Here is a 144179-nt window from a genome sequence, read left to right as displayed (position 1 = left end):
TCATAAATTATCTCATGAAATGACACTTAAATGTTTTACCGGTATGCAGGATTAAGTTATAAAAATAAATATTAACAACAACTGTATCCATGCCCATCAATGCAGGCTTGTGCTCAGTGCCCACAATGCAGCCTTGTGCCCAGTGCCCACCATGCAGCCTTGTGCCCACCATGCACCCTTGTGCCCAGTGCCCACCAAATGCAGCCTTGTGCCCACTGCCCACCAAATGCAGCCTTATGCCCACCAAATTCAGCCTTGGGCCCAGTGCCCACCATGCAGCCTTTTGCCCACCAAATGCAGCCTTGTGCCCACCATGATGCAGCCTTGTGCCCAGTGCCCACCAAATGCAGCCTTGTGCCCACCATTCAGCCTACCTGTGCAGGGGAGGAAAGAAAAGGAACAGGAGAGCCGCCTAGATGATCAGCGTGCAGCGCAGGGAACACAGCGAAAAACAGCTTTTATTTCAATTGACGTGTTCCCGCCGCTCAACGTCTTATACAGCCCTGCCCCCTGGCTGGGGAACTTTGATTGACAGATCACCCATCACCAGGATTGGATGGGTGACATGTCTATCAAAGTTCCAGGACCAGGGGGCGGGGCTGTATCGGACAGCGAGTGGCGGGGAACACGGCAATTGAAATGAAAACTGCTATTGCTGTGTTCCCTGCGCTGCACTCTAAACATCTGGGTGGCTCTCTCTCTCTTCCCCTCCACGATCGCTGGGAGAAGGACTCCCATTCCACCGACGCCGCCCCTGCACCCACTGCCGCCACGAGGCCTGGCCTCGGTGGCCTTGTCTGGAATCCGGCCCTGAATCCAGGTATATGAAAAGCTGGAGAAAGCTGCAAAAGCAGTTTTTTCCACTGCACATTTATGCTCTGTTGTCCTGCTCTGAGCCAATGTGTACACCCTATGTCATCTGACACATTTTATAGTGACAGAGTCCCGTCCTGTAACACTTTTTATATAAATATATAAAATATAACACTATAAATGTGCCCAGCAGTTTAAAAAAAAAAACATTTGCTTGGTCTGAAATCATTGATTTTCTAATGAAAATACAGCAATTGCCTATGAATAGCTAATTTAAATTTATTTATTTTGATTACAATAATATTTTAGCGTTATTTATGTATTAAAATTGCATATTTAACCACTTGCTGACTGCCTTCCACATATATACTGCGGCAAGGTGGTTCGGCTGTCCAAACTGACGTACCTGTACATCGGTCCATACATGTGGTAGTGTGGGTGCGCACGCTCGCCATGTACCGCGGGGGCCAGACGTAGGTCCAGCTGACTCGATGTCCACTGGCCACCCGCAATCACAATACAGAGAGGCAAGTTGTTTTATTTTGTTCAGTAATCCTGTGATTTGCCTGCGGTCCTACGTATATTTTTATCTTTCGATTTATGTCTTTCAATATTATTTGTATTTTAATCATCTACATTTGTTCCTGGTGTTCATTCAATCAACCCAACCAATTGCTTAAGTACACATGTTCTCAGGACTGACATGTCATAACAATAATATAAATTCAGTGTTTCTGTATGAAAAGAGCAATGACCCACATTTTTTAACTCTCCCTTCTCCACAATGGACTCCTTTCAGCCAGATATTAAGGATAATCACTTAACATTTCTCAGTATATAAAGGCAGATGGTGTGGAGATAACTGTTTAGAGGGACAGATGGCTGTTCTTTCTTTCTCCTTTCTAGATTTGTTATTTACCAGTGATGTGCAGTAATGATGTGAATGTAAAATTCTTACCACTCCGTCTAATCACAGCTTACCAGGAAGCATTAAATGAAAGTTATGTAGAGAACTCAATATGTTTTTCCTCTTTGTTGGAAGGCTTACAGTGAGTGCCAGCAAAGCAATTTTGTATATAAAAGTCCACATAAAATAACCACATTTTGTATTCACAAAGACAGAAAACTTTTGCAAAAGAAAGCTTTTATGGTGCTCCCTACCCAGTACTATTCCCATATGTGTATGTTGTGCTGTTGGAGTTTCAAATAAACAATTTTATAGACAGGTTTTCTTTGCTACTATACATTTTTGTTGAGCTGCAGAAAGCCTGTAGGTCATACTGGTGACTAGTTCTTTGCTTACATTCTTGGGCACATCTTGTACAGTACAGATCATCTTTAAGGCCCTGTACACACGACCGAACATGTCTGCTGAAACTGGCAGACCAGTTTCAGCGGACAGATCCGACCGTGTGTACAGCCTAGCAGACAGGTTTCCAGCAGACAAAAGTTTTAAAGCATGCTTTAAAACTTGTCGGCTGGAAACCCGTCCGTCCGACATGTCCGCTGGTTAGTACACCTAACCAGCAGACAGAAATCTCCCGCATGCGTCGAATGGATTCGACGCATGCGTGGAAGTATTTTACTTCCTGGTTTGCGGACGTGGCGGCGTCAACGTCACCGCCACGTCACCGCGCTGTCTGTCCGCGGGGATTTCGGTTTGATGGTGTGTACAACCATCAGACCGAAATCTCAGAGCGGACATGTCCGATGAAAACGGTCCACGGACCGTTTTCATCGGACATGTCCGCTCGTCTGTAAGAGGCCTCAGAGCTGCAATTCTACCCAATTTACTCTTCTGCATCCCCTCACCAAACATTACATTTTTGTTGCAAAGGATGCCTAACATCTAACCTTTTTTTTTTATATTTTATATTTTTCTGCGGGAAGTGAAATTACCCTTTAAGGGTGAAGATTGAATGGGCATTGTGCAGTTTACTTAGTCTTGAAGGACAGGTTCTTATCAAATTCAAAACAACCCAGCAGCAAGGGATATTCCCACACTGGTACAGGTAGTTTCAGGCAACAAGACTGGAAACATCCTGGGAGATCAGAAAAAGGTAAGTAGGCATAACTCCCAACTGTCCCTGATTTCAAAGGACTGTCCCTGATTTGGAACAAAGTCCCTCTGTCCCTCTTTCCTCCTCTTCCTTTTGTCTCTCATTTTGGTCTAATCTATATACATTTAATGGCCACTTTATTAGGTACACCTGCTTGGTAACACAAATTTCTAATCAGCCACATGGCATAAACTTAATTCATTTAGGCATCTAGACATGGTAAAGGTGACTTGCTGAAGTTCAAACCAAGCATCAGAATGGGAAATAAAGGGAATTTAAGTGACTTTGAATGTGGCAGGGTTGTTGGTGCCAGACGGGCTAGTCTGAGTATTTAAAAAATGGCTATTCTACTGGGATTTTCACGCACAACCATCTCTAGGCTTTACAAAGAATGGTCCGAAAAAGAGGAAATTTCCAGTAATTGGAAGTTTTTGGATCAAAATGCCTTATTAAGGTCAGAGGAGAATGGGCAGACTGGTTCGAGATGACGGAGAGGCAACAGTAACTCAAATAATCACTCGCTACAACCAAGGTATGCAGAATATCATCTCTGAATGCTCAACACATTGAACCTTGAAGCAGATGGGATACAGCAGCAAAAGAACACACCAGGTGCCACTCCTATAAGCTAAGAACAGTAAACTGAGGCTACAATTCACACAGGCTCACCAAAATTGGACAATAGCAGATTGGAAAAATGTTGCCTGGTCTGATGAGTATCAATTTTACCTGTGACTTTCAGATGGTAGGGTTAGAATTTGGCGTAAATAACATGAAATTATGAAATCATCCTGCCTTGTATCAATGATTCACGCTGGTGGTGGTGATGGCGTAATGTTGTAGGGGATATTTTCTTGGCACACTTTGGGCCCCTTAGTACCAATGGAGAATTGTTTAAACGCCACAGCCTACCAGAGTATTGTTGCTGACCATGTCCATCCCTTTACGACTACAGTGTTCCCATCTTCTGATGGCTACTTCCAGAAGAAAAATTGCTCCATGTCACAAAGCTCAAATCATCTCAAACTGATTTATTTTTCTTTGTATAATTCTCCTTTAAGGGGACATGGCAGAGGGTATGTCCTATGCCTACATACTATTGCTAATTTGTGTCCCTCCTTCCCATCCCAAAAAGTGGGAGCGGAGGCATTTTTTCAATCGCTTTACATGCGCTATTTTTAGACCAAAGCACCTAAAAAATGAGAAAGGGGTCAAACAGTGCATTTGCCTGCACCAGATTTCATGGTACAGTAGTACCATGCAATCCAGTTGTTGTGGGCTTTTTAAACACTGCACCTAGATCACATGTGAATCGCACAGCACGGTGTCATGGTATGAACTGGCCCTGCCCCTTAGTCTAAAAAAAATCTAAAATCTATTTTAATAAACCAGTGGTTGTTGACTTTAGTTCACATTTTTTTGTGTATACAAACTACCAAATCCCAAAAAATATTTTAAATATGGGAACAGTAAAAAAGCAAGGTCATAACACATAGACCCCATAAAGGATAATGAATGGAAGCTAGTAATAGATAAAAAGGAGAAGAAAACTGTACTAAATGCTTTCATCACCTCAGTCTTTACACAGGAAATGGAGGGGTATAAAAATCATGACTGTGTAGCTCTTCACCTTAAGGACCGCAGACGAACTGGGATCCCTCACCCTGCACAGACAGGCACCAAAACCTCACAGTGACCTCAGAGTCAGAAAACAGTGCTGTACTTTTTCTTTGTTATTTATTGAGGGATGCCCACTGGACTTCAAACCAACTTCAGGGACAACTTTTCATATATACAGTCTATATATACTCCACTGCTTCCTCCAGCATTCTCTTGCTTGCAGAACTCTAGCTGTGTCACCTTGTTGCAATTTGGCAGCCAAAGCCCATTACAGGCAGGGACTCGCAGCCCCTATATTTGAAGATAGGGTGACACCACTTACACATTCCCAGCACTTCCTCTCTGTGATCACTGATCCCAGCACCACCTCTCCAGGCACTGTCAGCCAGCCTGGCTGCAGTTGTCTCTTTCACTAGCCCTCCTGGATAACTTCTCCACAGTCCTACAAGACTCAAACACTCACCAGTCCACCCGGCTCACCTTTCAGGAGATCTCCCAGATGTGCTGACCTGTTCCTGCAGTCCTCTCTTTGCTTCAGTGCCTCCAGGAAAGGATTCCCTAGTGTGTTAGAGTGGGTCCCTCCATCACCCAAGCCCTAGGTCCGAGGTCACCCCTCAGATTGGGGGGCACCCTTAAGGGCCACTGACAGCCTCCTCAGTTCTCCATATCCATATTTCACCCAACTACCCCTGCTGGCATTACTCATGCCTATTAATGAGATGCCTACCCCCTTCCTGCCCCTTTTTGCTGGGGATTGGTCAAGGACAATAGTGTTGGGCGACCACAGTAGAAAATATGCGTATAGTGTAAAGTTATTCTTAAGCTGGTCATACACACAATATCCATGATATTTACTGACTTATGTAAGGGTAAACAAAACACCTCAGTGAAAAAAAATCTGTGCTTTTTGTGCCATTATATGATGACAATCTTTATGATGTAATGAATATTTACTACCACTCAAAACTAAAATATAAAAACCAGTACTGGTGAATTTACTGTATATTACTATATGGATGGATGCTATCTTAGTCAGTTAGATAGTGATTCTAGCTTCATGGACAATTGTAGCAAGTAGGAGGAAGTCAAGAAGGTTTTTCAGTTAGCTGCTGTCAGTTACATTTAACTCACTTATTAAATAATTTATCATTTTGTTTTTAATACACATGTATATTTTTGGATTTTAAATTGCATTTTCTCTTTCTGTTATTCTATGTTTTCGTTTGTCTAAAATTATTTTATCAAATGTTATGCCATATAATTATAAAACAAATCTGTATTCCTTTGTAATTTTAGCATTTTTTTTTACCTAAAAAAATACACTTTCTATATGTAGTTAAGATTTTCTTTCATAAATGTTAGCTGATTAAGCATGTATTTTTTAATGCACCATTTTTTTGTGTTAATTGAAGATTCATTTACTATTCTGGATTTTCATGAGTTATCATTGTTGCATTGACAATCTCTTTTTTGGGTCTTTTTTTTCCCCTTCAAAGTATATTTATTTACACAGAACCTTCTACTCAAAATATAGAATTTCTCAATACAGTAGGTTAACATTTTACATGTAAACCATGGATTAATTCATTTTTTCAGAAACCTAAAACTATTTTCTTGGTGGTCTGATTGGTGCCTACCTTAGAAACATAAATGGACATTTTTAATAATCCCACAGATTGCCTAATATTGTCTTTAACCTAATGATTCTCTACATCAGTCATTACTTTTTTCCTCATCCTAAAATGGTTATAAAGACAAAACATTTTTATCTTTATGCATTCCATAGCTCTTCTTCTTCTAAAGCCTCATACACACAATCAGACTTCCATCGGACTTTTCCGTGCATTTTTGTTCGAAGGGCGTTGGCCATGAACTTGTTCTGCATACACACGGCAGGACTTTTTCAGCCAACTTTCACCAAATCACATGGTTTTTCAGCTCTGCACTGCCACGCTGTGGGCAACTTCTGCTATTGTTGTCTGATCTTTAGCATTGGTTCTGAGCATGTGTGTTTGTACTTTGGACTTTAGTGTGATGGACTTGTGTACACACGATCAGACCTCCATTGGACATTTGTTGCTCGGAAAGTTTGTCTGTTTGCACAGCGAACATTTGTCCGATGAAAAACACAAAACGTTTGTCCGATGAAGCGTACACACGGTCGGATTGTCTGATCAAACAGGTCCGACGGACATTTGTTGTCAAAAAGTCTGATTGTGTGTATGGGCCTTAAGACTATTTAAAACACACACGCACACCTACACAGGTTGAACTAGATGGACTGGTGTCTTTATTCAACTTTCCAACTATGAAATATCACTTTTCTCTAGCCCGCCATACATGGATGAAAATTTGGCAGGTTTAGCAGGGACCAGCTGAATTTTGATCCATGTATGGACACCCTGGTTGTACCCAAATAACTTTATTAATCAACTTAGGTACAGCCAGCTTGTTGAGTTTTTCCCAAACAATTAGTGCTGCCAACTATAGCCAGCAATACTAATCAGAGAAATCTGCCCACCAGCAGAACACAATAGTGCTTCGGGAGAGATTGCCTTATCAAAGCTGACTGTGTCAATAGGGGAATCAATCCATTTTGGTGGTGGAAGGAAAGAATATTGTACATTCTGTGGCCTGCCTAACTCTATGGAAAGAAGTCTTTCTAGTTTACTCCACCAAATGAAAATTTTGGGGCAGATCCATGTACAGCGGCGCATTTATGTGCCGGGCGTAGCGTATCTAAGATACACTACGCCGCCGTAACTTACTTTTTTATTTTCAAATCCACAAAGAATCCGCGCTGTAAGTTACGGCGGCGTAGTGTATCTTTGGCGGCGTAATGGCGCGGCATTCAAATCTCTGTGATGGGGGCGTGTTTTATTTAAATACGTTGTGACCCGACGTAAACAACGTTTTTTTTAACTGCGCATGTGCCGTCCGTGGGGGTATCCCAGTGTGCATGCTCGAAATTAACCCGGAACAAGCCAATGCTCACGACGGTGACGTCACTAGAATGTTACACGGGAGAGTTATGCCTTGTACACACAATCGGAATTTCTTTTTTTTTGGGGGGGGGGTTAAATTGGAAAATAGTTTAAATAAATCTAGGTTAGGGAAGGAGATTTGGTATCCGGCACAATTTAGACAGTCAAATGAGCACATGTACACGATTACATGGACATCTATGTTTATATGGATAGGGTACACAAAAAATTAAAAATGGGGATATAATTCCCCACTAATCCCACTATATGATACAAATTATTTTGCACCAGGGAAAGTAAGTGTGTCTGGGAGTTGGATTAAAAAATTTGACGTAAAATTAAGGGATATACTGAAAGACGGTAAAATTTGTACTTATCAGGAACTTAGGGTAGACAAAGAAATGTTTGAGTTGAATTGATTGAGATATCTACAGCTGAAACATTTTGTGGACTCCCTCCCTTATCCGATCAGGCTAGAGGGAAATCTGCTCCCACTAGAGCATATGTGCACAGCGCCGAACGGTAGAGGTGGGATCTCACAGATCTATAAAATACTGTTGGGATTAAAAAATAAGGGGCCACCTCCGTATATTAAAAAATGGGATGAGGAGCTGGCAACTGGGGATACAGAAAAAGATTTTGGGAAAATATTGAAGATGGTGCATATTACATCAACTAACTGTGGGTTGATAGAAATTAATTTTAAATGTCTATCACAATGGTATATCACCCCGGATATTGCACACCGATTCCAAGGGGAGACTTCCAGGTTCTGCTGGAGGGGTTGTATGGAACCTGGAACCATGTCACACCTCTGGTGGACGTGCCCCAAAATCAATATATATTGGCACAAAGTTGTATCAGTAATCAAGGAAATCACTGGAATTAAAATAGCAGTCGACCCGTGGGTGTGCTTGTTCCATGGGACAAACATGACTAGTAAACAGTATATGAGAACTTTGCTCCCCCATATCTTGAATGCAGCGAAGAGCTTGATCCCCAAACAGTGGAAAGATCCAGAGAGCCCAACAATGAGGAATTGTCTAGGCAAAATAAATGACATCTATTATATTGAACAGCTCAGGTTTATGGGGGAGGAAGGGGAAGGGGGATTTAAACTGAAATGGAAGGATTGGGTCGATTATAAGTTATCACAGAGTTACCTAGTTAGGATGGTTTAGAGCAGGAAGCGCATTTTTAGTAAAAGTTGATAAGTTAAGAGACTGAAGTTTGGAGAGAAGAGGGAGGGTTTGGGTAAGGGGGAGGGGGTGGGCGTGGGTATGGGGGGTGGGGGGGGGCTTGGGTTTGATGATTTGGGTAGGGGCACTTTTTTTATCACTATGTAAACTCTAGCATTATTTGTATTTTTCCATTATATGGCCATATAGGCTTAGTTTGTCTATGCCTATATATGGATATAACAAACAAAGCAAAAAAAAAAAGCAACTTCCTACCATGATGTGAACCAGGATGGAGACAGCGTATTATTATATCTCCGGTTAGTGTTCTCTGAATAAAAAAAATTTCATCGGATATTCCGATCGTGTGTATGCCCCATCTGACTTTTTCCATCGGAAATTCTGACGGACTTAAGCCCCGTACACACGGTCGGATTTTTGGCCAACCAACTTCAAAATCCGGCACTTTTCTAATTTCTCCGACCGTGTGAACGTCACATCGGACCAACTTTTTTGGCTTCAATCGGACAAAAAGTTGGGTCTGTGAACGGACCAACTTTCTGTTCTGAAAAGTCCGATTGTGCAAAGTGCGACCGTGTGTACAGAAAACCATCGGACTTTTCAAAAAAAGCTAAATGCGCATGCCCCGAAATAAAGAGCACCCGGAAGCCAGCTGTCTAGTAAAACTAGCGTTCGTATTCGAAAATGCTCATTCGTCACGCGGCAAGTTTCGAAATCTCAAATAGCAGCGCATATTCTTTTTTTCTTTATAATGTCCTAATATGTACATCTGCTCAACTGGTGATATGGACGGATTAAAAACAAATGTATTTACTTTGGATTAGTGTATTTTCTGGATATGAATCCAGCCTTTTTTTTCATAATTATTTGAAATTCCAAACCAAAAAATATCCCCAATTCTTTATGCTGGGCAAAGTAATAACTACTCTATTTGTGTCCCTTCAATTTTAGCAAAGGGCCTGCCTACTCACAAACTTACATTTGACTTTCCACACATAATCCACAAGTTTTTAGCATCATCATTTTATTTTGCAAAAAATGGGAAAAATAATAACAGATCCAAATACAAAACAACAGGAAGGCAGCAATTGAAAAACTGGTTGACTTGGCAAAGCCTCTGTACCCCAGGGCATACATAAATTAGGTTAGAATCTCCAAACTTGGGGACCTGAGCATTAACTAAAATATAAGGAGCCCAAGAAGATTGTGGTCTCCAAAAGATGGGGAGCAGCAGCAGCAGACATATATGTGCCCAGGCTGTGGTACTTCAACAGGCTGATATTTCTGCATACCAAACTGGCCAACACTCTCCACACTTCACACCTCATCAGCTGAAGCGTTATAATTTTGAACACTCCCACCACAATACAAAAAACAATAATATATTAAAAATAAAGATGTTATGCCATAATTCGAGCATTTTTTGTTAAGCCAAACAAAAAAATACATACTCAACTACAAATAATAGCAAAAATATGTTCAAAATCATAGATATTCCAATATAAATTAGTATCCCCTAAAATCGGGGCTCTGAGTTGGCCACTGACCCCCATGCTGCTGTGGTGGGTTGGCTTGCTGGGGTGGGTTGGCTTGCTGGGGTGGGTGGGCTTGCTGGGGTGGGTGGGCTTGCTGGGGTGGGTAGGTTGGCTGGGGTGGGTAGGTTGGCTGGTGTGGCTCGGCTTGCTGGGGTGGGTGGGCTTGCTGGGGGGGGTAGGTTGGCTGGGGTGGGTAGGTTGGCTGGTGTGGCTCGGCTTGCTGGGGTGGGTGGGCTTGCTGGGGGGGGTAGGTTGGCTGGGGTGGGTAGGTTGGCTGGTGTGGCTCGGCTTGCTGGGGTGGGTGGGCTTGCTGGGGGGGGTAGGTTGGCTGGGGTGGGTAGATTGGCTGGTGTGGCTCGGCTTGCTGGGGTGGGTGGGATTGCTGGGGTGGGTAGGTTGGCTGGGGTGGGTAGGTTGGCTGGTGTGGGTAGGCTGGCTGGTGTGGGTAGGTTGGCTGGTGTGGGTAGGCTGGGTGTGCTTGGAAGCTTGTCTGGGGTTGGTAGGCTGTCTGTTGTTGGTAGGCCTGTTGTACATTGGCTGGAGGTGTGTGATCTATATCACAGACATGGGAATTAGGGTTTAGCTCCCGTTTCCTGGCCTTGCTAAGGAGCTGGACCATGATCCCCTCACATAGCTCCCTTTGATCGGCATCAATTTCCCGTAGTTTGTTTGCTATAAAACAGCCAAACCCTTCTGCACTATCGGGTGCTGTGGTGATGACCGATGTGGCCCTACTTAGAAATTCAGCCGTGGCATCATCCAGATGTTGCCTCTTCTTGGCCCTTTTCCTAGGAGGGTTCAGTGTAGGGATTCTACATTGTGTGGACTGTCTGCTGGGCCCAGCCTCTTCTTGGCTGGCAACGTCCTGTGTCTGAAAAAGGAGCATCATTTTTTTTTCTTGCCATCATAACAACACATTAACATCATAGTCAGGGGCGTACCTAGAGCATTTGGCACCCGGGGCAGATCCAATATCTGGCACCCCCCCCCCCACACGTTAAAATGTAAAAACACCCCACTGTGCCCCCTGCATACCTCTGCATCCTTCAATATATTTTTTTACTACTGTGTACCCCTCTCCACAACTGCACGTCTGGACCCCTTTACATAACACAGCACCCTGCACCTCTGGACCCCTTTACATTACACAGCACCCTACAACTCTGGTCATGTCACCCCCCTAGCAACGCCACTGATCATAGTATATCTGAATGCACATATTTTCAGGAATACTATACCTGTGTCAAGCTGAGCTCCTCCTCCTCCTCCTCCTCCTCCTCCTCATCCTGAGTTGGTTCAGCCTCAGTATCTGTGGCCTCTGCTGATGCGGATGCAAGTGTGGACAGATGTTTTCTTGGCTCTGTTTGGTCCTTTAAAAACATCAGGCTGCTGAAGTACCATAGCTTGGGCACATAAACATCATCTGCTGCCGCTCCCGATCTTTTTGAACACTCAATCTTCTTGAGCTCCCTCTTAAAAGTGCTCCTCAGGCTCCCAATTTTTGCTTTTATTTGGGTCTCGTTGGCCCTGGGGTACACAGTCTTTGCTTCTGCCACCAGTTCATCAATTGCTGCCTGCCTTTTATTTTTATTGGAGTAGTCTTTATTGGTGACCTGCCACAGACATGTGTGTGATCTATAGAGATCAATAAAAGCAGTGATGAATGCTTTGGAATTAAGCTTTCCACCCTTTGCTTTCGGCATTTTTTGGATGAGATATCTGCAATAAAGGATACAATACGACCAATAAGTGCTTGCTGTAACTTCCTAACCTGCTTATACAATCTCTGTTTGCTCTAAGCTAAATCATGCAGTAACCACTAGTGTCCCAATGTATTCACCTACCTTCGTTCCGCGTAGACCTTCGGCTGCACGTAGAGTCGTTCCGTTAGGTTCGTGCATGCGTCCGTGACATCAAGCGCTCGTTCTTGATTTATATAGCCTACGCATGCGTGAAGCTTCGCTCTACGTGCGTCATGACGCTGGGGCGGGACCACAATCCTTTTTCTTCATGCGACATTCTGGGATGTGTGAGGGAGAATGTGATGGCGGAACCCACGAAAACGAATAGGCCCCGCAGTGGAGGCGTTTATAGAAAACACAAGGCCACCCCCATGAGCAAGGGGGAGATGGTGGAGATGGTTCGCATCTTTGAGAAGTACGATTACGATTGTAAACTCGAAAATTATGATAGGCCCAACAGCCATAAAGACTGGGTTCTGGAGAAGGTCCTCGCGGTATTGGAAGGAGATTATGGTATCCAACGAACGAAAGACCAAATCCGCAAACGATGGTCAGATTTGAAGCACAGAGAGCAAGAAAATTTAGAAGCCATTCACCGCACCATTATCAAAAGAAGTAAGTACATGTAATTTGAGAATTATTTGTCTGTACATTATAGATGGATGAAATTTAATGATTTTTTTTTCTGGTGGGGCCTACAGAAGAAGTTAATGGAAGTTTAAAAGCAGTTCATTACAATTGTAAAGTTTTTATTATGTCTTGGCTACTTTTGGCAAATCCTTAATATACTGTATTCTAATTTTTTAAACAGGACAAAGGCACAGAGAAAGACACCACAGGGGACAAAGGGAGGCTTCCCTTGGCCGGGCTCCAACAGGGGAGAGAACAGGGGAGACAACAGGCCCCAAATCTGCCCCAAAACGTAAGTTAATAAAAATGCATATGTGCTTTTGCTAGTGACAGGGGTGTTTAGAGATAGGACAAACACCATGGTGTCAGGACTCAACTTAAGGGGTACATTACACTTTATGTTAGATGCGTGGCTCATCACTGACCATTAATGACGCATTTACAGGGTAGAGATGGGTAGAGGAGAGGCCCTGGGGATCAGAGTCACACAGAGTCACGCCTGCTAGATTTCACATAATATAAACCATATTGCCATAGCAAACAAGAGTGATGGGTGCCATCTGCCTGAGTTGTTTAATGTGGCCTAGATATAGACATGTCTTCATACATTTTATAGGACATCATACTCCTGTTCCCTAGCATTGCGTTTATTGTAATAATGCATAGTGTAGTGCACTAGTGTGGCGCAAACTGGTTCACCAGGGCAAGGTTGGTGGACTTTAAAAGCAGCACATGTGATTATATTAATATAATGTAATTTTGGCAAGGATTCATAGATGATTTATTCTTTCATTTTAGAGGATTGTGAGTGTGCTCAACACCAACCTTTGCAGGATTTGGAGGATAGTGCCGGACCCAGCAAAGAGCCACCAGTCGACAGCACATCCCCAGACACCAGATATGCTGAGGGTGAAGGAGTGCAAGAAATGCAAGATGAGCCTTCGGAGGTTGTTGTTTGCCCCAGTAAGTTTTTGGAACATGTGCCTTGCAAAATCAACACCTGTTTTTTTTTCCTAGGTCCACACCACACACGCCTACACCACAATAGCAAATTATTTAGTGTATTCAACATTTGAGCATGTAGAAGGGAGAGGTGGCAGTGGTGTTTAGGTCAATGCATTTGAAGACACATGGATATGCACCTGGCCCAAGATTTACAGAGTATTATCTGTAGTGTGTACAATCACTAGTAGTGTAGGTGTATTATGAAGATGAAAAAGGTTGTTAGGACTAATTGAGTGTCTAGGTTTAGGTAAGTATTTCAAGAAAATAGAACCCATTGTAACATTTTGCTTTATTTTGGGATTGCCTCAGTCACTTCACCATCAAACACATAATAAATTTTTGTCTTTTTCCAAGGCCACCAACTACCAGGATGCACTATTGGTCGGATCAGTGCTGATATGCTGCAGGCAATGACAGAGCTGGAAAATCTCAAGGAGGCTGCCACTGGTGTTCAGAGACGAATCCGGGATTATTACGACCTGTTAGCAAAATTTTAGTTTTTTTCTATCGTTGTTTTATAATTACAAATGTTCCCTCGTGTTCAAGGTTTGATCATGGAAATATTTGTAATTAGCCTTGTTTGCAAATGCTCAGTTTGTGATAATTCCAAGAATTTGCACTAATTCTATTTGCACTACGCACATTTTGTAAAATCTGTTTTTTTTCTACCAAAAAAATAGTTTTAATGGTTGGTCATTACCACAAAATGACTATCTTTATGTGTGATTTCAGGGTCTCAGCTGAGTGTTTATCCACTCTTCTTCTCCTGGTGCCTACAAATGTCATTTTGTAATATTTTAAGTGCTTGACCTTAAAATCAGACAAAAATGCACATATAGAAATGCCCAATGTATCGAGGCCAAAAGTGGAACAACTTGTCATTCTGACCCTGGGATTGCACCAGGAGAAGGAGAGTTGCTAAAGACTGTGCTAAGGGTCAGTTCACATCAGACGCAGTTCCATTCATTTTGGTGTGCATTTTTGTATGCGACAAAGATGCAGGCACAGGGTTTGACATGCACTCCATTATGGTTCCGGTCGGCTCTAGCTCACAACATGGTAGTCCGTTTCCGGTGATAAGGCTAACTACATGTTGTGAGCTACAGCCAACCACAACCCACGGGGCGCATGGAGACCACTGTGCATGCATTTTTGCCACACCCAAAAATGGAACACAGAATGAACAAAAGTGCATCTGGACAGACATTTACATTGGTAATTTTTTATTTGTTGCGTGAAGAAAGCTGAAAAAGGAAAAATTTTCATGTAAAAAAGTTTTCAATGTCTAGGGCTGAGTTTGAAAAGATGCATGTTTAGCATTTAACCCAAAAAATACACAATTGTGTTATTCCTGAACTACCAATGTTTTTTGATTTTGTAAAATGCCAAAAAGTGACATTGGATTGTGCAGGATTGAACAAATATATTTTTTGAAAAATTTTGTGGATTATTATTTATCTGATCACTACTACCAGTATATTTGCATATGGAAAAGGTGTGTATCAGAAACAAAAGGCATAATAATAATACACATAGCTGTTTGTAACTTTAGAAAGGCTAATTAAACATTTGGTTGTTTAAAAATATTTAATGGTAATCACAGCAACATTTCATTAATCAGTAAAATAATAGTAATAAACAAACATAACAGCATCTTGGAAACGAATTTAAGGTTTTCAAAAGGAACATCATAAAGGTTCCCAAAAAACTAAAGGACATCTTGCTGCCAAGGCACTGCCCCTCTACCCACAAAATACTCCATATATTGCTCCCGCACCAGACGGGCATTCTGGGAGGAGACAGCAGGTCGAGTTTGTTGCAGGGCTGGCATCACTGCATCTTCAGCTGGACGTCCACCTGAGGGGTCATCAGTATGCCCGGAACCTATGTAGTTAGCAGCATTCCTCCGTAGAAAATTATGGAGGATGCAGCAGCACAAAACCACATGATTTATTTTGTATTCCGCCAAGTGAATGGCAGTCAGAAAAAGCCTAAAACGACATGACAAAATGCCAAAGGCGTTTTCAACCACCCTTCTGGCACGAGATAGTCTGTAGTTATATATCCGTTGCTCACGAGTGAGGTTCCTCATTGGAAAGGGCTTCAAAAGATGTTCCCCAAGAGCAAACGCCTCATCTGCCACAAATACAAAGTTGAGGCCCTCCACGTTGTCCTGCGCAGGTGGCAAATGTAAGGTGCCAGACGTAAGACGCTGATAGAATTCGGTATGAGCCATGACACCTCCATCGGAATGACGACCATTCATACCGACATCAACATATAAAAACTCATAATTTGCTGAAACAATAGCAAGAAGGACTATGCTGTTAAAGCCCTTATAATTATAAAAAAAAGAGCCTGAGGCCGGTGGAGGAACAATTCGGACATGTTTGCCATCAATGGCACCCCCACAGTTGGGAAAATTCCACTGATTGGCAAACTGGGCTGCAACATCCTGCCATTCCTCAGGGTTTGAAGGAAACTGTGGAGTGAAGCAAAGAAAAATTAGTTAATACTTGAGCACAAAATATTATCAGCATTTTCAAAACATACATTATAGGGGCAAGAGAACACTAAAATATATCCAAACATTTGTGGAATAACAATTAAGAAGCAGAGCAAATAATATGCTTCATGACTCCCTCTGGTGGCAGATTAAATACATTTTGTGTAGATAATGTTGAATGCTTAAAGCTTGGCAAGTGGTAAGAACTCTCTCCTTTTCCATGGGACCAATATGGTGAACCAAGGAAGGATCAGGTTGCAACCGACTTGGGTTTTTGTGACTGTCACACCAGAGGGTAGACAATAACATAATATATACAAATAAGACAAAGTACTAATAAAATATTTTGGATAAATCATGAAGTGTATCAAATGTGAAAACAAAGAAAAAAACTTACCCGAATATATTCCTTCTGCAGGACTTGAATAATGGCACAGCAAGTGTCCGGAATTATGTGTCCCAGAGCCTGGGGAGAGATCCCAGTAGTAAACTTTATGTCCTGTAGATTTCTCCCTGTCGCCAAATATCGCAAAGTGGCTATGAGCCGTTGCTCTGCAGGAATAGCAGGCCTCATACAGGTGTCCTTCTTGCTAATATATGGGGACAGCAAGTTTAGAAGACGCTGGAAGCAGGCATCTGACATCCGAAGATAGTTCCGAAAATCATTCGGATTATTTTCTTGCAGCTCCCTCAGCAATGCCATATGTGAAAATTGGTCCCGATGAAGCAACCAATTTTTGGTCCAAACAGTCCTCCTCTTCCTGGTCCTGGTCCGGGCTTGAGCAATAGCCAGAACTCCAAGACCATAAACAGCCCGTTCTCTCGCTGGATTCCGCAACATCTCGTTATCGAGCGAACGCACGCAAAGTAACGAGCAAAAAGGCACGAAAATGGAAATCGGGAAAGCACTCACACGAAACGTAAACTAACTATATAGTAGCTGATGGAACGCAACGCGGGACGTACGAAACTTGAACTTCCTCTTTGAATCGCGTGGCCGTACGTTAAAACGTCACTACGTTTGTGTTGGTTGAGGAAAAAGTCCGAGTGTGTGTATGCTATGGGTGTGATCGGACAAATCAATTAAGTCAAAAATCCAAGGGAAATTTTGTTGGATGTCCGACCGTGTGTACGAGCCTTTAGAAAGAAAACATGTTATTTTTTTTTACAGATGGAAAAAATTTATATCGGAGATTCCGTTCAACTGTCTGGAACACAGACGGAGAAAATAACACGCATGCTCAGAATCAAGTACGAGACGGGAGCGCTTGTTCTGGTAAAACTAGCATTCATAATGGAGATAGCACATTCGTCATGCTGCAAATTATTGCATTGTTTAACCATTTAAGGACCGCCTAACGCCGATATACGTCGGCAGAATGGCACCGCTGGGCACAATCACGTACCTGTACGTGATTGTATAAAGCCCAGCGGTGGGTCACACGCGCGCCCGTGACCCGGTCCGAAGCTCCGTGACTGCGGCCGTGGGATTTGTGGACCCGATCGCCGCTGGAGTCCCACGATCAGCTTCCGGAGCTGAAGAACAGGGAGAGCTGTATGTAAACACAGCTTCCCTGTTCTTCACTGTGGCGCTGTCATCGATTGTGTGTTCCCTAATATATATATATATATATATATATATATATATATATACAGTAAGGTGACCACAGATTTTTAAAATTAAATCCGGGGACATATTTTTTCTTTACTAGTAATGGCAACAATTAGCAACTCTCTGCCTGTCGCCGCCCGCCTCACAGCATCTCAAGTCTTACTCTTCGGGCCACGGTTACTACTGGATGGGGAGCGGAGGAAGATCACTCTGCCAGGGAAGGCAAGGAGATAGGCAGGTGGCTGTCCAGGATTTGAGCCAAGGCAGAATAACATGCGAGCGAAGCTGAGGAAATATTCCCTCCGCTCTGACCAGAACATGATCATCAGAAAGGGGCACAGATAATGGGAAAAATACCCCCCTATGCTAGTAGGCACGGTGGAGCGGGGGGGGGGGGTGTAATTCTAATTGTTTTATTTTAATTCTGCACTGACTTTCTTTGAAATTGCCCTGCCCCCTATTAAATCCAATTTGGGGACAAAACAGACTTGGTCCGGGGACAGTGTCCTCAATCAGGGGACTGTCCCCTAAAACTGGGGATGTCTGGTCACCCTAACCTACAGCCACACCCCCTACAGTTGTAAACACACATGAGGTCACACTTAACCCTTCAGCGCCCCCTTGTGGTTAACTCCCAAACTGCAATTGTCATTTCCACAGTAAACAATGCATTTTAAATGCATTCTTTGCTGTGAAAATGACAATGGTCCCAAAAATGTGTCAAAATTGTCCGAAGTGTCCGTCATAACGTCGCAGTCACGAAAAAAATCGCTGATCGCCGCCATTAGTAGTAAAAAAAAAAAATAATAAAAATGCAATAAAACTATCCCCTATTTTGTAAACACTATACATTTTGCGCAAACCAATCGATAAACGCTTTTTGCGATTTTTTTTTACCAAAAATAGATAAAAGAATACGTATCGGCCTAAACTGATGAAAAAAAATGTTCTATATGTTTTTGGGGGATATTTATTATAGCAAAAAGTAAAAAATATTGAATTTTTTTCAAAATTGTCGCTCTATTTTTGTTTATAGCGCAAAAAATAAAAACCGCAGAGGTGATCAAATACCACCAAAAGAAATCTCTATTTGTGGGGAAAAAAGGACGCCAATTTTTTCGCAAAAAGGGGCCTGGTCTTTTACTTGCATTCTTTTCTTCTTTCTAATGCTAGAGTAATGAAGTTGTTTTGCTGCTGATATTCACACAGAGTTCTGACAAACTTATTTCTTTATTGTTTCTTGTAATCTCATGAATATTTGTACTTGATTTTAAAGCTAGATCTCCATAATAATGGTTTTGTTTGTACGTTTATTTATTTTGTATTTGATTTTAATCAAGATCTCCTATTTTTTTTTGGTTTTAATATCTACTTGTGATCTCCATTCTTTTTGTTACCACAATAACATTATTATCTTGTATTTTTTTTACCTCAAGGAGGTTGATGCCCCTTGATAATTTGACATTGTATTTTCGAAATGTACCTGCCTACTCACAAACAAACTGTCCTTTTTAAGAAAAACACATAGGCAAGTATTTTAAGTAAATAAACTATCCATTTATTCTGGGTAACAAAATAAAGAGGAAAGGCAACGGTGGAGAAACTGGTAGAATTTGTGAAGCCTTTGGACCCCAAGGCAGACATCAAAGGTGTGGAAAATAAAATTGCTATCTTGAGGAGTCCATATAATAGGGAGCACAATCTGGTCCAGAAATCCCAGAAATCAGGAACAGCAGCATATGACATATATGTCCCCAGTCTGTGGTACTACAACAGATTGTGTCTTCTGTCAGGCCAGACTGAAGCCAGGCAATCACTTTCTTGACTTCCCTGCAGCGTTCCCTCCACACTTCCCTGCAGCGTTCATTCCACGCTTCCCTGCAATGTTCCCTCCATGCCTCACTGCACACTTCTTTGCAGGCTGTGGCTCTGGTGGTGGACTTGTGGCAGGAGGAGGAGGAACAGGAGAAGGATGGACGACCTCACATACATGGCTGGTCTTAGTCAGCTTGCCCCTCACCGGCTTCTGAAGGGCCTGAGAAATAATCCCCTCACAAAGGATATGTTGGGCCTCCTCCACTTTCTGTAATCTAGTGGCCACATAGCAGCCATAGACCTCTTCAGCGTCGGGGGAGGCTCTGAGGACCTCAGTTGCCTCCCTAATCAGGCCCAGTGCTGCCTCCTCCATGTGACTCACCTTCCTGGGCCTTTTTTTGGGAAGCAAGAAGGGAGGCACCGGTGATTGGGTGCTGCCACTGGGCCCGGCCTCCTCCTGCCTGCCACTTTCATGACCCTCATCCTGGCTGATGTCATCCTATGTATGAAAAAGGGCCATAGTTTTGGTTTTTGGTTCATCAATCACACACAATTTTCAGCTCATGAATGTTTCAAATTGAATGTTAATAAATAGAAATGACTATCATTCTGACTCCAGCATTTTTCATTATAGTTTGGGCCCACAAAAAAAGCCTCTGTCACTCTGCCTGAATTTAATGAGAACAAAAACATTTGAAGACAATTTAGGGGGAGGGGAGTTCTAGATGAGTTTGGGCCCACAAAAAAACCTCTGCCACTCTACTTGAATTTAATGAGAACATTTGAAGACATTTTGGGGGAGGGTAAAGCACTACAATGGAGCTGAAAAAATACATTGGGAAGTGACTAGGCTAGGTGTGTATGGGCCAAGGATAGCATGAAGAGAAATTGTATGTAGGCCAAAAAAGAAGCATTAAAAGCTTACAGCATGCATGAGGACATTCACAGCATAATAATACAATCCTGGTAATTAGGGAATGATGAAAGAAATATAATACATTAGCATACATTAAATACATAGAATGTGATGTTAAAGGAGAAAACTTATCTTAATATAGTCCTTCTGCGGGACTTGTATGATGGCAGAACAGGTCTCTGGATAATGATCCCCAGAGCCTGGGGAGAGATGCCTGTCATGAACTTAAGGTCCTGAAGACTTCTCCCATTTGCCAGGTATCTCAACGTGGCAACTAGCCTCTGCTCAGCAGTGATGGCTTGCCGCATGACAGTGCCCTGCCTTGTGATATATGGGAATAGCAAAGGCCACAGGAAAAGGAAAAACGGGGTCCGACATCCGGAGATAACTCCTGAAATCATCTGGGTTATTCTCCTGGATCTCCCGCAGCAAAGGCATATGAGAGAATTGGTCCCACTGGAGCAACCAATTCTTCATCCATGAACTACTCCTCACCCTGTTCACGGACTGAGCTTGGGCTAAAGCATGAACCCCAACACCAAGCTCACACACAGCACAAACTCTACGACAAGAACGTACCCTCAACATGGTTAGAAAACGGTCGGCTGGTCAGAACGAACTAAACAGAATGCACTGAAGAACAGAAAGTCATATGAAGAACTACCTGAAAATCAGAAACAAGTGGACAACAACGCAATGAAAAACAGATATGACCTGACTACATGCCCTGAAAGACAGATACAATCCCATAAGCACCAACTGAACAGCAGAAAATGATCTGAAAAGCACGATGACTGAAAAGTGCGAATCGTCTCTCACCAAACTTTTACTAACACACGGTAACACAAGATCAGCAAAAGCAGACAAAAATGGTGGCACCATTGGATTTGAACTTCCCTTTTTTAGTGAAGTCAGACGTGTTGTACGTCACCGCGTTTTTGGATGGTCGGAATTTGGTGTGACCGTGTGTATGCAAGACAGCTTAGGGTTGGAGTTTATTCCGACGGAAACTCTGATCGCGTGTACAGGGCGAACAGGCTGGATTCACACTTGTGCTATTACATCAGATCACATGCGATGTTTGTGCAATGCGTATTCAGACATAGAAACAGTATAGCATTCACACCAAAATGGTGCCGGACCCTTTTTTTGGTCCACACTGGAATCGGATGGCATGGGTATTCACACCAATGTGATCCAGTTCCTGCACCATTTCACAGTTCACACTGCGATCTGCGACTGAACTCGGGGTGTCATTAACTTTACATTGACACCCCTAGAGGTTTGCAGATGTCAGTATGAACCATTGTGCGATTCAGGTGCGATGCTGGAACCTGCAGCGCACCAGTGTGAACTGGGACTAAAGGGTACAAATGACACCTCCAAGGTTCTAATTTGCTTCCTGGTCATCTCTCGCCTCGACTACTGCAACTTCCTCCTCATTGGATTACCTTTACATAGACTATCCCCCCTTCAGTCCACCATGAATGCCACTGCAAGACTCATCCACCTTACCAACCATTCAGTGTCCTCCACCCCTCTCTGCCAATCCCTTCACTGGCTTCCACTCACCCAGCGAATAAAATTCAAAGTACTAACAATAATTTACAAAGCCATCCACAACTCGGTCCCCAGCTTCATCACTAACCTAGTGCCAAAATACCAACCAAGCCTCTCTCTTTGGTCCTCCCAAAACCTCCTGCTCTCTCTAGTAGGGATGAGCCGAACACCCCCCCATTCGGTTCGCACCAGAACCTTCGAACGGACCGAACGTTCGCGTAAACTTTTAGAACCCCATTGAAGTCTATGGGACTCGAACGTTCAAATTCAAAAGTGCTAATTTTAAAGGCTAATATGCAAGTTATTGTCGTAAAACGGGTTTGAGAACCCGGGTCTTGCCCCAGGGAACATGTATCAATGGAAAAAAAAGTTTTAAAAACGGTCGTTTTTTCTGGAGCAGTGATTTTAATGATGCTTAAAGTGAAAACAAAATTGAAAAATTCCTTTAAATATCGTATCTGCTGGGTGTTACTATAAGAAAAAAGTAATTTAAAACTGCTTGCGGCTTTAATGTAATGTCTGCAATATGGATGAAAATCATTGAGAAAAATAGCATGGGTTTCCCCGCCCCCCTCCCCCCAGGTCATTACCAGCCCCTTTGGCCCTATATACTGTACTTTTGAACAGCAGTATACAGGCGGGGCAAACAAGACAGGGACTGTAGGTTTGTTGTTAAGTATAATCTGTTTGTAATTTTGAACTGGTCCTTTTTTAAAGTGTAGCTCCAGCCCAAAAAATCTATTTTTTAAGCTTTTTGGAAAACATAGAGGGGGTTTATCACCCCTGTAACATTTGTTTAGCTGTATGTGCGCATCTGTTCAGAAGATTGCGCCTCACTTTCTGTCCCAATGACAAATGATTTTTTGAAAATGTGGGTTTTTGGTGCCCCTCGGCCTCCTGACTGTGTTTTAAAGGTTCAACTTCACATCTATGCGATGCATCAGAGTATGTGCCTTGCTGCAGAACAGCCTATTAATTTGAGAATTAACTGCCTGCCACCCCTCAATAGCACCAAAGTGCATGGGCCTTTTTTCAATTTTATTTTTTAATGCCAAAATGCATGGTGCTTTTGTTAGCAGGCATTTTTATTTTTGTGATTTTTTTTATTTACACACATTATATATATATATATATATATATATATATATATATATATATATATATATATATATATATATATATATATATATATATATATACATACATATATTATGTGTGTAAATAAAAAAAAATCACACAAATAAAAATGCATGCTAACAAAAGCACCATGCATTTTTTTGAGAATCGTGAGAGAATCGTGATCTTAATTCTAAGCAAAAGAATCATGATTCTCATGTTTCCCAGAATCATGCAGCTCTACTGCCTTTAGGAATTAATATGAGAAACACCAGCAAATCTATTGACGTAGCTTTAGGTGCACACTGTACAGAGGACACAGACAGTACACCACGTGAAAATACTGCAGCTAGCACAATCACCTGCCTGCCTGTCAGTAAATTAGGAAGAGCTGATCTAGATAAACTCAATACAGTGTATAAATATATATACAACACCTGGGATGCATATATATCCTCTACACACTGTAACTCTAGCTGACTAGCCTGCCAGCCTGCTTGCCTGCCTGCTCTATCTAACTCCAAAAAATGACTCTCTCTCTCTCTCTCTGTCTCTCTCTGTAAATCGATTATCATCATTTATTAATTCCTACATTCATAAAGATCAAGTAGGCTTTATCCCAGGCAGACAAGGTCCAGATCAAATTAGAAGAGCAATCAACTTAGTATCATTACTACAATCAAATTGGGTTGGAGGTAAAAGGCAGCAGGGTCTCCTCTTGTAATTGGACCTACAAAAGGCCTTCGATACAGTGTCCTGGCCATATTTATTTGCACTTATTGAACGTTGGGGTTTTGGTGAGCGTTTTATGGGTCTTTTACACTCGCTTTATTCAAGCCCTAAAGCATTAATTTGTCTACAAGGTCACTACTCCAACCCATTTAATATTACAAGAGGCACTAGACAAGGATGTCCACTTTCTCCTCTCATTTTCGCTGTGGCCATTGAAACTCTAGCTATAGCCAATCTGACAAAATACAAATATTAAAGGGGTAACATGTGGTTCTCAAATGCAAAAAAGTGGGCTCTTTGCGGATGACATACTTCTTTTTGTGACCTCCCCACTAATCTCCCTTCCCAATATCTGCCTAGTCCTAAATATTTTTTCTAAAATTTCAGGCCTTAAGGTCAATTATGTGAAATCTTGGGCCCTTAATGTTTCACTTACTTCCCAAGTAGTTTCGTTATTAAAACAATCATTCAATTTTGAGTGGAATGACACCTCAATTAAATATCTGGGTGTTACATTGACGGCCCGAGTAGAAACTTTATATTTACATAATTATCCCCCACTATTCAAGAAGTTAGAAAATGATCTTTTAACTTGGTCCAAACATGAATTGTCATGGTTAGGCAGGATCAATTCCATTAAAATTACATTACTCCCTAGAATCCTATATTATTTCAGGTCTCTCCCTATCCCTGTCCGTAAATTCCAGTTGAAAAAACTTCAGGGTAAAATAGTAAAATTCACATGGAACACCTCTGGTTATAGAATACCCTGTCATAGAAAAAAGGGGGGTCTAAGTCTTTCTGATCTCTATAAATATTTTCTATCAGCAAGACTAGCACAGATCTCGACAATCTATTCTAAATCCGAATCAACCAGATTGGCTTAATATTGAAAAACAAGCGGCTCCACAATGCTCACTTGAATACCTATTTTGGTGTCCCCCTAAAAAGAGACCTTCAGTTCTAGTCCCGTCTCTATCCCAATCACTTGCGCTCTGGGATGAACCTAGAAAATATCTGTCTCTTGTCTCGACCGTTTGACCACTTGCAAGTCTGTTTGGGAACCCAGACTTTTCCCCTGGGCTAGATCTGGAGGCTTTAAAATGGTGGACGTATAAAGGACTTTATCGTATTGGACAGTTTTTTTACACTGGTAAACCCATGTCATTAGACCATTGCAAAAAACATTAAAACTTCCGGAAACCTCTCCCCCCACAATTTACAAACTACAAGATGTGGTGTGAAAGAGCTGAGGGACAGAGAGGGGTATTTCGATTACATATTCGTGCCTCACTCACCCTACAGAGAAAGCTTCTTATATGGAGACATGGGAAAATGATCTTCAAATTAGTTGGGACTTAGACACCAGGCATAGATCATTTACAAAATCCTTTAAGGGGATTCTAAACGTATCAGTGATGGAGGCCAACATTAAAGTAATAACCAGGTGGTATTTAACTCCCTCTAAGCTGGCTTCTATTTTCCCTACAGTAGATCAGAATTGTTTTAGGGGATGTCAACTCCTAAGAACTATGACTCATATCTGGTGAGAGTGTCCTAGAATTGGATCATTTTGGAACAACATTTTTTCTATGATTTTCAAGGTAACAGGTTGCCAGGTCTCGAGTTCTCTACCAATAGCTCTCCTGAATGCGCATATATCTCAAATTCCAAAACATTCCCAAAAATTAATTCACTTTATTCTTACAGGAGCTAAGCTTACAATTGCCAAAAATTGAAAGAAACCTAAGCCCTCTTTCTCGGAAGTAAAAAAAAAAAATCTCTTGGATAATGACTGAAGAAAAGTTAGCTAGCATTTTGAATGATACTGTTTTGAAATTTGAAACGATCTGGGAACCTTGGGCCAGATATATAGGTATTTCTCTTACTCAGGATGCCTCTTCGATTCCCGCAAACACTGTAAATTAGGTACCGTATTTTTCGGACTATAAGATGCACTTTTTCCCCCCAGAAATATGGGGGAAAATGTCCCTGCGTCTTATAGTCCGAATATACTGTATGACAGGCACTGCCCCACACCGCCGCTGGCTCCGCCCCCTGCCACCACCCGCATCTCCTCCCGCTGGAACCTCTGGAAGAGAGGCAAGAGAGCGGGGGACAGACTTTCCAAACCCTCCCTTTTCGCCGGGCGATCTTCCGGCTGGTTCCTAAGAAAGAAAACAGAGCATTCGGCCGCTCAGGCTGCTCTGTCTTCTGCTAGGTGGAAGAGCAACGTAAGGTAAGGCTGCATTTGTGGCAACTCTCACTCTGCGTTTACTGTGGGCATGGCCATTCTTCATTTATCTATGGTCACTCTGCATTTACTATGGTCACTCTGCATTTATCTATGGTCACTCTGCATTTACAATGGTCACTCTGCATTTATCTATGGTCACTCTGCATTTATCTATGGTCACTCTGCATTTACTATGGTCACTCTGCATTTACTATGGTCACTCTGCATTTACTATGGGCAATGGTCACTCTGCATTTACTATGAGCAATGGTCACTCTGCATTTCTTTGACAATGGTCAGACTGCATTCCATGGGCACTGGAAAATATTTTAGTACACCATTTGGTTCAGAATATTTTTTTTTTGTGTTTTCCTCCTCTAAAACCTAGGTGCGTCTTATAGTCAGGTGCGTCTTCTGAAGCGAAAAATACGGTATATAGCTTGACTTATCCCCTTTGCTCCCTATTCTCTCTGGCTGCCTCCCCTGCACCCACCTCCACAGCAAAGCCGCAGCTGACAGCTCAGCGTGGGACCAGACTAGAGTGGCTTCAAAAAAGGTATGTATAGCGATTTCTTCTTTGCAAGATGCCTGTAGATGTAGCGATTTTAGTGTTAGGGTGGACTTCCCCTTTAAGTCTTATTTCTTCATTGAAGATGATTCAGTATCTCACAAAAGTGAGTACACCCCTCACATTTTTTTAAATATTTTATTATATCTTTTCATGTGACAACAATGAAGAAATTACACTTTGCTACAATGTAAAGTAGTGAATGTACAGCTTGTATAACAGTGTACATTTTCTGTTCCCTCAAAATAACTCAACACACAGCCATTAATGTCAAAACCAGTGGCATAAAAACAGTGAGTACACCCATAAGTGGAAATGTCCTAATAGGGCCCAAAGTGTCAATATTTTGTGTGGCCACCATTATTTTCCAGCACTGCCTTAACCCTCGTGGGCATGAAGTTCACCAGAGTTTCACAGGTTGCCACTGGAGTCCTCTTCCACTCCTCCATGATGACATCACAGAGCTGGTGGATGTTAGAGACCTTGCGCTCCTCCACCTTCTGTTTTAGAATGCCCCACAGATGCTCAATAGGGTTTAGGTCTGGAGACAGGTCAGGCCAGTCCATCACCTTTACCTTTATCTTCTTTAGCAAGGCAGTGGTCATCTTGGAGGTGTGTTTGGGGTCATTATCATTTTGGAATAGTGCCCTGCTGCCCAAGGGAGGGGATCTTGGTCTGCTTCAGTATGTAACAGTACATGTTGGCATTCATGGTTCTCTTAATGAACTGTAGCCCCAGAACTCATGCAGCCCCAGACCATGACATTCCCAGCTCCATACTTGACTGTAGGGAAGACATTTGTCTTTGTACTCCTCACCTGGTTGCTGCCACACACTCTTGACACCATCTGAACCAAATATGTTTATCTTGGTCTCCTCAGACCGCAGGACATGGTTCCAGTAATCCATGTCCTTAGTCTGATTGTCTTCAGCAGACTGTTTGCAGGCTTTCTGGTGCATCATCTTTAGAGGCTTCCTTCTGGAACGACAGCCATGCAGACCAATTTGATGCAGTGTTCAGAGTGGCACCTGTCCTGTTAACCACTTCAATACCATGCACTTACACCACCTTCCTGCCCAAGCCAATTTTCAACTTTCTGCGCTGTCGCTGTTTAACCTGTTCCCTACCGAGTCATAGTAAAATGACATCAGCGGGAACCCTCCGTCCTTCAGACTGAACGTCATATGACGTTCTAGCCCTCTCAGGCGGCTAGAGGGCGCGCGCGGGCGGCTAGGGGGCACGCGCGCACCCCCGCCGCATTGCTCAGGACCCGGTGCGTGTGCCCGGCGGCTGCGATGTCCGCCGGGCACCCGCGAATGCCCGCAATCACGGCAGAACCATGGATCTGTGTGTGTAAACACACAGATCCATGTCCTGTCAGCGGTGAGGAGACAGATGTGTTTTCCCAGTACAGAGGAACACACATCGATCTCCTCCCCTTGTGAGTCCCCCTACAGTTAGAACACACTTTAGGGAACATATTTAACCCCTTCAGCGCCCCCTAGTGTTAACCCCTTCCCTGCCAGTCACATTTACACAGTAATCAGTGCAGTTTTATAGCACTAATCGCTGTGTAAATGTGAATGGTCCCAAAAACGTGTCAAAAGTGTCCAATGTGTCCGCCGCAATGTCACGGTCACAATAAAAAAATGCCATAATTCTATTCCCTTTTTTGTAGATGTTAGAACTTTTGTGCAAACCGATCAAATCCGCTTATTGCAATTTTTTTTTGCCAAAAATATGTAGAAGAATATGTTTTGGCCTAAACTGAGGATTTTTTTTTTTTTTAAATGATGATATTTATTAAATCAAAAAGTAAAAGATATTGGGCCAGATTCAGAAAGATCAGCGGATCTTTCTGCTGGCGTAACGTATCTCATTTACGTTACGCCGCCGCAAGTTTTTCAGGCACGTGCCTGTAAAGTTGCGGCGGCGTAGCGTAAATCCACCCGGCGGAATTCAAATTCTGCGGGTAGGGGGCGTGTATCATTTAAATGAACTGCGCATGCGCCGGCCGCGACTGAATCCCAGTGCGCATGCTCCAAATGACGTCAGCAAATCGTCATGCTTTCGACGTGAACGTAAATTCCGTCCAGCCGTATTCGCGAACAACTTACGCAAACAACGTAAAAATGTCAAAACTCGGCGCGGGAAAGACAGCCATACTTAACATTGGATACGCCGCACATACCCCTCATATAGCAGGGGTAACTTTACGCTGGAAAAAGCCGAACGCAAACAACGTAAAAAAAAAGCGCTGGGTGGTCGTTCATTTCTGAATCGACGTAACTACTAATTTGCATATTCCTCACGTAAACAAATGGAAGCGCCACCTATCGGCCAGCGTGAGATTGCAGCCTAAGATCCGACGGTGTAAGTCACTTACACCTGTTGGATCTTAGGGATATCTATGCGTAACCTGATTCTATGAATCAGGCGCATAGATACGACGGCCGAACTCAGAGATACGACGGCGTATCAGGAAATACGCCATTGTATGTCGTTTCTGAATCCGGCCCATTGTGTTTTTTTTCAAAAATTGACGCTCTTCTTTCCTTTATAGCGCAAAAAATAAAAAACGAAGAGGTGATCAAATACCACAAAAAGAAAGCTCTATTTGTGGGGAAAAAGGGCGTCAATTTTGTTTGAAAGCCACATCGCACGACCGCGCAATTGTCATTCAAAGTGCAACAGTGCTGAAAACTAAAAATTGGTCTGGCCATGAAGGGGGAGAAAATGCCCTGTATGGAAGTGGTTAAATGACAATTGCACGGTCATGAATCCAAACAGAATTTTTATTATTTTCTTCCCACATATAGAGATTTCTTTTGGTGGTATTTGATCACCTCTGTTTTTTTTTTTTTGCTATACAAATAGAAAAAGACCGAAATGTTTTAAAAACATGAACGTTTTTTTTTCTGTTTTAAAGTTTTCTCCTTCACTGATGGGCACATATAATATGGCACTGACGGACACTGATAGGGCAGCACTGAAGAGGCGGCGCCAATGAGGTGGCACTGATATTCAGCACTGATGGGCACTGGTAGATGGCACTGATGGGTGGAACTGATATGCAGCACTGATGGGCATTGATAGGCAGCACTGATGGGCACTCATGTGTGGCACTGGTGGTCACTGATTGGCACTGATAGGTGACACTGATGGGCACTGAAAGGCTGCAATGATGGGTACTTATGGGTGGCACTGCTGGTCACTGATGGGCATTGATACATGGCACTGATATGTGGCACTAATATGTGGCACTGATGCTTATCCCTGGTGGCACTGGCATTGGCAGGGATTTTGGATGGGCACTGGTTGGCAGCTGCCTGGGTATTGATTGGCAGCTGCCTTGGCACAGATTTGCATTTCCCTGGTTGTCTAGGGGGCATAACTTGTGGTCCAGTGTGGATGCCCATCTCTGGTGGTTCAGGGCAGCATACTGGTGGTCCTGGGCGGGGATCTGAGGGGGCTGCACTGATAAACTATTAGCACAGTCGCCCCCTGTCAGGAGAGCAGCCGATCGGCTCGCCTCTACTCGTGTCTGTCAGATGCGAGTGAGAAAAAGTCGATCAGCAGCTCTTCCTGTTTACATTGTGATCAGCCGTAATTGGACAAGGCTGATCACATGGTAAAGAGCCTCCGTCGGAGGCTCTTTACCGAGATCGTGTAGCGATGTGTCAGACCGCAGCAATAACACCAAATTTAACACACCTGCTCCCCATTCACACCTGAGACCTTGTAACACTAGCGAGTCACATGACATCAGGGAGGAAAAATTGCTTATTCGGACCAATTTGGACATTTTCATTTAGGGATGTACGCACTTATGTTGCCAGCAGTTTAGACATTAATGGCTGTGTGTTGAGTTATTTTGAGGGGTCAGTAAATTTACACTGTTATACAAGCTGTACACTGACTACTTTACATTGAAGCAAAGTGTAATTTCTTCAGTGTTGTCACATGAAAAGCGATAATTAAATATTTACAAAAATGTGGCACTTTTTTGAGATAATGTATGTGTTCTTCATGGCATGATGTAGTGTTTTTTCCCTGGACATGAGTTCATTTCAAAAGCAGTATTTGTGTATAATAGTTTAATCAGGTCATTGCTGAATAAAAGTCATATTTTATGCTATTTGGTAATGGTTAATTCCAGAAATCCATGTGTTTTAAATTATTGAGGAAAGGGTTTGCCTTGTTTGCTTGCTCTGTAGTTTATTGTTTGTCTCATACTCCTGAAGAGGGTGCATTGGTGTGCTTTAAATTGTGTTGAGTTTTATTAAAGATAATTATGTTACATTAGATCACCAAAGCTTTTTACAAGCAATTTCTCTTTTTTTTGTGATTTTAAGCACTAACTGCTGTGATTGTTTTACCCATTGATTGTCTGTAGTAAGCCTTTCCTTGTCAGATCTGTGTTTCATTTGCCAAGTGGATGCACTTAGGGAAAATCTTTCTAGTACTGCTCCAAAAGGATATATCTTCTGAAGTACTCAATAAAATATTCTAGATTGAGGGATCATTGTTTTTAAACAGCTTGAATACCCTAGTGCACAACATTAGAAGACTTTTCTTATGACAGAGTCTTAAAAACACCAATTAAACAAATAAATTAACAAATAAATGAAAAAAGTATTGCAAGAATTGATTAAACATTTTCACTAACAAAAACCATAAACATACATACTGTAACATAATATTTGTCCTGCTATTTAACAAAAAAAATATGGGTACCAAACACAATTTCTTGTCACCAGCATGTTGACTGTATTATGATTTGTTAATTAATTATTCCTGGCTTTTACAAGACATTTTGCACATTTGTGTGCTTGCAATTTAATGGGCAATTACTGAGATGATTCTGCAGCATATCCACTTTAGTTTGATTAGAAACTACCATCTGATTTATAAATGAACAATCTTTGTTTTACTGCCTTCTGGTCATTCATAAGTGGAATTATGTGCCGAATAATTCAAACCTACTAATCCTCTTTAATGAAATGGTTTTGCCTCATGATTAACTGTATGCTTCTTAAGAAATTACACATGGGTTATTTGTTTTCCATCTAATAGGACTCTTCAGAAACAACATTGTTGTTAGATACAACCTTTCTTGGCTACACCATTGTACAGCACTTTTAAGATGCATAAAAGATGCGCCAACTAGGTGAAAACAAGGTTTGTACTAGGTTTAACCACATAATCTCTGAAAGATTTTACCCTTTCATGACCAGAGTATTTTTTTGCAATTCAGCACTGAGCTACTTTAACTGGCACGGTAATGCAAGACTGTACGCAAATATTTTTTTTTTGCATTTTATTTAACAAAAATAGGGCTTTCTTTTTATGGTATTTGATCATCACTTTGTTTTTCATATTGTTACGATATAAATTAAAAAAACAGACAAAAAATATTTAAATAAAAATCAGCTATTTTCTGTTATTAAACATATCCAGTAAAATTATGTTTTGTCAGAAATTTAGGCCAAAACTTATTCTTCCAAAGGTCTTTGAAAAAATCCCAATAAGTGTATAATTGGTTTGTGTGAAAGTTATAGCGTCTACAAACTATGATATATATATTTAAAAATGTATCAATTCTGATATACTGATGGCCTATCTCATTTCTTGAGGCCATAGAATTCTATGACAGTACAAATTTCCTCCAAATTACTTTTTTGAAAGTAGAGTCTAAGGCATTTAATAAAATGCATGGGGAGTTTTTTTGGAGATGTAGTTTTTTGTCATAATTCTTTGGGAAATAAACAAATTGAATAACATTTTTTTTTCACAATTTTGTTATTACATACTGTCACTAGTGCACCCGGTTATTAGTGCTATTATCAGGGATTATGACTGGTGCCAGTATGTAAAATAAAATAAAAATTGGTTGGGGGTGGGGGTTGAAGTTTGTGCTGACGTCACTACACCAGCTGGAGCTAGCAGTGGTGCTTGTGGTTGTGTTTACATGTGATTTATCCTATGTAACTAGGGGCCAGATTCAGGTACATTAGCGCCGGTGTAACGTAAGCCGTTTACGTTACACCGCCGCAAGTTTTCAGTTTTAGTGCCCGATCCACAAAGCACTTACCTGGAAACTTGCGGCGGTGTATCGTAAATACGTTCCGGCGCAAGGCGGTCCAAATCGAATGGGCGGCTAACATTTAAATTAGGCGCGCTCCCGCACCGGACCTACTGCGCATGCTCCGTTTCTTAACTCCCGCCGTGCTTTGCGCGAAGTGACGTCATTTTTTCAAACGGCGACGCGCGTAGCGTACTTCTGTATTCCTGGACGTGTTACGCAAACGACGTTAAATTTGAAATTTCGACGCGGGAACGACGGCCATACTTTAGACAGCAATACGATTGCTGACTAAAGTTAAGGCACCCAAAACGACGACTAACTTTGCGACGGGAAACTAGACTAGCGGCGACGTAGCGAACGCGAAAAACCGTTGTGGATCGCCGTAACTCCTAATTTGCATACCCGACGCTGGTTTACGACGCAAACTCCCCCCAGCGGCGGCCGCGGTACTGCATCCTAAGATCCGACAGTGTAAAACAATTACATCTGTCGGATCTTAGGGATATCTATGCGTAACTGATTCTATGAATCAGTCGCATAGATACTCTGAGAGATACGACGGAGTATCTGAGATACTCCGTCGTATCTCCTTTGTGAATCTGGGCCTTGATGCACAAATACTTATTACAATACATCTGGAGTTTGCACTATGGCTTAATGTGCATGACTAAGCATAGTTTGGTTACATCACAGTATAAAAGGGAGAGACATGGCATGTTTTATTTTGAAACAAACATTGGACTACCGAGAGAAAATAACAAAGTATTACTCAGTGGATGAGCAGTGCTGTATGTATTCAATTTGGTTAGGCTTCAATATATATGAGAAAGAAAAGGCAGATGTTATCTTTAAAAAATCAGAGTTCATTATTTAAAGGGAAAATAGTGGCAAATATTTCCAGTGGCTGGACAGCAATTAGGCAGCTTGTTTAGGTTGCAATATGGGAGGGAGAGACGAGGCGGGTTTAATCTCAAAATCAACAATAGAATGTATTATCTGATACTGGATAACCACCAAACTGGGGGGGGGGGGATTCTGACCTTTGTCCGAACGACAAAATAACTAAAAGTAGGCTGGCCATAGATGATATTTTTTCTTTTGTGATCAGCCAGCCAAATGGATTCCCAAACCCAACATTCCCCAAACTACACATGCAAGGTGCATGAAAAAAACCCTCCCCATTGTGCTACTGTATTCTGACAGTGGGACAGACCAACTGACCTAAGTTCAAAGGTCATTCAGTACATTATGGTCACAGGGAATTTGGTCTGGCAAAACTCACTATCAATTTTCTGGGATCATAAACCATGGATTTATCTCAAGTTCATGTCAGAGATGAACTCGAACCTCATCTTGATTTATTATCTCTTGAAAATCATAACAAATTGTGCTTAAGAACACTACCTACTCAGGTTGCAGCTACAGTGCCCATAAAATTCTCATGTATAGGACCTGTACGCTTCCTCTGATTATTTTGTGTAATAATTATATCTTTAAAAAAAAATCCTGATTGTTATATAAAATTAAGTGTGCTGGACTTTATTGTTTGTACTATTTGTAAAGTAATGTCATCCTAATACTAAATACATTTACAAATGCCACCCAATTCTTTCCATGAGAACTGCATGACATATAGACATTCACGTGCCCCAATTATAGATTATTAGAACTGCAGGTTGTCATTAAAAAGTGCCCACGAAAAGATAAAAAAAAAAAAACATTACACTACATCATATTATATTTTTTTCATCTTACATCTTAATATAATTATTATTATTATTGATGTTTTATTATTATAAATTGTATTCATACAATAAATACATTTACTGTATTATAGTCACAGTGTTAAAACAATATATAGTTTATTTTTTTGGCTTGTTAAAAATCCATTCTATTCAGGACTTCTGTGTTTTGTCGCTCTAATAGACTTGTTGAAAAGTCTGATTGTGTATTGATTCTTACGCTTGTACAATATTAATTGGCCAAAGGGGCCATTTATTTTCCCGCAGCTTACATTTACATTTTCATAAATTTGGTAAATTGCATAGGTTTTAAATTATACCCCAGAGTACAATTAAATGTTTGCTCTAAGAAATTTAGACTTCAGGCAAATTCTGCAATATGCTAGAGCATTTGCAATGAAGTCACGTGAGACCACAGCAACAAAAATGTGAAAATCATAACCTTAAGTAGCAAAATTAGAGATATTGGTAACTAGTGCTGCTCTTAAGGAAGGTGCATGCTCAGTAGATTGAACTGTAACATGTTTGGAAACAAAAAACTGCAACAACAAATAGGATGTTAAATTAGTTTCAAGAGATTGCAGTGGTGCATGAAATTATTTCTTGCTGCAGAGATTCTTCCCCTGTGGAAATGCAGAGCTTAAATGGCAGTAAGAGATCACATGGGATTGCTAAAAGGCATTTTATATTTTAGAAACTTCAAGGCACATGCAGCATATGTTTTCAGTCCGCAAACGAGTGAAAGCCTTCCTTGGCTTGTTTTATGTAAAGTTTTATTAATTGATAGTCTGTTAATGTTCATGTCATTCGCAAAGCTATACTGAGCAAATAAGCAATCTATGATTAAAATTGTAAAAGATATTTAGCAGACTATATGAAATAAATAGCTAGCTCTGCTTAGAAGTGTACAATGTGCACAATATGCTTCAAAAATGTTATTGTATGATACTAACTAGTAAAATGTTGCTGAATTTATTTATTTTTTATAAAAAAAGATATACAAATGGTTTCTGATGGTCAGGATGGGACACAGCATGTAATTCTAGCAATCTTTTAGGGGCATGGACTATAGGATTTAGAATATAGGATTTTTTTCAAAACAGAAAACATGCAAATATATATACCGTATATATATATATATATATATATATATATATATATATATATATATATATATATATATATATATATATATATATATATATATATACTCCTTATGCGCATCTTCAAAACTGAGAGGATTATGATGAATGTAATGTCAATTTGAAGGTAAATCCAAGGCAAATAGCTAACTAGACAGTTAAAATGTGCATTTTTATTGTTTTTCCTAACAAAAGATTTATCATTATCTACAACCAGATATGATTCAAACACATCTGTCACACTGCACAGCCAGGAAGTTCACTCTACTGCTTACTGGTTCAGCTTTATTGCTTCTTGGTTTAGATTGCTTCATTGATCACTTCCAGAGGTGATGATACCTATTGCTTCAATGAGCAGGCTAGAGACAGAGGGCCAAATTCTCAAAAGAGATACGCAGACTTAACTGCTGTTCAGCCTGCGTATCCCTGTGCCTAACTTTGGAAACGATTCTCAAAAGGCTTTTTCCAAAGTTAGGCAGAAAATCTGACATGTGTAAGACACTTACACGGTCAGATTTTAGGATGCAGTACCGCATCCGCCACTGGGGGCATTTCTCATTGAAATCCAGTTTTGCGTATGCAAATGAGGACTTAAGCAGATTTTCAAAGCATTTCAGCACTTTGATTTCTGCCTAAGTTCCGAATTTGCCGGCGCAAAATTAGGGCTGGTTTTACAATGTGGAAAGTTAGCCAAACCTTGTAAAGGCCCATTCCAGCGACGGCATTTGGTATGCATTCCTGAGGGAGAACTCCACGGCAATTTTTAAATTCAAAACCGGCATGGGTTCCCCCCCAGGAGCATACCAGGCCCTTAGGTCTGGTATGGGTTGTAAGGAGACCCCCCCACGCCGAAAAATTGACGTAGGGGGTCCCCCTACAATCCATACCAGACCCGTATCCAAAGCACGCTACCCGGCCGGCCAGGAATGGGAGTGGGGACGAGCGAGCGCCCCCCCCCCTCCTGAGCCGTGCCAGGCCGCATGCCCTCAACATGGGGGGGTTGGGTGCTCTGGGGCAGGGGGGCGCACTGCGGGCCCCCCCACCCCAGAGCACCCTGTCCCCATGTCGATGAGGACAGGACCTCTTCCCGACAACCCTTGCCATTGGTTGTCGGGGTATGCGGGCGGGGGCTTATCGGAATCTGGGAGTCCCCTTTAATAAGGGGGCCCCCAGATACCGGCCCCCCACCCTAAGTGAATGGATATGGAGTACATCGTACCCCTATCCATTCACCTGGAGGCAAAAAGTAAAATGTAGTAAACACACAACACAAGGCTTTTTAAAATATTTTATTATTCTGCTCCGGATGCCCCCCCTGTCTTCGTTATTAGCTCAATTACCAGGGGGGGCTTCTTCTTCCGCTCTCCGGGGGTCTTCCGCTCTCCGGGGGTCTTCTCCGCTTTCCGGGGGGGGCTTCTCCGGACTCCGGGGGGCTTCTTCCATCTTCTCCCCTCTTCCGCTGTTGACTCGGCGAACCCCGGTTCTTCTGCAGCTCTCCGGTGCCTTCTTCTTCAGCGCTGGCTGCCTGCTATGTTTGTGTGTTAGCTCGGTTTCAAACAGGCAGCCAGCGCGGTCTTCTGTGGCGTCAGGGTCTTGTCTTCCTTTCTTCCGATGTTGCCTCGTCGCCTGTTGTCGCTGTAATGATGGAAGCGCGCCTTGCATCCCATTTATATAGGCATCACCGTCCCATCATGCTCCGGCAGGTACCCACGTGGTGGGTGCCTACCCACGTGCACCCACTGGCACGGCTCAGGAGGGGGGGACGCTCGCTCGTCCCCACTCCCATTCCTGGCCAGCCGGGTAGCGTGCTTTGGATACGGGTCTGGTATGGATTGTAGGGGGACCCCCTACGTCAATTTTTCGGCGTGGGGGGGTCTCCTTACAACCCATACCAGACCTAAGGGCCTGGTATGCTCCTGGGGGGGGAACCCATGCCGTTTTTTTCTTTGAAAATTGGCATGGAGTTCTCCCTCTCAGGAATGCATACTGAGCGACGCTGACATTTTTTTTTATAATTATTTGTTTTCCCGGCGCGTCTTTTTTTTCCACCCGTCGCAACTTTAGTGTCCCGTCGAAATTCTCAAAGCCGACCGGCGTTAATTACGTTCGCGCGCTGCACGTCGGGAAAATGACGTCACACGCATGCGCAGTACGGCCGGCGCGGGAGCGCGCCTCATTTAAATTTTAAACACCCCCAGGAGAGGAGGACCGCCTTACGACGGCGGCACTTAAGTTACACAGCGTGTAATTTCTACCTAAGTGCTTTGACGATCAGGCACTTAGGTAGAAATTTTAAGTCAGTGTAACTTAACTGCTGAAATTTAAGTTACGCAGAGTTTTTGAGAATTTGGCCCAGAAATTTTACATTGAAAGCCACATTGCTGAACAGGAAAATAAATGTGTCACTTACCTGAAGCTGAATCATGTTAAAAATGGATTGTAGACAAACATTAGCAGTAGCATGTTATCACTGTGACCAATTGCCATATGGCAATTGTACAAAATGAATGGCTTCCACCATTCAAGTGTCCCTGTCGGAGGGCGGAGAGGAGGTTGGTGCCATTGTCGCAAACCACCCTTCCTGCCTGAAGCTGGCGTGGTGTCAACCACCTCTGAGCCTGCCCCTGCAGAGCTGACAGAATCTCTGCCCCAGTGTGGCTCCTGTCCCCTAAGCAGACCAACTCAAGCACCGCATGGCATCTTTTTGCCTGAGTGCTTGCGTAGCCCCTTTAACGCCTACAGAGCACCGCTGGTTCCCGAGGACAAATCGGCAGAGGAAGAGGCCATAGAGGAAGAAGAAGAGGAGGGGGTGGAATTGAGAGCCGTGGCAGAATAACCACTACTAGCATGTTGGAGGCGTGGTGGCGGAACAAGCTCCAACAATACTGCACCCTGTCCTGCATCCTTCCCAGCTGCCAGCAGAGTTACCCAGTGCGCCATGAAAGAAAGGTAACGTCCCTGTCCATGCCTGCTGCACCATGAGTCAATGGTAATAGGAAAATTCCCGCTGACCGCCCTGTCCAACGAGGCCAAGACATTGCCTTCCACATGCCGGTAGCATGCTGGAATGGCCTTCCGAGAAAAAAAATGGCGTTTGGGAACCTGCCACTGAGGTACCGCACATTCCACAAATTTGTGAAAGGGGGCAGTTTACCAGCTGAAAATGCAGCAGTTGGAGTGCTAGCAATTTAGCCAAACTAGCATTCAGACGCTGAGCATGTGGATGGCTGGGACCAAATTTCTTTAGACAGTTTAGCAACTGGGGTAGGGAAATTTGCCTGCTACAATCAAATTTAGGTGTACCGCTAGCAGATTGCCCGCAAGTTCTTGGGATACTGAATTCTACACCTTCATTCCTCTCAGTGCAGGTTTCTGAGAGGACTGAAGGTATAGTGGGGTTTGAGATCCCAGCTGATGAGGAGGAAGGAGAGGCCCGCCTTGTTCTTTGGTGTGGGTCTTTTAAGAACTGTTGCCAATGGACTGCATGGGAGGTCGACATATGTTTGGTCAAGCATGTGGTGCCCAAGCGGCTGCTGTTTTGGCCATGCTTGATATGCTTCAGACATATGTTGCAAACAGCAATGGTGTGATCTTCTGCACATGTCTCAAAAAAGGCCCACACCAAAGAACTTTTGGAAATACGTGGGGAGTCAGCAGTGCCCTGCACATGTGTAGCTCTGCGGTGTGATGAAGTCAGTTGGCTGCCCATAAGCTGGGCCCTGGAGGGCATCCTGCCTTGTTGGAAATGTGCCTCCTCCTCCTCCTCCTCTCTTCATTCAGGCACCCATGTAGAGTCAGTGACCTCATCATCCCCTCCCTCCTCGTCACTGGAAAAAAATTGGCAGTATGCTGCAGCTGGGGGAAAATGACTGCCAGTTTCTTTTCCTTCTTGGGCACATGTTACTGCCTTCATCCTCAACTTGGTTACCATAATCAGAGCCTTCAAAACGCTGTGCATCCTCCTGCAGCATGTACCCGACACTGTGGTTGAACAGTTCAGGGGACTCCTTAAGGCATGATGGTGGGGCTAGGGAAGGAGTGACTGATGACATTCAGCCGATGGAATAGGCCGCTTTGGCAGCTGCATTGCCAGGGAAACTACTCTGAGCCTGGGTGACAGAGGATGAGGAGGATGAGGATGGCTTTGTTATCCACTCTATCAACTCTTCTGCATGTTGTGGCTCAACACGGCCAGCTACCAAAAAAAAAGGACAAACTTGCCCCATGGCCACGTGCTGAGGATGCACCGTGTCCACGGTCGTCACTGTTTGCTGTAGACACCGAGCCTGCTTGCCCTCTTTTAGTGACCTGTGACTCTCTGCCTCTCCTTGGTGGCCTTCCAGACATGCTGTAAAATTGGATTAGCAAAACACCACCTGAAGTTTACTAGAAAAAAAGTACACCAGGAATGGCCTGCAGTCAGAGATAGGCTTGGTTAGACTAGAATGCAGTGGATATATATATATATATATATATATATATATATATATATATATATATATATATATATGTAGGAGACTGTATATATAGTTAATGCACTGCAGATCACTGGATCGCCTGCCTGCCTGCCTGAAAAAGTATTTGAACACGTACACCAGGAATGGCCTACAGTCAGATATAGGCTTGGCTAGACTAGAATGCAGTGGCTATATATATTTATACATATGTAGGAGACTGTATATATATGGATGCAGTGTATATATATATATATATATATATATATATATATATATATATATATATATATATACAGTCATGGCCAAAATTGTTGGCACCCCATACATTTTTCCAGAAAATCAAGTATTTCTCACAGAAAAGTATTGCAGTAACACATGTTTTGCCATACACATGTTTATTCCCTTTGTGTGTATTGGAACAAAACAAAAAAGGGAGGAAAAAAAGCAAATTGGACATAATGTCACACAAAACTCAAAAAATGGGCTAGTCAAAATTCTTAGCACCCTTTCAAAATTGTGGATAAATAATATTGTTTCAAGTATGTGATGCCTCTTTTAAACTCACCTGGGGCAAGTAACAGGTGTGGGCAATATAAAAATCACACCTGAAAGCAGATAAAAAGTCTTTGCATTGTGTGTCTGTTTGTGCCACACTAAGCATGGACAACAGAAAGAGGAGAAGAGAACTGTCTGAGGACTTGAGAACCAAAATTGTGGAAAAATATCAAAAATCTCAAGGTTACAAATCCATCAAAAGTGTCCAATGTGTCCGCCACAATATCGCAGTCATGATAAAAATAGCAGATTGCCGTCATTACTAGTTAAAAAAATAAAAATGCTATAAATCTATCCCCTATTTTGTAGCCGCTATAACTTTTGCGCAAACTAATCAATATACGCTTAATGCGATTCTTTACCAAAAATACGTAGAATACATATCGGCCAAAAAGGAAACAATTTTTTTTTTTATAGATTTTTGGGGGATATTTATTATATAATATTAATATTTATTATAGCAAAAAGTAAAAAATATTGAATTTTTTTCAAAGTTGTCGCTCTTTTGTTTATAGAGCAAAAAAATAAAAAATGCAGAGGTGATCAAATACCACCAAAAGAAAGTTCTATTTGTGGGGAAAAAAGGACGTCAATTTTGTTTGGGAGCCACGTCGTACGATTGCACAAATGTCATTCAAATTGCGACAGCACTGAAAACTAAAAATTGGTTTGGGCAGGAAGGGGGTGAAAATGCCCGGTATTGAAGTGGTTAATGGAATCCGGAGACCAATTTTGTGGGTTACCATCCTTTCTGGTTATATTAGTCAGGGGTTTGACCAGAGAAGAGAAGTTCTGAATACGTTTCCAATAATAATTGGCAAAGCCAAAAAAATGTTGTAGCGGACGTAGACCTATAGGTCGAGGCCACTATAGAACTGCAGATAGTTTCTCTGGGTCCATCAAAAAAACAGCAGGAGAAATGACATAACCCAGAAATTTAACTTGTTCACGATTAAACTCGCACTTCTTTAACTTACAATACAGGTTATCTCTCAGACTCTGTAGCACATGGGGGACATCTGTGGTGGCTCCCTAGAGAATTTGAATATATGAAGATATCGTTGAGATAAACCACCACATATTGCTGAAACATATCTCGGAGAACATCGTTGATGAATTCCTGAGAAACTGCAGGATTCATTGCAAAGACCAAATGGTATTACAAGGTATTTGTTGAGTCCTGTCCTGGTATTAAATGCAGTTTTACATTCGCGTCCTCCTTGATCCTCATGAGATTGTATGCCCCTCTCAGATTAAGCTTTGTGAAAACCGTTGCTCCCTTGGGGCGGTCAAATAATTCCACAATCAAGGGAATCAGATACGCAGTCTTAATCGTGAAGCGATTGAGGCCCCTATAATCGATACACAGTCTCAGTACACTACTTTTCTTTTTCACAAAGTAGAAGCCAGCACCAGCCAGTACCAGCCAGCATCAGCAGCAGTCAAGGATTTGCGGATTTGCGGATGAAAGTGCGTCGGCAACATACTCCTCCATGGCTTTATCCTTCAAGACAGACAAAGGGTAAACCTGGCCACAAGGGGCATATTACCAGGTTGAAGGTCAATTGTACAATCATAAGACCGGTGTGGGGACAAACTACCAGCTTGACCTTAGTCAAAGACATTGCTAAATTTGTGGTACTTCTTTGGAGAGTGAAGAGGTGCACAAGACCTAAGCCACTTTCTAAAAACATGCTTTACTGCATCATGGCGACCAGGAAAGAAGATCAACACAAAGCCAATTAAAAGAGGGGTTGTGGCTCTGTAACCAAGGATAACCAATAACCACTGGAAAATGAGGTGAGGTGATGACTTTGAATTGGATTATCTCATGGTGAAGAGCCCCTATGGCCATGGTCAACAGAGCAAGCTCACAAGTCACATGGGCAGGCTGTAGAGATTTCCCATCAATAGCCTCAATGGCAAGTGGAGTGGCACGAAGCTGCAGCGGAATCGAGTGCTTAGATACAAAGGCACTATTTATGAATAAGGTCTGCAGCCCCAGAGTCCAGTAGAGCTGTGTCTCCATGGATGATTCAGACCGAGAAAGGATAACCAGAATTAAGACGTATCCTTCAGGATAACTGGGGACTTAACAATGCTACCTAAGGTCTGTTCCCTACGGGACCTCAGGTGCAATGCTTTTCCTGGACCGGTAGGACAAGACTTCAAAAAGTGACCCGCCTGGCCACAATAAAGGAATAATCTTTCCCTTCCTCCTAAAAGCCCTCTCATCCACAGAGAGATGTGCATGGGTTCTAATTCACTGGCTCAGTACTAGGAGGCATGAAAGGTAATAGAGGCAAGGGTGGTACTACATGAAAAAAAGGATAAGGACACAAAGGGATGGGGGAAAGTGCTGCTCACCCCTAAATAGATAATAAAAAAGGACAGGTTCCCCAGTGGGGTTTTTAGGCAGCAAGAATTGTTACTTATTGTAGGAAATTACAAAGGCGTACCAATAGTTGTAAAAAAGGTAGAAAAAATATTTATTTTAACAAGTAGAAAAAGTTTGATTGTAAAACAATGAGCTCTGGTACAGTTTTAACATTGAGAACACATACATATATATATATTGGTACTACAAAGCTTGGGGCCAAATGTACAGGAGGCTTCCACAAGCTATACTTAAAGGAAGGCCTCTCTCAGAATCTGGAGGCAATGAGAAAGGCAAACTTATCCAGATCTGTAGGTATGTCTCGGGCTGCTATCTCATAGTTGATGTTATCCGAGAGACCATGAGAAAAAGAAGCCACATGGGCCTCATGGTTCCAAGCAACCTCTGCTGCCAGAGTATGGAATTCAATAGCATAATCGGCAAAAGTTCTTGTACTCTGTTTAATGGACATGAGGCTCTTGGCAGCAGAAGTGGAGCATGCAGGAACATCAAATACCCAATGGGTGTTTGCATCTCCCATAAGGGGTTTGCCCAGGCCAAGGTTCTATCAGAAAGCAAAGATTATTATTATTATTATACAGGATTGATATAGTACTAACAGTTTATGCAGCGCTTTACATCAGGGATATAATGAAGCCTACTTTGCTCCTGTCCATGGGGAATGCCTGGGGCAGAATTTCAAAATATATCCCAACCTGGTTCAGAAAACCTCTACATTGAACTGGATCGCCCCCAAATCACTAGGGAAGTGGAGCGGTACCAGACATATTTTTTTGGGGCAAACTGATCCATGTGGTGGTCCTGCTCATTCAATCTTGATTTTTTTTTTTACCAGTCGGTGGATTGCCTGCATTGTCTACATTCATGGTCTTCGCCTACTGTCAGGAACCATGAATCAGACGGAGACAGAAAATGCAGTAAAAATTAGACATGTGCACTGAAGAATAATTTGTTTGTTTTCATTTCATTTTATTCCTTGTTTTTTTTAATCGAAATTCACTATTTCGAATAAATTGTAACTTCGAAAAAAATTGAATTCATTATGTTCCATTAGTTTAGATGCCGTATTCGTAAATTCCAAAATTCATAATTTTGTGAATTCGATAAATTAATAAATTCGTAAATGGAAATTCGGAAATCCGTACGTTCATAAATTTGAAAATCTAAAAATCCGAAAATTTGAAAATCCTAAATAATAACTAACTAAAAATAATAACTAACTATTAAATTATAGTTATTGTAATTTATTTTCAAATTTGGTTGTTTATCTAAATGAATGGAACATAAATTAATAATAATAACAAGTTTGTATTATTATTATTATTATTATTATTATTATTATTTATTATTATTAATTTGTTACGTTCCATTGCGGCATTCGTTATTTTCGTTATTTCGGATAAGTCATTAATTCATATTTGTTCCATCCACTAAAAACTACATTTAAAAGTAAATTCCAATACCTATAATTTAAATTTTAGTAATAGTTATTATTATTATTATTATTGTTAGTTAGTTTGTTATTATTTCAGATTTTCAAATTTCTGGGTTTTCAAATTTTCCGATTTTAGTTCTATTGAATTTTTGGATTGTCATTCTTATTTTTGAATTTTAAAATTGTAAAATTTTCAGATTTTAAAATGTTTGTAAATGTGTTTTTGTTAATTTGAATACTTACAAATTAACGAATTTGTGGAATTTTGCTGAAAAACTAATTCGGAACTAAACTTATTGCACATGTCTAGTAAAGATCACATATTTTTAAATAATGGTAAAAATGGTACAAATAGTAAACTTAGTCAAAACATAGCCAGGGTATGGTAGCCAAAGCGAGTAGTCAGAACAAGTCAGTAAATCAGGAAGCCAGAGATCAGCGCAGTCGGAGGCAGCAGACAGGATCAGGAACCAGAAGGGACATCAGCCAGGCAAGTCTTCAACAAGAACACAGCACAGAGTCTCCAGATATGTTTAACAAAGACGAAGTCACTAAAAAAACTAACCAGGCATTTGAAATAGCCAGAAGGGGCTGGCTGTAGGCTGGGCTGACAAGCAGGAAATGGTCACCAGGTGAGCCACTGTGGAACGAGTACTGGCAATTAACCGTCAGTTGAGCAACCTGAGCACTGAAAAGGGAGGGCTGAGAGTACAGACCTGACAGACACTGGCCTAAATCAAACCATGATCTACCTACGTTTTATTTTTTATTATTGTTGTTTTTTTACACACATTTGTTTTCATTTAAATTTTTTCTCCTCTATCAGTGTGCATTTTGCCTTTTTATCCTACCTAAAACATATTGGGCCAAATCTTCAAAGGAGATACGCAGGCGGAACTGCTGTTCAGCCTGCGTATCCCTGTGCCTAACTTTGGAAACGATCCTCAAAAGGATTTTTCCAAAGTTAGGCAGAAGATCTGACATCTGTAAGACACTTACACTGTCAGATCTTAGGATGCAGTACCGCATCCGCCGCTGGGGGCATTTCTCATTGAAATGCCGCTTTGCGTATGCAAATGAGGACTTAAGCAGATCCACAAAGCTTTTAAGCATTGTGGTTTCTGCGTAAGTTCCGATTTGCTTGCGCAAAATTAGGGCTGGTTTTACAATGTGTAAAGTTAGTACACCATGTAAAACCAGACCTTTTTTTCGATCGCCGCAATTTTTTTTTAAATTTTAATTTTTTTTCCCGGCGCGTATTTTTTTTTCACCCGTCGCAACTTTATTGTCCCGTCGCAATCCACAAAGCCCGGCGTAAATTACGTTTGCGCGCTGCACGTCGGGAAAATTATGTCACACGCATGCGCAGTACGGCCGGCGCGGGAGCGCGCCTCATTTAAATTGTAATCGCCCCCCGGAGAGGAGGACCGCCTTGCGATGGAGGCACTTAAGTTACACGATGTGTAATTTCTAGGTAAGTGCTTTGAAGATCGGGCACTTAGGTAGAAATTTAACACCTGTGTAACTTAACTGCTGAAAGTTAAGTTAGGCTACGTTTTTGGGAATTTGGCCCATTGACACCAACTGACACTGATACTAATCTACCTAAAATGCACTGACCCTGACCTATGTCCCAGACCCTTAACCCTGACCATTGACTCTGACCTTATTTTCATCCTATAGCAGAAGAAAAAGATACAATTCCACATTATCTACCTCTTTATGATCAGTAGTAAAATAGCTCATAGCGTTTTTCCAAAACATTTTGTAGTCCTTAATAAAAAAAATGTCAGGAGTAAATAAAAATCCAGAGCCAGTTTTTGACAAGTCCTTTATTAAAAAAAGGAAAAAAAACCTTTTTCCCCCAAAATAAATCCAGCATCAATCACAATGAAGACCATCCTCCTACCCTCACAAAAAAAGGTCCGCACCCAACTCCAGACTCCTGACAAATTAAAGCTCTGATTCCCACCCACCACTAATTAAACTAAGTGACAGGTCACCTAGTGACGTCACCGAGTGGCCCCCTACTCCTAGTTTACCAATTGGTACTGTGCCCTCAGTAATCTCAACATACAGTATCTCACAAAAGTGAGTACATCCCTCACATTTTTGTAAATAGTTTATAATATCTGTTCATGTGACAACACTGGAGAAATTACACTTTGCTACAATGTAAAGTAGTGAGTGTACAGCTTGTATAACAGTGTAAATTTGCTGTCCCCTCAAAATAACAACGCACAGCCATTAATGTCTGAACTGCTGGTAACAAAAGTGAGTACACCCATAAGTGAAAATGTTCAAATTGGGCCCAAACTGTCAATATTTTGTGTGGCCACCATTAATTTCCATCACTGCCTTAACCCTCTTGGGTATGGAGTTCACAGGTGGCCATTGGAATCCTCTTCCACTCCTCCATGATGACATCATGGAGCTGGTGGATGTTAGAGATCTTGCGCTCCTACACCTTCTGTTTGAGGATGCACCACAAATGCTCAATTGGGTTTAGGTCTGGAGATATGCTTGGCCAGTCCATCACCTTTACCCTCAGCTTTTTTAGTCAATGGTCGTCTTGGAGGTGTGTTTGGGGTCGTTATCATGTTGGAATACTGCCCTGCAGCCCATTCTCTGAAGGGAGGGGATAATGCTCTGCTTCAGTATGTCACAGTACATGTTGGAATTCATGGTTCCCTCAATGAACTGTAGCTCCCCAGTGCCAACAGCACTCATGCAGCCCCAGACCATGACACTCCCAGCTCCATGCTTGACTGTAGGCAAGGCACACTTGTCTTTGTACTCCTCACCTGGTTGCCGCCACACATGCTTGACACCATCTGAACCAAATAAGTTTATCTTGGTCTCAATAGACCACAGGACACGGTTCCAGTAATCCATGTCCTTAGTCTGCTTGTCTTCAGCAAACTTTTTGTGGGCTTTATTGTGCATCATCTTTAGAAGAGGCTTCCCTCTGGGATGACAGCCATGCAGAACAATTTGATGCAGTGTGTGGCATATGGTTTAAGCACTGACAGGCTGACCCACACCTCTTCAACCTCTGCAGCAATGCTGGCAGCACTCATATGTCAATTTCCCAAAGACAACCTCTGGATATGATGCTGAGCATGTGCACTCAACTTCTTTGGTCGACCATGGTGAGGCCTGTTCTAAGTGGAACCTGTCCTGTTAAACCGCTTTATGGTCTTGGCCACCACGGTGCAGCTCAGTTTCAGGGTTTTGCCTATCTCCTTATAGCCTAGGCTATCTTTATGTAGAGCAACTGTTATTTTTTTTTCAGATCCTCAGAGAGTTCTTTGCCATGAGGTGCCATGTTGAACTCCCAGTGACCAGTATGTGAGAATGAGAGCGATAACACCAAATTTAACACACCTGCTCCTTATTCACACCTGAGAACTTGTAACACTAATGAGTCACATGACACCGGGGGTGGGGAAATGGCTAATTGGGCCCAATTTGGACATTTTCACTTAGGGATGTACTCACTTTTGTTGCCAGCGGTTTAGACATTTATGGCTGTGTGTTGAGTTATTTTGTGGGGACAGCAAATGTACACTGTTATACAAGCTGTACACTTACTACTTTACATTGTAGCATAGTGTAATTTCTTCAGTGTTGTCACATAAAAAAGATATAATAAATTATTTAAAAAAATGTGAGGGGTCTAATCTCTTTTGTGAGATACTGTATATGTGAGATATTAAAAAATATAAATTCACATCCCAGAAAATATAAATAAACCTAAAACAGTTCCACAATGCACAAAAGGGTAAAAAAATGATATGGTCACTGTGCAACAGAAATTAAATAAATCCAATATCAGTATACACATATGAAATTATTATTAAATCCACAACCATGCATGCAAAAAGTGAATAAACATAATATATAAGTATATAATGAAGATAAAAAAAACATTAAAGAATTCCAGTCTGTGGATAACAGTCCTACTGTGTAAAAAAAAGTCCCAAATGATACGACACAAAGTGATATCAGAATGTGGTGCCAGCAAGGATGTGAGCTCACCTTACAGGTGGACTCCTATAACGTGGTTACAGAAGCTTTATATTTCTATGAAATCAGATCAATGGCTGTATACAAATGCTCCAATGGACTTAATCAGCATGACACCAATAAAGCTTGATTTAAAAAAAATAAACAATCTCATTGTGTAGACACCCAGCACAAACACTTGTATACATATATGATGTTACACAGAAGAAGTCCCGCTTCTGTGAGGCTGCATACAGTATACAATTTCTCAAGCAAATTAAAGCCCTATATGCCCCCCTCTTATATAATAAGTTAGGGTAGACTATTAATGTTAAAAGGTATAAGAAGTGGAACCTAGATATTTCTTAAATGTTCGACTCAAAGGAATTAAGGGAGACATAGGCCCCCAGAACTGAAGAGGTTAAATGTGTTAAAACTATTTAGATCATTACTAAATGCACTTGCAAAAAGTTGCATGTTTTTACCTATTCAGCATATGATATATTCTTAGGTTGCTGAAGAGACAGCAAAATATTACTTCAGCGGAGATCTTTGGCCCAGATTCTTGTCCACTGGGCGTATCTCTGCGGCGGCGTAACGTATCCGATTTACGTTACGCCGCCACAAGTATTTCAGGCAAGTGCTTTATTCACAAAGCACTTGCCTGTAAAGTTGCGGCGGCGTAGCGTAAATCACGCGGCGGAATTCAAATTTGAGCTACTGGCCTGTCCTGCATCCAGCGTTCTTTCGGAACGCACATTCAGTGCTGCTGGAGGCTTTGTAACCGATCACAGGGTGCGCCTCTGCACTGACTCGGTCGATCAACTGATCTTCATAAAAATGAATCATGCTTGGATCACCACCAGCTACCAAGCACCTGATGCTGATGTAACTGAATATTTTTTTTTTTAAATGTCAGATCCCTTCAAGGGGGCGTGTATCATTTAGAGTTGAAAATATGTTTATTGGAAAATTTTCGACATATCAAACAGATAAAAGACAATAAACATTAGAAGGCACAGTCCGCATACAGTCACAATAATGATTGGAGGGAAGAATCAGCCAAGTGGCTATCGCCTACAGCTAGACTCTCACCAATAAGCATAACAATAGACATGGCTACAACTTTATATAAAATGAACCAGTAATAAAGGAAATTATGCGTGACCACTAGGGTCTCTGCTTTTTAGCGGAGCTGTGACTGTAAAACTACTGTATTGATATAACAAGAGAAAAATAAAAAATAAAGGGGGGGGAGGGGAGAAAAAAAAAAAAAAAAAAAAGAGAAACAAGGAGGAAAAGAGGAGCAGGAGTGTAGAGAAAGTTGAAATGAGAAAGGAGAAGGAGAGAGAAGGAGGAGAGAGGGAGGAAGTGAATGAGACGCAGGTGAGAGGGGATTTGAAGGGGGGAATGCGTGGGCTGCCGACAGGACAATCTAGAGGGAGGGTGAGGGAAGGTGTATCTACGGCGGAAGGTCCCACATCGGGGCCCCAACCCGTCCCGGGGAATAAAACATTACACTTACGATCATGTTGCGGGAGACAACATGCTCAACAGAGTATCAGACGAAGAGAAGTGGAGCCAGGTGAGCCACAGTTGTTTATATTTCTCGTAGGTATCATTGTCCAGAGCTAACATCTCCTCCATTCTCATAGTGTCATTCATAATTGAGACCCAATGTGACAAGGGAGGAGTGGTGGTCGATTTCCAGTAGGAAGGTATGAGCTGCCTCGCTGATGACATAAAGAAGCGGAGGAGACTCCGCTTCTGCGATGCAATGGAGCCAGGCAGAACGGAAAGGAGAGCAATTTTGGGGGAGGGAACCAACGATTCATTATAAGTCTTATTATAACACTCAAATACCTGAGTCCAGAAGGGGCGGATCCTCTCACATTCCCACCAGACGTGTAGATATGACCCCGTAGCTGCAGAGCATCGCCAGCAGGATGCCGGGGTGGACGGAAATATTTTGTGCAACATGGAGGGGACCCTGTACCATCTTGAGAGAATCTTGTAGTTCTTTTCTTGCGAGTAGCAGGAGATTGTGGACTTATGGGTAAAGTGAAACGAAGTCTGCCAATCTGAACGTGGGATGTCTTCACCCAGGTCTGCGGACCACATCCTAGTGTAAGACGGGAGCTCGGAGTGTGTGAGTGACTGGAGAAGACTATATATGGCTGATAGAAGGTGTCTAGGGGTCTCAGAGAGAGAACACAGACGTTCAAACTCGGTATTAGGACGGTGTATTTGAGAAGAAGAGTGTAGGTGCTTAGTGAGTGTAGAGAGATGTATAGCAGTTAGCCAATCGTGCGTCCCCTCCGGTACCACCGGTGTCCCCAGTGTCGGGTGAACAAACGAGCGTGCTTGAGGCCATGCGGTCCTTCTAAAGGGACCCAACAACGGTACCCCAATACCCTGAGGGAAGGATGGATTATCAAACAGTGAGGTCAGTGGAGAGGGATCCGAGGATAAAAGGGCGCACAACCCCCTGTTATACCAAATCCTAAGGGAAGCCAGAGTGAGTGGGGATGGAGGAGGCATGCGTGTCAAGTCAGACCTATATCCCCACAATAGGGACCGGAGATCAACGTGGGCCAGGTCTTGTTCTATGGCAACAGAGGCCTTTAAAAACGGACGAGGGAACCATTCCAGTACTCGTGCTACATGGGTGGCCTTGTAATACGTTTCAAAGTCAGGGAGACCGGCTCCACCCTGCAACTTCGAGCGGGTGAGCAAGTTGTACTTCACCCTGGGCAGCCCACGACTCCATAAGAATCTAATGGCAAGAGAGCGTAGGGAAGTGAAGAAGGATTTGGGGATTACAATTGGAATAGTTTGGAGAAGATAAAGAAGTTTGGGAAGAGTGTCCATTTTAAGTGTGTTGATCCGGCCAAAATAGGTTGGCGAGGTTAGACGGGATGATGACCCCAAGATACGAAATCCCCCTTGCTTGCCACTGAAAGGAGAAATTGTTTTTTAACATGGTCATGGTGGCAGGGGGAAGGGAAATGTTGAGGGCCTCGGTCTTGGAAACGTTGAGCTTAAAATTGCTGAATGAGCCAAAACGGCGGAATTCCGCGAAGAGGGACGGTAGGGAAAAGAAGGGGTCCTGTACGTATACCAGAAGATCGTCCGCGTAAAGAGAAAGCTTGTGATGGGCGGAAGGTGTGTGGATCCCATGTATGGAAGAGTTTTGTCTAATGGCACAGGCTAAGTGTTCTATTACAATGACAAAAAGGAGGGGGGATAAGGGGCAGCCCTGCCGGGTGCCATTGGAGATGTTGAAAGCTTCTGAAGTAGAGCCATTAACCAAGACCGAGGCCGAGGGATGCGAATAGAGGGACATCACCTTAGAGATAAAGGACGAACCTATCCCCAACTGTTCAAGCGAGAGTCGGAGGAATCCCCAATTAACCCGATCGAATGCTTTTTCAGCATCGAATGAGAGGAGGCAGGCCTTCAGGCCCTTGCGCTGGATAAGGGAGATTAAATGGATTGTCTTGGTGGTGTTGTCCCTGGCTTCTCGGCCCGGCACAAACCCCACCTGGTCATTATGGATCACGCCGGGGAGTAGAGGGGACAGACGGTTGGCCAAAACCTTAGCGAACAATTTTAGGTCAACATTAAGAAGGGATATCGGCCGGTAGCTACTGCAAAGGGAGGGGTCTTTGCCCGGCTTGGGCAAAATGGAGATATTAGCGGATAATAATGTCTTAGGTGGGGGGAAAGAATCATCCATGGCATTGAATGTTTTAGCCATCAAAGGGGCCAACAACGGGGCAAAGGTTTTATAAAAGCGGGGGGTATACCCATCTGGGCCGGGACACTTGCCTATTTTCAGGTCCTTGATGGCACCTAGAAATTCAAACGAGCCTAAGGGTTTATCCAGTGCAACTACGTCAGAGGCGGCAATGGTGGGCAACGCAGTCTCGACGATATAGTCCCACATGTCGCCCCCCGAAGGAATGGAGCGTGCGGCCTCGTCGGTGGGCGACAGATTATAAAGGTGAGAGTAATATTCCCGGAAGGCAGAGGATATACCCGTCGTATGGAATGATTTGGTGTGATCAGGGCGTGAAATAAAGGGGATGTTGCATCGCGAAGATCTAGGGTGTAGGACCCGAGCTAGCTGTTTGCCACACTTGTTGGCCAGCGAGTAATGAAAATTGCGTGCCCGATCCCGAGCTACGAGCGAGTGTGAATCAAGAAGTTGAAGCAGGTCCCTGCGGGCATTCGAAAGTCGAACAAAAACCGCAGGATCCAAATCCCGTTTGTGGAGGGGCTCGAGCTCCGCTATAGTGGCTAAAAGACGACAGATGTCACCCGATCTCATTTTCTTAAGGCGGGAGCCATGTTGAATGAGAACCCCTCTGACTACACACTTCAAAGCCTCCCATTGAATGACAGGGGAAGTGGTGTCAGAGAGATGATCAGAGACAAAGTGTTGTATGGCGGCAGAAACCTCCGCCACGCACACGGTGTCCCGCAGCAAATTATCATTCAGCCTCCAACTTGTTCCTCTGCGTAGTGATGGAGGGCGTGCAAGGGTCAAGTAAACGGGCGCATGGTCGGACCAGAGCAGTTGACCCATGGATGCCTGAATGGGAGTATCTAACAGAGATTGGGAGATCAGGAAATGGTCTAGTCTGCTGTATGAGTTATGTGCCGCAGAGTAATGGCTGTAGTCCCTTTCCGTGGGGTGCTGGATACGCCAAACATCCACCAAAAGGGAGGAGTGAAAGAGAGCTCTAATGCGTGTAAGTGTAGAGTGTGGTATAGAAGACTTACCCGAGGATGTGTCAGCAGACGGGGACATGACGACATTAAGATCTCCACCAATGATGTAACAGGGACCCCCGAATGAAGACAGTCTGGTGAGAACCGATGAGAGGAACCGAGCCTGACCAGTATTAGGTACGTAGATGTTGGCCACTGTAAAAAGAAAATTGTTTAGTTTTAGTTTGAGAAAAAGAAAACGGCCATTAACATCAACAAGGGTGTCCAGGACCTCTGGGTTGAAGGATTTATGGAACGCTATGGATACACCCTTTGATTTGGCCCTGGAGTTAGTACTATGGAACCATTGTGTGTAATATTTGTTACGCATAGCCGGTACGGCATCAGTACGGAAGTGAGTTTCCTGCAACAATAAAATATTAGAATGTTTTTTGTGGAAATGGTAGAGAATCTGGCTCCGCTTCTCGGGTGTATTAAACCCCCTGCAGTTGAAAGATGCTAACGTTATAGGGCAAACAGAGGCCATGGTATATGTAGGCGAGGGGGAATGGGAGAGGGAGGAAGGGCACATGGAATAGGATTGTTACTTGTCAGCAGCCCACTAGAGCAGAAACACAGCCGGCACAGGACCGGGAAGAGAAGATATAGAGGAAAGGGGGTGAAGGAAGGAATAGAGAAGAGTAGAAAGCGGAGAAAAGAGCAGGGGAGGGTACAAGGTAATAAGATCCAGAAATTAAATAGAGACAAGATTGAAGCATTGTCACCGTCCGCAGCACCCCTATCACAGAGCAGGAAGGATAGAGAATACACAGAGGTGATGGGTGCGGAGGGCGACCTATGCAACCAAACAAAAGGAAAAAAAAATAATAAAAATGAAAAAGAAAAGGTAATAACAAAAAAGGCCACTAGGTGGCTCCAAAAAGCTGTAAGGAAGGAGGAAAAAAACCTCACAGCAAGGCATATAGCCATAAACCAAACAGCATCCATGGTGACGCTGCAAAAAAGAAAAAACCCCTGGGGGGGGGGGGGGGGGGGAACAGTGGAAGTTCGCCGGGCAGGGTGGATCCCCGGACCCCGGCACCACGGAAAAACAGTCATGAAACAGAATCAATATGTAACCTACATGACATGAGAAAACAGTGGCATGGGGATTTGCACAGCAAAATAAACATAAAATAAAGAAAAACATTCCCAAGCACATTCTATAATTAAGTGCATATACAGTATGAGGAGCAATAATTAAATTGCGACGCTGTAGCTGCCAAAAAAAGAAATAGAAATAAAGATAAAAGAAAAATATGCAAAAACAGGCGGACTATCAGAGGTTGTACACAACGAACAGTCTGGAGTGGTCTGCTGAAGACTCCTAAGCTAATTCACGGTTTCCGACTGACCTGAGAAAAAGAAACCTGAGGGTTAGTTAAGGCAGAAGTATCAATAGGCCGGAGCCCAACAGGAGGGAACCCTAGATAACCGACAGTTACTAGGGGAGCGATGGCAGTTCAAATTCTCAGGGGATGTCAGTGATGGGAGAATGGGAAAAACAACAGTAACTCCGACAGTGTGTAAACCAAGATAGCAACACAGGCACAGGGGTAAGCCCCTATGAGGGCAAGATGGATGAAGAGGTCGGTGCCTCCAGCACTTGTTCAATCTGCAGAGTCCCGGCGGTGCAGGGATTTGGGGTTGCGCCTGCGGCCTTGGGTCTGCCATGGTGAGGCAAAGGGCAAGCCAGGTGTAGATGGTGTGAACGGCCAGTCCGGGAGGGCCACCTGTGGAAGCTCCAGCGTGCTGAGAAAGGTGGGCAGGTCCCCAAGATTACGGAAAATGGCGGTCTTGCCCTCGTAGTGCACTCGCAGGTGAAACGGGAATCTCCATTGGTATTTAATTTGCTTGGATTGCAGGAGTAGGGTGAGCGGCTTCAGAGCTTTTCTCATCAGTAAGGTCTGGCGTGACAGGTCAGGAAGGAGCATCACAGGGGTATTGTTGAATAGAATAGTGTCCTGTGAGCTGGCAGCTCTCATGATGGATTCCTTAATTTTATAGAAGTGGACCCGGCATAGTGTGTCACGGACAAAAGAGGGGTCCTGGGTCCGAGGGCCCGAGGTCCTATGTACCCGATCCAGCTCAATGGGATCATCCTTGGGGTGCTGCAGTAACTGATTGAAAATGGTGGTCACAGCGGCAGGCAGGGCCTTGGCGTCAATAGATTCGGGTATTCCGCGAATGCGAATATTATTGCGACGATTACGGTTTTCGATGTCGTCTTGCTGATACGCCAACTGCTGCAACATAACAGTATGAGAGTTCAGAATTCTGTCATGAGACTGCACTGCAGTGCTAAGGCCATCAGTGGTGGCATCCAGGTCCTCAAAACGTGCTCCTACGTCCTTTTTAAAATCAGACATCTCTTTCTTATAGGCCTTTTCAATCCTGTTAACACAGTGTTCAAAATCAGCTTTGGTAGGCAGGGACCTAATATAGCTGTGCAGGGAGCGTATCTGAGCCTCCATGTCCCATCCCTCACCTGAGCCCAGGGAGGCATTGGAACGGCTCCTAGTGAGCATAAAGTCAGATTCCCCAGGGAGAGAGAGGGGGCCATGTGCACTCACCTGGGACTGCAGGGAGGACTCAGAGCGTGCTGGGGACGGAGGAGCCGGCGCCATCTTGGCTTCAGAGTGGCGCTGTGATGCGGCCCGGGATCGGGCGAAATAGTCCTCGAGATCGCCTCCTTTCCGTTCCCCGCCTGAGCCCTTCTGTGCCCGGGGCTTATCTTTCCCCATGTGCCGAGTTTGGGATGATTCTGAGCTAAATTCTAGCAGCGGTAGTGTCCGTGGAGCCGGGTGTCCAGGGAGCCAGGAGAAAGCACGTCTTACTGCTCCATGCGCCAAGCCACGCCCCCGGCGTGTATCATTTAAATGAAGCGCGTCCCCACGCCGAACGAACTGCGCATGCACCGTCCGAGTGTGCATTGCTCCAAATGACGTCGCAAGGACGTCATTGGTTTCGACGTGAACGTAAATGACGTCCAGCCCCATTCACGAATGACTTACGCAAACGACGTAACTTTTTAAAATTTTGACGCGGGAACGACGGCCATACTTGACATTGGCTGCGCCTCATATAGCAGGTGCAACTTTACGCTGGGAAAAGCCTAACGTAAACGTCGTAACTTTACTGCGTCGGCCGCATGTACGTTCGGGAATTCGCGTATCTAGCTAATTTGCATACTCGATGGGGAATCTTACGGAAGCGCCACCTAGCGGTCAAAAAAAATTGCAGTTTAGATCCGACGGCGTAAGAGACTTACGCCTGTCGGATCTAATGGATATCTATGCGTAACTGATTCTAAGAATCAGTCGCATAGATACGACGGCTCAGATTAGGACTTACGACGGCGTACATGGCGCTGCGCCGTCGTAAGTCCTATGAGAATCTGGGCCATTATTTTTACAGAAGTAGAAATTAAGCCTTTGTATTCATGCTGTATATGATTAGTTCACACACAAATATTCAAGTAGTCAAGGTAACAAGTGGAAGAAAATTGCATTGCTGAGGGGGTGAATGTGTAAGGTACACATAAATGTTTGATTGTTGTCCATTTGCTTGCTGCCTACACATTCCCACTCATTCATTGATTCTGTTATAAGAGTATGCCACAATAAATTGCCTTCAATTGACTTTGATAAGTAATCAGCAAAAAAAGAGTAACTTCTATCAGGTTAAAGACTAAGGTTGGGTTCACACTAGAACACGTAGCGGCTCACAGCAGGAGTCAGATGCGTTTCCATTCACCATTTCAGATCCGATTTCAGCCCAAATTTTGGGCTGAATTTGGACCTGAAATGGACCAAAAGACGCACAGGACTCCTGTGCAATTTGCACCGGAGCTGCTGCAGGGGTGTGTGAACTGGCTCCATAGAGAGTCGGCCACAATCTCCTGCTATGTGAATTGAATGTGGGGAAAACTCACATCCAATTCACATAGGTGTGAACTCAGCCTAAAAGAGTGATCTAATAGATTTATGGATCTGACATGTTCAAATTAGCATCTCTGCTACTGTTAGTTCACAGTTATCAGCAGTGCTGCAGAATTCTATGATTTTTGTTTCCAAAATGAGGCAAACGGTAAAGCACTGTTAAGTGAGATGCCCACACAGTATCTGTTTTTCAAGCTCTCATTGGTCAGAAGGATGCATTTGATCCATACTCATGCATGAAGTAGAAATGATGATATTTTTTTATTATTTATGTGTAAACATGCACATCTGTACAGTATGTTCCTAGAATATTCTATACATACCGTAGAGCTGTAAATGTAATGCCACTGTCAAAAAATAGCAGATTTCAGGCCAGCTTCTGTAAAAAACAGCTGTGAATGTCATTGATAGGGATGAGCCGGACACACCCCCATTCGGTTGGCACCAGAACCTTCGAACGGACCGAACGTTTGCGCGAACATTTAGAACCCCATTGAAGTCTATGGGACTTGAACGTTCGAATTCAAAAGTGCTAATTTTAAAGTCTAATATGCAAGTTATTGTCCTAAACCGGGTCTTGCCCCAGGGAACATGTATCAATGCAAAAAAAGTTTTAAAAACTGAAGTTTTTTCAGTAGCAGTAATTTTAATGATGCTTAAAGTGAAAAAAAAATGAAAAATTCCTTTAAATGTCATACCTGCTGGGTGTCTATAGTATGCCTGTGAAGTGGCACGTGTTTAGAACTGTCCCTGCACAAAATTACATTACTATAAGAAAAAAGTCATTTAAAACTGCTTGCTGCTTGTCCTTGCAATATGGATGAAAATCATTAAGAAAAATAGCATGGGTTTCCCCCCCTCCCCCCAGGTCATTACCAGCCCCTTTGGCCCTATATACTTTGAACAGCAGTATACAGTCGGTGCAAACAAGACCGGGACTGTAGGTTTGTTGTTAGGTAGAATCTGTTTGTAATTTTGAACTGGTACTTTTTTAAAGTGTAGCTCCAGCCAAAAAAATCTATGTTCGGAAAACATAGAGAAGGGTTATCACCCCTGTAACATTTGTTTTGCTGTCTGTGCGCATCTGTTCAGAAGATTGCGCCTCACTTTCTGTCCCAAAAGTATGAATGGGACATCTTTGATAATATGGTCTCTGGTAGTTGCCAACACCCCTGGTAAACAGGAAAAAATGGAGAATCCCCCAAAGGTGGGGCTTTTGAGGCAACAGTAGTTAGAGTAGTCAAGATTGATACAAAAATATAATTGTTTAATAATGAACAAAGGATATATACATATATGACATAGTAGTTTAAAAACAACACATAAGGGGGTGTCAGTTGAAAAGAGTAGAGAGTCCACAATATGAATACAGGGCCCTACGCGTTTCGGGTTTCCTTCTTCAGGGGCCGAAGTATGTGTGGAGTCAAAAGTCTATTTAACAACTTTTCTAGAAAAAACAAACAAAATAACATATATGTTGAAACATGCAATGGAGAAGCAGCAATATACATATCAAATGGCGCAGATTAAAAAACATCATACCAGCCGGGACGTTTATACAGCTCTGCACACCCCTTGGTAGGACATCGTCGCAGGACACAGCAAAAACCTCAGATGGTGAAAGGAGGAGGGGAGACTGGTATCCTATAATGAGTCGCAGTGTAGCAAGACCCTTGGCCTGAAGTGTCACAGCGTAAAAAGTTTTATGTTATTTTGTTTTTACCTGTCCCAAAAAAATAGAAGGACAAGGTAATATAATGGATATAAAGCAAAAAAATCGCTAAATAAAGGCTGAACCGGAGAACTATATATAAAAGGAAAACATACCTGTGATACATGGGATAGTTCCCGGTCAATAAGAGGTGAACTGCTAGCAATACAGCCGTCCTGCAGTGTCTGACATTGTGGGGCGGCAGAACGGCTTTAAATATGAGAGTAAAGGGGAGGGCCGAGTGTGATGGGAGGCGTCAGTGACTGACAAGGTGAATTGATAGGTGCAGGTGTAGACCCATGGTCAAAGACACCCAGAGGTGCATGGGGACCAGGTCTGAAGAAGCCGTCTCCCAAGGGAGGAGGAGGGACGGCTTACGTGCGCCTAGCTAAAAAGCGACAATGAGAGGAATGCCATAGACACCTTGCTGTGCCTGGAAGCGAGGTCCACAGGGGTATGCAAAGTGATACGGGAACATTGTGATAAATGCAGGGAACATATTGTATATGGCACTGACGAATTTGGAAAAGTTATTGTCAAAGGGAGGAAAATATAAAATGTTCCCTGCATTTATCACAATGTTCCCGTATCACTTTGCATACCCCTGTGGACCTCGCTTCCAGGCACAGCAAGATGTCTATGGCATTCCTCTCATTGTCGCTTTTTAGCTAGGTGCACGTAAGCCGTCCCTCCTCCTCCCTTGGGAGACGGCTTCTCCGTCTCCCAAGGGTCTTGCTACACTGCGACTCATTATAGGATACCAGTCTCCCCTCCTCCTTTCACTATCTGAGGTTTTTGCTGTGTCCTGCGACGATGTCCTACCAAGGGGTGTGCAGAGCTGTATAAACGTCCCGGCTGGTATGATGTTTTTTAATCTGCGCCATTTGATATGTATATTGCTGCTTCTCCATTGCATGTTTCAACACATATGTTATTTTGTTTGTTTTTTCTAGAAAAGTTGTTAAATAGACTTTTGACTCCACACATACTTCGGCCCCTGAAGAAGGAAACCCGAAACGCGTAGGGCCCTGTATTCATATTGTGGACTCTCTACTCTTTTCAACTGACACCCCCTTATGTGTTGTTTTTAAACTACTATGTCATATATGTATATATCCTTTGTTCATTATTAAACAATTATATTTTTGTATCAATCTTGACTACTCTAACTACTATTGCCTCAAAAGCCCCACCTTTGGGGGATTCTCCATTTTTTACTTTCTGTCCCAATGACAAATAATTTTTTGAAAATGTGGGTTTTTTAGTGAAACAAGGATTGGTGATAAAGCATCAGTGTACAGGAGACACCTCTTACAGAAGAGAATTTCCCTTCCTAGGGGTTGATTTCCTCTCACTTCCTGTTTTCCCCTTCGTTTGCAAGTAGGAGTCATTTGTAAGTTGGATGTTTGAAAGTAGGGGTCTGCCGTATATACTCTGCAGAAATTTGGGCCCTAGGTGTTGCCACAACACTGTAAGCCCTCACAGTTAGTCTTGGTGGGTGCTGGAATGCCCTGCTGTGAACTATTATATCAAGAACTGTAATTACATGCCATTGTTGAACAGTGGTAGAAAAATTGGGCCTTTGTTGCTGGCGCTGGTGCCACAACACTACAAACCCTCACAGTTACTCTAGGCGGGCGCAGGAATGGGCCCTGCTGTGAAATATTAGATCAAGAATTGTAATTATATGTCCCTGTTAAACAGGGGCAGAAAAATAGGCCTTAGGCACTGGTGTTGGTGCCACAACACTGCAACCCCTCACAGATTCTCTAGTTGGAGCGCAGTAAAAAGCCCTTCTGCAAAGTATTGCATCAAAAATTGTACTTACACGCCCAAGCTATCAGCATGATCATTGAGGAGGAAAAGGATAGTCACTCAGCATAATAGGATAGTCACTCAGCATCAGCATAGGCAGGCTTGAAGGGATCTAACATTTCAAAAAAAAAATATTCAGTTACATCAGCATCAGGTGCTTGGTAGCTGGTGGTAATCCAAGCATGATTCATTTTTATGAAGATCAGTTGATCGACCGAGTCAGTGCAGAGGCGCACCCTGTGATCGGTTACAAAGCCTCCAGCAGCACTGAATGTGCGTTCCGAAAGAACGCTGGATGCAGGACAGGCCAGTAGCTCAATTGCATACTGTGCAAGCTCTGGCCAGTGATCCATCCTCAAGACCTAGTAAGCCAGAGGATTTTCGGTGGGAAAGGTGTCCAAGTCTGATCTTGCCCCAGGTATTCCCGCACCATGTAAAACAGACGCTGGCGATGGTTGCTGGAACTGGTCATACCTTGGGGCTGCGGACTAAAAAATTGTCTGAACGCATCGGTCAGACCTCCACCTTCTCCACTGCTCCTTCTGTGACTGACCGAAGCCTCAGCAACACGTTGTCCAGGACTAGGATTTTGTAACCTCCCAGTCTCTGGGAACGCGTTGCACATACCTTTCTGCAAGGCCTCCCGAAGATGTTTCATCTTCTGCTCCCTCTGTGCCGGCAAGATAAGGTCCGCAATCTTACTCTTGTAACGTGGATCAATGAGGGTTGCTAGCCAGTAATGATCGCTTCTCCTTGATAGCACGAATACAAGGATCCTTCCACAGGATTTGCAGGATCAGGGAGGCCATACAGCAGCATAGGTTTGCTGAGGCATTAGTTGCGGAGTCCTCTGGGTCACTGAGGAAGACAGGATCCGCAGACCCCCCTCGCAGCCAGGTACAAGTCCATGGGCTCCTTGGGACTGTAATTGATCCCTTGAAGACTACTGCTGATGCTGAGTGCTAGGCTCCACCTCCATGCTGACACAATCCTCCTCCTCCTCCTCTTCCTGTGTAATAGGCGGGCAAGCAGGAACACTGTCTGGATAAAGGGGGCCTTGAGAGGTAAGGAAGTCCTCCTCTTCCTCCCTCTGTTTTGCCTCAAGGGCCCTGTCCATTATTCCACACAGCGTGTGCTCCAACAGGTGGATAAGAGGGACAGTGTCACTGATGCATGCACTGTCACTGCTAACCATCCTCGTGGCCTCCTCAAATTGTGACAGGACTGTGCATGCATCCCTGATCATGGCCCACTGGCATGGGGAAAAACAAGCTCTCCTGTCCTACTGCCATATTGGCCCAGATACTTATTGATGGCCCTCTGCTGCATGTGCAGCCGCTGCAGCATGGCCAACGTAGAGTTCCACCTGGTGGGCATGTTACAGATTAGGCGGTACTTAGGCAGGTTGTATTCCTTTTGGAGGTCTGCCAGCTAAGCACTGGCATTATATGACCATCGGAAATGCACACATAGTTTCCTGGCCTGCTTCAGGACATCCTGTAAGCCCGGGTACCTGCCCAAGAATCACTGCACCCCCAAGTTAAGGACATGAGCAAAACAGGGCACATGGGTCAGTTGTCCCTGTCACAGGGCGGAGAGGAGGTTGGTGCCATTGTCGCAAACCACCATTCCTGGCTTAAGCTGGCGTGGCGTCAACCACCTCTGAGCCTTCCCCTGCAGAGTTGGTCTGAACTTTTGGAATAACGCTGAGAGACAGCAGCGCCCTGCAAATGTGGAGCTCTGCGTTGTGATGCAGTCGGTGTGCTGCCCTTAAGCTGGCCCCCGGAGGGCATCCTGCCTCGTTGAAGATGTGCCTCCTCCTCCTCTATTCTATCAGCACCCACGTGGAGTCAGTGACCTCCCTCCTCATCACTGTAGAAAACCTGGCAGTATGCTGCAGCTGGGGGAACATGACTGCTTGATTACTGTCCTTCTTGGGCACCCCCTCTCTCTGGGCTTACATGACTGCCTTCCTCAAGCTGTGTACCATCATCGGAGCCTTCCAAACGCTGCGCATCCTCCTGCAACATTTACCCAACACTGTAGTCAAACAGTTCGGGGGACTCCTCGGGAGGACATGGTGGGGATAGGGAAGGAGTAACTGATGCCATTGAGCAAAGGGAAGAGGCCACTTTGGCAGCTGCTTTGCCAGACAAAGTACCCTGAGCCTGGGTGAGAGAGGATGAGGACGATGAGGACGGCTTTGTCATCCACTCTACCAAGTCTTCGGCATGTTGCGGCTCAACACGGCCAGCTGCCGAAAAAAAGGACGAGCGTGTCACACGGCCACGTGCTGATGAGGATGCACCGTGTCCATGACCAGCACTGTTGCCTCTAGACGCAGAGCCTGCTTGCCCTCTTTTATTGGCTCGTGACTCTCTGCCTCTCCTTGTTGTCCTTCCAGACATACTAAGGACCTGCAGGGAGATGTAGCTGCACAAATACTGACAATACCTGCTGATCCCTGCCTGTGGTATTAATATGAGCAGATCTCTGCCTGTAGGAATTAATATGAGAACACCAGCTTTACGTAGCTTAAGGTGCACACTGTGCAGAGGACACAGACAGTACACACACCACGTAGCTTTAGGTGCACACTGTACAGAGGACACAGACAGTACACCACGTGAAAGTACTTGCAGAATAATCCCCTGCCTGTGGTATTAATATGAGCAGATGCCTGCCTCTAGGAATAAATATGAGAAACACCAGCTTTACGTAGCTTTAGGTACACACTGTGCAGAGGACACAGACAGTACACACACCACGTAGCTTTAGGTGCACACTGTACAGAGGAAACAGACAGTACACCACGTGAAAGTACTTGCAGAATGATCCCCTGCCTGTGGTATTAATATGAGCAGATCCCTGCCTCTAATATGAGAAACACCAGCTTTACGTAGCTTTAGGTGCACACTGTGCAGAGGACACAGACAGTACACCACGTGAAAGGTTTTGCAGAATGATCCCCTGCCTGTGGTATTAATATGAGCAGATCCCTGTCTCTAGGAATAAATATGAGAAACACCGGCTTTACGTACCTTTAGGTGCACACTATGCAGAGGACACAGACAGTACACACACCACGTAGCTTTAGGTGCACACTGTGCAGAGGACACAGACAGTATACCACATGAAAGTACTTGCAGAATGATCCCCTTCCTGTGGTATTAATATGAGTAGATCCCTGCCTCTAGGAATAAATATGAGAAACAACAGCTTTACGTAGCTTTAGGTGCACACTGTGCAGAGGACACAGACAGTACACACATCACATAGCTTTAGGTGCACACTGTGCAGAGGACACAGACAATACACCACGTGAAAGTACTTGCAGATTGATCCCCTGCCTGTGGTTTTAATATGAGCAGATCCCTGCCTCTAGAAATAAATATGAGAAACACCAGCTTTACGTAGCTTTAGGTGTACACTGTGCAGAGGACACAGACATTACATGCACCACGTAGCTTTAGGTGCACACTGTGCAGAGGACACAGACATTACACCACGTGAAAGTACTGCACCTAGCACAATCACCTGCCTGCCTGTCAGTATATTAGGAAGAGCGGATCTAGCTAAACTCAATACAGTGTATAAATATATATACAACACCTGGGATGCATATATATCCTCTACACACTGTAACTCTAACTGACTAGTTTGCCTGCCTGCCTGCTCTATCTAACTCCAAAAAAAGACACTCTCTCTGTCTCTCTGTAAACCATGCAACACACTACATAAGGCCGACTTCCAGGCGGCCTTATATAGTGTGGGACGTGTACTAAACCCCCTGAGCCATAAGTGACCAAAGCCACCCTGACTTCGGCCAATTATGGCTCTCCGTTTTTTGCAAGCTGTGATTGGCCAAGCAATGCAATTCACTGCGATGCCGCAGTGAATTATGGGGCGTCACACGCCACTCGAATTTGGGGCGAACGGCCCATAACGTTCGTTATTCGACGAACGGTCGACCATACGATGTTCGAGTCGAACATGGGTTTGACTCGAACATGATGCTCATCCCTAGTCATTGATCAAATATGGTCATTCTAAGGAACCTTGGTTGTAAGACCACCCAGGCAGGGTCGACTTACATCCCTCGTATATATACAGATTTAGAAGGACACAGGAGGAGATTTCCAAAGGCATACGTGTAATTACAAGAATACATTCAGGTTAATCATTTCCTATTAGATAGTACGTGTTATATAAGTTCAGTTAAAATATGGATGTGACCTAAAACATATGTTTTCTGTGTTTACACAAGTGTTGTATTACTACTTAGTTTATCTTAAACAAACATGAGCCAAGGTGAAACTTCATTCATACATAACTAGGTGAAAGGTGTCTATAGGTAACCATTTAAACTTCATGTGAAGGTTTTTTAAACCTTTCCTTAAAGCTACTATAACATGGCGTCCTGAACGTAAAATGGAGGTTGTCATGCTATGTTCTTTACAGTCATAATCATATTCAGTCAAAAATGTCCCCCCGCATCCCAGGCTCATTTGTTTACAATCAGAAGCCAGCCAAGTGTCTGTAATTTTGTGGTGGGGTGACATCATTGTGTGGTGGTTTGTCATTATTAATGCTTGATCTACATTTCTACAGGATGATGGTTTTACATCTGGGGAACATTATTAACTGTTTTTATTGTAATGTAATTAAAGGACTTTTTTTGAGGAAAGGGTGCTGGGAAGACCTTATCGCCTCAACCGATGGAAAAGATGCCTTGAAAAGGGGAATCTCACCTTGCAAGGTACCCTCAGAATATTCACTTGTGTGTGCTAAATCTGCATTCTCTTTGTAATATAAAGATGATAAAGAAAAAAGGAGGGCGCAAACGCCTAGTGCATTACCTTCAACACCAATGAATATTTATTGAAAAAATGCCAAAGACATACTCACACACATGAGAATATAAACCGCATGTCATACACACCTCCAGTATCAGGGATGACAAATCTCTGTGGTTGGAAAGCTGAAGAATTTTGGAAGGCAAGCTCCCTTCCTCAGAGCTCTTTACGTTTCCGCCCTCCTTTTTTTATAGTGATTTGGAGTTTCCCTGCTCAAGAAGAGCAGCATCGGTAGAAATTAGAGTTGAACGGACACCTGGATGTTCGGGTTCGATTGGTCCGGCCGAACTTCGGAAAAAAGTCCGGGTTCGGGACCCGAACTTGACCCGAACTTGACCCGAACTTGACCCCGAACCCGAACCCCATTGAAGTCAATGGGGACCCGAACTTTTGAGTACTAAAATGTCTCTAAAGAAGTAATGGAAAGGGCTAGAGGGCTGCAAATGGCAGCACAATGTTGGTAAGAGCATGGCAAGTACTCTGATATGGAGGAAAAACTGCAAACACTGGAGGAAACACTGCAAAATATATATATTTTGCCCTAAATGGGTGTTTTTTGAATAGAACAATAGAAGAACACTAGCTAAAGTGTTTATCTCACATGTACAGATATGGAGGAAAAACTGCAAACACTGGAGGAAACACTGCAAAATATATATTTTTTGCCCTAAATGGGTGTTTTTTGAATATAACAATAGAAGAACACTAGCTAAAGTGTGTATCTCACACATACAGATATGGAGGAAAAACTGCAAACACTGGAGGAAACACTGCAAAATATATTTTTTTGCTCTAAATGGGTGTTTGTTGAATAGAACAATAGAAGAACACTAGCTAAAGTGTTTATCTGACACGTACAGATATGAAGGAAAACTGCAAACACTGGAGGAAACACTGCAAATTTTTTTTTTTACCTAAATGGATGTTTTTTGAATAGCACAATAGAAGAACACTAGCTAAAGTCTCTATCTCACACATACAGATATGAAGGAAAAACTGCAAACACTGGAGGAAACACTGCAATTTTTTATTTTTTTAACCTAAATGGATGTTTTTTGAATAGCACAATAGAAGAACACTAGCTAAAGTCTCTATCTCACACGTACAGATATGGAGGAAAAACTGCAAACACTGGAGGAAACACTGCATTTTTTTTTTTTTGCCCTAAATGGATGTTTTTTGAATAGCACAATAGAAGAAAAGTATCTAAAGGGTGTATGTCACAGTAACATATGCAGTGCTGGTGTAATATGATTTCTGAAGCAGGACTGACGCCTATATATTTCTGTCCCTATAAGCACAATCAGAAACCTTTCCCTAAAGTATCTAATGCAGAGTATCTCACAGAAACATATGCAGCGCTGGTGTAATATGATTTCTGAAGCAGGACTGACTCCTATATATTTCTGTCCCTATGAGTACAATCAGGAACATTTCCCTAAAGTATCTAATGCATAGTATCTCACAGGAACATATGCAGCGCTGGTGTAATTTGATTTCTGAAGCAGGACAGTCTGACTCCTATATATTTCTCTCCCTACAAGCAGCAGCAGCAATAGCAGCCTTTCCCTACCCTAACTAAAGCAGAGTGACGAGCTGTGCTATGTGCCTCTAGCTTACATAGAGGCCGGGTCACATGCTGGTCACATGCTGCACTGGCCAATCACAGCTATGCCATTAGTAGGCATGGCTGTGATGGCTTCTAGGTCACAAAATTAAAACAAATAGTGATTGGCTGCCCTGTAGCGCGCCATAACATTGCCGAACACCGAACCCGAACTTACAGCAAATTATAGTTCGGGTTCGCTCAACCCTAGTAGAAATACCATAAAGTATCGGAGTGAGCGATGAGGTTTTATTGGCTTTACTAACTCTCTTTTTAATATCATCACCTTCTGATGTCTCTATATAAAAATATATGCACAAACTGTTGCATCCTCATACAGTACTAAGTGTCCAGTAGTGCTTTTTGAATAAATATATAATCACACTATTAAATCTTTTGACTGAAAAATCTTCATTCCCTTAACCCCTCTGGCGGTATTCCCGAGTCTGACTCGGGGTTACATTTTTTTGCTGCGATCGGTAACCACGAGTCAGACTCGGGCTCGCCTCGCTGAATCCACAGGCATGGTTTACTTGCCTTGTCCCTGGATCCAGCGATGCCACAGCGCTGTGTGAGCGAGCGGGTGCTCGCTCGATTCACACAGTGCCTCTGTGTGCCGCCGATCTCCGTTCCCTGCGACGTTACGATGCACGGGGGTGGGGAACGGTGCCAAATTCAAAAAGGTAAACAAACACATTACATACAGTATACTGTAATCTTATAGAAAAATACACACCCCCCTTGTCCCTAGTGGTCTGCCCAGTGCCCTACATGTTCTTTTTTCTAAAATACAAACTGTTCTTTCTGCCTGCAAACTGTAGATTGTCCATAGCAACCAAAAGTGTCCCTTTATGTCAAAAGTGATTTTAGAGCAGCTAGAAAACAGCGATAATAAATTATAATCACTTGCAAAATTGTGCGATAGCAATTTGTGGGGAAATTCGTCATAAAAAATAAAAGTAATGACAGCGACAATTCTGCAACTGAGCAAATTTCAGTGATTTTGAGTTGATTACATTATTGAATAATTTTTATTATAATTATATTATTATTTGTTATAATTATTTATAATTATTTATTATATTATACTTTATAATTTTGTTTTAAAAAAAATGTCATACCTGGGATGCCTACTAGACTCTTGTTTGGTCAGATTTAGGTGAGTTATTCCTAAAAATTACAGGCCTACAGTATAAAACGCCAAATTTCCTTGCAAATAATGGTACTGCTTTCAGCACCTAAAATCTGAAATAATCATACCGCTAGGGAGGTTAACAGTGCTCAAACCATAATAAAATAAGTCCTCCACTTATGAACATGTTCTGTTTGTACGTCCAACAAAGTGGGGTTTATAATGCTTTTAACACAAATAAGGCATATAAACAAGCACACAAATACTGTAAAGAAAACATTTTTAATCTTACAGTACAGAACCTTGAAATGCATAGTAGTACAATACAACAGCTGGCATACAGAGGCTGGCATGGATTGAACAGAGAAGAAGTGTTACTGACTGGGGAGGTGGGAGTTGGTGGAGCTGAAGGATCGTCTGCAAGATAGGAGATAGAGGGCAAATTGCAATTTCACTCATGCCTAATGTTGATGGAACTGAGGGATCTTCAGCAATAGGAGATGGAGGGCAAGTTGCAATTTCACTAATGCCTGATATTGATGGAGCTGAAGGATCTTCAACAATAGGAAATGTAGGGCAAGCTACATTCCCTGATGTTAATGGCGCAGGTCCTGGTTTCTTGCTTGATTCAATTCTATCTACCCTCTTGGAAAAACCATCCAGTCTGGGTAGTAGCTGTTTTTTTCTCATCATAGATGACATGGTAACACTGGATGGCATTTTGAATAGCTGCTACATCGTTTGTGTACAGTACCATTCTAAGTTTGAGTCATGTGCCTCAAAAACTAACAGTGCATCTTAAAATAAAGAAAATCCCCTTGCCATTTTCCGTGTTGTGAATCTCTTTGTTTCTTCAGTTATTTCCTCTTATTTCTTCCTCTTGGCTCTCCTCATCCGTTTGCTGGGCCTCTAATTCCACCAGGTCTTCATCAGTAAGCTGCTTATTTTGCACAGCAAGTAGTTCAATGATGTCGTGCTCTTGCAGATCTAACTCTAACTTTTGACTGAGGGTCACTACGTTTGCTGAAGACTTCTTTGGACTCCTTACCCACATTTTCAAATCCATGAACATCATGAACCCAAGGTTGTTGGCTAAATGATAGATACCAGGGTGTGGTAGTAAATGGGGTTCACTCGAAGTAGAGACCAGTCACTAGTGGGGTACCACAAGGTTCTGTAATAGGTCATGTTCTATTTAATCTATATGTATGTAATATAACTAAAGGTTTGTTGGGCAAAGTATGTATTTTCGCTGATGATACAAAGGTGTTTAATAGGGTTGATATCCATTGAGATGTTTGTAACATGGAACATGATTTGGCATTGCTGGAAGATTGACCAAAGCAGTCAAAACTTCAGTTCAATGTTTCTAAATGTAAAATAATGCACTTAGGGGTAAATAATCCAGAATACACTATTGGGTGTACAGTGTTAGCCAGCAGTACAGAAGAAAAAGATTTTGGGGTACTTATTTCAGATGATTGAAAAATTAGAAAACAGTGTGACCAGGCAGTGGGAAAAGAAAATTGAATTCTAGGATGCATCACTAGCAGGATCACCAGCAGTGATCTAGTTTAAAGGCTTCCTCTGTGTATTATTGTTGCAGTCTTCCTGGAGATGTTTTTCACCTTCTCCTTGAGAAGACATCCCCTTCTTGCCCCTTGGAGGAGTATTTCTGTCTACGGTTTAACACAGATTACTCTCTCTGGTGCTAGGTTATCATTTCTGTCAATTACCAGATGGCCCTTTCCAAGCAGCCATTTATTATGTTGCAGATTGATCCATCAGTTATCCACCTACAACAGCCATAGGTGCATCTGAGCCTGTGCCTGTCTGTCTCTGCTCTTGACACGCTATGGCTGATTCCATCAGTTTTTAGAATTTCAAATTGGGGCTGCGTTTATTTTCCTCCTTTTGTGTCCTTGTCAGACAGCAGTCCATTGATGATTTGTTCCCTCAGTCATCCATCTACATCGCACAAACCAAGCCACCCTACTCAGCTCTTTTTCTATGGCACATGTCTGCTGCTGGCCCACAGCTCCAGTGCATATTGCAGAAATCTTTCCGCCACTCTCTGATTTTTACCAATAAAGTGGGCCCTAAGATTTCCTAATGTTTCCACTTGGGTATACACCACATATAAATGGTTACCTATCTTGTCAAGGGATCCTTTTTTATACAAGGTGCATGACTAACCATCTTGGTTAACCAATGGCCAGTTTTGCGTGCTAAGCTGGTGGGAATCGGCTGAAGGGACAGACAAGGTATAAAGCCTAGTGCTGAACGGAGAGTTCTAACATGGGGAGATAGCACAGCAGGGGAGATTGCTATACTAACATTGCATAGTTATTACAGTGGCTCCTCCTGAGCTGTCAGTTTTTTTTCTGTCCAGTCCTGCTGGGTTGAGCAAAAGAAAAAATAGTAGTGTGTACCAAGCTTAACTGTAACTTGCCAGTTAGAAGCAATAATGATAAACAGGTTCAGGGTAGCATAGAACATGCATACGCTGTGGCTCAATCTGAGTAACACATGGCTGCATTTCTCTAAGTCTCTATGGAACTCTGTAAAAACAGTGAGTCTAGCTGAATATTCCTTTCAGCTTAGTATATGAGTTCAGAACACAGCTGCTTGCACTTATACTTAAAACATTTTTTTTTCTAGAGTTGCTCTGATAAAACAGGTGAACAGTTAGAAGGGTTGAAGCCACAAGGACAAAAGGCCACCCCAGTGTAACTTGAGTACTCTGGTAGCAATTGAGGGATGCTCCTCACAGTAGCTGGGTCTTCCAGAGCTATTAGGCTTTGACCCAGCTGTTTGCATGCCACTTCACCTCTGAGCTGCTAAGGGAGGGAAACTAATAATCTTCCCTAAATGTTTCTAAGAACACAGGGAGTGAGTGAGAAATAGAGTTACAGGGGCATGCAACTGTATCTGTACATGGTGAGTAAATGGACACTGCTAAAATGACATGCAAACATAGACATGCCTTATTCACTAAGCCAATAGAACATTTATTTTGCAGATTAAACAAAATGAACATTTTGTATTTCCCTTAGTATATAGACCAATATGAGTCAGTAATGAATACTGATGTTCATAAATCTGGATCCTGCAGCACATATTTGCGATCTCTTCAACAATCACTGCATTACCTTTTCTCCATAAGGTTTCATACCAGCTATAGCACAATTCATAAAATACATCAAGTAGAAACTGTTTCAATTGCGTCTAAAATACATTCAACTGGCACATGTTACAGAAAAGTGCCAATTGATGCATATGATAGTTTCAAGAAAAGTTGACTGTTTTAATATAGCAAAAAGCAATGTCTTGAATTCTAAAATGAACATATTTGACAAGCGTTGGCTAGTAATCTTCTGGGCCATAGTTTGAACAAAAAAAACATCTCTGCAATTCACAGAAGATAAATGACCTTGTAATCAAATGGTGGTCTGGAGACCGTAAATTATGCAAATACAGTATATTTTACATTTTCTTGGTATAAATTTTGTATAGTGTGAGTGGCAGAACAATAATTACTTCTCATTAGTCAAGCACTGAGACTGAACAGATCCGAGATGAAGAAAGGCAGATGTGTAGAAGGATGCAAGTACTGACATGATGAAAGCTCGTCTATTAAGAAGAAATGTCTGCTTGTAATGGGTTTGAAAGTGATGCAAGTGAATTTCTAGTCTGCTTCTACCTGATTGAAGTGGCAGCTTCTTCCATACTTCAGTCACCAGTAAGTCTTTTGAAGCTTTCATAAACCAAATAAATAAATAAATAAAAACACAATTTTGAGTGATAGTAAAGAATACTATATCTTTGGCTAAAGATTCCTCATAATTGACAGGTATTTTTTTTATTAAGTATAATACAAGTAATTCAATTTTTTAATATATATATTTTAAGCTTCTAGTCATTTATTAATGCGCAAGTTAAGGAAAATCCAATTTGCCATCAAATTAGTAAACTGGGGATTTTCCATTTAACATCAGAAATTTTATGAAGGCAAGAATCCACAGATAAATAAAACATAAAGTGTAGCGCTAAATATAGGTGAATATGAGATTGGATATGTTGAAAATAGTCCAATCATGAATAGACGTATAAGTGAAATAAAATGAGATATCCACATACACAAAAAATAACTGAAAAAAAGTCTCTGCTAAATAGATCCTTGGAAACAGTTCATAATTGGTAATTGTGCAAACATTGAAGTGACTAATCTTCACAGATAGGAGATGAAAAAATCCAGCACCGAAGTGGATGGAGGCTTACCAGAAACCGTGGACCCAAAATAGGCTTATACCTAATGGGTCATACACGCTTGAGATTGACGATACCCAGAAGGAAGATGAAGTCCAGTGCAGGATGAGGAAAAGAGCAACTTCAAGAGTCAGCTTGAGATGTATTATAAACTCGGATCCATAGGGAGGTTCAGACACTCAATTCAATGGAAGGAAGGAGAAAGAAGGCAAAGATGCACATAGTGTAAATCCATTTTAAAAATGTTTACTTGACAGCAAAGTTTAAAAGTTACACTCACATTTTCAGCACTTGTATCAGGCATATAACAATAGGCAGTAATGTCAGCAGATTCCTGACGCGTTTCGATCTAAACGATCATCATCTGGGCCTGAATCCACAGATAATCTAATTTCATTGGCGTAATAAGAAATTACTATATCTAGTATCTTACTATAACTCTTGGGAGCTTGGCTTGTACAAATTTCCATGTGTTATAAGATGTCATCAGTTGTCATTCTGTATATATATATATATATATATATATATATATATATATATGTATGTGTATATATATATATATATATATATATATATATATATATATATATATATAGGTCTCATGTGTGAATGGGATGCAGGTGTGTTAAATTTGGTGTTATCGCTCTCACTCTCTCATACTCGTCAATGGAAGTTCAACATGGCACCTCATGGCAAATAACTCTCTGAGGATCTGAAAAAAAGAATTGTTGCTATACATAAATATATCCTAGGCTATAAGAAGATTGCCAAGACCCTGAAACTGATCTGAAGCATGGTGGCCAAGACCATACAGCGGTTTAACAGGACAAAGTCCACTCAGAACAGATATACAAAAAGCCTGGGGTGGAACCCTAGAGAAAGAAAGGTCACCCCCAGGAAAGAGGCTACTTTTGGTAAATCAAGGTCTATACTCAGAGGAAACAATTAATTTTTATAATTTATTAGATATTATTAGATTTATTAGATTAGACGAAGCTACGCAAGTCATTTGCGAAACGCGTTGACGTCATCACGCTCAGACGCCAGACACATCCATACACTCCCCCTTCCAGCTGGGGGCGGGTGACGGAGGGAAGACTGTCAGCTGAAGGACTTTGAATGGACTCTCCCCTATTGTTTACCGGCTCAACGCGCACCTGTACAGACAACCATTCAGGATAGAGTGTCGCCGGCTGCCTGCCTTTTCAATTTGTGGTGCAGGCCGTACTTTTGAGAGGTTCCGTTTCCGGGTGGTGTGTTCCCTCATCTACCGGGAACATCATACGGCAGAGCACAACTCCCGCGTTCAACCCGAAGAGCCGCTGTTATAACCTACCTTGCAGCGGACTCAGCTGGTAAGATCCATCTAATTATTATCTCAACAGCGTTAAGCCTGATAAGTGAGGATCGCCCATCATTGAACTTTCTACATAGGAATTGTGATTCACACCAGGAACTAACTCGATTCTTTAGAGTCCACAACATATGAGTGGGACTCTGCATATGCATAACCAGCTTGGTTTAGCCATTAATTCATCATAGCTGAACTGCAGTCCCTCGAGTCCAACCACAACCCTGCAGGTCTATTTTTGTTTGGTTTGGTCAAATGTGCATGTAGGCATAATTCACCACATGGTGGGCCTCATATCCACGTCCTCTTGTCCCTACCAATAGCTGTTCACACAGCACCCCTATTTTTCAGACCTCTCCAGGGCGCCTTCTACCCAGCCTGCTCCCCCTCCCCGCAGTGTCACTTCTGTGATTTGTTCACCCATTTACCAGGCCGATACATACAGCCATATGTGGAATTTGAGATAGGGATTGCCCTGGTGAACCCCCACAGAAGTGACACCTATGTGTCCGGACTGTCTGAGTCTTATGTGTTACATGTTTGTTATATGTTTTTTTGTTTGTGAGTCTGACATCAGCTATACTGCCTTGGCGGTAGCATACCTTTTTACCCACTAACTCAGCCATGTTTTTCATGTCTCAGTACACTATTTATATTTTTCACTGTGTTTTGTAGTATTTCCATATCTAATAAATTATAAAAATTAATTGTTTCCTCTGAGTATAGACCTTGATTTACCAAAAGTAGCCTCTTTCCTGGGGGTGACCTTTCTAACTCTAGGGTTCCACCCCAGGCTTTTTGTATATTTGGTCAGTTTTCTGGCTACGGTAAACATCCCCAGTGGTGGGGGAGTGTCTCCTCAGTGCTACTACTACATCACTTTATTTATTGCATGGGACACATTCTGTTTTTTCTTTCGGTCCACTCAGAACAGGCCTCCCTATGGTCGACCAAAGAAGTTGCATGTGCTTAGCATCATATCCAGAGGTTGTCTTTGGGAAATAGACCAGCATTGCTGCAGAGGTTGAAGCGGTGGGGAGTTAGCCTTTCAGTGCTCAGACCATACGCCACACACTGCATCTAATTGGTCTGCATGGCTGTCATCCCAGAAGAAAGTCTCTTCTAAAGATGATGCACACAAAAGCCTGCAAACAGTTTGTTGAAGACATGCAGAATAAGGATGTGGATTATTGGAACCATGTCCTGTGGTCTGAAACTTATTTGGTTCATATGGTGTCAAGCGTGTGTGGTGGCAGCCAGGTGAGGAGTACAAAGACAAGTGTGTCTTGCCTACAGTCAAGCATGGTGGTGGGAGTGTCATGGTCTGGGAGCTACAGTTCATTAAAGGAACCATAAATGGCAACATGTACTGTGACATACTGAAGCAGAGCATGATCCCCTCCCTTCAGAGACTGGGCTGCACGGGGGTTTCCCGTGGAATCAGAGGGGGACGGGGGTCACCCATGATCACGCACGTCACGGGTGTCCCCGCCCTCAGCTATTTAAGAGCAGGTGTAGTGTCATTCAACGGGAACCTCCCATGGAGGCGGTTCATGGCAACGTTTTTTTTTTTCCGTATCCTTCGGTCGAGAATGGATGTAAATCGCAGATTTTTTTTTCCTTTTTAATAAAGGCCTTGTCCCAAGCTGTCTCCTGTGTTTTTACCATTTTTGACACTTTTTCTAGTGAAATGGTAGGGGTACAATGTACCCCGTTACCAATTCACATAGGGAGGGCAGGATCTGGGGGTCCCCTTTGTTAAAGGGGCTTTCAGATTCCAATAAGACCCCCGCCCAAAGACCCCCACAACTACTGGGCAAGGGTTGTCGGGATGAGGCCCTTGTCCCCATCAACATGGGGACATGGTGCTTTGGACCCCAAAGCATCCTCCCCATGTTGAGGGCATGTGGCCTGGCATGGTTCAGAAGGGGGCGCTCTCACACCCCCTCCCTCTTTTCCTGCAGCCTGTCAGGTTGCATGTTTGGATAAGGGTTTGGTATGGATTTTTGGGGTGAACCCCACGCCATTTTTTTTTAATTTTGGCGCAGGGTTACCCTTAAAATACATACCAGACCTGAAGGATTTTGAATGGGATCCCTACGCCATTTAAAAAAAAAAATTGGCACAGGGTTCCCCTTAATATCCATACCACACCTTAAGGGCCTGGTATGGAATTTGGGGGGACCCCCACGCAATTTTTTTAAAAATTTGGGTAAGAAAGGTAATACAAAAATAAATACATAAGTAATTATCAAACAAATACACCAATCAGGTGGGCTAGGATTAGTAAAAAAAAAAATTGAGCATATTGTTCATAATTGAATATGTGACAGGTTAGGTAGACAGAGAGAAGATAGCATCTGAACACAAGGAAGGACCATCTACACACATTATCATAATATCATCTACCACCTCAGTGACACCCGGACACAGCTCCAGCCTAGCTAGACACCATTTTGGGAAGGCAAACTGCAACCAGTAATTGGCATCCATCTTAGAGTCTGGCTCTGACCATTTTAAGAGAACAGCCATTTTATTCACTTCAGCTCCAGAAGATTTATCCCCTTTATGACCAGGACATTATTTGTGATATGGCACTTAGTTTTTTTTAACTGACAATTTCATGGTCGTGTGACACTTTACCCAAATAAGTATGTTTTTTTCCTCACAAATGGAGCTTTCTTTTAGTGGTATTTGTGTTTTTTATATTTTGCGCTATAAAAAAAAATACAGCAGACAATTAAAAAAATGGAGGTCTATTAGCGTGTACACAATTTTGAATGGTATGACAGTAGCACTCTCCAGCAGTCGGCCAGATGGTGTGCATGCAGGGATTTCCAAAAATGTTTGAGAAATGCAAAGGAGTGTGTGGAATGAGGTGTCTATATGCGGGTCAGGGCCAATGTTAAAGTCTCCCCCCATGACCAAGTGTTCCTTCCTGGAACGTGGAGAGAAAGTCCAAGACCCCATCCAAGAATGTCAACTGCCGTGTGTTTGGTGCATATACAGCCACAAGGGTGAGTTTACATCCAAATAGGATGCCTTTTAGAAAGACAAATCTACCTTCTGGGTCTGTGCAATGGTTAAGGGGAATGAAAGGGCAATGTTTATGGATCGCAATTGCCACTCTGCCAGATTTTGGTAGGGGGGAATTGCTGAGATACCTCTGGTTATATAGGTGTGTTGGAAGCCGGGGGACCGAGTCAGTTCTGAAGCACATCTCATGCAGGAGTAAAATGTGTGCCCCCAGTCTCTTTGTTTCAAGCCGCAACTTACTGCATTTAGACGGAGAGCTTAAGCCACAGACGTCATATGAGACAACCTTCAGGGAAGTCATAGATGTGCAATAGGCAGCGTAGCACCGGGTAGCAGAGGATTCCGGAGAGAGACCTGCGGCAGACCGACCCAAAAAACATTGAGTGCTGAGGAGACAAAGTGCATAGGTAAAAACCATCAAAATAAACAAAAACACATTGAACATATTAAATATATAGAACAAGTAGAGAACAAACGGTTCAGAGGGTGAGAAAAACATACATGTATCTGCGGCGTAGGGGGCACTCAACGGTCAGATGGCCTAAAGAGGAGAGAGTGACCTGAACACTGCTGATGTCCCTGTCTGGGGAGCATAACTCACAGGAGTTCATCTATTGGGGGTGAGTGGGGAAGCAACAGGTGAGGGACCATCCGGGGGTCCCGCTCCAGCACAAACAAGGGTTGGATGTACAAGTAAAAAAATATGCAGCAGCAGCAATCTGCAGAACACTCACCAGGCGCCATCTTGGATTGCGAGTCCTGTGGCCGGTGTCTTCCGCCAAAGTAGGCTTCCAGGGAGCTGGAGCGGAGCCTCTGGGTCTGTTGAGGCTGTGGGGACAGTCCCCTCCGTGATGGCATCTCTGCTGGAGTGTTGTGGCTGGTCTGGGCTGCTGCAATTGTGGTAGGAAGGAGCGGGTCGGACGGAGCTCAGCTCACACACGTCCACTCGCCTGCATGCCATGCTTGAGGCTATCTGCTTTCCTTGTGCATGATCTGAGGAAGGGATGAAGGAATTCTGGCACTTAAATAGGACTTTACAACTTATATGGATATCTGTTTATTGGGACACCTGAGTGCATTAAAGAGTAACTCTACATTTATTGAAAAAAAAAAACATTCCCCTCTGGGTGATCTATGTACAATGCAAGGATTTTAATAAACTTTTTGCAAATTCATACCTTTTATTATTCTGAAAAAATCCTGGTGTATTTGTGCCTGTGTCCATGTGGTAAGGTAATCTAATGGGAGCGGTTTCTTAATTATCAATCTGCTGCTTCGCCTGCAGGGCACTAATGAGAAAAATTGCAGGGTTTGCATACCTTTAGATGTGATTTTCTACTGGGAGTATCTCACCAAAAAATCTTTTTTTTTTCGTTACAGGGGATGCCTGAAATATGACTTGTATTTTAGTGCAGACTTTGGCGAGTATCAGTGAGCCAATCACACAAGCAGGAAATTATGTTTCTGGGGAGGCATTACACATCTGTGTACAGAACACCTCCAGGTAGCAATATTTCATTGCATTTTACAGGAATTTACAGAGCTGCAGATTGAAAAGGAAAGATCATTTTTAATAATATTCAATTACAAAATGACTTGGGTCGCAATTGTATATTCTATATTATTTTCATTTATTTTTCCCCAGGAACCTGGCATTACCCTTTGAGTATGAAAAAAGTTTACTCTCAATGCTCCATCACAATTTCCTAAATTAACTTACCTCAAACCTGAACCCCAGGTATTCAGTCCATCCCTATGCTATAAGTACTTACATAGATGGACAAAAATGTGCAGTAAGTATGAGGGAAATTAGATATAAAGAATATGCAGAAGAGGTGCTACCACTAGGCAAACTAGGCAGCCGCCTAGGGTGCCCTGTTGCCTAGGGCGCCCAGCCACTGGTGTTCCTACTCTCTTCTCACTGCAGCAACCAACAAAGTCTCAGCATCAACAGGCAGCCACCACTCCGTTCGCACATAGTGTCAGAGGTGTAGCGGCAGTGGAGGACTGTGTCCCGCCTCCTGAATGAATGGAAGCAAGCAAACATTCATTGATGGGCACTGGTAGGCTGCATTGATGGGCGCTGGTAGGCTGCATTGATGGGCACTGGTGAGGCTGCATTTGATGGGCGCTGGTGAGGTTGCATTTGATGGGTGCTGGTGGGCTGCATTTAATGGGTGCTGGTGGGCTGCATTTAATTGGCGCTTTATTAAAGAAGTGGGGTATACATGGGCAGGGTGGGGTCAGGGGTCGAGCTGGGGAGGCGGCAAACTGCGCTTTCACCCGGTGTGTCAAAAATCCTTGCACCAGCCCTGAGAATATGTATAATGCAGATGTATTGTTTCATTAAAGCCTTGGGTAAAACAAAAACAATAAACAGTGAATGTACTTGATTCAAGCAGATAGTCTGCCTTCTATGTTTAAAATATGGAAAATTTCTCTGTATCTAATTGGGTGTTAAAAGTAAAAACTGGTGTTTTGGGCTTTGCTAGTAAAACTCTTCCCAAATAAATATTTTTGATAGGCTACAGCTTCTCAAGGTACCCGTAACTTGTGGGTTAACACTGATTAACTTATTTTTGGAGAGATTTAACAGATTTGTGCATTGAGTCTATTTGAGAAGAGTCCTACATTGTGTAAGTCTGCTCATATCACCGCTGCTCCCAGCAGATTCCTGTCTACTTCAAAAGAACAACTGAACTTCACACAGTTGGCAGTGTCAGTACAAGAAGCAATGAATCACAGCATACACTAGCTGATTTTATAATGCACCTGCAAGAGCCTCAGACATTCTTTCATCATATACAACGCAGAAAAAAAATGGACGTGTAAATCATAGCATCAGGCATTTAATTGCACTGGGTATATGTACAATACATGGCATAGAAACAGGAAAAATGTAATACATAATAGCATTTCACCTACAAAGTAAAAAAACACTATCATGAAAAATATTGTATTCTGAAAACTGTATGCATCTAATTGATGTTATGTTTTAATTTTTTGCACTTATTAATATTTTTAGTACATTTACAAATACTAACTAAGCTGTCCAGAAAAAATGACAGTGACAGAGTTGAGACAAACTATAAACTATAACAATACCAGCACCTTTTAGGGGGGAATAGATACCAGTATTATCCATGTAGTAGCTCCCACATCCGGCAAAAGATCGCCACAGAATCTACGGTGAACTACGCCATTTCGGGCCCCTTCTCTGTCCCCCCTGGCTGTCTTCTGGGTGACACACAGGTCTCAAAAGACAGCAGGGACCATTCAAAGCGCACAGCATGACTCGCACATGAACAATAGGAAACAGGCTGTGAAGCTACTGAAGATGCCGGCACCTCCACCCGGAGCTGAGGGATGGACAGTATCCTTATTTTAAAAGTCAGCAGCTGCAGTATTTGCAGCTGCTGTACTCTGAACGGGGGGGTCTGCATTGAAGGGGTGGATACACTGAAGGGGGGTCTGCACTGAAGGGGGGTCTGTGTAACATGCAGGGGGTCCAGAGCTGCAGGGTTCTGTGTAATGTAAAGGGGTCCAGTGATGCAGGGTGCTGTGTAATGTAAAGGGGTCCAGAGTGCTGTGTAATGTAAAGGGGTCCAGTGATGCAGGGTGCTGTGTAATGTAAAGGGGTCCAGTGATGCAGGGTGCTGTGTAATGAAAAGGGGTCCAGTGATGCAGTGTGCTATGTAATGTAAAGGGGTCTAAAGTGCTGTGTAATGTAAAGGGGTCCAGTGATGCAGGGTGCTGTGTAATGTAAAGGGGTCCAGAGTGCTGTGTAATGTAAAGGGGTCCAGTGATGCAGGGTGCTGTGTAATGTAAAGGGGTCCAGAGTGCTGTGTAATGTAAAGGGGTCCAGTGATGCAGGGTGCTGTGTAATGTAAAGGGGTCCAGTGATGCAGGGTGCTGTGTAATGTAAAGGGGTCCAGAGTGCTGTGTAATGTAAAGGGGTCCAGTGATGCAGGGTGCTGTGTAATGTAAAGGGGTCCAGTGATGCAGGGTGCTGTGTAATGTAAAGGGGTCCAGAGTTCTGTTTAATGTAAAGGGGTCCAGAGGTGCAGGGTGCTGTGTAATGGGGTGAAGATGGGGGGGTGCCACAGGATTAGCTTGCACAGGGTGCCTGAACACCTAAGGCCAGCCCTGGTGGTCATATTCTGCAAGAGTGGTTGTGATTGTCCACTATTAGAAAACAGAAATACTTGTTTTTAGGTCCTCACCTACAGTATTCACAACCATAATTGTTTTCTATAGCTGCAAACAGAGTACTGATGAACACTTCCTCTTCTTAAAATGTTATAATTCTGTTTCACTGATCAAACTGTCCCTATCCTCTATTTTTCCTATCCTTTTTATTAAGAGGTGAAATACATTCTTAGCCTCTCACTATACTTGATTAGCTACAGTTGTATATGTATGTACAGCAGTGTAGCCCAACTAAAATAAATAGCTTCATCTAATACATGAATGAGCTGCAATTACTTAGAGTTTAACCAATTTTTTTTTCTCTCTCTTTCAAATGCCAGCCATCGGAAAGTTTTGCCTTAACTAACGAAGAGATCATCGAAGGATGAATTAAACTCATTTTGAAGTAAAATTAGAAGTGCAGCCCCAGAGCACAGTAAAATAACTCAAGCATTAAATGAGCACTTACATATTTACAGCAGTGAGGACTAAAAATATGTCATTTGTCACTTGCTGTATGTCTGCTGCCCTGAGTTTAATGTCACTTACAGGGAAATATTAAACACACCAAAAAAAAAATGTGTTTGCAAGTCTACCAGATGAGACAGAGATTAACGAAGAAGGTCAGTGAAAGATTGGAGCTGTTTCTTGTACAGTAGAAACGTTCCTCGCTTAAACATTTATGAAGAGTGGCTAATGAAATTGCATTAAGTGCATTATTAAATCTTTACGCTAGTGAACAAGATAAAAAAAAAATCAAAACCTGAGTAACATCTTCTGAGCTAAATGAAACTGAGTTTTTTTTTTTACCTAAGTATAGACAACGTTAGGCAGTAGGGGCCTGCAAACTGGGATAACTTTCCAGACATTAATCTCTTTATTATATCGTGTGTTCTCAGCATTTCCACTGTCCCTGTTATAAAATTGTATACACTAGTGCATAACTTTACATGTATCAACATTAAACCTCATCTGCCACTCAGTCTCCCAATTAGACAGAGCATTGAGGTCGGCTTGTAAATTGGCAACATCCTGCAAGGACGTTATTCCACTGCATATCTTGGTGTCATCTGCAAAGACAGAAATGTTACTTTTGATCTTAGACCCAATATCATTTATAAATATATTGAAAAGTAAGGGTCCCAGAACTGAACCTTGGGGTACACCACTGATAACATTGGACCATTCAGAGTAAGAATCATTAACCACGACTCTCTGAATTCTGTCTTTCAGCCAGTTTTCTATCCATTTACAAACTGATATATCCAATCCTGTAGACCTTACCTTACACATGAGTCGTGTGTGCGGAACTGTATCGAACGCTTTTGCAAAATCCAAATGTATCACGTTCACAGCCACGCCTCTGTCCAGGGTTTTACTTACCTCTTCATAAAAGGAAATCAGGTTTGTCTGACAACTTCTGTCTTTCATGAATCCATGCTGTCTGCTGCTTAGATAGTTTTTTTCCAGCAAGAACTCATCCATGTGGTCTTTTATTAAACGTTCCAGTATCTTCCTAACTATAGAAGTTAGACTAACAGGTCTATAGTTACTTGGTAAAGACTTTGTTCCCTTTTTAAATATGGGCACCACATTGGCCCTGCGCCAATCCAGTGGTACTATTCCTGTCATTAATGAGTCCCTAAATATTAGATACAGTGGCTTTGAAATGACAGAGCTCAATTAATTTAGGATCCGTGGGTGGATGCCATCAGGTGCAGGTGCTTTATCCACCTTTATTTTGTCTAAATATTTCTGGACCATATCACTTTTGAGCCATTGTGGATTCATGGATTCATGAAAGACAGAAGTTGTCAGACAAACCTGATTTCCTTTTATGAAGAGGTAAGTAAAACCCTGGACAGAGGCGTGGCTGTGGACGTGATATATTTGGATTTTGCAAAAGCGTTCGATACAGTTCCGCACACATGGCTCATGTGTAAGGTAAGGTCTACAGGATTGGATATATCAGTTTGTAAATGGATTAGTGATTAGTGTCACAATTATATGTGCTATATTATTTATTCTTTATTTGCTATTTTCTTTCCCCAAGAAAGTGGATATACCTTATAAGCATCATTAAAATCATTGCTCCTTTAAAAACTATAGTTTTCAACAAAAAAAAATGTCATTGATGCATGTGCCCTGGGGCAGTACCCAAGACCCCACACCCTTTTTATGGCCAATAACTTGCAGATATTCCTTCAAAGTGGAAACTTTTGATTTTCCATTTTTCGGGAACCATAGACTTCAATGGGGTTCACAGCTTGGACCCAAACGTTTTCCCTATTTGGGAGTTCTGGTGGGAACCGAACAGGGGGGTGTTCAGCTGGTCTCTGTTGAAGAGCGTCTTAGAAACTTGGTTTCCCCTAAAAATGGGATGAGTATTTGGTAGCTTGGTCTTTAATTAAGGGAATTATGCCAGTGTTTTTTTTTGTGTCAACATGTGTGCTGGGGTGGGACAGTACTTCCCTTTTTACACTGAACATTTCAAACAACTAATATTTTGATGAACTTTGAAAAGAAGGAAAAAGAAAGGAAGGACACTTGATAAGGCTGCATGTACTTGGAACCAGCTGTCGCACATGTTTCCTGAATATTTTATGGATGCCTGCCAGGAGCTTATGCGACCATACACCAAGAACCCTTATTGGTTGGAAAGCCAGTATCACAGGACTTCTGAAAAAGGAGCATCTCTCATACAGGATGCCTTTCTTGCTGCATGTTACCCATATTAAAGAGAAAATGTGGAGGCTTTGTGAGGCTGGAATGTTATAATAGACTAATGTCTGGTAACTTTCTGGCGAGTGCATAGTGGTGAAGGATTTGCACAAGTGGATGCACCACATACTTTACCGCTGCAATGGGAAGCACTAATATTGGAATTCTTCAGAGGACGTAATTTTAGACATTTATTAGACTGCTGATAACATTTTACGTAATTAACATTAGGCACTCTTTGGGCACTTAAGGGGTGCTTACATAAATGTTTGTGATTCGGTTTGCTTAATATTTTTATGCACTTATTGTTTTATGAATGCTCTTCATGCACTTTATGTGAATTTCTATATGCACTTTATGTATATATTTTGATGAATTATCTATATGCACTTTATATATACAGTATAATTTCATGAATTACTTTGTATGCAGTTTATTATAAGCGCTACACTGTTTTTAAATTAATTCTGCATGACCAATTTTCCAAATTTGCTAGGATTGTAAGCTTGGGCTTGGAGACTTCGTTAAGTTCAGAAACTGTGTTTGCTCTAGTGCAATCTCTAAGGATGATATCCCGTGTTCAGACTTTGTGATTCTATGATTCTGAGTCTGCATTTATTGTTTCAGTTGCAGTATACCCTGATAATAAGCCTCATTAACTGCCATTTTCATGGTGATAACAGCCAGCCTCTTTGATAATGTCAAAGCCACTACAGTCCATCCATACCTGATGAGAATGGCAATGCCATGTTGTCTGTGGCAGGGACAGCAACTTGTGTAACGAGCCGTGGCATGGAACGAAAGTGGCCACGCTGCTGAGAGAGGGAATGGTCCATAACAGTGCATCAATGTGGGAAAGGGTAGCCCAGCTGTGAAAAGAGGGGGTGGTCAAATTTACAAGCTGGTCTCCACCAGTATAGTGGGAGCCTCTGTTACCTGCTGCTCCTACATGGGCACCAGAACCGGAAGAGAGTTTAGTGTTACTTAAGCTCAACAAAATCAGAAACTCCCAATATAAATCTACCAGCCAACACTGCCACCCTTCTATGAGCCCACCTTTCTTTAACTGGCAACAGTAGGCGTTGCTATACTTAGGAATTAAATTGACCCTTGAATTATATTCCCTTTACAATAATTAAAGATGTTAAAATGACACTACTGTTGAAATAACTATTCCATTATTATCAAAGACCCTTAAAAAATTTAATCTAGGATTACAAATTGTATTTGGGGCTTAAGAGGACAAACGTTGTTTTAGGAACAGGGCAGATTTGGAGTTTTGTATATAACATATTATTATTGAGCTGCACAAATAGTCTATTAACCTGATTGGATACATTTGGAGACAGTAGCTTGTGGCACTTATCCAGTATATCTTCTATGTTGATTGCCTCCAAACCAGAGATCAGATATTATTTGCCTGACATTGTCACATTCTTTAAAGTTATGGGAAGACATGTAAACAATATCTGCTCAATCTCCCTCACTTCCCATTATCCCCCATTTTAAACAACCTGTTTTTTTTTTACTACCATACTACCTTGACACGTTATGTGATGGTTAAACAGGAGTCTGTGTGGGATGTATTACTTTAATAAGTAAGAGGGGCTAGTGAATGCCACTTACTTATGGAACAATTGGACGAGCCCCTGTCAGAAATGATCCACTGACACCAATTCTCACACTGCATACACTGCTTAGCAAAATAAATGTATGGATCCATTTGCTATAACAGCCTTTGAATACTGCTGTGCACATTACTCAGGTTCTAGGGGAACGTTTTCCTCATTATATACCCAGCTAGTTAATTCATTCTTTGTTGGAAGCACACAGTCTTCAATATGTATTAACCAGACTTGCTAAAATGTATCCTGACTCTTGTATTCAACGGTGTAATCAAAAGGGGAATATGTTCCATATAAGGTGGCAAAGGGCAAAGGGCAAACAGTATTGAACCCACATTTTTGGTCTTATCTATATATATTGTACATAACAGGCATAAATGTTCCAAAAATGGCCAGGACTGTCTTATTAAATTAACCAATTTAAGAAATGTTCTTAAAAAAAAAATAATATATATATATATATATATATATATATATATATATATATATATATATATATTGTTTTTTAGCTGCCAAGATTGCAATTGGTAAAGGTTTGAAAATCTCAATGATAAGTTTGCATTTTGTTAAGAATAAATTATGTTTGATTATGATTCATAAAAACCATAGCTATTATAGTTAATGAAAAATAAAAATTAATTGAAAGGACGTGTGAACACTGGCGCACTAAATATATTTAACTTAGGGGTGATTTTTTTTTAGGGTCGGATATTACTTGGGAGCTATAGGAGTCGAGGCCCTGAGTTTTGGGGGGTGAATGAGCTGGAGGGTGGCATTTTTCCATTTTATTGTTTCCGCTTTCTCTTCTTTGTAACTGCCAACAGATGGTGGTGTTAGGTACGATTCCCTTTCTTCATTCCAAACCATCTCTGATAGGCCTTAATTTTCTCTCTCCATTCACCTTTTCTTTCTTTTACTTTAAATACCGTGTACATTGTCAGACATTTCTGTCATAAAGCATCACTTTGGAGAGGCTATTACTGGAAATTCACCATAAAATCAGGAGTTGAAATACAATAAATATGCAAATAATGCTAGGTTGAAGATTTGGTTTTTACTGATCAGTACAGGTATTTATTGGTTATGAAAGATACAACTACATTAGATATTTAATGTATATCAATAACTCTTAAATGCAACATTGTTCTAATTAATGTGCAGATTTATTGTTGGCTGCCTGTTATGATGATCTTTACAAAGCAGCGGCTGGTGTGAACATACCCTTTAATGTGTGTTTAGGTTAACCAATTACCCCCCGGACCATATTGCTGCCCAAAGACCAGAGTACTTTTTGCGATTCGGGACTCTGTCGCTTTAACAGACAATTGCGCGGTCGTGCGACGTGGCTCCCAAACAAAATTGGCGTCCTTTTATTCCCACAAATAGAGCTTTCTTTTGGTGGTATTTGATCACCTCTGCGGTTTTTAGTTTTTGCGCTATAAACAAAAATAGAGCGACAATTTTGAAAAAAATGAATATTTTTTATATTTTGCTATAATAAATATCCCCCAAAAATATATAAAAAAACATTTTTTTTCCTCAGTTTAGGCCGATACGTTTTCTTCTACATATTTTTCGTAAAAAAAATCGCAATAAGCGTTTATTGATTGGTTTGCGCAAAAGTTATAGCGTTTACAAAATAGGGGGTAGTTTTATGTCATTTTTATTATATTTTTTTTACTAGTAATGGCGGCGATCAGCGATTTTTTTTTTTCGGTACTGCGACATTATGGCGGACACTTCGGACACTTTTGACACATTTTTGGGACCATTGGCATTTTTATAGCGATCAGTGCTATAAAAATGCATTGGATTACTATAAAAATGCCACTGGCAGTGAAGGGGTTAACACTAGGGGGCGGGGAAGGGGTTAAGTATGCCTGGGTGTGTTCTTACTGTGGGGGGGGGGTGGCCTCACTAGGGGAAACACTGATCCTCGGTTCATACATTGTATGAACCGAAGATCAGCATTTCCCCTGCTGACAGGACCGAGAGCTGTGTGTTTACACACACAGCTCCCGGTCCCCGCTCTGTAACGAGCGATCGCGTGTGCCCGGCAGCGATCGCGCTCGCCAGGCACACGCACGGGAGTCCCTAGTGGCGGCTGGGAGCCCCTAGTGGCGGCTGGGAGAGAGGATGTCATATTACGTGCTCTCGCCCAGCAGAGCCACCTTGTGGACGTATTTCGACGGTGCGCCGTCGGCAAGTGGTTAAGAAAGAGGTAGACTTCGGTTATAAGAAAAAAACATTTTTTTACCCAAAATTATAAAGTCCAATATTATCTGTGCTCTGCATTATATGACAACTATGGCCTGGGCAGCAAGTGACAGGAATAGCAGTTTACACAGGCAGCCATTGGTCCCTTATTCTATCCAAAACAGAAATTTGGGCTGGGGCTGAGCTTTATAGGTCTATAGTTTTGGTCCTTTTTTTACAATGCAAAGCAGATCAAGGGGCAGCTTGGCTAAATTAGTTGACAGGCCAGATTTTAAAAAGTTTTCTCCTCTCCAGCAATTCATGACAGCATAGTTGTTGTTCTGTATTAAATCATATCAACAATGAGTCACTGGGGCAGCAGGTCCGTTAGTGGTAAAGCTGCACTTGGCCTCTGTTTAAGCAAAGCTTTTCGGGCCGCTAGTGGGGCGCTTTTAACCTCCAAGAAGGGCTTAACAAGGGGTTAAAAGTTCTGTGTTGCGTTGCTTCGGAAGCGATTTTCAGGTGCTTCGGAAGCGCTGCCTATTCATTCCAATGTGTAGGGGTGGTGTAGGAGCGCTGTATACAGTGCTCCTACACCACCCCAAAGATGCTGCTTGCAGGACTTTTTTTCCCATCCTGCAAGCGCACCGCCCCAGTGTGAAAGCTTTTAGGTTTTCACACTGGGGAGGCATAAGAGGCAGTTTTCAGGCACTTTAAAGGTGCTTTTTAGTGCTAGAAACGCCTAAAAACGACTGTATTTTCCGGCGTATAAGACGACTTTTTGGATGCAAAAAAATGCATCCAAAGTCGGGGGTCATCTTATACGCCGAGGACAGTCTCCGTGACTCCGTCAGGCTGTGGGCATCCATGCTTTGAAAGCCGCACCTCCTCCTCAGACTGTGCCGTGATAGGCGGAACACAAATTTTCCCAGCGGGGCCTCTGTTTAGTGTTCCGCCTATCACGGATGCCTTCTCATCCTCGGACGAGAGGACATCCATGATAGGCGGAACACTGAACAGAGGCCCTGCTGGGAAAATTTGTGTTCCGCCTATCACGGAACAGTCTGAGGAGAAGGCGCAGCTTTTGAATCATGGATGCCCACCCACCGGCAAATACGGTATATACTTTTTGACCATACTGTAAGCATAATTAATTCCATTTTAACATTCCAGTAAATACTTAGCAATGTAAAACATTACAGAATCAATTGTTTGAAAAAGAGCTGAGCAAAAATGTTTGTTACTGAAGCATACCAGGGATTGAAATACAATTGCAAACAGTGCTTTGAAACAAGCTCAAAGCTGATTTTATTTTAAAAAAATTACTTTTGTTCCCAGACAGCCTATTCAACCTTCATAAACGAGTGTGTGTGATTTCACCAGTCCAGATGTGTTTAGAGGTGGTGGACAGACATCTGCTTTTAAAGGGTAATTATCTGTTTCCAAATTTATTTATTTTTTTTAACTTAGATCTCTGCTGACTGAGCAGAACACATTTATCAGCAAAATGAACTAGTTCATTGGAAATCTCCTTGAGACACAATGTATACTTTCCAGTACATTAACTTTGTAACTTTTGCATATAGATTTATTTCAAATGTGTTATGGGTGGTCCACAAAGAAAATGCATTTTGTCCTGTTAAAGTAAACCAGTCCTGAGAAAAACATTTAGGCTGCCATTGCATACCCATCCTTCTGAAAATGCTAATTATCTGGCTTTCATTCTAATGCCCCGTACACACCATCACTTTATGTGATGAAAAAAAACGACACTTTCTGTGAAGTAAAAAATGACGTTTTTGAAACTTCAATTTTCAAAGACGAAGTTGCATACACACCATCGTTTTTCTCACAATGTTCTTGCAAAGTGAGGTTACGTTCCACCACGTTTTACCATTGAAGTAGCTTCTGGGCATGCGTGGATGAAAAAACGTCTTACAAAACGACGTTTTTTGCTACACACGGTCAATTTCTGTGAAGTAAAAAGTGCACTTTTGAAAAACGACACATAAAATTGAAGCATGCTTCAATTTTTTTTGGTCGTTTTTTACAAGACATAAAACGACGTTTTCCCCCACACACAGTCAATTAAAGTGACGTTTTTAAAAACGTCATTTTTTTTCATCACATAAAGTGATGGTGTGTACGCGGCATAAGAGTTTGGCTTCAAAACTTTGAGCTACTATCAAATTAAAGCAGATAATTCAGTAAAGTATTTATTTAATTTATTTAATTGACTTGAAAATTGGCAGTCAGTCACCTGTAATTATCCTTTCAGTAGAACTCAGACTAGGAGAGGGAGGGGGCAGCACTATCAGGTGTACAGCATTTACATGGGCTGGCAAAGAACCTACTGATAGGAGGAAAGAGCTGGAGGGTGAGCTTATGAATCCAATCCTGGTCCTTTATTGTCCAATCAACTACTGAAACAGGTAGGTGACAAGCTGTTTGCTTTTATTGAAATTGAGGGTATGTTCAGGGTTGCTTATGTCCAGTTTTACTTTTTTTGTGTTTTATTATTTTACCCATTTGTCTGTGTGTTTTTGTTTTTTGTTTTTTTATTGACTCTTTTATTACATTTTAATGAAGAATGTAATGTATATACATTCATGTACATGCATACACATGGATTATCTCTGTGTCATATCTTCTTTGATACACATTCTCAATTTTCTCTATAAACACATTCTCAGTTAAATGTGGGAGTTTTTTCCCTTTTTTTGCTTTCCACCAACAGTTTCCTGTGTGAAATATAAATCTGACCTCTTCTGCTTTTTTTCCTTCTCTAGTATATTTCCTTCTCTAGTACATGGTTTGCATTTAAACTGCATCTAATTATCTGCATACACAAAACTTTATATGTAATATAACTACAGTGTAATGCATAATAAAATTGAAAAGTGCACATACCATATGTGATCATTGCATCAATTACTGTTAGGTAAGCTTTATAACAAGGCTAAATCTATGTGCAGTGAAAATACACAGTTGTTCTCTTCATAGATGACTTTACCCTTATAATTAAAAGTAAAAATGTGCAGTAAAATGCGCATTGTTACCAAAAAACACGGTAAAGCACAATCCGCAGTGCAGTGTGTTGAGATACCATTTCACCTTCAATGACATTCTAATGCACCTCAATGTACATGGGTTTTTATAACCCACAACTCACATATAAGAACCATCTCTGCATGTTGGTGTAGTATGCTAAAAAACAAAACAAAAAAAAAACCTGATGTCTGGTTTTACATGTGCTGGTATTTATTAGCAGTCCTTTTAATATGATTCACTGGCTTAGCACAATACCCATTAATGCTGAATGTTAATATACATATGGAAACTCGCGTGTACAGAGCAGGAAAAATGGGGGCCTAAAAGTTTAAATATCAGTATGATTAAAACTATTCCATGTGCAATAGAGATGAGTAAATCTGGCAGAGTTCGTATACTAGAGGGTCCTATAAATGCTACATGAAGACTGCAGAACTCAAACTTGGTATCAAACCTCATTGAAGTCTATAAAGGATGAATCTTAAAACAAACTTGTGACTATTTTTAAGGATACTAGGCAAGGTATTGTCAAAAGAGACATGCCAGGTACTACCATGGAGGACATAAACCAATGAAAAAAAGTTCAAAAATATTGTACAACAGACAGGTCTTTTCATGCAACTTCAAGCACAATATTAAAATTACACAAATACTTTAATTGCTTCAATACAGATCACTTTACCCCCTTCCTGCCCAGACCAATTTTCAGCTTTCAGTGCTCTCATACTTTGAATGATAATTACTCAGTCATGCTACACTGCACCTAAACAAAATTGTTATATATTTTTTTCACACAAATAGAGCTTTTTTTTGGTGGTATTTAATAATTTGTATGTGATATTAGCAAAAAAAGAGCAAACGTTTTGAAAAAAAAAAAAAAAAAAAGTTTTTTTTTGTTTCTACTATAAAATTTAGCAAATAAGAAATTTCCCTTCAAACATTTTGGCCAACATTTATACTGTTGCCTATATTTGGTAAAAATAATCCAAATGAGCTAAAGAGGTTAATTACTGGGTGTATTTATATGTTGCAATATGGATGGAGGGAATTATGCTTCATAGCAAAGATTTGTTCATAGAGACAGTGTTGATTCATATCATAAACAATTTCAGAGATTGTTGAGATACTAATGGATTTCCATTTCCAAAGTAAGTTGCATTTGTTTACAATTAGAATATAGATAACAATTGTTCTGGAGGTATTGGGAATATCCTATACATTTAGATGTAATAACACCAGCTTGACAGCTTGACAGAGGCTGTAGATGTGATGAACTCAGAGATCAACCTGAAAATTTGGTTCCAAATAGACTGGACAGATTTACAATACCATAATATGTGAATTAGAGATCCAATAGATTCACAATGTCTCTAACATTGGGAAGAATTAGCAAGATGAAGTTCTGAGAGCCTTTATGGCAGGGGTGTCAAACTGGCGGCCCTCCAGATGTTCCGAAACTACAAGTCCCATCATGCCTCTGCCTGTGAGAGGCATGCTTGTAACTGTTAGCCTTGCAATGCCTCATGGGACTTGTAGTTTTGCAACAGCTGGAGGGCCGCCAGTTTGACACCCCTGCTCTATGGGGTGAGGGACCATTTATGGGTTATTATGTTCATCAGTTTCCAGTGGATGACACAAGTAATGGAGGAGTACAGGGTATGTAAGTTTAATAGAATAATTTCATTTATTAGCAAGGAAAAATGTACCCATTTCCTTCTTCCATCAAAACATAGTTGGGGGTTTGGTAAAGGCAGTTTTGTCATTAAGCTTGTTGTAGGAATAAGAGATGCCTTTTGGAATTTGGTATAAAAAATTATAAACTTTCATGTATATATATGAGGATGTTTGCAGTCGGTTACGACTTGGTAAATGTGTAATTTGAATATATTTATGTAAGTCCAGGGTGGGTAGATTATGCTTTTTTTTTAAGTTTAGTGAAAGGTTTAAGGCTATTATTGGAGTACAAGTCCTGTATTGATTTTATGCCCACATTGATCCAGGTATTCACCAAACTTTTTCTTTTAGTTTTGTATAGCCCTTAAAGGGGTTAGAACACCATTTTGCTATTTGTCCTGTTTACCATCATTACTGAAACTGAAAGTAAAAGAAAATTCCTACGTTTTGTACAGTCTTAAGAGAGAGATTAGAACACAAGTTTGGGTTTTATTACGGTCTGTTTCTCCCTTACAAAGATTTGCCCTTTTATTTGTCTTGTTTACCAACTGAAAGTGAAAGTAAAGAAAATTCTTCCAATGGAGGTATTCCCTCACTTTGGAGGTATTTCCTCTCATTTCCTGAAAAAAAAGAAGAAACTGACAGTGGTTAAAGAAAAGAGTGTACTCCCAACCGTCTGGCATGTACATTGCCACCATCCCTGGTAGATCAAAGAAGAAAATACCTCCAAAAATTGGGATTCTATGGGCAATGAAAAAAGGGTTCAGAAAATATATATAAAAATATAAATTTAATAAAAAAAATTATACAAAAATATACAAAGACAGAAATATATATACATACATACAAATAACCGCCACCAAGTGGTGGGTTAAAAACAATGAATGACAGTGCATATGTGGAGATGATGAATGACATCTGTGTTTTAAACCTCAAGAACCTGATAAGAATGTTTCCTAAAGTTCTTTCAGATAGCTGATCCAACGCGTTTCAACTTTGTGGATTTACACTAATGTCTTCCTCAGGGAAAAACAGCATCTCTGAAATTGCAGAAAAAAATCAAATAATACATATACTTAGTACAAACAAAACAAAGGGCGATGATGAATAATCATAACATAGCCCTTAGTAGAAATAACATATTCATAAATAAAATAAAAAACTTACATGCACATGCAACTGTCCCAGAACAAGAAGAACCAATCCCCTCATATGGAACCCCCTCTCGAGTCCCCCAAGAAAGGGAAAGACGTCCACAGCAAAAGGAACCACCAAACAAAACCGATTGTTCAAATAGGATTGCCAGAAGAAACAAAGCAAAATGTCCCAAGATTTCAACGGACAAAAAGTCGAGATAGCAAGGGGCAAGTAACCTAAAAAATGGAGAGAAGGAAAAATGGCAACTATTCCATTGGAAAAGAACCCCCCCCCCATTTATGGTAAAATCCTCTGGACAAACTTGCCACTAATGAAATCCCATAAAGAAATAAAGGATCCCAAATGGAAGAGGCTAAATTAGCAAGAAGGTCCCTGAAAAGAACCTTCCTCTACAGTGTCCAGAGGTAACTGGCAATCCCAGGTTCCCGGCGTCATCTTAATTACCCCAGAGACATTAGTTTAAATCCTCAAAGTTGAAACACGTTGGATCAGCTATCTGAAAGAACTTTAGGAACCATTCTTATCAGGTTCTTGAGGTTTAAAACACAGATATCATTCATCATCTTCACATATGCACTGTCATTCATTGTTTTTAACCCACCACTTGGTGGTGGTTATTTGTATGTATGTATATATATTTCTGTTTTGTATATTTTTGTATAATTTTTTCTATTAAATTTATATTTTTATATATATTTTTTCTGAACCCTTTTTTCATTGCCCATAAAATCCCAATTTTTGGAGGTATTTTCTTCTTTGACTGACAGTGGCTGACCCTCTCTTATTCTATCCAAAATGAAAAAAAAATATGCCTTCAGTTCTACTTCACCTAGAACTTGTGGGAAAAAAGCACCAAACAGAGCTACTTACCAAAGAAGCCAATCTGATTTTAGCCTCTCATTGTTTTGCTGGAGATACTACTCTTCCCAGTCTATTAGAGAAATAATGGGCTGGATTTACAAACAGTGGCGCATATTTATGCCGCCGTAGTGTATCTTCTTTACGCTACGCCGACGCAGCGCATAGAGGCAAGCACTGGATTCACAAGGCCAGTGCTGCCAAATCTGCGCTGGGTTTCCAAGTAGTAAGTTGGCGTAAGTGGAAGTGGGCGTAAGCCATGCTAATGAGGCATGACCCCATGCAAATGATGGGCCGAGCGACAGACAGATACGAATCGCCAACTGCGCATGCGCCGGGATGTGGACGCACCCTTCTGAGCATGCTCAGAATCACGTCGGAACAACTGCCTAAGATACGACGGATCACTGCCTACGGCGTGAATGTAACCTACGCCCAGCCATATTCACGTCCAACGTAAACAACGTAAAATATGACGGCTTGTGTTCCCTGGTCCATACCTTTGCATGGGTTGCGCCTCATATATGGGGAATAAGTTTACGCCGGACGTTCGACTTACGCAAACCGCGTATATTATGCGCCGGACGCAAGTACGTTCGTGAATCGGCGTATCTCCCTCATTTGCATATATGCATAGAAAATCAATGGGAGCGGCAAATGCGCCCAGCGTAAATATGCGCCCACGATACGACGGCATAGGCAAGTTACGTCGGTCGTAGGAAGCCTATTTTTAGGCATATCTTAGTATGTGGGTCGGCGCATAGATATGTCGGCGCACATTTGTACTTACGTCGGCGTATCTTGAGATACGTCGGCGCAAGTGCTTTGTGAATCCGGGCCAATGTATTTATTTAAAAGGAATTAATTAATTGATTGCTGGAGCACACCAAACATAATAGGGCTATAATATCAAACAAGATGTGGTGTTATAGTAATAACTACTAACTTGCACAGTTACTCTACCATTACTCTACTATTACAAAAGCAATGCTGGTTGTATTTACATATTTTTTTATGTTTTAACCATTTTATAAACATAACTTGGAGCTCCTAAATTCTTATGCAACAAGCATACAGGATTGTATGTCCATTACAGGAAGGAGCAGATGCAATGTTATGCTGGTAGCAACTCATGTTACCTTTAGGTTTCTACTAACAGGCAATTATAAACAAATAATTAACCCAGTGAGGTTACATTTTTGTACCATTAATACACCAAGAGGAAATGTATGAAATCTAAGATTATGCTCTCTGTGTGGACCTCTTACCCATGCTGGAACGCAGTGTTGGCTAAAAATTGTGGTTTGCTTTACAGGGTGTTAAAGCTTTTTCCAGTATAGCAGGTGGTAAAATAATGATGGATATATTTAATTTTAGTAATATGCGTTTAATTGTTTAACAAATGATTTTTTTCCTTGAAATATTTGTTTGCAAGAATTATCTTTTTCAAATGGCTTCAAAATATAGAATTTTGGTGAAGGAATTAACAATTAACAGGGCAAAATGAAGGGTACATTAAAGTATAACCATTTCATTTTTCTATTGCTCCTGAAAAATAATGCTAGCAACAATTAAAATATAACAAGTTATCATTTTTTATTCTAATAATATCAATAAATAGATTTATATAAAATATTTTATTTAATTTACCTATCCAATATTTATAAAAAAAATCAACTAATAAAAATGTATATTACTTACCCTTAAAACAAATAAATAATTACAAAATATATTCAACCCGAAAAATATGTTAAACATGATTAAGTTTTTGTGGACATTAAATACATTATAATGACAAATTATACATATTAAATACAACCATGTTCTACAGCAATGATATCCTGCTACATTCACAGTAGCTTACAGACAGTATGATCAGAAAAAGCACTAGAAATAAAACAAGTGTAGTGTTATTTGAGCAACAATATTAACTCCCATAAAAGCATGCTTTTCGGATGACCTCATACATTTATGTCAAATACCAGTTAACTTCACAGAATACACAACTTTGTCATAAAATTTTTACATCCACTTTTATCTGACCTTTTTTTTTTTCATGCTAGAAATCCAAAAAATCAAGGTTATAGTATGAATACCATAAAGGGATTAAAAAAAATATGAAACAACAAAAAGGTTCAATTGTAACAATAACAATAATAGTAACCACAGCAAGACAATGCAATAGTAAGAAATTATTAGTGTAGTTGTTATAGGGAAAGGTGATGTAAAACAATTGTTTGCATTCTAAAATTAAAGCGGTTAATGTAAATAATAAATGTTAATATTTTATATGTACGTCATCTTACTGTGTTTTAGATGTATTGGCCTGTTGTATTGTAATGTGCTCAATCTCAGTGGACTTCAAATAACTTATTCATAGCTTATAGGGTTACAATACATGTCACCTTGAAACTGAACTCTAAATTACCTTTTGAAATGAGCTTGTTCAACTTCAAGTAGCCTTTCTTTTCCCTGTTCATTGTATCTGTTGCACTTGCAAAAACTAAGAACTAAAGCCTTTGCAATGTTTTTTTATTTATAAATATAGTGTATACCTCTTTTTAAATCATATTGCCCTAAGTAACATTAACAAAGATTACAATTGTGTCACTGAAATAGGAAAGGCAGCACAAGATGCAGTGCTAACAAATAGATACAGTATGTTACAATGAGGATTCTTTAGTAGTATATACAGCAGCTCTTGAAATGTTGTCTCTGTTATACATTTGCACTGTTGTAAAAGATGCTGGATTGTCCTAATTTCCTTGTGTCCATAGTTAAATACAGTTGCTTAAAATTATTCAGAGCTAAAAAAAAAAAAAAAAAATAGTATTGCATTTGTGTGTCTGGTGGAAGACATTTTGAAGCTGAAAATACAAAAATACAATTAATGCGGTAGCAAGGTTTGGTTTTTACCTCTTTAAAACAGTACAAATGTGGCAACGCATGAAAAATGTAAGTGGCTGTTAAGCCACTTGTATAAAAAGCTCCCATCCCCTCTGTATTAGAACAATAAGTTTCCCTGTGTCTGTGTTATATCATAAATATGCTTATCTGTACTGATAAGACACCATCTTTCTGTGATCAGTTGCCTCAGCTTTCCTTTCCTCTGCCCGGGTGACAGTTCCAGTGGGCGGGGCCGAGCACTGCTCCTGATGTCAACCAGGGAGGAGAGGAGAGGGCAGTGACAGAGCCGAGGAGTCACATGATCGCAGGAAGACGCTGTGTTATCAGTACAGACAGATAAGCATATTTATGATATAACACAGACACAGGGCAACTTATTGTTCTAATATAGAGGGGATGGGAGCATTTAATGTTAAGTATGAGAGCAGCAGGAGCAGGGCGGAGGGGGGGGGGGGGGCACTGACACAAGCAGACAGTCAGAAAGGGGAGGGGGGAGAGGATGGAGGAGAGGACATAGGAGACATATAGCAGGCTGTGGCTGACAGAGGCACATACGCTGACAATGGTGTCAGGCTCGGCAGCCCTGATATATCGTGGCCAGCATACAGGGGGAGGGCATAGCCAGGCAGGATCAGACAGGCATTACAGGTGATATAGGTGGCCAAATGCCAAAACACAAGCACTGTGCTGTATAACATGCTTTAAGGGAACAAATTCTGTGTTTTTTTGTGGGGGGGGGGGTTAAAAAATGCTTTACGTTCCAACTTGTAAGCTCTATTGCATGGATCATCACAAACTATTCAGTCTGACCTATTTTTCTTTCACACTGAATCTATCAAGTTGACTTTCCATATACTCTGTTACAAATGTTGGTATAAGATAGCAAGTAAAATATGTATTCTGTTACAAATCTTGGGATATGATAGAAAATAAAAGATGTATTCTGTTACAAATCTTGGGATATGATAGCAAGTAAAAGATGTATTCTGTTACAAATCTTGGGATATGATAGCAGGTAAAAGAGCAGGAATGTAAACAGCTTGAATCCATTAACTTTGTTGCTCTTTAGGGCCAAGCCACATAGTGCTTTTAATTTGTTGCTACAGAGAGATTTATTTACTTGCTGACAGTCATGTCATAGGGCTAAACCTACCCAGGAGATTTTCAGCAGCTCATTTGGTCTACTAAAATCATTAGAGATTAAGCACTAGGAGTAGCAATTAATGTTTAACCCATGGACTACCTATGAAGTAAACTACACAAGCAGCATGTAGTAGTGGTCAATCTTGCATGTTTTCATTATTCTCTACAATCATGTGCAACTAATTGCTGCAAGATGGTACTCCTGCAATTTACTTCTAATGGTTTTAGTAATACAACTGAGTTGTATTATCTATTGTGTAGCTCTAGCCTAACGAGGTGACTGCCAGCAAGTGCTTAACATGTACTAGGACAAAATAAAAAATACATATATTGTCTAATTTTATTGGCAGGACAAACTGCCCTGCCCTGACTACAGAGCTTATAGCCTTTTACACTAAATCAGCTGGTTCAGCAGGAACCAGCTGACTTTCAGCCCATGATACAGCTGTCTGTTCAAAAGAAGTCAGTCATGCTGGAAAACCACCATCTAACCTGCATCCGATCAGCGTTGGCAGCCAATGGTTTAGCAGGTACTCTCTGCCAAATATTTAGAACAAGCCTCCTTTTGGTGGATACTTTGGCTCAAGTGTTGGTCTACAAAAGCTCCTTGTTAGGATGCCTTTGAAGGACAACACCAAGGAAGAGGACAAAAACTCCTGCTGGAAAATCTTCGGTTCATTGGACTAGTTCCTTTCATCTCTCTCAGAGTGCTTTCACACTGAAAGCGCCCGGGCATCAGCTGTAAAGCGCCGCTATTTTTAGTGGTGCTTTACCGTCATTTTTGCAGCTAACCCTGTCTAGCGGGCGAAAAAGGGTTAAAAGCGCCCGCAAAGCACCACCACAGCTGCACTTTGCCCGCGGTACCACCCATTGATTTCAATACACTGCTCCTAAAGCACTGCAAAGTAGCTGCTGGCAGGAATTTTTTGACGCCCTGCCAGCGCAGCACCCCAGTGTGGAAGCACTCAGGCTTCCACACTGGGTTTGCAGCTGAGGCTTTTTTCAGGCGCCTGAAAAATGCCTCCAGCTTGAAAGGTGGTCTTATGTTAACAGGATCAAGTTCAAGCCCAGCTCACATAAGACCTGGCAGTACTAATTTAATTTCAAACCATTGCAACATATTCTTGCTGCATTGGACAAGCAAATACTAGGTGTGCCTTATGCCCCATACACACGATCAGATTTTCCATTGTAAAAACCTTGAATGTTTTTTCGGACAGAATTCTGCCCAAGCTTGGCTTGCATACACAAGGTCACACAAAAGTTCTCTGAACTTTCGACCGTCAAGAACGCGGTGATGTACAACACTACGACGAACCGAGAAAATTAAGTTCAATGCTTCCGAGCATGCGTTTAATTGTTTCCGAGCATGCATCAGAATTTTGCGTGTTGGAATTGCTACAGACGATCGAATTTTCCTAGCTCTCAATCTTTTGCTGGCGGAAATTCCGACAGCATATGTCCGATGGAGCATACAAACGGTCGGAATTTCCGTTCAAAAGCTCACAGCGACCTTTGCTTTTGGAATTTCCGTTTGTGTGTACGGGGCATTAAAGTGGTGAATTTCCAGTCCAGTGCTGAAGTCAGGGAAGTCCTTTTTCCTGATAATAAACTAAAGTACCCCATGGTGTAAACTCCTACAGGTAAGTGATAGAAGCTAAGTTTACTGTATTATACCCTACACCCGCGATGGCGAACCTTGGCACCCCAGACTTTTTTGGAACTACATTTCCCATGATGCTCATGCACTATGCAGTGTAGTTGAGCATCATGGGAAATATAGTTCCAAAACATCTGGGGTGCCAAGGTTCACCACACATTAGAAAAAAAGTGTTTGGTCAACCAATCAGGAACCCCTCCCGTTTCATACACTAGTATTGCAGATGAAGTTTTAGCTGTTAAAGATACATTTATTTGCACATTATTCATCATGATAGATGCACATATCTAGATTTAACACACATTATTGCATGCACGGAAGCTACTTGAATATTATACATTGGACATATTTTGCTGGATTGACATGAATGATGGATGGGATTCTGAGGCTGCTTTTCATTGTAATATTTGGTCTGCTGGATTTTGTCATCTGTTGGAAGTATGATTCTGTGCTGGAACTCAATAAAACACATCTCTCTGGAAGAACCGAGTTGCTGCTGGAATAATTCCCTTCTTGGATAGAGGAGTTTCACATTCCATAACAGCTAGCGAGCTCTTGCCTCAACAACAATAATTATAATAATAATTATAATTGAATCACTATATGACTACGGTGACCACACATGCTCCCCTCCTGTCTCACTCACCAGAGAAAAGCCAGGGCAAGTAAAAAATGCACTTACATTTACTGTAAATATAACTTGCCCATACACAAGCTGAAACACTTCCTTGAATGCTCCTGTGCTCCAATCGCCGGAAGAATGAAAGCGGAAGTTATGTAAGCGGTTGCATCTGAAAAGAGGGTCTGTAAGTGAAAGATCCAATATTCAAGATCCAATACTCCCCCCATTTACAAACTTACAAACCCCCCACATTAGACAGGCGTCTAAATGAGTCACCACCACTACTAGAACTTGTGACCCTCTCCATTCCAGAAGGCTTAAAGTGGTTGTAAAGGCAGAAGCTTTTTTTATCTTAATGCATTCATGGATGTTGAATGGCCGATAGCCAAAGGAGATCAAGGTTACTACACACAAAGAGAGGATGTAATACTCTTACCCTGTGTTGTGGACTCATCTGTTTATAAAACAGTGGGTCTGATAAGCTTGTGGTCTTAGAGGACCTGGATCAATGCGTCAGGATCTCGCAGGTAAGCGAGACAGTCTCGGTAACTCCTATGGAATGGATCTCGAGGGCTGAGGCAACAAGCCAGTGGACCTTCTGCTGCAAGCTGAATATGGACCAGTTTGTGTAAACTCCAAAAAATCAAACAAACAAAAGAGTGCTCCAAATGATGCAGGTCATAAAAACCACGGAAGGTTTATTAAGATAAAAAAGAAGGTCATACAAAAATGACTAGGAATAAAAAGTGATCACATAAAGAAATAAAAGCAGTATGGGGTGCTGTGAAGCAAAAAACTGACGTGTTTCGGCTCAGAAAGCCGTCACCAGGGGCATATCACTGCACCCCCATACTGCTAGCTTTTATAAGTGAAATATAGACCGGACCCACCCCCAGAGGGGTGGGGCCAGGCAGGAAGTGATATAATAAACTTCCTTGATTGCAAGCATAAAAAGTTAGCTTAAAATATGTACATATTATTCATACTGATACACAAATCTTAATGCCTAATGTACTTGAATGCATACATGATCTAGCATTACCATAACATATCACACAAATAGCAGCATGCAAAAAGCACAAGTGTGACACTCACAGACACATATATAAACATTTTCACAATCGACCAATCGGTGTGTAATAGAGTATTTGGTGTGACCCCGATATGGGCCATTCACCATATTACACTATGTGTTAAACCTACGATAACCATCGTGACCCGATCTATATAAATAAACCTGATGGACAAAGTTGTCAGTCTCTCAATATAAGGGGCTGTACCCTCTCACTGACCACAAAACGCCCCTCATCCATGGACAAGGCCAATATATGCAGGATAACCCCACACAGGAAGTCCACACACAGGGACACCATATAAAACTGGAACTGGAACTGAAGAACGTCCTGCGTCACTCCCTGCGATGCCGTAGCGCCAACAAATGACGTCACGGCTCACACTTAGATAGATCAGCGCAACTCCAAGTATGAGGTATCCCGTACCGCTCCAAGCGGCCACATCAGTCGGTGCTGCGGCGCCCGCAACTGACGTCATGGCACACGCATGGATTGGTCAACGTGCCTCTGCCCAATGAGGTCTCTGGACTGAGAGTCACGTGACCATAACACTAGGTCACGTGAACGGGATTTAATACAAGGAGATGGAGCCAGCCTATCACCGGTAATAGACTGACCAGAACGGCTCTAATCTCCATCTTGGAAATGGGAAAGGAAAACAGAGAAATAGAGGGAGAAAAAGGAAAAACAACCGCCCATCACGTCTAACCAAAGAAAGAGACGATGGGCTGGCCTATACTCCCTAATATATCTCTGCTTGTGAATATTAAATAATTTATAGATGTTTATGCAGGATATGCACCCTCCTACCCAGAAGGGAGGGAGCATAAACATGACACAAGCACAAACATTAACCTCATTGGCATAAATCAAATAGAACCATGTAAATACAGGAAAATTAAACAAAGAAACCCATATACTGATATAAGGATTCCAAACAAACTCGAGCCCAGGGTACTCACGCCCGGTTGATGTTACAATTGATGTCCCAGTCAATATTTATACCGTGGGGTGAGTAACACCTGAGCTCATGTATCCAAAAAGTCTCGAGCCTGGAAACACCTCGTAGGCAGGAATCGCCCCTCCAGTGGGGGACGAACCTGTCTATAACCTGGAATTGTGTACCCTTAGGGTCCTTGTCATGGTGTTCTAAATAATGACGGGACACTGTGTGCTTAGGGCAGCCCTTGCAAATTTTAGCCAGGTGTTCATTGACCCGAATCGCAAAATTCCTGATCGAACGCCCTACATATTGTAACTTGCAAGGGCAAGTTATAAGGTAGACTATAAAACTGGTGGAACAAGTTGTGAAATGTTTCATACTGTACGTACGTTTGGTAACAGTGGAAGTAAAGGTATCAGTTCTACGTCTCCCTAGAACATTAGTAACGCACACATTACATTACCGGCAGGGATAATAACCATTGGCCTCAGGAAAGAAGGAAACCTTTTCTAGAGGGTCAATGGTGTTAGGGGCTATATCGCTCCGAATGGAGCGTGCACCCCTAAAAATGTATCCAGCCCACTCTGGTAGGGAGGGTCCAAGGATTTTGTCACTGCATAGTACCTTCCAATGCCTATTTAGTTTTTTTTTAAATTTTGATATGTTGAGTAGAATAAGACGTAAAAAATTACCATTTAAACCTTTCGTCTCTACCAGTTTTAGGCTTATCCTTGAGAAGGGATGATCTATTGATTCTAGACACTACATTGATAGCATCATCCAATGCAGTGGAACGATAGCCCTTATCTAAAAATCTTTGTTTCAAGATACTACACTGGAAGTGGAAATCACTTTCATTGGTGCAGTTTCTCCTGAGACGGAGAAACTGGCCCCGAGGAACAGACTCCAACCACTGGCGATGATGGCAACTGTCGACTGCAGTGTCCTCTCTAGTGTCCTTCATATAGGATGCAAGTATGCGTCTATGCCCTTAAGAGACCTGAATTGGTTCTATAGGCACGGTACATAGACAACATCCTCCTTCTCTGGAAAGGCAGTAGAGAGTCATTGGACTCTTTTATGGCCACCCTGAACAGTAACGACCATGGCATCATTTTAACCTACGAAGCCAGCCACACGTCTATACACTTTTTAGATTTGGAGATCTCAGCTGTTAATGAACATCTGGAATTTAAAACGTATTTCAAATCCACCGACCGGTATGGATACATTCCGGTCGACAGTTGCCATCATCGCCAGTGGTTGGAGTGTGTTCCTCGGACAGAGAAGAAAAAGTTCACAGCAGTCAGCTTCTCTTGCAGGGGTTTCCACCATCGATGCAAAATTAACAATATTCAGCCTCCTGGTTCTCTTTAACAGCACCTTTGTTCAGACCTTGTGCCTTGGTTTTCCTGACCATCTGACAAAATATTTACAAAAACTGTACCTCTGTTAGCTCTCTGTCACTTTCCTGCATCTCCCTGCTGCTCGTTCTCTCAGACTCAGGTCTTGGTCTATCCTGTCCCAGACAGCACTGTGCAGACATATACACCTTCCAGCTGCTACCTTGCAACCACACAAACGATAATTCTTCAGTCCTAACTCTTCCAAGAACATGGTTGCAGGAAAGAAATGGGGAGGGGGAGAGCATCCCCCCAAAAGAGAACACAGTGATTTTTGCTGTGACCTGGAAAGAATGTGTGGGCTGCTTAGGCTCAGTAGAGACGGGGTATGTGAACGGTACATCTGCAGCTGCTGTTAGAGTGCTGACAGGGAATAGAGCCCGTCCTGGATCCTGCAAGGGTTCAAGAAAGAAAGGATAGCCCCTGGAAGTCACACATCTAAGATGTCCTAGAGAGGTGAATAGATTGGCAACCTCAGCCTAGACTACAACCAGGCCATGCCTCCAATGTGTTTCACTCTGCCCCCCAGAGCTTAGTCATGGGTAATTTTGCTAGTGGTTATAATAATCACTAGCGATAATCACATGCAAATTCCGTCAGGCTGGTTGTGCCCAAGTTGATTGATTCTTCAACTTGGGTACATTTTGCCCATATGTGGTTCGAACAGTCTATGGCCAGCTTAAGTCTTAATCATTTGTTATAGTTCTACACTATGGGGGGATTCCTCTTCTCTACATTTTTCCTGCACTGAAGTGAGTATTGGTCAACAAGGATTCAAGCATATAAGACAGATATAATATCCCTGTATATATAAGACAAGCATATATTTGGATACATTTTACTGGCTTTCTATGCAAAAAAATATGCATGCATCAAGTTGGAAGACATGTCAAAAGTCCTCACATGCTATGTTGTTCTAGGAAAATTGGCAGTGTGTGTATAGGTTATAGTCAGTGCAATCTATATGGAAAACCTCAAATTATAGAATCTTATATGATGACTAGAGCTTGAACTTCTGAGCATGCACAGAAAGATATGCACTAGAGTTGAGCGGACACCTGGATGTTCGGGTTTGACGGGTTCGGCCGAAACTTTTTTTTAAAAAGTCCGGGTTCGGGACCCGACCTTGACCCGAACTTGACCCCGAACCCCATTGAAGTCAATGGGGACCAGAACTTTTGAGTACTAAAATGTCTCTAAAAAAGTAATGGAAAGGGCTAGAGGGCTTCAAATTGCAGCAACATGTTGGAAAGAGCATGGCAGGTACCCTGCAAACAAATGTGGATAGGGAAATAACTTAAAATAACATAAAATACATAAAAATAAAAAAATAATAATCTTGACCTAGGAGGACGAGGTCCATATGGAGTAGGAGGTGGCGGTGGATGTGGCGGTGTAGGTGGAAGTGGCGGTGGAGGAGGACGAGGTAGCCAATACAGGTTTTTGTTTTTAATTTATTTATTTTTTAAATTAGGGTACACCCCAAAAGAGTGAGAAAGATCAAAAATACAAGAATGGCTGGGTAAGGCCGGTATACGTGTCTATTCTGCACAAGGTATGGACAAGTCCTGTGGGATCCATGCCTGGTTCATTTTAATGAACGTGAGCTTGTCCACATTGGCTCTGGACAGGCGGCTGCGCTTGTCTGTGATAACGCCCCCTGCCATGCTAAATACACGTTCAGATAATACACTGGCTGCAGGGCAGGCCAGCACCTCCAAGGCGTAAAGGGCAAGCTCAGGCCATGTGCCCAATTTGGAGACCCAGAAGTTTAAGGGGCCCTAAATGGGTGTTTTTTGAATAGCACAATAGAAGAACAGTATCTAAAGTGTTTATCTCACACATACAGATATGGAGGAAACACTGCAAAATATTTTTTTTTGCCCTAAATGGGTGTTTTTTGAATAGCACAATAGAAGAACAGTATCTAAAGGGTGTATCTCACACGTACAGATATGGTGGAAACACTGCAAAAAAAAATTGTTCTGCCCTAAATGGATGTTTTTTGAATAGCACAATAGACGAACAGTATCTAAAGGGTGTATCTCACACGTACAGATATGGTGGAAACACTGGAAAAAATTTTTTTTGCCCTAAATGGATGTTTTTTGAATAGCACAATAGAAGAAAAGTATCTAAAGTGTGTATCTCACAGTAACATATGCAGTGCTGGTGTAATTTAATTTCTGAAGCAGGACTGACTCCTATCTATTTCTCTCCCTAAAACCAACACCGGGAACCTTTCCCTTAAGTATCTAAAGCAGAGTGACTTGCTGTGCTATGTAGATCGCTGAGTAATTTGATTTCTGAAGCAGGACTGAGTCTGACTCCTATCTAATTCTCTCCCTCAGAGCAGCAGCAGCGCCAGTCTTTACCTACCCTATCTAAAGCAGAGTGACGTTCTGTGCTATGTGCCTCTAGCTTATATAGAGGCTGGGTCACATGCTGCACTGGCCAATCATAGCCATGCCATTAGTAGGCATGGCTGTGATGGCTTCTAGGTCACACAAGTTAAACGAATGTTGATTGGCGGCCCTGCAGCGCGCTATTACATTGCGGAACACCGAACTCGAAACCGAAATTACAGTAAATTGTTCGGGTCCGGGTACCAAAAATCCAAAAGTCCGGTACAAACCCGAACTTTACAGTTTGGGTTCGCTCAACCCTAATATGCACATATGCAGTACAATATCCCACTATGTATAAGTCCTGAAGTTTTTTTGCAAATTTGGCTTTTATTGTTTTGTATTATTCCTACATGGTATGCACATTTAGATAAACAACAACATTAGAGAAGTCATATTTAAACATTGTCATGCCATGCTTTAGCTGGCGTATGTTCAGATATACAGTCATACAGTATAAGCCATAGCATGTGTGCATGTGTGTATGGTAACCACAGTGAGGATACAGTGTGCTTATTAGCACAAGATCACCCGCATACAAACATATTCTTTAGATCAATCCCATTGTATTATAAGCAATTACATTTTTAGCCCAAACACATTGCCTGTTTTATTACGTGAGCTAAAAATATATTTCCATATTTATACTACTAAAACTGATGAGCACATGGTGAGACTTTCTCTACTTAATAGTTTACTAGTTACAAAAACTGGTATTCTGTTTCCACTTTGAGACTGATACAATTGCTAAAATAGACTTATATATTATGTTTATCAGAAAAAAAATAATTTCAACATGACATGACAAGAAAAAGAGGATGGCTTGACTTGAAAAAGGCATCGGTAATACATATGTCACCTCCACACAAAATCAATATCCAAGATAGCATAAAAAGCGGCAGCAGTGGCAGTAAGCAAACCAGCATCTGCACCACATGACAGCCATTCTTATATTTTCAAAAAAATTGTAAGAATCCCATCAATGCCAAACAGATTTCAAGCACATGACTGCTGTCCTTCCAATCACAGCAGCTTTTCACCAAAAAGAAATCAGCATTTTTCTTAGAAGTAATTTCATTTTTACATATTGGAGGTCCATCTACCATTGACAAAGCTCTGCCCTTTCATCCTTTACCACCTACAAAATAATAGCTAACATCTAATTTCACTGCTATAGAGAGTTTTGAATGTAAAACCTTAATCTATTACTTCCTCATCTTTCATTAAGAGCTGTTGACAGAGTAGAAACACAGCTCTAAAGAAGTGTACTGCAAATTAATCATTCCTGGAGTTTCTGCAATATGATTTAAAAATGCAATGAATAGTAACTAAAAAACAATGCATGGTCAGTAAATAACATTTGATTGATCGAAGTAAGAGGGAAAAATTGCATCCAATTTTTAGAACCTGCATTATATGTTATGTGCTTTTAGTTAAATATATTGTTAGATGCCTGGAAAGCCTGTACGCTTATTAGCTTTCCTAATAAAGTTTCTGGGTGTGTTCTTTATTACCAACAAACCCACATACTGGAAGGAAATGTTTAAAATATAATTACTCACCTCAGCGGGATTGTAGATTTACTTCCTCATTATATTTTGTGTTCCTTGTCAATCCCTAATAAAACACATGAGTAGTTAAAAGTGCAAGGCAAGCTTACTAAGCAGACTGTTTTCAGTGGGATTTTGTTTGAATTTGGTATCCAAATCCTCTGTGAACACTTTACATGCTTCCCCTTCCAAGGATAAAAAGTAAGCAGATTTTGGATAACAGATGTCAGAAATTATGCATGATATTAGATGCTCATTATTTACAAAATATTATCTTGGGGCTTGGTATTAATAAATCAAAACTGCTTGATTACAGCCTACAGTACAGCAAATAAAAATGTATTATCTTTTAAGTTTACAAACTTGAATATAATTCCTATAACAATCAACTGTGCTATTGATAGAACATAGAATAAAACACTTTTGCAATCTTTAATCAGATATTTCAATAAATATATATTTCAGGGTAGTTGTGGGGCCTGTGGAATCACAATTGCAGAATAGTGCTGAATAAAATTATCCATATTTTGGAAAAGGGCCTTATTATAAGAAAACAAACTTTCATGTCATGTCACAAAGTATACCTTTTAGAGTATTATACCTATATGTTCCATACATTTATTATAGATTACAGGCATACCCCACTTTTAAGTACACAATGGGGTTTATTTACTAAAGCTGGAGAGTGCCGGCTCAGTTCTGCATAGAAATCAATGAGCTTCTAACCCCAGCTTGTTCAAAGAAATTTGGAAGCTCATTGGTTTCTATGCAGAAGTGTGCCTGATTTTGCACTCTCCAGCTTTAGTAAATAAACCCCATTGTGTACTTAAAAGTGGGGTATGCCTGTATATAGGACAGTAAAAGCACTGACCAGTATAAACAATCAGCAGATGCCACATACATTTACTTGGGTAAAGCAGTGTTTCCCTTGTGCTGAATATTAAGGAACTACATGGTATGGGGAATTTTCTTTTAGCTGAACATCTCTGAGCTTTATCAAACACATAAGCTCCAAGCCCAATTTTCTTGAGCTAGCCAGTGGATTCCAAAAGTTCTCACTGGAACACTAGAACCCGCCATATTGTTTCCAACTATAAGATCAATTCATAAAATCAAAAGTTTAAGGCTCTCTAATTTAGCCACCTGACTCTAAAATCTTATTGCACCTGAAAATAACTGTCACTTAAAAAAATATACTCATCCTGGCATTTTAGCTTTGTGAGCTGAGACTAAAGTTTGAGGTTGACTTCAGACCTACATTTAACGAAGAAGGAAAAAAAAGAATACATAAACAGTTGCGCTGTTTTAAAAAAATTACAGTGGGTGTGGGGAGAGGATCCTTTCCTTGCTCTGGGGGCACTGAGCAGGAAGAAGGGACCAGGACCAGAGCAGTTCTGATAAAGTGGAGAATGAGGACTGCTCTGTGCAAAACTGCTGCACAGAGCAGGTAATAATGACATGTTTGTTCTTTCAAAAAAAAAAAAAAAAGATTGCCTTTAATACCATTTTAACTGCAAACAGGAAACAGGAAACTTTGTTATACAGAGAAAAGAATATAATACATATTTTACCATAGAGCAGCTACAAACTTATACACTGCCATATATTGGCTGATGTAGTTGTTGAACAAAAATTCAAGTGAATTGTATTCCAACACTAACAGTGCCTGATTACAGCCAGTGCCAGAATATAGCCAGCACCCGTGTTTCTAGTTTGCCAATCACAGCCAGCACCAGCGTTTCCAATTTGCTGATCATAGCCAGCACCGGTGTTTCCAGTTTCCTGGTCATAGACAGTGCCAGTGCTTCCAGTGTTGTTGATGGTAACCAGTGACTAACCAGAGTTTACAATTTAACCTTGGTGTTGTTTGCCTCCAAAATTTCATTATTTTGTTGGTGTTTCTACTATCCTGGCTCTTCAGAGCCTCTGAAAACATAATAAACAGTCAGAAAATAAGATGTGTGATGTATTCCCATTGAAAGCTGGAGGTGTTAATTAGATTTTGGGCCCCTTTATGCAGCTAGGCAGTAAAAAAAAGTCAATCAAGAGGCGTAGTAGAATGTTTTTTGGTTGGCATTGTAATGTAATCTTTCCTGTAAAAATAAACCAGAATTCATTTACTTTCACCATATTCCAAAAACATTATGACAAATGTAGCGCCCTGCTCCTGATGAACAGGCGCTGCCTCAAATTTTATGGGGGTCTGAACTGTTATTTGGCTCAGACCAGAGTGATTAAAGGAAATGTAGCCTCTGTTCTAGCCATGACTGTGCTGGGAGTGATCCACCATTGGTCGCCTGGTGTTATTACCACCCCAGGCCAAGGGTGGCAGCAGTCAGGTCATGGTACATCGAGTGTCCCCCTCAGCAACGAATTAATGAGGGTGGTTACCCCACTGTGCATGCTGGGGAGGGGTATTTAGGGACAGATGCCATTGGTGCCGGGTCCATTCGCGCCTCATGGCCCACCTGGTCGGATGTGGGTGTTGTGAATCCTATCTCTGGGACCACATTGGCCCTGGGCTGCGGAATCCGTCGGCTGGATTTTTATCCACTGGGAAATGTCCGCTAGGCCGTACACACGACCGGATCTATCTGCTGGAACTGATCCACGGATCAATCCCAGCGGATCGATCCGGTCGTGTGTACGGGGCCTAACAATTGTGTGAAGTCTCCACAGAACAAATGTTGTTGCCTGTGATAGATAAACATAAACTTTTCACATAAAGGCATTGTGGGGGAAAACCATGGACAATTTGTCGTCAGTGCATGTTTATCCTCCGGGCAGCATAGTGTCTCTGGTTGCCAGGAAGCTGTTAGTTACACAGCTTCACTGGTTGGTAGGCTACAATCAGCTATGAAGTTGACAGTGTCCTACCAACCAGTGACTCTGTCTAGCCAACAGTATCCTAGCAACCATGGACAATTGGGGAGGTAGGGGTGGTGCAAGCAAAGATATATACACTGCAGTCCCACTCAGAGCATTCTGTTCTGTCTCAGTATGTCAACATAGAGTTGGTTTTACTCACAGTACCTTCAATTTTCATATCTATGAACTGAATGCAATTATTTTTTACATTTTTCACAGCAATAGAGAATAATCTGTTGCATGTACCTGAACTCTTAACAAAACTATTACAATGCTTTTATAAATGATCTCAGGATCACACCAGAAATTTCTAATAGCCGGATTCAGGTAGGGGCGCGTATCTTTAAGGCGGCGTAGCGTATCGTATTTACGCTACGCCGCCTTAAGTCAGAGAGGCAAGTACTTTATTCACAAAGCACTTGCCTCCTAACTTACGGCGGCGTAGCGTAAATATGGCCGGCGTAAGCGCGCCTAATTCAAATGAGGATGGGGGGGCGTGTTTTATGTAAATTACTTGTGACCCGACGTGATTGACGTTTTTTACGAACGGCGCATGCGCCGTCCGTGTACATATTCCAGTGTGCATTGCTCCAAGGTACGCCGCAAGGATGTATTGGTTTCAACGTGAATGTAAATTACGTCCAGCCCCATTCACGGACGACTTACGCAAACAATGTAAAATTTTCAAATTTCGACGTGGGAACGACGGCCATACTTAACATTGGCTACGCCTCCTAGGGGGCAGCTTTATTTTTACGTGGCGTTTCTTTTTACGAAAACTGCGTATCTTTACTGCGACGGGCGCACGTACGTTCGTGAATCGGTGTATCTAGTCATTTACATATTCTATCTTAGCCTAATTTAAGCGTATCTGGTTTCCAGAATACGCTTAAATTTAGGACGGCGCAGATTCAGAGTTAATTCGGCGTATCTACTGATTAACCCTGACGTAAATTTTTCTGAATCCAGCTATAAATGTTTTATTGAATCGCTCCCCCCCATAACTTTTACACAAACTAAAAAATATACACATTTTTTACCAACAAAATGTAACAGAATAATTTTTTGTCTAAACTAAATATATAACAAAACACTATTTATATTTGATATGTTTAATGACAGAAATATTAGACAGATTATTTTCAAGATATTTTGTATTTTTTCCTGTTATTAAATATTTATATTATATATTTTTTTTATATATAGCTGTCATACAAATGGCATAGCATACATTTGGGTACAGTGTTTTATGACTGAGTAAGTGACAGTCAACCTATAACAGTGTAACAAGCCAAGGGTCATGAACCTTACCTCAAGCTGATGCAGGGCATGGAAGTAGACCCCTTACCGTGTCAGGACCCTGAAGGTGGAGTCTAAGGGGTAGCTGGTATTCCACCTTGGGGTCTGGTATAGACCTTATTTAGGAAACATGGAAAATCAAGATAAACATGTGGGTCTTCCTCAAAAATCCATACCAAACCCTGCAGCATGCAGATGGCAAGTCAGGAAAAGGGTTGGAGGAGCTTGGAGCCCCCTTGTGAACTATACCAGACCCCCCTAGCAAAACATCTTGTTGATAATGACAAGAGCCTCTTTCTAACAACCCTGTACCTGTGATTGTTGCGGGCATATAGCTGCCCCCAACACCTTTGATTTCCAGGTTCTTAATTAAGTATAATCTTGTGATGATAATAGCATTTAGAACAAGAATACAGTTTCTGACACTGCTACACCTGCGTGTAGCTACCCATACCCCTGCCGGCCTTGCTAGACTTGCTTTCTCAAGATCAAAATACCCATCTAGCTCCTGAGATATTACATCTGAAGCATAGAGATTGAGAGGTGGAGAATTATAAATCTAGGGCGTTCCTCTGGCAGAATTTTTAACTCTACTACAACCAAGAAAGTCTTCTACAAATACATCATAAGATAAGGGTAAAATGTGTTTATATTAGTGTCAGTGGTCACAATATAAATTCCCAGCATCAGTGTCAGTGGGTGCAGTAATAAACCTGAGCATTGGTGTCAGTGGGTGCTGTAATAACCCTGAACATTGGTGTCAGTTGGTCCTCTAATAAACATCAGCATTTGTTAGTGGGTGCAGTAATAACCCCCAACATCAGAGTCAGTGAGTTCAGTAATACCAACCAGTATCATCGTGTGCAGTAATAAAAACATGTTTTCACCACTCACCTCTACGCTGCTTGACCCAAACTAGTCACACTTTGACTCTGCAAGCTTCATTAACAGCTTGCTTCCACCATTCATTCACCCCTTGCCTCCACATTCAAAACCCCCTCTTCTATAGTTCACCACTGCACCCCTTGTCCACAGTGTGCTTTTGCCCCTCCATCTACAGCTCAGACACACAAACACACACACACATACATAAACACACAGACACACACACACACACACACACACACACACACACACACACACACTGCACAGCTTGCCTCTGCACTCCTCATCCAGCCCTTGTGACTGTACCCCACCACTTGCCTCTACAGCCCTCAATTCAGCTTACTTGCAGCACACACATGCTTTGTTCAAAGCTTTCTTGTGCCTTTCATGCACAGATCACATGCACCGCTTGCCCATATTTGACCTGAACTCCTTGCCCACAGCTCACTAGCAACCCTAAAGGCATTGTCCACAGTTCACCTGCCTCTGAACTTCTTGCTTACAGATAATCTGCATCCAGGGTTGGGACAGGGGGTGGGCAGGAGGGGACGGCTGCCCTGGGGGCAATGGCTTATTGCAGGGATGGGGGCTTTCTGTGCCATTTTTTTCTGTTACAAGGCTGACAGGAGTAGTGACAGTGACACTAATGCTAACCTTAACCCTAAGAGAAGGGTGGCCCGGTTTGGCATCTTTGCCCTGGGCACTGGATGACATTATCCTGGCTATGCATGCACCCATCTTACCGGCACCCCTAAACCCTTTCTGCATAGCTCAACTAAATATACCTCACCAGTATCCCTTGTATACTGCTGGCCTATACTTCTCACCAACTATTTCACTGCATCCTCTCTAGCACCAGACCAGAATAAGGCTTCATCTACTTAGAAGGTACTGTTCAGCCTTGCTGCAAGATATAAGCATATGAATAAGCAATAGGGTTTGCGTAAGAATGTGTTGTGGCATTTGCATATGCAAATCGCATGGCTCATTCATTTGCATATCCAAAGGTTCTATCCCAGAACAAAAACTAGTACTGTGCTGGTAAATTCAAGGCTGTAAGTATGATTTTACATGTGCATCTCCTGTAGTAACAAAACCCCACAAACTATGTTCTAATATTATTAATGGTAAAGAGTTGACAACAGTAAAAGTAAAATAATAATAATAATAATAATAATAATAATAACAATAATAATAATAATAAATAACAATAATACACAGTTTACCTGGGGCCAACAACATGTGCACTAGCTAATAATATTTATATATATATAACTGTATAGTATATATATATATTGTAAGGGGTTAGCTCGGTAGCGGGATGTGTGACCCCCTGGATGGGTTCACTACACACTAAATTTATACAGACAGGCAGTCGAAGACGGTTGAAAACAAAGATTTTGGTTTATTCTTCCATCTTGCAGGAAACAAGTGCAAGCATCCAAACAGCATAAACAAAATCAAACATAAAATAAACCCTGGCCACTTGGGGCATCTACCTTCACCACACAGGAACCTATCTAGGGAGTCTGGCACAGCCTAGTGCTGGGCAGACACTGCTGGTCATACAGCAGAAAAACAATAGTCTTTTGATTTTTATCACACAGAAAAATCAATCACCATCTCACCTCCTCAGAAGACTTTCAGCACACTGCTCTCCTTGCTCACAAAGCCTCAGGATGCAGCAAATCAGTGGAAATCCTCTGGATTACTTATAGAGGCCTTAATTGCCTCATTCTGAACAGCTGAAGTTTTCCAACGCCCTTAGACCTTTTCTGGCTACTTTTGCAGCCGACGCCTAATAACAATTGGTGTATTGTCTAAACAAGGCAGAAATGTATGTCCCGTCTGTGACAACACCCACAGATTTACCTGACTTCCTGTCACATACCCCCCTCTTGTTTCAACCCTAGGGTTGGGACACAGGTTGCCAGGCAGGCATGGCAACTCGGGACAACCCATCTGCATTCCCCATCTTAGCACCGGGGCGATGCGTTACCACAAAACTAAATTCCTGGAGGGTCAGAAACCACCCATTTATTCTCCTATTGGTCTCTTTGTTCTGTGCCATCCACTTCAATGGGGCATGATCCGTCACCAGTTTAAACTGTCTACCCACGAGGTAGTACCGGAGAGAATCCAAAGCCCATTTCATACACCCCTGTTGAAGTCTCCTAAGACGAAACCGGTCGGGTATACTGGTCCCACCATTCTCTACTGCACACCATTGGAATATACTTGTCCATCTACCAAGGTGACAAGGCTGCTGTGTGTTTTAATTTACTTTGCAGTGTTTTTAAGATTTTTGGACATTTATTTGCATTTTTTCTGTCATTGATGTGTCATCAGTGTGGTTTTTGAAGGATATTTTATAATTTTTTTTATCAAATCTACACTATGAGGAGCATTTTTTCCTTCTCTCTCTCCCCCTTGAATCTGGTTGATTGATTAAGTACCACGGAAGAGCTAAGGTGTTTGCCTATATATTGGAGCGGAAGTTCTGACCACGAATGTACCCTGAACACCAGTGACATCTACTACGCCCAGGATAATTACCCGGACAGGGAGTGATCAGAGAGGGCAATCGGCCCATACAAGCCTGTGTGACCCTCCCATCGTATGGTGAGTAGAGGGTCAACGGAATCCGGTAAGAGTACCCATCTTATTTCTAATCATTTGGAGATTGTATCTTGAAATACACATCTGATTCAAGTATTGGAGAAGGAAACCATATCTACAACAATTGTATGGTGTATGGACTAAAACCATCAAATACGATTGGGACTGTTTTTTGCCCATAGTGAATTTTAGTCACACTCACTATTAAATTTTTTTTCTATAGTTCCCATTTGTATGTTTACTATGGAGAACGTATAAATGTTCACTTTTTGTCACATAGATGACTCTTTAAGAGCATATTATTGATTTTTTGGGGTCACTGATACCCCCATATATGTGGTTTATATTCAGTTATATTTGCACACACCTATTTTGGTATTCTATGTCAATGCAGGACTTTTTTCACTTTTGACATTAACGTATACACCTATGTATGTTTGTATATTTGTATACCCACTATATCACTTATCATGGTAATTTTTGATATAATATCTTGTGTCAACTGATTACGGTTAAACACATCCACTGACAGTGTGTGTGTTTCTATATAGCACACATATTGTTGCATATGGTCTGTGATCACTGCTTTACTGTATCACTTAAGATGATCATTTAATTTTTGTCATCACAGTTTAAAAACCTGGTGCCAATAGATTTTAGCTAACACACTCACCTAGAGTGTGGGAGCTTGTATATAGAGGGCACTTTGCTGTCTATGGTCTGTGATCATTGTGTCACTTGATCCATAATAGATCTGCTATACAAGTGGTTCTCTTTCGTTTGGCGCTACATTTATATTTTTTTCATTACTTTTTACACGTTTTTGGTGAATGGGTACACCCCCTGCCCTCTTACACCCCCTGCCCTCAGTCTCTTGCTGAATATGGGGGATGTCTCTTGCTGGATATGGTGGAATTGTCTTGCTGGTATGGGGGCTGTCTCTTGCTGGATATGATGGGGGCTGTCTTTTGCTGGGTATGGAGATGTCTCTTGGTGGATATGGGGATTTCTCTTGCTAGATACGGGGCACGCCCTTAGCTGGATATGGGGGATGTCTGGAAGTGTCTCTGAGCTTACTAAGCACAGAATACTTAAATTGTTTTGTACATTTTACTGCATTACTTTATATTCACAAATCCAAGCATGACCTAGGGAAGGGGGTTGAGTTCCTGCACCTTTTCTGAGGAAATAAAAGCCCTGGCTTTGTCAGTTATGAGCTTGTGTTTGTTAGCATCTTAGGTACTAGCTTAGTCAGCAGCTGTTGCAGAAACTTATCCATGAGAAATTGAGGTATTGTTTCAGAGATCACACTGGTTTTATAATTGTTATTTAGGTCACCAAGTTTAGTTTTGATCCACTGTCTGCCCCATGTTCATTATGAGAATCTATCAGGTTATAGTGTTTAGAGTCTCAGTGTGGGAGACCCTGGTGTTTACGTTCTGCACAGCAGGATCAATTTTTGTAATTATGTTTGTCATATCTGGATAGAGAGTCTCTTAGGGCTCAATCACATGGATAGCAAGGGGGCAGTAAGAGCCATTGTGAAAGAAAGGGGAAAAAACTGCGCTAAACCAAACACAATAAGTAAAAAAGCAGCTAGCACACAAACAAAGTATACAGCACTTATTGTGTGCGGCGAACACAATAAGTCAAACATTACCCTGGTTGCCCCCGCTATTCATTTGCTTCAGGGGGTTTAGTTTATTTCCCCCCTGCAGGTGGTTGCTTAGTTGCCGCACCTGTTATACATTATGGGTGGCTATGCAATATGACACCTCCTTCCCACACCATGCTGCCATTAGCTGACTAAGGGTGTCCCCGGTTATCACATTTGCAAGGGGTCACAGAGTATAGCTATTGTACGGCTGTTTGTGTCGATATACAATTGATGCAAATATATATATTTATATTTGTAAGATTATAATTTTCTTATATTTATTTGTGTTTTATGTGGAGACGCACACATTAATTATATATTAGGCTGGATCTTTGTTTGATGTATAATAATTGTGTTTGCTGGATATAGGTATATATAACAATACTTCCTGTATTCTGTTTCACATCACTTCCTGTCTCCTCCCACAAGGGGGGTGGCTTCAGTTTATGTTTTATTTATAAGCCTGCAGTATGGGGGTGCGGTGATATGCCCCTGTTGATGGCTCTCTAAGCCGAAACGCATCGGGTTTTTTGCTATTTCAGCACCCTATACTGCTTTTATTCTCATTCACGTGATTTTATGTAATTTTTTTTAAATAAAACCTGTCAGGGTTTTAGTTTGATCTGCACCATCTGGAGCATTCTTTCTTTTATATTTTTATGTTCTCCCATGCTTTGCCTGCCTAATTGAGGCCCCCCACAAGACCTGCATTGGAAGTTGCACCTGCTAGGTTGTCGGTACCGGAGGTATTCGCCTGACTGGATTGATACAGCCATCACCGTCCAGAGTGACCATCCATGCAGAGATCCAGGTCTGTTGAGACCATCACGCCTTTCAAAGTCCACACCTGTCGGTAAGAGTACCCATTTCATTTAATTTTCCAGTTGATGCTTTGGATGACTACTTCTGACAACCATACACCTCATGTGATTACACCTGCTTACCACTTATTGAACTGTGAATGTATCCATCTGCTGGAGTGATTCATTTACCTTCATCATTTATTTGGACTTTATTCACATATTTTTTCATACATTGCTTGTTGCATTCGATTCACATTGATCATCATCTATTAGCACTGCACTTTTTGTTTCACCAGTAAGAGCCATTGGTTTCCCTCCTCCCACCCCGACCACCCTGCTAAATAAGGAAATACAGACACTTAGGGCTGCTGTACACATGCATCATCTGCAATGCTTTGCTTTACAGATATAACAATGAAACCCCCTATCACATTTGGCAGGCAGTGATGACAATGACACTGACACAACCCATTCAGATGAATAAATTCACGCTGGAACTGTCCTGCAACCACATGACATTCATCCAGTTATTGTTCAGTGATTCAGCCTTCTCAGGAAGGAGGGGTTAAAGAGGCTACCGGGGGAAAAGACTCATTGGTTGTCTGCTACATACTAAAGCTGATGGTTGTTTGCTGAGAGAATGTAGAGTTGGCATACTCTGGGGCAGACTCTCTGTGCAGTGCAGTGGAGAGCACATCGATGCAATGCCGCCATGCTGGTGATCCTAGTCTGCAAAGTGGAGGAAGAAGCCCATCAATTTCTGTGGGCAGGAATATTGGTTGAGTCTCTTTGGCATATTAGGATTCGGAAGTGTCCACGGCGGATAAGCATGGTGATTGCAAAGGCTGGTGTGCCTTGGAGTCACTGCAAAGCTACTACATAGACAACGTGGAGCTGGGCACTGTTAGATTGCAACCATCTATGCTATGCTATTAATAGCATTTTTCATCTAGAATTTTTTTCTAGCCTTTTTTAAACTTATGAAAATTCCAGTGTGCATGGAGCCCTAAAGCCTCATACACACAATCGGATATCTGATGGAATCTAATCCGATGGATTTTTTCGTCGGGTATCCGATGAAGCTGACTTTCATCAGTCTTGCCTACACACCATCAGTCAAAAATCCGACCGTGCCAAAACGAGGTGACGTAAAACACTGCGACGTGCTGAGAAAGATTAAGTTCAATGATTCCGAGAATGCGTCGACTTGATTCTGAGCATGCATGGATTTTTGACCAATGGACTTTCACAAAGACGATCGTTTTTTTCTATCGTTTTTTTATCCATAGGAAAAATTTAAAACATGTTCTATTTTTTTTCACCAATGGAAAACAAACCGATGGGGCCCACACATGATCGGTTTGTCCGATGAAAACAGTCCATCGGTCTGTTTTCATCAGACAAACTGGTCGTGTGTACAGGGCTTAGGAGTACTTTCACACTGGGGCGGGGGGGCATTATCGGTAAAGCGCCACTAAATTTAGCGGTGCTTTGTCACTGCTATAGTGGCACTTTTCAGCCACTAGGGGGTACTTTTAACCCCTGATAGCGGCCGAGCAATGGGCTTCGGCAGAGGTGCCGATTAATTTCAATAGTGTATACACCCCTCCCGCACCGCCCGAAAGATGCTGTTTGCAGGACTTTTCCTAATGTCTGCTCCAGTATGAAAGTACTCGGGCTCTCACACTGGGGCTGCAAGAGAGGCATTTTTAGGAGCTTTATATGTGCTATTCTAAACCCAAAAGCACCTGTGTGAAATGTTCATGACTGTCATGTACCTGGTGGAGATCGAGCTGGAGAGAGGGCTTCTCTTGCACCTCCTGTCCAATACCCCAGGGAGTGAAGGACACAGAGTGGCACGAAGGCCGATGCTGTGGATGGCGCTGGCTGTGCCTTGGCAGGAACCAGGTGGCTGAAGCGCACTGGGCAGGCTCTGAGAACTGGAGCTCTGTATCGCTGGGTTATCAATAGCCGGAAAGAGCAGGTACCAAGACGAGAGGCAGAGACGGGACACAGGCTGGGTTCGGTACACAAATGGGCAGCAAGGTACAGGAACATCAGACAGAAGCGGAGTCAAACACAAGCCAGGATCAGCTAGGCAGGTGGAGGTCAAGGAGCAGGTTCAGGTGAAGCCGGGTCAAAACACAGGAAGCTGGATCAGATCAGGTAAACAGACACTAGCTGAAAGACCACTCAGCAATGTTCATGTGTCAGGGTTCAGTTTAAATAGGCTTACTTGGTGCCCATACAGTACATGCACGTGCGCATGGTATTGGCACACGCCAGTGCGCGCACGCCAATACAAGTCCCTCTTTGTACACACACTGGTGTGCCTGTGATTGTGCGCAGATGCGCATCTGTTAGCAGGACTTCTCTTACAATGACAATTGGGACTGCATGAACACAACCACTGCTGCCTATTAGACACTCGTGGATGTTTTCCTGTTGCAAGTGATAAAAGTACAAACATTTTAGCAAAATTCTGGGCTGGAGAAAATAAACCTTGCGATAGGGCGGCCTCTGTACTGCAAGGGTAAATGCTTCTTTTGTCTAGGGAGTGACGAACAAGGTGAATGACGCATTTTGTGAGAGCTGTTTCCACAGGACAGAGGCACCAATCTTCAGAGTATTAATATATAACTCTACAAAGTAAATATATAAAGAAATCAAACCCATACAACTGAATAAACGCACTATGACAAACTAGAAATTTGTTTAGGCACTATAATCTCTATCTCCTTTATACATTTTATCATTATATACTTTGGGTCAGATTCACAGAGATCGGCGTATCTCTGTGCGGGCGTAGCGCATCTCATATGCGCTACGCCGACGTAACATAGAGAGGCAAGTACAGTATTCACAAAGCACTTGCTCCCTAAGTTACGGCGGCGTAACGTAAATGGGCCGGCGTAAGCCCGCGTAATTCAAAGTAGGCTGGTAGTGGGCGTGTTGTATTATAATGAATCGTGACCCCATGTAAATGAAGCGCCGTACGAATGGCGCATGCGCGCGCATGCTCAGAATCATGTCGAATTTACGCCCTAAGATACGACGGCTCAATGGCAACGACGTGAACGTAACCTATGCCCAGCCCCATTCACGTACGACTTACGTAAACAACGTAAAAATCGACGGCTGTTCCGACGTCCATACCTTAACATGACTTACCCCTGCTTTATGAGTGGTAAACTTACGCCGGACGTAAGCCTTACGTAAACGGCGTAGCTTAATACGACGGGCGCAAGTACGTTCGTGAATCGGCGTATCTAGGTCATTTGCATATTCGATGCGTAAATCGACGGAAGCGCCCCTTGCGGCCAGCGTAAATATGCACCCAAGGTACGATGGCGTACTTAGACTTACGTCGGTCAGAAGAAGTCATATTTAAAGCGTATCTAGTATTTTGAATAAGGCGCATTGATACGACGGCGCATCGCTACACTTACGCTGCATATCTGTAGATACGCCAGCGTAAGTGTTTTCTGAATCTGGCCCTTTATATATATATATATATATATATATATATATATATATATATATATATATATATATATATATATATATATATATATATATATATATATATATATGTATATGTGGTGTTTTTTCATAACTCAATTTTTTAAGTCTAGTTAACAAAATATTGCTGTTTTTATTTACCTATCTACTTATTGGTAGTGTTTGGTCTCCTGAAAGATATATTTAAAGCCTAATTTTTCTATTTTGTTTCAGTAAATAAATTATTTCATATCAAAGTCTTTAGCCATTTTATCTATTGAGCTAATAAAAACAGTTAATGCATTGCCCAGCAATAAGTTAAGCTTACTTCTGCTCATGAATAATTGCATATGACTTCCTCCTGGTGTTAACTGTCTTCCTATTTTGATGTGTTTCTTGAAAGTGTTTAATTACTATGTAGTGCATAAAGTTAAGTGTCTTCAGTCATCACAGGGTAATAAGGCACACATTAAGGTAGAGTCGAAAAAGCAAACATTGACATTCCCTGGTATTAGAGCTTGCTGCAATTATGCTAGCATTCTAAATGAAGAACCAATCATTTTAGGTTCATCATAAGTGTAATTGCAGAGTAGACGTGTGCTAATAGCATAAATTAAGTGGAAAAATCTTAGAGAAAAATTTGATTACCTGACATAAAAACCAGAAATATGTTTTTAACACTAGGATGCCAATTTAACCTTTTTGTGTTTTCAAATTATTACATTGTGATGACCAGATTGAATATATTTGTTCAGAAATATGATTTTCTATATCACCCTTTTGAGAAACAAAATGGATCTAATAATATTTTTGTTTGTTAATCCAAAAATACAAGCTCACAAACACACACACTGCCCCTGATTTTAAAAATAAGTAAAACATGTTAACTTTCAAAGTGAATTTTGCTTTTGCAAGGTGAATTTTCACTTGGTGCATGAGGCCAAAATTCACTTTGCAAATAGAAAATGTATTTAGCTTAATGAATGAAGTGAAGTTGTGCTGGCTTCATAGGCATGCACACGGGGTGTGCCAGGTATGCCTGGGCACACCCTAATCACCCCATATGGTGTAGATTCCCCCTTCTGCCTGGCTGTTCTTACTATGCTTTAGTTTGTGAATGAACAGGAAGCTACTCAGCACAGAACACTGTCCAGTGCAGCTGAAGCTGCAGAGAAAGGGACTGGGGAATCTCTTTCCTCAGTCCCTTTATCTGTCCCAAAAGTAAGACATCAGGGGTCTGTTTAGACCCCTAATATTTCACCAAAGGTTTATAAAAAAATTGTAAACATAAAAAAAAAAGTATATTGTAAAAATCAATCAAAAGAAATTAAATAATAACAAACAAAAACTACTGACACCATCCACTGCTCCACTGACACCAATCTCTGTCCTGATGACACTGTACACTGCTCTACTAACTAACACCATTTACTGCCCTACTGACACCAATCTCTGTCCTACTGACACCATCCACTACTTTACTGACACTGTCCTTTGCTCTACTAACAAAGTCGACTGCCCCACTGACTGACACCATCCACTGCCCAACCGACAGCAATATCTGCCCTACTGACACCATCCTCTGCTCTGCTGACAAAGTCCACTGCCCTACCGACACCATCCACTACCCCACTGACACAGTCTACTGTTTAACTAATGCCGCTGACTGCGCTACTGACACCATCTATATATATATATATAGTTTCCGCCCGATGCGCACACGTGCTCACAGTTGCCTGGGCGCACCAATGTGCATGTGCGTGCGTGGCGGACGCTGTGCATGCACAAGAGCACATCCCTAATGCCAATTGGCGCCAGACGGCCTATTTAAGGAAGTGCCCTGACCCCAGACCCTTGTTGACTGGTCTTCAGCTGCTTCCAGATATCCTGAATCCTGCTACTATCTTGCCTGATACCTGTTACTGAACCTGGCTTACCTTGACCCTGCTCCTGGACTCTGCTGCTGTTCTGACTACTGGCTCCTCTTCCTGGCTTCCCTTGTGACCTTGCTTCTGCCTGCTACCTTGTACCTTGCTGCCCGTCTGTTATCAGACCCGGCTTCCATTGTGACCTTGCTTCTGCCTGCTGCCTTGTACCCTGCTGTCCACCTGTTACCAGACACGGCTATCTTTGTAACCCTGCTCCTGCTTCCTGTATTGCTCCTCATCAGCTTCTAAGTGCCTGTGACTACGGTTCTGCAACCTGCTGCGACTTCGAGCTGAAAGTCTTCCAGGGACTTAACATCATCTGACACTCCAGTGCCATTGCTCAAGCGGAGTGCCTCTTTAACCCCTGGTGTCCGGCTGCCTTCCCTGGTCTGATGGTCCTTCTGCTCAACCAGGCACATATCCTCTGCTACAGGTTTCCGGGTTCACAACTACAGGCACTCGTGTTCTTCCTGTCCCTCAGTTCCCTCTGTTCCATCTCCAGCGGGACCTGGGCTGGAGATACAAGAGAGGCCGACCTTTTCATTTCAGACTCCCTTCAGGTACGTGACAGATACCCATAGCGGCAGGCATCATCCTGGTATAACCATTCAATCCAAGCACATCAGATGACATCATATGGGTGGGAAGTGATTAAAAATTGGATCAGCTTGCCAGTCTACAGCCCAGAGTTTAAAGCCATGTTTTCCTACAATTTCTTATTTCTATTAAGATTTGCCAATTGTGGATGCAATCTAATATAAAAAAGAAGCATTGCATGGAGACACCAAATACAATCTGGTTAAACTGGATTGTAGTAAAAAAAGATATTCAGAGAAGACTGTTGAATTATTTGTGGTCTGAAGGCTTTTACTGGGATTCCTACACTAAGTTAGTAGACACTGTTTACTTCGTAAAAATTGTTGTTTATTTTGCTCAGTAAATAAGGTTAAGGAATTTTATATATAATAAAAAAGTATCATGTACATGTATTAGTACTATATATACAGCACAAATCACAGCAAAATAAATAAAGACATGAATTGTTTGTGCTTTAGTTACTACTTAGATGACATATTCTAGTTAAAGGGGTTGTAAAGGTTCAGCTATTATTTTTTTTTCAAAAACAAACATATCATACTTCCCTCCACTGTGCTGTTCGTTTTGCACAGAGTGGTCCTGATCGTCCTCTTCTGGGGTCCCACGATTGCTCTCGCGGCTCCTCCACGCAAGAGCTAACCTCCTCTGGGAAGCTCTCTCCCTAGGGGCTTAGCTTGCGGGCTCGCTCCCATGCCATACAATCGGCGTCCATAGCCGCTGATTGTATGACTCGGCCCACCCACCAGTGGATGCATAGGATGCATTAAGGTGAAAAAACACGAAGGTTTACAAATTGTGATTCGTTTGACATTTAGACATTTTGTTTATCTAAGGACAGAAGGTCATCTTTTAGTAGAATTTGCTGTACTATTTAACTGGCTCGAACACTTTAAAAGGTCCAGAATAAAGTGTGTGACATTTCATTTAGAAAATATAGAGCATTCTAATATTTAACTTGCCTTACTAACTGCATATACCATCTGTTCATTTTCCTTCCCAGTGTTCTGTTTAAGTTCACTTTTACAGCTTGCAGTGAATCTGTTCTAAAAGCAAATATTGGTATGTTCTAGTACATTGTTTACTGTATGCAATTTTGTATGTTCTTCACAATATCCATATATATATATAGAGAGAGAGAGAGAGAGAGAGAGAGAGAGAGAGAGAGAGAGAGAGAGAGAGAGAGACTTACTTTTCCAAATGGCCCTTCAAAAATCTACAAGCAATATTATTAGATCTGTAGCTTATGTGTGAGAATTGTAGATAAATGGGTGCTGTGTTTAAGGCAAAAGAGCACTGAACCTTAGTGAAAAATAATTTCCTAGACTTAAAGAATATTTTCACTATTGTAGGGATAACACCTACAGTACGTTCCATTCACATTGCTGCTTACATTTTTACTGTCTGTACAATCATAGCAGATCTCATTATCAGTCAGCTAGATTTCAACACTGTCTATCCTAACAAAAGTTTAGAGATCTTAAGGCTTTAAATCTGCATTAGTTAATGAGGAAAACTCTGTATGTTCCTATTTCGTCCATCTCGCTTTGAGTTTGTTAAGATAAGCTTGCAGCCTACTCAAAAAAATAAAATAAAAAACTACTAGAAAGGGAAGAAATTGTGAAATTACAACATTTCTATCACTTACATGGGACTTTATGGCAAGCATTTATATAATAGTATATACAAAAAATCTTTATTGATACAATATTAAAATATATTCATAATTACAATTCTGGCTAATACATTGTACATCATTAAAACAGATAATACATGATTACGTCAATACCCAGTAACACTCAGACAGGGCTTTCATGTGAATACTCTATTATCTCAAGCCAACAAATTATGCCCTGCAGCCCGGGATCAATTAACATGTTTCAATATTGTGATGGATCTCGGTTACCCCTGTTGGGCATCTCCGCCAGGCCTGTGTCTCCTGTCCTCCAAATGCACCCACAGCCTGCAGGCTCGCCATAACCAGCCCTTAACCCCTCAATCACGACACAAGCCACACAGGTGTTGAGGGTTAAACATGCAGAGCATAAAGTGTTTATTAAATACAAAACATACACATTTAAACACAGTTAGGGACACTCCCCTTAACTTTGTCATAGAAGGGGTAGGGGACAAGGAAGAACCAAAAGGGAATGCAACACTTGTACATTGAAACAGAAACTACAGTTGAAACATAAAGAGATTATCTTTACACATCCCCTGCTGAGAGATGTCTCCAGTCCAGACCTTTGTCTACATGCCATGACCCCAACACAATTAAACACAGCAACAAGAGGGGGGTTGGAGAGAAGGGATGTAGCATTAGATTACATTACATTATCTCAATTCCATTGTGTCCCCAAGTCTCTCAGTTTCTTCTGGGCCATAGTCTGTGGGAAGGAGGCCAGCCCACAGCCCCCTCCAAAATACACAGTGACAGTGGGTTCTGTCACAAATATATTTTTCTATATCTTCTTTAGGAAAAGGGTCCCTAGCTTTTGGCCTGTTTCACCCGGAGTCAGCTCAGAGAGACACCACATCAGCACACAAGGGATCGCACAGCCCACCAGATCACCTAGGACAGTAGTGTGGATGAGATCATAGTACTGGAATAACCTCAGTTACATTCACCATCTCCAAAATCAGTATGCATAACAAGTTGGTTGATCTTTTTTTTTATAATTGACAATTTTTATTGTATTTTAAAAGTTTCATTATAAAAAAATACAAAAGACAGATATAAGAAGGGGTAAAAGAAGTACAGAAGGGGGAAGGAAAGGGGAATGCTAAAGCATCAACAGACATCTATTAGTGGATACATCCTGCAATTATTAAACATGAGGCTTAGCCGGTTGACCGAACAGCGTTGAGGCACGACTCTAAAAGAACGCAGGCCCAACACAATAGCAGTTCCTATAGGCCTATATGCAGGTCCCAGTCATCAGTTAAACATACCATGAGGAAGAGAATTTGTCTGTACATAGGTAGTGTGTAAATCTAGAACAAGAAAGGGGGATAGCAAGCGAGAAGAGAAAAAAAGGAGTTTAGGGGATGTTGGTTCTTCCAGTGTAACGCCACTTTGCCGCTGTAAGTATGTGTGTGGCAAGTTTTTGTGCTGGTCTGGGGAGATTGGGAGGGAGAAGACCCAGTAGAAAGAGCTTAAGGGAGAGGGGAACACCCACCTCTAACAGCTGACGGAGAAGGCCCCGCACCAAGCCCCAGAAGGGCTGGAGAACCGGGCAGCGCCAATAAATATGGAATAGTGTGCCCCGGGTATGGAGACATCTCCAACAGCAGTCCGAGGCCGATGGATATATGGCGTGTAATCGAGACGGCATTAAGTACCAACTGTAGAGCACCTTATAAGTGTTTTTTTTTGTAAAGAGTGCATATAGAACTTTTAGCCGCACAGGACCATACAGTTCTCCATTGTGGAGGGGAGAGTTCCTCCCCAAGGTCCTCCTCCCATTTTCACATGTAGCTATGTTTCCCCAAGGCGAGTCTATCACTAGAGTTTAAAATTTTGTATATATCCTAGGTCAGTCCTCTCTGTGAGGGGCCAGAAAGGACCACCCTCTCAAATGGGGAAGGAATAGAGAACTGTAGTGTCGGGGCGATAGTAAGGGCATAATGCAGTTTCTGAAGATGTCAGGGAACTCCTATGAGACGTTTTGCACATAGACATGCGCAAGCACATTGCCTTTGCCATACAATGGTGCACAGGTGCGCGAATGCGCGCCAGAACCCGCAATCGCGGGTGCGCACGGGCACACGAACACGCGTGAGCGCTTGCGCACACATACGAGTCTAATTCCCCTTGGCGCCAGACAGCCTATTTAAAGGGAGTCTGGGCTCTTGTGCTTTGCTGACTGATCTTCAGCTGTGTTCCTGAATCCTGCTCTGATCCTGTGTGTCCTCCCAGTATTTAGACCCATCTTGCTCTTGACCTTGGCTCTGTGTTCTGTTCCTGTACTAATGCCCATCTCTGACCAGGCTCTGTTCCTGACTCTGGCTCTGTCTATGATTTGGTACCTCACTGCCCGCCTGCTGAGGAACCTGGCTGTTCGTGAGACCTAGCTCCTGCCTATGTTCCTGGTTGCTGTTAACTCTCGGTTACCTGCCTGGCTGTTTCCTGCTCCTGCTCAGCTCATCACAGTCTACTCCAGGCTGCTGAACCCTGCCAAGCTGTTCTCCCAGGACCTCCTGCTCCAGGCACTCGTGTCCCTCTTGTCCTTCGGTCTCCTCTGTCTCACCTTCAGCGGAGCCAGGACAGGAGATATAAGAGAGGCCGACCTTGTCAAATCAGTCTCCCATCCGATCCCTGACAGAATATATCCGAAAAGAGCATTACTAGGGAGGTCGTACTTGGCTCAAGTTGATCAAAGGACAGCAGTCTCCTAGTTACTGGATTTACTAGGTGTCCAAAGTGAAAAAGTTTTTTCTGTAACCAGGGAGAGATCATTTGGTAAATTAGACTATTGGGTACAAGTTGGTTGATCTTCTGTTGGATGCATTGGTTATCAACTTCGGCTCTCACACCTGTTTACCCCCTATGGACCAGACCATATTTCACATTTATTTTATGTGTCTGTTCATGAGTCTATAACTTTGTAATTACTTATGATAAAGAATGATAAAGAATTAATACATACACTGAGCAAAACTATAAACACAACACGTTTGTGTTTGCCCCTATCTATCAAAAGCTGAACTCAAAGATCTATGACTTTTATGTACATAAAAGGCCTATTTCTCTAAAATATCGTTCACAAATCTGTCTAAATCTGTGTTAGTGACCAATTCTTCTTTGTCGAGATAATCCATCCACCTCACAGGTGTGGCATATCATGATGCTGATTAGACAGCATAATTATTGCACAGGTGTGACTTAGGCTGGCCACAATAAAAGGCCACTCTAAAATGTGCAGTTTTATCACACAGCACAATGCCATAGATGTCACAAGTTTTGAGGGAGCATGCAATTGGCATGCGGACTGCAGGAATGTCCACCAGAGCTGTTGCCATTGAATGTTCATTTCTCTACCATAAGCCGTCTCCAAAGGTGTTTCAGAGAATTTGGCAGTACATCCAACTAGCCTTAAAACCGCAGATCCTGGGCTTCTTGGTGGCTCTGTTACATAGATACAAAGCTTGTTTAAATATATTCAAAATTACAATATTTTACAGCTATTAATGGAGATTTCACATAAACTCACAAGGCAACATGATTGACGATGGATCTACATTGGAGGACATCATTTTTTTAATAAAGAAATTGTCAAATACTGCCACTTTATTTTTGATACTTTTTCTTGGTGAATTGGTAGGGGTATAATGTATCCTGTACCCATTCACATGGGGGGTGGGGTGGGTGAGATATGGGGGCCCCAAAGCACTCCCCCATGTCGAGGGCATGTGACCTGGTATGGTTCAGGGGGGTGCTCTCTTGTCCGCCCTTCTCCTGTCCTGCCAGGCTGCATGCTCGGATAAGGTCCTGGTATGGATTGGGGGACCCCCACATCATTTTTTCTCACTTTTGTCTATTGGCGGCAATGTTTTTTTACCCTTCAGCTGTAAGCGGGGAAGCCCGTTGACAGCTGATGACTCAACCAGTTGTTAAGGATGCATTGTGAATGTGTTTAAGGGACCTTAGGTTGTTAAACCCTTGAGGGTAGGAACTGATGTGAATGTACAATGTATATGTAAAGCGCTGCATAAATCAACAGTGCAATATAAGTAACTAAAAAAAAAATGCTAAGGAGAGTGCCAAATTGTGATGTTACAATAAGCCACTGATCAGCACAGGGCTCAAGTCCCGCGGGAACACGTGGGAACGGAGTTCCTGCACTTTTTTCACAGAAGGAACGCAGTTCCCTTTGCAGGACTAGAGAAGCCGAGAACAGCCGAGCCACCCGAGCCAATCCTTCACTAAGCTGTGATGCCCAGCTCGAGTCACTGTCAGGGGCAGGCGAACCTTAGTAATCCTTTATGTTACTGGCCGCTTCCTGTATATGGATTCATCGGATAGTGTGAGGGTATTCCGTCACTTCCTCGATGCCGCAATGTCTCCTGGGAACAATGACAAAAGCTCCCAGGAGACGAATCAAATCAGGATGGGGAAGAAAGGGGGAAGGAAAGACAAAAAAAAACAGGGAAGGGGAAGGGCAGGGGGCAAGGAAAGGGAGGGGTGGGACACGATACACAAAGAAGAGCACTCACATTAGCCACATCCATATATGGTAAAAAATAAGGAAAAACCCAATCACAGGAGTGAATGAAGGTTGGACTTTGAGGCAAGGCGGAAGTATGTATAAAAATAGTTATTTATTACAAAAATAGAAAAGATACAAAAATATAACAATAAAGAAATAATAAATAAAATAGAACCATCTAGATTAATAATTCATTAATGATAGACAAATCCTTTGAAGTCGCCTACGCGTTTCGCCATTGGGCTTCTTCAGGACGAGACAAGCAGGATTTTTTGACAATATATAGACATTGTTTCATAATCTGGAATAATATATACCAAATTAGTACAATATTAAAGCATTATTTAATGGTTTTACACAAAAGAAAAAGAGGCAGTTGTAATAGAATTAAAATTGAGAAAACGAAATTACATATGTATGTACACATATAGCATGATTATGTCACCTAGTACATCGTGGCTAGTGTATTCATCCAGACTATTTCGGGCATTTCACAAATAAATGCCGAGATATCAGAGAGTCGATGTAATGTCACTTCCAATGGTGTCAGAAAAATTGATTATCTATTAAAAGATATATAGATAAAAATTATTATCTGGAGTTCATCATGAGTCGAGAGAAAAAAAGGGGATAACTTGTAGAACAGTACACAAAGAAGGGGGGGAAGAGAGGGGGAAAGGAAAGGGGAGTAGTTGAAGAAAAAGAGGACGAAAAAAGGGGGAGGGGGGAAAGGAGGGGAGGAGGGGGAGGGAAAGTTTAGGAAGTTGGGGGAGGGGGATGGTGGGGAGGAAGGAAAAAGGAAAGAGAAAAAGAAAAAGAAAGGGGGGAAGAGAGGAATGTAAGAAGACAGGGAGGAAAGAAGAAATAAAGAGGGAGGAAAAGGGGGAAGAGGGGCGAAGGGGGAATGAATTAAAGAGAAAGTGGGAAAAAAGAGGGAGATGGGGAGGGTAAAAAAGGAAAAACAGACTAAAATGAACAATGTTAAGGAACTACATAAAACGCATAATGGGGAAAGGATAAAGTGGTGGATTAATTGGTTAATTGGTTTAACATACCGAGAATCCAGGTTAATTACATCTATGGTGATACTCCCATAATGTCAAGGATTCAAAATAAAAAACCAAGACAAGGTTGCAGGGGTTTTGCCGAGGAATCAGCAAAAGGAATAACCCTGTTCTGTAGGAAAATATATATACATAAGGATTGTTTAATGAGTGATTAAATGTACTTCACATAGACAAACATGTGTGTGTCAGAAAAAGAGTTGCATAGAGTAAACATGTCAGCCCTAAAATATTATAACAAAAAAAGGGAAAAACAGAAAGTACCTAAGCAATCCTGTAGTGGAATTAAAGCTAGGGCGGATTGTCATCAAGTCAGGTATAGGCATAAATGCAGTGGAGATCCAAACATAGTTTGAGCGCTCAACACAAAGGGACAGTAAAGTCCAAGTAGCCCAACGCTCCTGAGGGAGCAAAAGTAAATATAAGTCAAAAAGCTTAGCCCAGCAACAGTATCAGTAAGATCAATGGACAGATTGCTAAAGTACTCACTGTGGTTGAATAAGGTCCGCGTGTGCCCCAGGGTAACAGCCAGTGCTGAATGAAGGCTAGTACTGTTAGCTGGGTTTAAATATGCTGCAGAATCGACGTGACGTGATGACGTCATTGTCATGCGTCGTATCGACAGTGGCGCATACACATAGGGAGATCGGTGAATGAATATAGGGGAGGGGTAAACGTAGTGATGCATATGTGGCTAATGGGCTCGGTGTCTCCTATTGGTCAAGGGGCAGTGAGAACAAAAACAAAACAGCAAGGCACTGGTGGGTGGCAGCAGGTGCCAACGCATCCAAGCCTGATCAAAGGCCCGCTATTAGTCTGGCGTGAACGGCACCTGTAGGTGGCAAAGCATAAATACCACAGCTGTACATAGATGGAAAAATGACAATGACAATAAGGAAGGACAAAAAAAGGGGGGGGAAGGGAGAGGGGAGAAAAAAAAGAAAAACAGGAAGAAAAGAGAGGAGACTCAACATGGTGACCAGATAAAGCGGTGTCCCCAAAATTAAAAATGAGAATAACAGTGAGGAAATCAAAAAGCCAGACAAATGAAGAGTATCATTTGTTAGGTGGATGAAACATTTTTACCACAATGTGCCAGAAAGCACGAGTCACATGCACATATAATACAGACAAAACAACAATATTACATGATAATAAAAGGATACTTAAATTGAGACTAAATTAAAATACTTCCTAATAAGTATAACACTAATATAGTGATGGTATAGCATTATTTGTATATAAGGGCGATAATATATCACCCCATAATTGTTCTGGTTCCCTGATCATTTACAGTCAGTATGTTCCTGATGATATTGTTATCTTACTGGGGGTCATTCTAAGACACAGAGATGTATCCTAGTCGCACCATACTTCGAAAGAGGATTGTAAAAGGAGAGATCTGTAGGCAAAGACATAGAAAGGATGGATTAACTCTCCAAAAAAGGAAAAAGTGGAGGGACCCCCTAAATGGGGCTTTAAAGGCAACAAAGGTATACGGTAGTCACAGTAATCCAAAAAATAGATAATTTAATATTCAAAGATAGAAATATACACATAAATCACATATAATATGTATTTAAAAACAATGCATGGTTAGGTGTCATTGAAAAAGCAAGGTCCATGAAGACATACACGGCCCTACGCGTTTCGGATTACCCTTCATCAGGGGCCGAAGTATATGTAGTCAACGAGTATAGGAACCACTTTTCTAAAAAACAAAGAAGGCATATATATTGCAAATGTTACAAAATAGAAAATTGGCAATAAATACATTAACAGGTACAGATAAGACATACACATACCAATCACAGCGTTTAATCAACCCTGCACATCCCGGAGGAAGGACACCACTATCAGGACGCAGAAGGGCTCCTCTGGATGAAATTAAGAGGGAAAAAAAAAGCCGGCGGTGCAGAATCACATATAGCAAGACCTCAGGCCCATATAGTCACAAAGTAACATATAGTAATGTAAGAACCTGTCCATAAACAAAGGAGGGACAGGATAAGTATACATGTAATGAAATACCTAACCATATATAAAAAAAAAAAAAAGGGATGTCAAAAAATAATTAAATAGCTGCATACCTGAGGTTAGCAGAAATGTGTCATATTAAATTTGGCCAAAGGTGTCAGTAGAGAGCTAGCAGAGCTCCAATCTGTAAATACAATGGATGGCAGTAGAAACAGGCATTAGATAGAGAAGAAGGGAGCCAATATAAAAAGTGATAAATAAATGGATCCAGAGTAAGGGGAGTACTTACACAAGACAAGCGCTAAGCACCTCAGGACCTGTCACTAATACCTCTGCCATCCAGCAGTGTCTGACATTGTTTGGACGGCTAGAGGTTTATATAGGGAGGTAAGGGGGTGGGCTTAGGTTCGGCGGGCGTGGTCGGAAGGACCAGGCGAGCCGCAATAGGCCAGTAGTATAGAAGTGGGCTGTAATGAACAGACGCGATTGCGTCATTAAGGGGGGCGTGACTGGGCGGGACGGAAGGACGCTGTTCACACAGCTGCAATCACACAGCACCGCCCTCGAGGGCGGAGTCACGACGTGTGATGCAACGTAGCATGGACAGCTGACTGAGAAGGCCTTGGTACGGCAGGCGTGGTCGGAGAGACCAGGCGAGCCGTAATAGGCCAGTTGTGTGGAAGTGGGCAAAGGTAAACAGACTCGTTTGCGTCATCAAAGGGGGCGTGACTATCTTGGAGTAGCCTCTGAGCCTCAGAGGCTACTCCAAGAAAAACTTAAAAAGATCGTTTCAACGTGCTAATGGGCACCTTCGGTCACTCCTTTTGACTCAGACAGGAAAGAAACTCTCCGACAACAATGAGACTGTTAGGATAATTACAAAATACCACTCCCAACATCAACAAACTAGAGACATTTTGAAACGATTTTGGCATCTGCTCTTGATCGATCCCCAATTAGGACCTTTCGTACCAAAAGAACCTGCGATTACATATCGCCGAGCTCAGTCACTCAGGGACCACCTTGTGACCAGTGAGTTTAAAGGCACCTTCAGGTGTGACCCATGTAAGAGGAAAGGCACCTTCACTTGTGGAGGATGCTCCATTTGCTGCTATATTAACTCCGATCGGCAAATTGTTCTACCCAATGGCCAACTCCATAAACCTAGACACTACGCCAATTGCAAAACCTTTGGCGTAGTGTATTTGCTAACTTGCCATTGCAAGAGATTCTACGTGGGTAAGACCAAACTACCCTTTCATAAACGGGCATCCCGTCACCTGCATGCCATGCGTACGGCCAATCCTGACTTACCCCTTGGGCGTCATATTCAGACCGAACACGATGGACACTTTCTGGGGGTCAAATTTTTGATCCTTGATAGAGTCCATCCTAACCCCAGAGGGGGGGATTGGAACAAAACCCTCTTACAGCTCGAAACTCATTGGATCGCTGAGCTAGAGGCCAATCACCCCCCTGGTCTTAACGAGCAGATCAGTTTTAGGCCCTTTTTGGAGGGCTTTTCATCTGGGGGGTGTGAGAAAGATTGATACGATACTGTGTTGTTTGGTATTTTTTGCCCTTCTCTGTTTGCCTTTTGCATTTCATGTTTCTTGTTCAATTGACCTTTTTGTTTTCATCGTTGTGTAAATATTAATGATTTATGCGATCATTATCATGTCCCTGTATCCCCTGCGCATTCCCCCTTTTAGGGACCTCACACAGGCTCAGAATTGCTGTCCGTGCGGTGTTTTGTTTCACTATATATAGCTGGGCGCACGTAAGCCGTCCCCCTTTTGAGGGACGGCTTCCCCAGACCTGGTCCCTTCGCACCTCCGGGTGTCGTTTGACCTAGGGTCTATACCTGCACCCATAACAGGGATTTAGAGACTGCAGGGGTTTTATTTCCTTTACCCCTGGCTTTCCTGAATGTCCCTGGATCTCTTTTTGGCCCTTTGTCCATATACTTACTACTTCAATACCTTTACCTCGTTTTGTGTCATTGGCCTGATATACATCGAACATTGTCCCCCTTTTTATTTAAATGGCTTTATCATCTTCCCATTATATATCTTATGTCTGGTGTCCCTTCCAGCAGCCTTTTTTGCCGTTTTTTACAATCAATAATTATTTAACAGTTTAACCTTCCCTGCTGACATTTTCTCAGCAATCTTTATCTCTGTACCGTCCCTTCCCTTCACTTTAGCCTATTCCCATTTACTTCCTGTTCTACTCTTCTTCCCGTGTCAGGTGACTGACTGTCACCTGACAGGATGTCCCTTTCTTTCATGCTACGACGCATCATACGTCGTGACTCCGCCCTTAGGGGCGGCGCTGTGGGATCACAGCTGTGTGAACAGCGTCCTCTCACTCCACATAGTCACGCCCCCTTTGATGACGCAAACGCGTCTGTTTACCATTGCCCACTTCCACACAACTGGCCTATTACGGCTCGCCTGGTCTCTCCGACCACGCCCGCCGTACCAAGGCCTTCTCAGTCAGCTGTCCATGCTACGTTGCATCACACGTCGTGACTCCGCCCTCGAGGGCGGCGCTGTGTGATTGCAGCTGTGTGAACAGCGTCCTTCCGTCCCGCCCAGTCATGCCCCCCTTGATGACGCAATCGCGTCTGTTCATTACAGCCCACTTCTATACTACTGGCCTATTGCGGCTCGCCTGGTCCTTCCGACCACGCCCGCCGAACCTAAGCCCGCCCCCTTACCTCCCTATATAAACCTCTAGCCGTCCAAACAATGTCAGACACTGCTGGACGGCAGAGGTATTAGTGACAGGTCCTGAGGTGCTTAGCGCTTGTCTTGTGTAAGTACTCCCCTTACTCTGGATCCATTTATTTATCACTTTTTATATTGGCTCCCTTCTTCTCTATCTAATGCCTGTTTCTACTGCCATCCATTGTATTTACAGATTGGAGCTCTGCTAGCTCTCTACTGACACCTTTGGCCAAATTTAATATGACACATTTCTGCTAACCTCAGGTATGCAGCTATTTAATTATTTTTTGACATCCTTTTTTTTTTTTTTTTTATATATGGTTAGGTATTTCATTACATGTATACTTATCCTGTCCCTCCTTTGTTTATGGACAGGTTCTTACATTACTATATGTTACTTTGTGACTATATGGGCCTGAGGTCTTGCTATATGTGATTCTGCACCGCCGGCTTTTTTTTTCCCTCTTAATTTCATCCAGAGGAGCCCTTCTGCGTCCTGATAGTGGTGTCCTTCCTCTGGGATGTGCAGGGTTGATTAAACGCTGTGATTGGTATGTGTATGTCTTATCTGTACCTGTTAATGTATTTATTGCCAATTTTCTATTTTGTAACATTTGCAATATATATGCCTTCTTTGTTTTTTAGAAAAGTGGTTCCTATACTCGTTGACTACATATACTTCGGCCCCTGATGAAGGGTAATCCGAAACGCGTAGGGCCGTGTATGTCTTCATGGACCTTGCTTTTTCAATGACACCTAACCATGCATTGTTTTTAAATACATATTATATGTGATGTATGTGTATATTTCTATCTTTGAATATTAAATTATCTATTTTTTGGATTACTGTGACTACCGTATACCTTTGTTGCCTTTAAAGCCCCATTTAGGGGGTCCCTCCACTTTTTCCTGTTTACCAGGGGTGTTGGCAACTTTTGTGAATCTTATAGAGATGTTCCATTTATGTTTAAACTCTCCAAAAAAGGTTTTAAACTAATAGCCTCATTAAGGCCTGGGAAGTGGTTGGCTTGGAGACGGTAGATCCATTTGGCTTCACATTGGATCACTTTTTGGTCGAAATTGGACTGGCAGAGATTTGCACTCCTTTTAATATACTGAGGTTTTAGAGCTCTATTTGATCGTATATACTATATGGGCCAGATTCTCAGTCAGCGGCGTATCTTTGCCCGGGCGTAACGTATCCGATTTACGTTACGCCTCCGCAACTTAGACGGGCAAGTTCTGTATTCTCAAAGTACTTGCTCCGTAAGTTGCGGCAGCGTAGCATAAATAGGCCGGCTTAAGCCTGCCTAATTCAAATTTGGATCAGGGGGGTGTGTTTTATGTAAAACTACTGTGACCCAACGTGATTGACGTTTTTGCGGAACGGCGCATGCGCCGTCCGTGGAATTTCCCAGTGTGCATTGCTCCAAAGTACGCTGCAAGGACGTCATTGGTTTCGACGTGAACGTAAATGACGTCCAGCCCCATTCACGGACGACTTACGCAAACAACGTAACTTTTTCAAATTTCGACGCACTTATGCCTCAAATAGCAGGGGCAACTATACGACGGGAAAAGCCTAACGTAACCATCGTAACTTTACTGCATCGGCCGCGCGTACGTTGGGGAATTCGCGTATCTAGCTAATTTGCATACTCGACGCGGAATTTGACGGAAGCGCCACCTAGCGGTCAAAAAAAATGCAGTTAAGATCCGACGGCGTAAGAGACTTACGCCTGTCAGATCTAATGGATATCTATGCGTAACTGATTCTAAGAATCAGGCGCATAAATACGACGGGTCGGATTAGGACTTACGACGACGTACATGGCGCTGCGCCGTCGTAAGTCCTTTCAGAATCTGGCCCTATGTATTTAAAGGATATGGTTAGAGCATAAAATTAGATATTTGTTTGAGGGCTAAATCTGTCCAAGATTTTGTGTTTTCACATATATAGAGGGTGTATTGCATTCATATTTTTGGGTTTACATTGCTGAGCCACTGGATCGAATCAGGTCATTCATTGGCACTTTTGTTTTTAAAAAATGCCCACTTCTTGGAAAGATACAGTACCTGTAGGTATTCGGAGAGTAATTTTACATTTTAACTAACTACTCAAAATGCAAAACATAAAAAGAAACTTGCAGAGCTCACAATTTGATGTCCTAGCTGTGTACAAGTTGCAAGCATTCTGCTAAATTTAATAATTTATTGTCTTAACTTATACCACACTTGTCAAAGATCTAAGCGTGATTTAAGCATTTTACCTAACAAGAAAACCAAAAGCCTACAGGTTTACAAAACCTTACATGCTCAGCAATAAAAGTAGAAGATGGTTTAATTTGAAATAAGTAATTGGCTCCCTGTCAGGCAGGTATGAGAAATTGAATGACAAAACTCATAGTATCAGCTTTCTTCCTGCTGTCCATGAGACAAGAGGCTTACTGTATCCTGGCTGGGTTTAGATGTTAATGTAATAGTCACAAATTCTCTTTGCTTCATAAAATGCCAGAACACAATGTAGAAAATGCTGGATCAGTAAAATAACACATTTTCATTTGTACTAAGTGACTGCATAGACAAATAAATATGTTAATAGGATAAGAAAAAAAAAAGACTTTTTCCTGGCATTAGCTACTTGTTAGAGATCAGTTGCACTAGAGGAATGCAAAATTTCAGCTTTTTTAATAGAGCATTTTGGATTTCACAGTTGGAATTTATGCAACACACTCTAAACTTCTATAGACAATATAACAGAAAGTACAGACTCACAGCCAGATAAATGCTTATGTAGCAGCAGTACCAGTCATTTTTATGAGTTGATCGTGTTTAGACTCATTAGTCTGTATCAAAGTCTGTAGGGATTGCTCTGAGGTGGATATAATCTGGGACAGTAACCATTCAGGCTAGGTCCACTCTGCTTTTACTTCTCTGTGTATGATTTTTTGGACAGCTACTGTATTACTATCATGCACCATTCCCAGTGATGTGTTTGTTATCATCTTGATTTATACTGCTTCATCTATCCCTGTACCTATAAATATTGGGAATACATGGATTTTAAGAGTTCAAAACACAAGCATTAAATATTGGCTCTTTCTTTATTACTTTTTTTCAACCATAATATGGCAGGCTGCCATCTCATCTATGTTTCTATATTGGAAAACTAGACAAGGTGGAGATATGGAGGCAGTTGCTGGTGTTGCCCAACCAATATATAACCACCTAAAGGGAGGACATGCTGGACTGTCTCGGGTATGGATACAATGACAATGTAGTATAGGAAAAAAAAATAGTTTAATACATATAAAACATACATAAGTATTAAAAAACAATACACCACAAAAAACAACTACTAACGAGTGACCCTCCCCCCCCTCTCCGGCCGCCGTCTTCATTCTTAGTGTGGGCACCCGGCCATCACAGCTTTTGGCTTCACAGGCCGGGCACTCACTGAGCGTGCATGAGCGACGCTGCGCACTGTGATTGGTCAGGCAATCGCCTGGGACATGTCACGATCGCCTACAGGGAGAGGCCGCTGTAGGCGATATGACGTATCTCCTAGGAGGTCCCTGGGCAGAAGGAGGAAGTGGGACAGGAAGTCCCACTCCTCTTGAAGCCCCCACTCCCCCCCAAAAAAATGACATGCCAAATGTGGCATGTAAGGGGGCAAGAAGTGGATTAAGCGGAAGTTCCACTTTTGGTTTTGGGTTGCTTGCCGACCAGCCACCGCAGTTTTACGGGGGTAGGTCGGCTCTGCTGGGCGAGATCACGTAATATTACATCATCTCGCCGAGCAGCCAATAGGGGCGCGCGTGCCCTGCTCGCCCCTGACGCCCCTGTAAACACACAGCTCCCGGTCCTGTCAGGGGAAGAAATGCCTGATTGACTGTTCATACAATGTATGAACAGCGATCAGTAATTTCCCCAAGTCAGTCCACCCCCCTTCAGTTAGAACACACCCAGGGAACATACTTAACCCCCTCCTCATCCCCTAGTGTTAACCCCTTCCCTGCCAGTGGCATTTTTATAGTAATCAATGCATTTTTATAGCACTGATCGCTATAAAAATGCCAATGGTCCCAAAAATGTGTCAAAAGTGTCCGAAGTGTCCGCCATAATGTTGCAGTGCCGATAAAAATTGCTGATAGCTGCCATTACTATAAAAAAAATAATTAATAAAAATGCCATAAAACTATGCCCTATTTTGTAAATGCTATAACTTTTGCGCAAACCAATCAATAAACGCTTATTGCGATTTTTTTTACGAAAAATATGTAGAAGAATACGTATCGGCCTAAACTGAGGAAAAACATAGTTTTTTTATATATTTTTGGGGGATAATTATTACAGCAAAAAGTAAAAAATATATATTTTTTTTAAATTGTCGCTCTATTTTTGTTTATAGCGCAAAAACTAAAAACCGCAGAGGTGATCAAATACCACCAAAAGAAAGCTCTATTTGTGGGGAAAAAAGGACGCCAATTGTGTTTTGGAGCCACGTCGCACAACCGCGCAATTGTCAGTTAAAGCGACGCAGTACCGAATCGCAAAAAGTGGCCTGGTCTTTGACCAGCAATATGGTCCGGGGCTGAAGTGGTTAAAAACTTGCTCTGAGTTCTTCTCTGTTAATTACTGTCTAGTTTAAAGTGACTGGTTTGACTTAAACAGAGACTACAGCAGTGTATTTTTTTCAATCTGGCAGACTATCATAGCAAAAAAAAGATGACGGCAGTAGGGATGAGCCGAACACCCCCGCGTTTGGTTCGCACCAGAACCTTCGAACGGACCGAACGTTCAATGGGACTCGAACGTTCGAATTCAAAAGTGCTAATTTTAAGGCCCTGTATGCAAGTTATTGTCGGAAAACGTCTTTGAGAACCTGGGTCTTGCCCCAGGGAACATGTATCAATGGAAAAAAGTTTTAAAAACTGTATTTTTTTCTGGAGCAGTGATTTTACTGATGCAGCATCATTAAAAACACCGTTCCAGAAAAAACGACCATTTAAAAAAAAAAAAATTCCATTGAAACATGTTCCATGGGGCAAGACCCGGGTTCTCAAAGACGTTTTCACAGGCATACTATAGACACCCAGCAGGTACAATATTTAAAGGATTTTTTTTTATTTTTTATTTAAGCATCATGATGCTTTAATAAAACCCCTAGCTAACATAAAGATAATGACAAACTATTATCATATACTTACTGTAATTTTCCTTTCCTGATTAACATCATGGCAGCATAGGATACGTAGATGCCAATCTTGCTTCTATTCGTATGGTACAATGGAATTAGTCAGGAAAACAGAAAATTTTTATCAAATACTTACCATAATTTTCCTTTCCTGATTAACTCCATGAAAGCCTACAGGTAGCAAGGACAGAGTCTACCTATCCTATATGCCATGGAGTTAGTCACAAAGAAACAGTGATGCACACAAACCAAGAAATTTAAAATAAAATGCTTTTATACACCACAATTCACTAGTCCTAAATATCTGAAATTGAGTAGCAATGTCTCATTGCTTACAAGATCATCGCTATATTCAAATACATTCACTGGAAACTGGTGCATGCTGGTCAATTTGAAGAATGTACTAGACACAATTTCATTAGTTTGCATCAAAAACTATTTTTGGGGATTGCTATTTTCTCCAACACCTCATTTACATGACTGTATGCACAGTTTATCTAAAACTAAATATGGCAAGTGTCAATTTTGTTATGAAACTTTTTTTTTTTTGCCTTATTCAGATCAGCTAAGCTATGACGTGCTGCAAAGACAGATGGTCAAACACAGATTCCTGACTTCTAGAAGTACAGGATTTAAATATAATATAACTTGTTTTTTTCTTCTGAAAATGCAGTTAAATGTGGCTACTTGGATATAAGCAACAACTTTTTTCTTAAACCTCTAAGCAAAACAGAAAATTGAACCATCATTTTTTTTGGTTTCTAGAATTCCAGGAATCCATTATAATTTCTGCTTTTTATGCATACAGTAAATGATTAGATTAAAACTGCATGAGCCTGTCACACTGGATTGTCCTTTGTAATCAAGTTCTTATTATTTTAGTGTACAAATGCACATTTGTCTAACAAATCTATGATGCCAGGGTCAGGAATTACATAAAAAAGTGCTTATAATTCAAATTAACCATTTGGCTCATTTGTTAGCATACAGTTTGCAATAAAATAGAGAGAAATGTTGTGTTATGTCTGGACATATAATTAAAGTGGTTGCAGCTCCCCCTCAGCCCCCCTAATACTTACCTAAGCCTGATCCCGACCCAGCGATGTGCATGAGGCCCAATGCTCTCCCGGGTCTCTCCCTCCTGATTGGCTGAGATGCAGCAGAAGGAGCCATTGGTTCTCGTTGCAGTCAATCACAGTCAGTGAGGCGGGGGTGGGGCTGAGCCACGCTCTCTGTGTCTTATGGATGCAGAGAACCAGCTCAGTAGCAAGCACGCACGAGTGCCCCCACAGCAAGCAGTTTGCTATGGGGACACTCGGCAAGGAGGAGGGGTACAGAGAAAAAAAAATTCCTTTACAATCACTTAAAGTATCCAGTTGCTCTTTTACAACTTTGCTGTAATATGAGTGCATATTCAGTGGTTCTAGGTGGCAGGAAATATGGGACAAACACTAACACTAAACACTAAAAGAATAAGGGCATGAAATTGTGTGGCGACAGAATATTAGTAATGATGAAATGTAACATTACATAAACCACTTAACCACGTTTCTATAAGATTCGATTTGTGTATTACCTATGTTTGTGTGTGAACTTCAACAAAGATGAGCAACCTGACTTTAATGGATTGAGATCATACTCAGACATCAACTATCCCCCAATATGTCACTCCCATTCAATTTTTCCTTGCATATATTTGTTTAAATAAACACTAAAAAGTGTACACCCTCCCATCCCCAGAGTTAGCACTAGATACAATATATATATATATATATATATATATATATATATATATATATATATATATATATATATATATAAATAACTATACAGTAAAATCTTGAGCGTTTTTCAAGACAAGCAACATTTTTTAATAAATTTTGACTTAATAAACAAGCGATATACAAGTAGCGTCATGTCACAACTGAGTATAAAAGAGAAGATAGGTGCCTCTGAAGCATCATACACATGATCGGACTTCCATCTGACTTTTCCATGGATTTTTGATCGAAGGGTGTTGGCCGTGAACTTGTTCTGCATACACACAGCAGGAAGTTTTCAGCCAACTTTCACCAAATCACTTGTTTTTTTCAGCTCTTTACCACCACCCTGTGGGCAACTTCTGCTATTGTTGTTTGATATTTAGCATTGGTTCTGAGCATGCGTGTTTGAAGACAGCCTAAATATACCTAAAGGACAGATGAGGAGCCCGGAGGAACTGTACTGATCCACATGTTTTTTTTGGAGCAAGCCGATGTAGTAGGCAAATTTGTCAATAAAAGCTATGATCAAGATTTCATACAAGAGCAAATCTCTAAAGTATATGATATGCCGAGAACTACTCTCATACAGGATAAATCTAAGGAGAGTAGATTGAACAACGACCTGCATATTATTTTAAATTACAACGTCCAACACAAGCAGTTGGAAGCTATATTTAAAAAGCATTCGCCTATATTGCAAGCTGACCGACAATTGCAGGGCATATTACCTAGTTACCCCAGAGTAATATATAGAAGAGCCCCCACACTCAGGGATCTGGTGGCTAAAAATGTCCCTGACCCCCCAACGAAAAATAAGGCACATTTACCTTCTTTCAGGGAAAGGGTTTCTTTCCATGTAGGCGGTGTTATGCCTGCAAGAAGACAAATTTCAATGGGCAGAAGTGCTCCAAATTTCAATCAAATGTGACAAAGAAGGAG

Source organism: Rana temporaria, chromosome 9 (assembly GCF_905171775.1).
Source record: "Rana temporaria chromosome 9, aRanTem1.1, whole genome shotgun sequence".
Classification (NCBI taxonomy): Eukaryota; Metazoa; Chordata; class Amphibia; order Anura; family Ranidae; genus Rana; species Rana temporaria.
The sequence above is the reverse complement of the archived record's forward strand: the minus strand, read 5'-3'. Positions refer to the sequence as shown.